The 143,775-nt window shown below is 46.1% G+C and overlaps 5 protein-coding genes and 2 pseudogenes across 14 annotated transcripts in view; 2 read left to right on the top strand and 5 right to left on the bottom strand.

Moving 5' to 3' along the window:
• tmem260 (transmembrane protein 260) overlaps window positions 1-1,921 on the bottom strand; it is a 28,765-nt gene extending 26,844 nt beyond the window's left edge. For both annotated transcript variants that reach the window (XM_041276387.1, XM_041276389.1), the window contains exon 1: window positions 765-1,921. In XM_041276387.1, coding sequence (XP_041132321.1) covers window positions 765-894 — 130 coding nt within the window. In that variant the 5' untranslated portion in view covers window positions 895-1,921. The remainder of the gene's footprint in view (window positions 1-764) is intronic.
• A 9,961-nt stretch (window positions 1,922-11,882) lies between these two features.
• Window positions 11,883-34,749, bottom strand: peli2 (pellino E3 ubiquitin protein ligase family member 2). 2 transcript variants are annotated; one of them, XM_041276282.1, is made up of 6 exons: window positions 34,449-34,749; window positions 24,141-24,270; window positions 16,265-16,366; window positions 15,282-15,479; window positions 14,449-14,637; window positions 11,884-12,570 (listed from the first exon to the last, which is right to left on the bottom strand). In XM_041276282.1, the coding sequence occupies exons 1-6, from the start codon at window positions 34,523-34,525 to the stop codon at window positions 11,992-11,994; spliced, it is 1,275 nt and encodes a 424-aa protein (XP_041132216.1). In that variant the 5' UTR covers window positions 34,526-34,749; the 3' UTR covers window positions 11,884-11,991. The 2 variants fall into 2 exon arrangements, with proteins under 2 accessions (XP_041132217.1, XP_041132216.1); XM_041276283.1 differs by lacking the exon at window positions 15,282-15,479 and having other exon boundaries at window positions 11,883-12,570.
• A 14,748-nt stretch (window positions 34,750-49,497) lies between these two features.
• Window positions 49,498-84,916, bottom strand: LOC121329783 (kinectin-like). 8 transcript variants are annotated; one of them, XM_041275570.1, is made up of 38 exons: window positions 84,756-84,916; window positions 74,349-74,919; window positions 73,917-74,060; window positions 73,503-73,646; window positions 73,232-73,356; window positions 72,799-72,912; window positions 71,549-71,689; window positions 71,360-71,454; window positions 70,975-71,119; window positions 70,338-70,434; window positions 68,890-69,062; window positions 68,619-68,687; window positions 67,453-67,490; window positions 65,450-65,540; window positions 65,094-65,162; window positions 64,940-64,980; window positions 64,106-64,196; window positions 63,607-63,675; window positions 63,478-63,515; window positions 63,160-63,250; window positions 62,154-62,222; window positions 62,006-62,043; window positions 61,467-61,557; window positions 61,293-61,364; window positions 60,574-60,617; window positions 60,118-60,208; window positions 58,300-58,386; window positions 56,698-56,787; window positions 56,218-56,292; window positions 55,162-55,251; window positions 54,662-54,754; window positions 54,327-54,398; window positions 54,135-54,218; window positions 53,789-53,872; window positions 52,023-52,106; window positions 51,243-51,335; window positions 50,565-50,675; window positions 49,498-50,162 (listed from the first exon to the last, which is right to left on the bottom strand). In XM_041275570.1, exons 1-38 carry the CDS (start codon window positions 84,879-84,881, stop codon window positions 50,130-50,132), a joined length of 3,873 nt encoding a protein of 1,290 aa, XP_041131504.1. In that variant the 5' UTR covers window positions 84,882-84,916; the 3' UTR covers window positions 49,498-50,129. The 8 variants fall into 8 exon arrangements, with proteins under 8 accessions (XP_041131504.1, XP_041131506.1, XP_041131505.1 ...); XM_041275572.1 differs by having other exon boundaries at window positions 64,940-64,977; XM_041275571.1 differs by having other exon boundaries at window positions 72,799-72,909.
• A 310-nt stretch (window positions 84,917-85,226) lies between these two features.
• LOC121329703 lies at window positions 85,227-91,983 on the bottom strand (annotated as a pseudogene).
• Window positions 91,984-93,012: 1,029 nt separating this feature from the next.
• LOC121329744 lies at window positions 93,013-97,359 on the top strand (annotated as a pseudogene).
• A 36,089-nt stretch (window positions 97,360-133,448) lies between these two features.
• LOC121329804 (ADP-ribosylation factor 6) lies at window positions 133,449-135,842 on the bottom strand. The gene is made up of 2 exons (XM_041275645.1): window positions 135,732-135,842; window positions 133,449-135,553 (listed from the first exon to the last, which is right to left on the bottom strand). The coding sequence occupies exon 2, from the start codon at window positions 134,568-134,570 to the stop codon at window positions 134,043-134,045; it is 528 nt and encodes a 175-aa protein (XP_041131579.1). The 5' UTR covers window positions 134,571-135,553; window positions 135,732-135,842; the 3' UTR covers window positions 133,449-134,042.
• Window positions 135,843-140,334: 4,492 nt separating this feature from the next.
• LOC121330390 (uncharacterized protein C14orf28 homolog) overlaps window positions 140,335-143,775 on the top strand; it is a 7,359-nt gene continuing 3,918 nt past the window's right edge. The window contains exons 1-2 of the mRNA XM_041276872.1: window positions 140,335-140,490; window positions 141,521-142,045. Coding sequence (XP_041132806.1) covers window positions 140,396-140,490; window positions 141,521-142,045 — 620 coding nt within the window. The 5' untranslated portion in view covers window positions 140,335-140,395. The remainder of the gene's footprint in view (window positions 140,491-141,520; window positions 142,046-143,775) is intronic.

Raw genomic sequence — 143,775 nt, 5'->3', positions numbered from 1 at the left:
TGACTACAAAAAACTGCTTCTGGAAAGACTCCCCAAGGCTGACTGTAGGGAAGCATATCAGTGTTACACAGGCTGGGATGCACGGAGTTTCTCTGAGGAGCTACTAGAACGAAGATTTCCTTTCGTTAAACGGGAAAAAGGTAAATGACATCTTTAACCGTTTCGTTCAGCTGGGAAGTTGACTCTCTCTCTATATATATATATATATATATATATATATATATATTATATTTTTTTTTCAGTTCTGAATGTGTTCCTTATTAGCATAATCTTGACTTTGTGTCAGCTTTATCTGCACTTTGACAAAGTTCCTTCAACATGCCGGGATAATGCTGCTTCGTGTATGCTAATCATACAGCACTTCAAACGCAGAAGAGCGGAGAGGGACCCGAGAGGCAGCTCTGCATCGCCCCCCCCGTTCCGGCTCAAACTGAAGCGACCTCCAGCACAGAGGGGGGGGGGGGGAGGTCTCCATGGTTACACAAAGTGCACTTTTTAAACACACACAATTCAAAGTATCCCGGGTCACTAAGGGTCCGTTCAAACTCTTGCCCTGCGATGTTTACGTTTTTGGAAGAAAATAAAAGTGGGGCAGAAGCATTTAAAGCGTTTAAAGAATCCGCGCCGGGTCTGTGTTTCACAGTCACCTCTCGACGTGTAAAATGACCGCGGGGCCTCTGAAAACGAGGCTGCCTTTGTTTATCGGATGTCAAGAAGTAAGAGTTTGTAAATGAAATAAGAGGTGATTAACTGTGCTCCGGTACCTGAGTCTCCGCCCGCCACGGATCGCTGCACCCCGGGCAGGTAAAGCGCCGTGATGCAGGCGAAAGAAGCGCAGGTGAACAGCCAAGCATCCCTTGAGCCCCCCGCCGCCGCCGCTGTGCCACTGCTCATTGCAACAGCGAAGAGGACGGAGCCAGGCAGCCAGCTGGTAAAGTCCAATTACTATACTCTAAATGTTATATATAGAAGGTGGTGGTTCTGCGCAAACAATGCCGTAACTCACACCCTATAAGTGTAGTTGCATTGTATTTTGTAATGAAACACTCGTAGTGTTACTTGCTGTACAGGCGACTCCTGCAGGTGCAGCTGGGGGCTCTCTGGAGGAATACAGACCCCGAGCAGTAAGGTGTTAGCGCTCGCTATCTGAAACACAGTTCTAGCGATGCACGATGAGACTGATCGCGGTTTGGATTGATCTCGTTATTTCGATTGATCGCGGTTTGGATTGATCTCGTTATTTCGATTGATCGCGGTTTGGATTGATCTCGTTATTTCGATTGATCGCGGTTTGGATTGATCTCGTTATTTCGATTGATCTCGTTATTTCGATTGATCGCGGTTTGGATTGATCTCGTTATTTCGATTGATCGCGGTTTGGATTGATCTCGTTATTTCGATTGATCGCGGTTTGGATTGATCTCGTTATTTCGATTGATCGCGGTTTGGATTGATCTCGTTATTTCGATTGATCTCGTTATTTCGATTGATCGCGGTTTGGATTGATCTCGTTATTTCGATTGATCGCGGTTTGGATTGATCTCGTTATTTCGATTGATCGCGGTTTGGATTGATCTCGTTATTTCGATTGATCGCGGTTTGGATTGATCTCGTTATTTCGATTGATCTCGTTATTTCGATTGATCGCGGTTTGGATTGATCTCGTTATTTCGATTGATCGCGGTTTGGATTGATCTCGTTATTTCGATTGATCGCGGTTTGGATTGATCTCGTTATTTCGATTGATCGCGGTTTGGATTGATCTCGTTATTTCGATTGATCGCGGTTTGGATTGATCTCGTTATTTCGATTGATCTCGTTATTTCTATTGATCATGTTCACTGCAGCGCAGCTGAATAACTGCGCAAACCTGTTAGGAAACACGGCGAGAAAATACATCAATTCCACTTCCGGGACTGGCTCTTCCATTCACATTCCAGGGAGCGGATTTCTAAATGTCTGCTGTTATGTCGTCTCGAGAAAATCCGATATAAAAATAAAGGATACCGCTGTTTTTTAATCTCTCTGTTTGTGATAACGTGTTTAGTGAATGTTCTTAGTTGTAGCGTGCATTTGGATGTAAATTATAGTGTCTGTGTGCGTCCGTCCGCCCCCCGGTTGGATGGCACATGGTATACCCACGGGTTTGCAGCCGCTTTCTGAATGCCGGCGCTCTCGGCTCAGTGCTGCCCCCTGCCTGCCAGCGGTGACGCCTCGCTGAGAGCCGCAGACCAGCACCAGCAGCAGGGCCTTGTTCTGCAACCATTACACCGTGGAACACCTCTGGTTTTTGGTTCCTGGGTAGTAAGGGTTATTTCCTAATTGCTTATGCCTCAAAAGTATAGAAAAAGGCTATTATTCCCCACAAACTTTGCTTTTGTGACCAGGACAGTGATATTTCAAAATATCACTATTTCCAATGGGAAAACGGGCAAATGTGTGTCTTTTCGTTCACATAAAGTCAGAAAAAAAACAACATATGAATCCAAAGTAACATGTATTTATACTAAAGTAATACAAAGATGACTAGTTTTTCGAGATTTACGATTATACTGTAAATACAGAAAAACTCCCACTAAATCTCGAAAAACTACTCGCTTCTAAATCTTTTGTAGTCATCTTTGTATTACTTTAGTATAAATACATGTTACTTTGGATTCATATGTTGTTTTTTTTCTGACTTTATGTGAACGAAAAGACACACATTTGCCCGTTTTCCCATTGGAAATAGTGATATTTTGAAATATCACTGTCCTGGTCACAAAAGCAAAGTTTGTGGGGAATAATAGCCATTTTCTATACTTTTGAGGCATAAGCAATTAGGAAATAACACTTACTACCCAGGAACAAAATTGTGTTACATAGTGTTATTACTCTGTGACATCTTTAAAAGCGACAGTGCAGCTGTTTAAGAGCTCATTCTCATCCCCTCTACCCCCTACATGAAGCTCAGCCCCCCCAGTCAATATAGGGGAACCCAAACGTGCAGGAATTCAAAGCTGGTGTTTAAAGTTGAAGACACACATTTCAAACACACTGTAACCAATACAAATTACTTTGAAACAATCCACTTCCAATTCCTGGTTGCTTCTGTTCGTTTATCTATCTGTTTTTCAACGTTTCGAAGCTGGTCTGTTGTTTTCAGCAGGAGTGATTATGTTTCTCCAGCACTTTCAAGAACTCTGAATGAAAGAGAAGTTTGAGCACAGCAACGACACTGATGTCAACATGCAGACTTTTAAAACTGGTGTATTCTGTTGAGTCATTTGTATAAATTACATTTTCCAGCAGAAAGACATTGTAAGTGAAAGCTCTCTCTTCACTGGCATTTTACAAGTGTTAAGCAGCCTCCTGGCTAGCTCTGTTGGTAGTGCAGATGTCTCTGATTCTCAGGTTCATATCGCACAATGTAATAAAGTGTTTCTCTGGCTAGCTCTGTTGGTAGAGCAGATGTTTCTGATTCCCCAGTTATTGCACAGCGAGGGGGTTTATTTGTGCCGGTCTGCATTAGCAGTCTCTCAATCCCTCCCGCTGATGCGCTCGGCACTCAGTAAATTAAGGGAGAGTTTTTATGTTAGTGCTGGGGCTTGTCCGAGGACAGGACTTACCCAAATGGATCAAAGCCGTGGTTTCCATATGGTGCGGGGCTATTAGCAAGCAGAGAGCAGTAAGTGCTGTGGCATTGCATTCATTATCTAGACTGAATGACCGCCTGTGCAGGACAAGGGAGAGGATGAGTGAGAGACAAGGGTGTGGGAGCCACTAACTCTGAACTGAATGCAGATTCAGAATCAATGGTAGCTCACCAGGATGCAGTGTTTAAGGGATGCAGAGTCTGTGGCACTCAGTCAAATTTCTCGGTGGGACACTTTTAGGATCTAGATAAGACGAGGGCTGGAAGTGTTACTGTATCTTATTGAGTCCGGGATGCAAACAAATAACCGCTTCTAATGAAAACGTGCAACACAGAGAGTGACTGGTGTCTCTTCAAACTCAAGCCACTGTATTGCAGTGTGGAATTACATTTCATTTGAATTATCATGCAGACTCCTAGAGCTGTGGAGTCTGTCTGTGATGCAGTTTCTTCCTAAGAGGCACAGGCAGGCTGTATCAGAGATCATTGCCGTTGTGTAAAGTCGGCATATTGGATTTGCCATTTGCCACACACAAGATCACACGTGCGTACAAGCTCACACAAGATCACACGTGCGTACAAGCACACACAAGATCACATGTGCATGTATGTACAAGCACACACAAGATCACACGTGCATACAAGGACATACAAGATCACACGTGCATGTATGTACAAGCACACACAAGATGACATGTGCACATGCATGCAAGCACACAGAAGAGAAAGAGCCTCACTGCTTCCATTGCAGCAGCCCTCCTTTCAAGTGGGAGCAATCAATCCACTCACTTCAACTGATCAAGATCGAATTCACACCACTCTGCAGTGACTCCAGAATTAAAGAAATGTGGCCCCTCTTCACACTGAGAATGTCACTGCAGAGGGGGGCAGAGAGAGGGAGATAAGAAGGGTGAGGAACAGGAAGGAGGGACAGGAGGATGAGCAAAGAGGTAGGGGAGGAGGAGGGGGATATGGGAAAGCCAGAAAATAGAGGGAAAATAGATGAGAGAGATCAAAAGATACAGGGAGTGAGGGAGAGGAAGAGAGAGGAAGAGAGAGAGAGAGAGAGTGAGGAGGAGGAAGAGAGAAAGAGAGTGAGGGGGAGGAAGAGAGAGGTAGTGGTACAGGCACTGAGCAAGAGGTTTTTATTATTATTCATTCCTGAGCAAAACAAAACAAATAGCAGCCCAGCTCAATGAACACTGTCCAGGTATTTACTATGAACAGGACTCCCCAGCTCAATGAACACTGTCCGGGTGTTTACTATGAACAGGACTCCCCAGCTCAATGAACACTGTCCAGGTGTTTACTATGAACAGGACTCCCCAGCTCAATGAACACTGTCCGGGTATTTACTATGAACAGGACTCCCCAGCTCAATGAACACTGTCCGGGTGTTTACTATGAACAGGACTCCCCAGCTCAATGAACACTGTCCGGGTGTTTACTATGAACAGGACTCCCCAGCTCAATGAACACTGTCCGGGTGTTTACTATGAACAGGACTCCCCAGCTCAATGAACACTGTCCGGGTGTTTACTATGAACAGGACTCCACCCACCTGCTCTGATCAGCGGATAGTTTCCTCTGAAGCGCTCTCAGGAACACGGCACAGGAGGAAGATGACAAGCTGGGAAACAAAAAGCTTTGGAGCCCAGTTTGGAGCATGTGAACGGAGCCAGAGATGGGCGAGACCCCCCCTTGGTGGGAAGCTCTTATGCCCTGTAAATACAGTACGATTAAGAGTTCAACGCACAGCTTATTAGAAGTAACACTGATACAATGTGATGGTTTAGAAATGATCTGAGCACAGCCAACAGCAGAGAATGGTACTGAACACATTTAATAGGAAATGAAAAAGGTAAGATTACATGCTAGCAACATCATGCTGATATAGGAGCAGTATTGAACTGAAGATGATCCCTTGCACACACGGGCACGCTCAGTCTCGCCCCAGGAAGTGTCTCTGGGTGTTTCATACAGGGCATTTAGGGTTCTTCAAGCAAGCTGAGAGAGGGGTACAGGCAGAATTATTCAAAATATATATAAATATTGGAGCAACACAAACTAGAACCATCTGAAGTGCGTCATTTAAATAAAGCAAGCTGGTCCCTGAGCTTTGATGATTCAGGGTAAACAAATAAGCTAAATACAGAATACACGTTTTTAATTTGATTGATGCGGATAGCAGCTGCCTGCACGAGAAGGCTGAGGGGCTGGAAGTGCAAGACGCGCTCAATTTAACGCAGAGCATGAAATCAAACGTATCGTTTAATATTCATAGCGCTCTGTGTCGAGCGTGTTTCTATAACCGCTCGAAACATCATCAATTACACCATGAAAAGGTATTATAAACTGCGAAGGACCCCGCTGCTGCTGAAATCAAGCAGAGGGGAGAGGGGGGAGGAATCAAACAGACTTCGAGACACCTTTCATGTCGCTGGCGAGCCCGGTTTGATATCGGACCAAAAACAAAACGGCGACCTCTGACACAAAACATTTCAAACTAAAAAGGGGCTAAGCGAAACTTCAGTAACCGCTGGGGATAATGAATAAGGCATTTTCAGGCGGCAAACAGTGACTAATTGTACAAGATAGATAAGTCTGTGAATTCATAACAAGCATCCAACGCTCGCCACGATCCCCCACCAGTATAATTTGCCGGAAGATTAAAATTACTGCCGAACTGACTGAATTAAAAAAAAAAAATTAAAAACACGAGGACAAGCATGCGATTGTTGTGTATGTGCGTGTTCTATTTTTTTTTTCATATATTTAAGAAAAAAACAACTATCTCTTATTTGCAGACTGTGATCTGCATATCATTCCCTCAGAAGCTTGCAGTGTGACGGAGGAAATCAGTGCGATTACACAGCGCGCCGCCCGCAGCCCGCAGACACCTGTGGCATCGCTCCAGCGGGGCCCCCAGCCCTGTTCACGGGGGTCAGATTGAGAAGTTAATCGATAGCAAAACAGCCGTCATCGGGCTTTAATTACTGCGCTGGCTCTCCTCTGCGCCCCTGCCAGGAACAGACAAGACGCCATCACCACTAGCAACCCTGCCTCGCCTCCGCAGAGACGCGCCTCGCTGCAGTAACCCCTCTCCACCTCCCTCTCACAGCATAATAGATCCTTGCGTCTACTTCTTTCATTCATGTTTCTACCTCATTTTGGGTTAGTGTGTGTGTGTGTATGTGTATATATATATATATATATAATATATATATATTATATATATATATATATATTACTTACTTTTATATACTTCAAATTCAACCAGTGGTGCATTTTTTCGTTGGCTTTACAAGCAAACGAAATTATCTTTTAATAGTAAATATATCTTCTGTGTATATATATATATATATATATATATATATATATATATATATATATATATCATGTGTGTGTGTGTGTGTGTGTTTATAATATAGGCCGATATAGGCGACATCGGACTGTACGCATTCGGGTCAAATGTATTTCCCAACAAAGCCTCTTCAAACCCTAACGATGCACGTTCACGTTGTGTTTTTTGGGAAACGCACGACTACAGAGACTGGACGCTGCCTCACGTTCATCGTGACAATCTTGAACTCAAAGCAGGCTGCTGTTGTCTGGTTGGAGAGAAGCAGACTCAAAGCAGGCTGCTGTTGTCTGGTTGGAGAGAAGCAGACTCAAAGCAGGCTGCTGTTGTCTGGTTGGAGAGAAGCAGACTCAAAGCAGGCTGCTGTTGTCTGGTTGGAGAGAAGCAGACTCAAAGCAGGCTGCTGTTATCTGGTTGGAGAGAAGCAGACTCAAAGCAGGCTGCTGTTGTCTGGTTGGAGAGAAGCAGACTCAAAGCAGGCTGCTGTTGTCTGGTTGGAGAGAAGCAGACTCAAAGCAGGCTGCTGTTGTCTGGTTGGAGAGAAGCAGACTCAAAGCAGGCTGCTGTTGTCTGGTTGGAGAGAAGCAGACTCAAAGCAGGCTGCTGTTGTCTGGTTGGAGAGAAGCAGACTCAAAGCAGGCTGCTGTTGTCTGGTTGGAGAGAAGCAGACTCAAAGCAGGCTGCTGTTGGGTTGGAGAGAAGCAGACTCAAAGCAGGCTGCTGTTGTCTGGTTGGAGAGAAGCAGACTCAAAGCAGGCTGCTGTTGTCTGGTTGGAGAGAAGCAGACTCAAAGCAGGCTGCTGTTGTCTGGTTGGAGAGAAGCAGACTCAAAGCAGGCTGCTGTTGTCTGGTTGGAGAGAAGCAGACTCAAAGCAGGCTGCTGTTGTCTGGTTGGAGAGAAGCAGACTCAAAGCAGGCTGCTGTTGTCTGGTTGGAGAGAAGCAGATATAAAATAATGTGAAAAAACCGCAGTTAGAGAAAAGAAGTCCTAAATGTTAACGCCTCCTCGCTTGCGCTTGAACCAGTAAGCAAAGTCATTATATCCATTTATATTATAGCCATTTATAAAGTTTATAAAGCTTTTATTATTATTTTTAATTGAACAGATTGCTACTGTGTTCGCTGCTTGCATATTCCACCCCAGAAAACTGTTACCTCCATTTCTAGTCACAATTGAGATGTGATGCGCGGGCTCCCTCTTGTGGTTATCAAGCAGAACAGCAACGAGGCAGACTCGAGAGGTTTCCATACTCGGACAACGTGAAAAAGCAGAACTTTTCAGCCCAACATTAAAACTGCTTTACCTGCAAATGTGCACCTAAAATGTACCCGCAGATTACTGGACCTCCCCGCCCACCATTAAAAACCCATCTCTTCCCGATACAAGCCTAATGAGAAGGGATTTATAAAGGAGTTCTAACAGTAACACGAAATAGAACACGGTTACAGGAGCAGTTCTGCAAAGCTGGGGCTGATTTTGTGACATGACATTAAACAAGTAGTGTCCCGTTTTCAGATGTGTTAGAAAAAATAATAATTTAAGTGTGATTAAATTGTCTTTAGAAAAAAAAATTAATATAAAAACAAGTAAGTTGAGTACGGGCTTTATAATTCAGTCTCCAGACTGTAGTACCGCTCACTGTCTCAAGAGGGAGCCAAAGTCTGTTCCGCACCAGATCCCCAGTACAGAACCATGAGCTGAAGCATTGCAGTACTGCACAATACCACTGGAGGGCACCATAGCTCCGTCAGTCTCACAGAACGAGCAAGGAAATATCATCTGATCTGCAGTACAGCAGATTGCCACAGGAGGATCATTTAGTACCTCTCAGTGTCACACAGGGGCGTTCCAGCCCCCACCTCTCTCTAAGCTCTCTGCGCTGCTCACTGTGGTTTCAGGATTCTCCCAGTGAAATCACAATCCTCAGCTGCTTCCCAGGCTGTCAGCTGTCTTTCCCTTCAGAGGAGCCGTGTGTGTGAGCCAGAGTTGAGAGGCTGTGCGTGAGAGAGCTGGGGGGGGCGGAAAGGCTTCTAGTGACTCTGACTAAGCAGCATGACTAGGTAACCCGTTCCACAACCTCATCACTATTTGTCTGAAGTGGTCTCCTCCCCTCTCTCCTAAGTTTATCTCCACTTGTTTTCCAGCTGTGTCCTCTGGTCCTGATTTCAGTGCTGCAGAAAAAAAATCTACTACAGCATTGATAAAAACTAGAGCCTCACTGTAATCAATAGAGATCCTTCACACAAGAGCTTCGCTCTAATCAATAGAGATCCTTCACACGAGCCTCACTCTGTAATCATTACAGATCCTTCACACAAGAGCTGTTTATCTTGAATTATGTTCATTTGTGAAGCTCATCTAGCCATACCCGCAGTGTGACTCTCGTGTTACAACTACAGCTTCCTGGGTGTAGCATCGTAGATTCATTGTTTTCCCACATTTAACTCTCCAGCACACTGTCAGTCTGTCCCTGTCTCTCCCTCTCTGGAAGCAGCCACACATGAATGCAGGTTTGGTTTGTTTTTTATTTAGTAAAGTAAAGTAAGCTTTTTGATGTGCACCAGCACTCATACAGAGGTTAAAATAAAACCAGCTTCAGAGCTCCTGGACAGAGGCATGATCAGGACAGCAAAAAAACAACCCCCCGCTCGAACGAGAGCAAGCACGCTGGAGCAGAGCCCCTGAATCAGAGCGAGCACGCTGGAGCAGAGCCCTTGAACGAAAGCAAGCACGCTGGAGCAGAGCCCTTGAACGAAAGCAAGCACGCTGGAGCAGAGCCCTTGAATCAGAGCAAGCACGCTGGAGCAGAGCCCCTGAATCAGAGCAAGCACGCTGGAGCAGAGCCCCTGAGAGCAAGCACGCTGGAGCAGAGCCCCTGAATCAGAGCACGCTGGAGCAGAGCCCCAGCTGGAGCAGAGCCCCTTGAACGAGAGCAAGCACGCTGGAGCAGAGCCCCTGAACCAGAGCAAGCACGCTGAACCCCTGAGAGCAAGCACGCTGGAGCAGAGCCCTTGAACGAAAGCAAGCACGCTGGAGCAGAGCCCTTGAACGAAAGCAAGCACGCTGGAGCAGAGCCCTTGAACGAAAGCAAGCACGCTGGAGCAGAGCCCTTGAATGAGTGTTTGAGCCACTGCTGGTCTCACTGTGAGCTGAAACAGTCAGTCCCCCGACCCCCACACCAGGACAGCCACGTTTCGCTCAGTCAAATCTGAAAAGCAACTTGTGTAATTAGATAGAGGAGGAGATTCCCCAGCAGGCATGGAGAGTCCAGTACTGGTGTGCTGACCCCCACCCCTCTGGAGTGAAGGGTTTCCCACAGCAGCAGCACAAAGCAGTCTTAGTGACTTCACAGCCACCCCATACACAAGCTATCTATCCATACACACCCACACAGGCGCACATGAGACAATATATTAAACATCATTTAAAATTATAAAACTGTACAAGGGCATCAGTGTAGTAAAATACTTTAGAAGAATCAGTCCAGAGAAATTTTTAAACAATTAAGAAATTTCTTGTTTGTAAACCCTCCCTGTCCCACTACTGTGCCCTGCCCCCCTCCTCCGTGAAATATTAATGTGCTCCCGTAAAAATGACCCTCGTTCCCAGGGACATGGAAACTGATTTTAATAAATGATAATGCAATAACACACTCTGAAGCACCCTGCATGTCCAGTAGAGGGCACAGTGCTCAAGATTGGGCTATAGGCTGGTGCCCAACACTGGTCCTGAGGGCTGCTTTAACCAGAAGTCCAGCCTTCAGTTGCCTTGTTTTTCATTGGCTTCACTGGGATGCAGGCGAGTTGAGCATTACAAAGAAAGCAGACTGCCTCACACAGAAGCAGCTCAGGGGTGTTGGGTTACAGTTTATACAGGAGACGTTTCTCTCATTCTATCGGTTTCCAGGTCCCGGGTGGGTTTAGTCTGTCCCAGCCTCCCCAAACTCAAACCCAAACTCAAACCCATAGCTGAAAAACCCACTCAATGTGAGGTGACGCCACGTTGCTAATTACAGCTGGACACACTGGCTGCAAGGGCTACAATTTTGTTTTTGCCGTTTAGGCAACATCCAATCTGCCCCTTGAATTTTAAAGAGTGGAGAGGGTGGGGGTCTCTTGCGATTAGTTCAGTGAAAAATTCATGAATCCCACCCCCCCGTTCTGTATAAGATAGCAAATCTCAAACAGATTAAACGACAAAACAATCTGAAGATCCTATTTGCTACCAAGTTGTATCAACAACTCAGATCTGCCGCATGTTCATCCAAGATAATACAAAATAATAAAAAAAAAAAAAAAAAAAAAACTCTGACCGGCTACATCAGGATAATAACAACAAAAGCAACCAAAAAGTGTGCCAGGCCGTGAGAAGGGCTGCTTCGTAACCAGCACCGTAGCAACTGACATCACCCTGATCACCCCCCTCCCCACAGAATAAACATGATCAGGAGGAGCTGCAGCGTCACAGCACTGCACCCCCCCCCCCTCCCCACAGAATAAACATGATCAGGAGGAGCTGCAGCGTCACAGCACTGCACCCCCCCCTCCCCCCCCCACAGTATAAACATGATCAGGAGGAGCTGGAGCGTCACAGCACTGCACCCCCCCCTCCCCCCCCCCACAGAATAAACATGATCAGGAGGAGCTGCAGCGTCACAGCACTGCACCCCCCCCCCCCCCCCACAGAATAAACATGATCAGGAGGAGCTGCAGCGTCACAGCACTGCACCCCCCCCCCCCCCCCCACAGTATAAACATGATCAGGAGGAGCTGGAGCGTCACAGTACTGCACCCCCCTCCCCCTCCCCACAGAATAAACATGATCAGGAGGAGCTGCAGCGTCACAGCACTGCACCCCCCCCTCCCCCCCCCACAGTATAAACATGATCAGGAGGAGCTGGAGTGTCACAATACTGTACCCCCCCCCCTCCTCCCCAACAGTGCAAACACGATCAGGAGGAGCTGGAGCGTCACAGTACTGCTTCCCCCCCCCTCCTCAGTCAATGGGCGCCTGAAAGATGAGCTTCGCGCAGGCCTGCGTGGTCCCCAGCTGTGTGGCACAGAAGGGGCAAGCGGCGTGGAAGGCGTGCGTGCCGTGGGGCAGGGGGATCTCGGACCAGTACTTGGCGGACTTCTCCGAGCACACGTGGCCGCAGGGCACGAAGACATGGGTCGGGGCCCCAGAGTCCACATAGAAGGCAGGCTCGGAGCCAAGCCACAGCGGCACATAGGGGCCCACGGTCCGGCACATGGGGCACTCCCGTAGGGCGTTGGGCTCCCTCTCAGAGCGGTGCCCCCAGTTGTGGTAGCCGTGCACGTGGCCGCAGGAGAGGTAGACCCAGGGCTGCTTGTCCTCGAGCACGGTCAGATCGCGGCTGCGCTGCATGCTGGGGAAGGCCAAGGTGTTGAGCCCCACGGGGCACTGCGGCCGGGCCGCGTTCATCTCCTGCCGCAGAGCCTCGATGTGCTTCAGTGTGGGCGTGTGGAAGAGCCCGTCCGCTGTGCGCCACAGCAGCGTGGCCCCACAGAGATCCACCAGCGAGCCATCCTGCAGCACATTGCTCTCGCTCTCCACCTGCAGGGGGCAGCGGCACAGAGAGGGTTAGGAGGATGAGGAGCATAGAAAGGAATAGGAGGAGGAGGTGCAGCACAGACAGGGTTAGGAGGAGCATAGAGAGGGATAGGAGGAGGAGCATAGAGAGGGATAGGACGTGGTGCAGCATAGAGAGGGATATGAGGAGGAGCATAGAGAGGGATAGGAAGAGGTGCAGCACACAGAGGGATAGGAGGAGGAGCACACAGAGGGATAGGAGGAGATGCAGCAGAGAGAGGGATATGAGATGCAGCACAGAGAGGGATAGGAGGAGATGCAGCACAGAGAGGGATAGGAGGAGATGCAGCACAGAGAGGGACAGGAGGAGATGCAGCACAGAGAGGGACAGGAGGAGGAGCACAGAGAGGGATAGGAGGAGGAGCACAGAGAGGGATAGGAGGAGATGCAGCACAGAGAGGGATAGGAGGAGGTGCAGCACAGAGAGGGATAGGAGGAGATGCAGCACAGAGAGGGATAGGAGGAGGAGCACAGAGAGGGATAGGAGGAGATGCAGCACAGAGAGGGATAGGAGGAGGTGCAGCACAGAGAGGGATAGGAGGAGATGCAGCACAGAGAGGGATAGGAGGAGATGCCTCAGAGAGGGATAGGAGGAGGAGCACACAGAGGGATAAGAGGAGGAGCGGCACAGAGAGGGATAGGAGGAGCAGCATAGAGAAGGATAGGAGGAGGAGCATAGAGAGGGATAGGAGGAGATGCAGCACACAGAGGGATAGGAGGAGGAGCATAGAGAGGGATAGCAGGAGGAGCAGCACAGAGAGGGATATTAGGAGCAGCATAGAGAGGGATAGGAGGAGATGCAGCATAGAGAGGGATAGGAGGAGATGCAGCACACAGAGGGATAGGAGGAGGAGCATAGAGAGGGATAGGAGGTGGTGCAGCACACAGGGGGTTAGGTGGAGATGCAGTGGATATACAGCAAGCTGGGGTGCACAATCTTGTCCTCTGAGTTTTAGAAGGATCATGTAATAATGAACAGATTTAAGATCTGAAAGGAGGTTAAATTGTTCCATGTATGTCCTAAATCACTTAACCAAAGACCAGGAGGTCTCCAGGCCTCAGAATCGCGCACCCCCGAAACACAGGTTTTGGTTTCAAACTTATATTTGTTTGTTTGTTGGCTGGTTGGTTGGTTTGTATTGCAAATTACCCAATAAAGACACCTAATCTTTCCAGGTGTCTGGTTATCCCCGGCTGGTTTCACAGCCCCCAATAAACACCAATCTTTGCAATACCTGACCTTCGTTAACACAAGGGAGTCCAAGATTAGTGCTGCCTGGGGTCTGCTTGCTTTATTCTTATTTGAATTCTTATTCATTATTAAGTCACAAGGTCACTGCCGTATGGACTGCAGGGTTCCAGGAATCACCAATACTGATCCTGTGTTACTGTGATCTGACCTCTGGCTAACTCTGGGTCATAGACACAAGAGAGCCTGTCCATTCAGCTCAAGAGAGAAATCATATTGTATACACCTTGTGGCGAGCTGTGACCGCTACTGCTTCATCATTGGGGTTTACTGTTTTAAAAAGGTAAAAAAAAAAAAAAAAGAGGGACCAAGTAAAAGCAGATTTTTTATAAATAAATAAATAATAAAACACTTTAAACAACGTGAAACATTTGTCTGCCTGCAAGTTATACATTTGAGCAAATGGTAAGTGTTTAACAATTGTAGCCCAGTTCAGAGCTTGTGGTTCTAATGCAGGTTACTGGTTTAACTGGGGAATTCCACACCCCAGTGACAGCCTGACCAGTGCCTGGGCTTGATCCCTACTCCATAAAAAATACTTCCTGCACAGCCCAGTCTCTCGTAGGGTGTACACATCCCCCTCCCAGTCTCACCAGTTTGCCCCTTGTCTGTGCTGACCGCGTCTCTCGCAGGGTGTGCACGTCTCCACACACAGAGATCTCTCGCCACACCCCCGGCTTGGACTCCTCAGTGAACCCACCCCTCGGGTGCATCACCAGCACCCCATTGGTCGTCAGCCCATCCATGTGACCGTCTGGATTCTTCCACTTGGCAGCCTTCTCCTGCGAGGGGTCAAACAGGGGTCAGCATCAAAAGCAAGCAAAGAAACCCACCCTGCACACCCAGGAACACTCAACAGTAATGGGAACCGGGCTCCTATTCCACACCCCTTCCATCCAGTCCAGGATTTACTATGAGCTTGATTAGCCACAGAGGGTATAGGTAACAAGCTCAGGTGTGTCTTATTAAAAGAAAAACACAGTAAAACCTGGAATGGCTCAAACTGCTCTGCAATGAGAGTCTTATTTCCGTCCATGCCAATCACTGTGTAGTACTACCAGAAAAACTTTGATTTATTTCCTTGTGCCCACCCGGACTTCTTGTTGGTGACTTCCATTGCAGCTCAGTTGTACAGATTTCTCTTTGTTGGACAAGCTTAAAAGAGTAACGTTATTTCTCTAGGTCAGAGCAGTGCAGGAAACACAGTCCGATGCTAGGAGTCCTGCAGATTTCATTAGATAACAAACAGATCAAGAGCTGCAAGGAGGCTAAAAGTGAAATAATTCAGGGTACAGGTGGAACCAAAAAAAAATTAGGCGACCTGACAAAACTACAGCAACTGAAAATATAAAACAAACAATAGCATACTTCCTGCCTGCTGATCCCCACACCCTCCACTCTATCCTCTCCACCCAATCACTCTCACCCCGAGGAAGATGTTTCTGGACGTGTCGAACCCTGCTGCGTAGATCCTGGCAGTGTAGGGGGGGCTGCGCTCACACACCACGCGGCATGCAAACCGCGAGATTGTGCTCTGAGTGACAGGGGTCTCCTCGCCCCCCAGCCCCCCCGACACCGTGTCCGTCACCACAAAGTCAATCGGGCTCTCCGTCGACCGGCCAATCTGAGAGAGAGAGAGCATTTATTACGAATAGTTTAGAGTTCAATACTGTGGGTGACAGAGTGAAGGGTGGCTTCTACAGCAAAGACATGCAGACAGAGGCCAACCATAGCCAGGAATGGAAATAAGACTCCCACTGTACGGCAGTTTGATCCATTGCTGTTTTTACGATGAGTTTAGTAAGACACCTTGAGCTTGTTAACTATACAATGTGGCTAATCAGATTTGTTTTAAAACCTGGAATGGGGGAAACTGCAATGCAATAGGGGGTCTTGTCTCCATCCCTGGTAGCAAGCTAACAGTACGTCATATTCAGTACGCTACTGCTTCACACCCCGGTGCGAAGGGTATGCAGTGTCACTGGTATGCTTAGCTTGAGAAGGTACCGCGTTCTACCATCTGGTTTCATTAACATCATTTTTCACTTTGTAGCTCACTTTATATTCCTAGAACATGTTCACGAGCCTACGGTTTCTGCTAACAGACTGCCTGTGGGCACCTGCCTTGCAGATTCCTCTCCCTGTCTCTGACAGAGACGCTGTGCCTGCTGACAGTTTAATAATCGCTACAATAAGACGACTTCGAGAAGGAAAGCAGCCGTGCCCGCCGGCATTCTAGTGGCTGTGAAGGATTCAAACACTTTGCAGGAAGAAAAGAGAAAAAATACAATAAAACTACCATCACTTTGACAAAAAGCAGGTTACACTAAACTTCACAGAAGCAATGGAGCACCAACAGTGCGACAGCCTGGAACCGATCCTGCGGATGCTGCTCCCCGTCCCCCGTACCTGGAACATGTCCGTCTCCTCATCGTGACAGTACTCCACCACCACCGTCTGATTGCGGGACAGCGTGTACGAGACGCTGTGCTGCCCCTTGCAGTGCACCGCCTGAAACACAAGGGAAGGGAGGAGTCAAAACGACGTCTCGTTTCTGAGTGCTTACAGGGAGGAGTCAATGTGGCTGGTATAGACAGGTCTCGCAGACAGGAGTCTCGTTCCTGAGTGCTTACAGGGAGGAGTCAATGTGGCTGGTATAGACAGGTCTCGCAGACAGGAGTCTCGTTCCTGAGTGCTTACAGGGAGGAGTCAATGTGGCTGGTATAGACAGGTCTCGCAGACAGGAGTCTCGTTCCTGAGTGCTTACAGGGAGGAGTCAATGTGGCTGGTATAGACAGGTCTCGCAGACAGGAGTCTCGTTCCTCTCGTTCCTGAGTGCTTACAGGGAGGAGTCAATGTGGCTGGTATAGACAGGTCTCGCAGACAGGAGTCTCGTTCCTGAGTGCTTACAGGGAGGAGTCAATGTGGCTGGTATAGACAGGTCGCGCAGACAGGAGTCTCGTTCCTCAGTGCTTACAGGGAGGAGTCAATGTGGCTGGTATAGACAGGTCTCGCAGACAGGAGTCTCGTTCCTGAGTGCTTACAGGGAGGAGTCAATGTAGCTGGTATAGACAGGTCGCGCAGACAGGAGTCTCGTTCCTGAGTGCTTACAGGGAGGAGTCAATGTGGCTGGTATAGACAGGTCTCGCAGACAGGAGTCTCGTTCCTGAGTGCTTACAGGGAGGAGTCAATGTGGCTGGTATAGACAGGTCTCGCAGACAGGAGTCTCGTTTCTGAGTGCTTAAGGGAGGAGTCAAAGCGTCTGGTACAGACAGCTCTCACATAGACAGAAGGAGTGTAATTTCTACATGCTTGCCCTTTCAATCTGTGTCAAAAGAAATAACCACCCAAGACCCTAAGCAGGTGAGGTAGCTCCTCTGGACTGGCTGTGAATAGTTGCAGAGCCGCGCTGTGTGCAACAATGTAAAACCACAGCAGCAGAGGGGGGGCGGGGAACAGCCACTGGGTGTAAAGGAAAGTATTTTGGAATTGTGTGCGGGAATATAGTGAATACACACACACTCCCCCTTCTCTGGCTTGCGATGGAAGATGGACGGGCAGTGTAATTAGGGTACAGCTCTGTAGTTTGGGGGCAGTGTATTTGGGGGATGGGGGTAGTAGTGGCAGATAGTTGTGTTTGTTTGCAGGGGGTATGTGTGTTTGTTTGCAGAGCATCTGTGTAGATGATGAGGCACCCCCACACTGTCAGACAGCATGCTCCAGTCTCCAATACAGACTCCCCACCAGAGACCACAGAGAAACGGATCAATGAAACACGACCCGCTCCAGCAGCAGCAAGAGCTCATCGCCGCATGCATTTATTTATTTATTAATTTCAGAGGAGGGCGGGGGGGTTTGCACATCTGAACATGCTTCTATTTAAGCAGAACGGACACAGCAAACCCAGCCCCGCCGGGTTACTAACACAGCAAACCCAGCCCCGCCGGGTTACTAACACAGCAAACCCAGCCCCGCCGGGTTACTAACACAGCAAACCCAGTCCCGCCGGGTTACTAACACAGCAAACCCAGCCCCGCCGGGTTACTAACACAGCAAACCCAGCCCCGCCGGGTTACCAACACAGCAAACCCAGCCCCGCCGGGTTACCAACACAGCAAACCCAGCCCCGCCGGGTTACCAACACAGCAAACCCAGTCCCGCCGGGTTACTAACACAGCAAACCCAGGCCGGGTTACTAACACAGCAAACCCAGTCCCGCCGGGTTACTAACACAGCAAACCCAGGCCGGGTTACTAACACAGCAAACCCAGCCCCGCCGGGTTACTAACACAGCAAACCCAGCCCCGCCGGGTTACTAACACAGCAAACCCAGCCCCGCCGGGTTACTAACACAGCAAACCCAGTCCCGCCGGGTTACTAACACAGCAAACCCAGTCCCGCCGGGTTACTAACACAGCAAACCCAGTCCCGCCGGGTTACTAACACAGCAAACCCAGCCCCGCCGGGTTACTAACACAGCAAACCCAGTCCCGCCGGGTTACTAACACAGCAAACCCAGCCCCGCCGGGTTACTAACACAGCAAACCCAGCCCCGCCGGGTTACTAACACAGCAAACCCAGCCCCGCCGGGTTACCAACACAGCAAACCCAGCCCCGCCGGGTTACTAACACAGCAAACCCAGCCCCGCCGGGTTACTAACACAGCAAACCCAGTCCCGCCGGGTTACTAACACAGCAAACCCAGTCCCGCCGGGTTACTAACACAGCAAACCCAGCCCCGCCGGGTTACTAACACAGCAAACCCAGCCCCGCCGGGTTACTAACACAGCAAACCCAGCCCCGCCGGGTTACTAACACAGCAAACCCAGCCCGCCGGGTTACCACAGCAAACCCAGGGGTTACTAACACAGCAAACCCAGTCCCGCCGGGTTACTAACACAGCAAACCCAGTCCCGCCGGGTTACTAACACAGCAAACCCAGTCCCGCCGGGTTACTAACACAGCAAACCCAGGCCGGGTTACTAACACAGCAAACCCAGTCCCGCCGGGTTACTAACACAGCAAACCCAGGCCGGGTTACTAACACAGCAAACCCAGTCCCGCCGGGTTACTAACACAGCAAACCCAGTCCCGCCGGGTTACTAACACAGCAAACCCAGTCCCGCCGGGTTACTAACACAGCAAACCCAGCCCCGCCGGGTTACTAACACAGCAAACCCAGCCCCGCCGGGTTACTAACACAGCAAACCCAGCCCCGCCGGGTTACTAACACAGCAAACCCAGCCCCGCCGGGTTACTAACACAGCAAACCCAGCCCCGCCGGGTTACTAACACAGCAAACCCAGGCCGGGTTACTAACACAGCAAACCCAGTCCCGCCGGGTTACTAACACAGCAAACCCAGTCCCGCCGGGTTACTAACACAGCAAACCCAGGCCGGGTTACTAACACAGCAAACCCAGTCCCGCCGGGTTACTAACACAGCAAACCCAGTCCCGCCGGGTTACTAACACAGCAAACCCAGTCCCGCCGGGTTACTAACACAGCAAACCCAGTCCCGCCGGGTTACTAACACAGCAAACCCAGTCCCGCCGGGTTACTAACACAGCAAACCCAGTCCCGCCGGGTTACTAACACAGCAAACCCAGTCCCGCCGGGTTACTAACACAGCAAACCCAGTCCCGCCGGGTTACTAACACAGCAAACCCAGTCCCGCCGGGTTACTAACACAGCAAACCCAGCCCCGCCGGGTTACTAACACAGCAAACCCAGCCCCGCCGGGTTACTAACACAGCAAACCCAGCCCCGCCGGGTTACTAACACAGCAAACCCAGCCCCGCCGGGTTACTAACACAGCAAACCCAGTCCCGCCGGGTTACTAACACAGCAAACCCAGTCCCGCCGGGTTACTAACACAGCAAACCCAGTCCCGCCGGGTTACTAACACAGCAAACCCAGTCCCGCCGGGTTACTAACACAGCAAACCCAGTCCCGCCGGGTTACTAACACAGCAAACCCAGCCCCGCCGGGTTACTAACACAGCAAACCCAGTCCCGCCGGGTTACTAACACAGCAAACCCAGTCCCGCCGGGTTACTAACACAGCAAACCCAGTCCCGCCGGGTTACTAACACAGCAAACCCAGGCCGGGTTACTAACACAGCAAACCCAGCCCCGCCGGGTTACTAACACAGCAAACCCAGTACTAACACAGCAAACCCAGCCCCGCCGGGTTACTAACACAGCAAACCCAGCCCCGCCGGGTTACTAACACAGCAAACCCAGTCCCGCCGGGTTACTAACACAGCAAACCCAGGCCGGGTTACTAACACAGCAAACCCAGTCCCGCCGGGTTACTAACACAGCAAACCCAGTCCCGCCGGGTTACTAACACAGCAAACCCAGCCCCGCCGGGTTACTAACACAGCAAACCCAGTCCTGCCGGGTTATTTTATTTCAGGATTCAATAAATATACAAATTCAGTTTTAGTATCCTGCTAATATTCCCTGTTGTACACAATTTACACTTGTAAACTGAATGAAACAGCAGCATGTATAAAATATGACAGATATTACATGTTATATATACAGTTTAATAATGTACTATTAAAATAAAACCGCAAGATCAATCAATCAAAAAGTGTTAACTGATTATTCCAATCTGCCAGAGTTCAATTAAATAAATATACAAAACTAAAAAAACAAATAAAAACACAAAATCACCGCCATCCTCCTTGGAGACACGTCCAGGTGAGCACTCATCATTTAAAACCTAATGAACTCACTGCCTGACAGATGATTTTGCAATTGAGACAGGAAGGAGTCTCTCTCTCTATCTCTCTCTCTCAGGGCCTGCAGTTACTGGTTCCTGAGCAGATGGCTGTGCCGTGTCTGAGTGTGTGGGAAGCAGAGACGCAAGCTGTAGTTACATACAAACCGGACTCTCTGCAGTGGTACTGATGTGGGCTGCGAGTTGTAACGTGTTCGTTGCCACTTTGCCAGAAACCCCCTAATGAGATGGATTGGGGGGGGGGGGGGGGCCTAAACGAGTTCTTATGCTAGGGATGAACAGATTTGTAATTAAATATGATACACCACAATACACCTCAGGTTAACACATACATATGCACACTACACTGCTTCCATCCTGGAAGGACAGCTCAGCATCGCTCAGTTTCTCATCTCGTTCTCTCTCTATCAGGATCGCAGTTAGACTCCCTCTAAATGGGATCAAGCCAAAGATTAAAAGAGAGAACAGAATTGCAGGTCGTCTGCCTCCATTAGAGATGAAAGGGAGCTGGGGAAGGAAGCAGCGAGAGCGGTTCAAGGGGGGGAGGCTCGTCAGCATTCAATCAGCCTGCTGATTCCACAACACTGCAAACAAGACACAGCAGTGCAAAACACAGTGGGGCAAAACACCGTCTTCCACACGGTCAGTACTGTCGCGATTCAGTAGGGTTGTGGGATTGAAATCAGAAACCCTTATTTCAAAACTTCAGGGTTCCGAGCAATTCTGTTCAATTCACAGATCTGGTAGACTATGCAGTTGCTGGGAAACCTTGTTTAGTGCAGGTTTAGTACTCAGATACTGGATCAGACCTCGCGGAACCACCTGGAGAAGGACAGTCATGCATCAGCCTGACTTGCACAGCATCGGTACCGTACACATGTACTGACGACGCAGTCAAACACATCCACGACCTCCCTGAGTCAGAGTGGAGGAGGGGTGCTGCTCCAACTGACACACTAAACAAGCAAGCACCCTCAAGCACAGCTGCCCTTCACACTGCCTGACAGACTGGCTGCCTCGCGATCTCACACACTCACTACATCCTCCCTCCTGCTGTGAAGCAGTTTGTACCCCACATATTGGGGGCGGGGGGGTTAACAGGTACACATCAAAGCAGACTGGCGTTTGCAAACAAACTTCATCTTCCAGGCAGCGCAGCCCGCGAGGTGGAACAGTCGGGCCACGATCACAGAGCCACGAATCAGACCACTCATCAGTAACCTGAGCTCAGCGCCCAGGTCTATCCAGGCTGTCAGTTCACACCGCAGCTCTGTCAATCTATTATATTATGGGTGCAGGTGGGAATCACAAAATCTTACTTTTAACAACGGCTGAACAATTACGCAAAAACTAAAAATAGCAAATTATTCACACACCTATTTTTAGGGTGGTGACAAACGAAGTTATAGGATTGGTAAGCAGAAGCAGTATCTAGGGATGGAAATAATACTCCTGTTGAAGTATATCGGTTACATGCTCAGTCTCATTAAGCTACAGTAAAACCAGGAATGGAGCAAAATTTTGGTCTTGTATCACGAGACAAATCGATACACACCTCTACCACGATACGATATTCATGCAAAGAAAGTATCATGATTCAATGATGTGCAGTGAATCGTTACACACCCCCACTCCACACTCAGTCCGAGAGAGAGAGGTTTACCAGCTTGCCAGAGATCCTCTGCTATCAGCCTTTCACTCTAATTACAGCCCTTCAGCAAGAGGGGGCTTCAGTGTGGCACAGAGCGTTGAGGAGACATGAGGGAGCAGCCTCACGCTTCACAGAGAGAGACAGCAAACCAGTTACAACAACTTCAACTGCTGTATCACCTAGTAAAAATAAACAATCATTTCATAGAAAAAGAAAAAAAAAACATGGGGGTGAGGTAGAGGGGTCTAGTGGTTACAGCCGATGGACTGGGAGTGTGGTGGGAGGCAGTGGGGTCTACTGGTTAGAGTCGATGGACAGAGTGTGTGGGGAAGAAAGTGGTGGTCTAGTGGTTAGAGTTTCAACACAAAACCAGATAAGCAGCTCTCTAGAAACATGTGAAAGTGTCAGAGTCAGATTGATGACAGACAGGCTCCATATACCTTCAGCCCCTAATGGTGATCAGCTAGTTTCACTATGGATAACGATTTCCTCTACCCTGCACTCAAATGTGATCTTCTCTGTGTGTCCTCTTGTAAATCACACACTCTATTTGAAGCAGCAGCACAAGCACGGTGTTCGCAAAGTAGTAGGAAAGGCTGTCTTTCAGAGGAGAATGGTAATCAAGGTCCGGTCTATTCTGCACACATCAAGAGATCCCAGAGACACGCATTACTCTTTGTGATCATCACTCCAGACCAAAATACATACATACAAATGGCCTGGCTGACAGTAGAGGAGTGAGTGAGGGGGCTGGCATCTCCTTTCTCACTCAGCAATTACCCACATCCTCCTCCTCCTTTTCCAACCGCGTGGCACCCTTCAAAACACAGCACTAACTCACAGCAGCACAGACACAGCCACCTCCCACACAGAGAGCAGGCACACACTAATCACAGGGTGGTGAACAGAGACGAGGGATGGGGGGCAGTATGGATAGAGAGAGGGAAGAGGATTTTTTTTAATTTTTTTTTTTAAGCCAGTACCTCTTTCTTTGAAGTAAGCAGCATGATGTTTGTTTGCAGGATTGCCAAGCTACTCAGAGTAGCAAACTGCTTGATATAAAACATCTTGCTGTAAAAGGGTCGTCTGCTGGCAGGCAACGTGACCAAACACGATCCAGCACAGAGACAAGCAGTACAAGAAAACTGTCCAACCAGGTCAGCAAAGCAAGGAGGACGAGAACCGCGTGATGCGAAAAAATGCAAGTCTGGCTTACTATGAAATACACAACATCCACAAAACCACCACCAAACGAAAATAGAATAAGAAGGCTATTAGAAATTACATAGCACAGAGTACTGGATTAAAAATATATAAACAAACTAAGAAACAAAACAGTGAAGGCAACATCTGACCAGAATAGACAGTCTTTACTGGGTTAGCACAAGCCTAATGTCTTCCAGTCGTAACAAACGTGAAATAATAATAATAATAATAATAATAATAATAAAGCATTTGCCTGCAGGCTAGATAGCGAGCGAATCTCTCTCCTTTCTTTTAGAAAATCCCAGAGACAGGCAGGGATACCCGTCATCCATACCTGCCTTGATCCACGTGCAGCTGGCAAAACACTCCAACAGGGAGCGCGGCGGACTGGCAATCCACAGCATACACAGGAGAAGAGGAAGATCTGGGAGCAAGGGAAGCCTAGACTGAACCAGCTACTGAACACACACCAGTCTTGTATCTTTATAGAGACCTTGCACTGACTCTAATGAAGTGTACACTTACAATTCTAAACTCCAGGGGCACAGGGGATGAAGAAAACACACCTGCATTAAAAGAAGGTCTTTAAAATAACCCAAAAGTAGTTGAATCGGTTGCAACGTGTTTCTCTGTGTGGATGAAATGGTCCTACATGCCCACACAGTGCTGGGAGGGTTACCTTGCTGGCCTGGGGTGTGTTGATGACGTGCACAGTGCTGGGTTTCACCCCGTTGGCCTTGGCTCTCTTGTAGAGTGAGAACCGGCTCTTCCTCCGGCCGCGGTCTCCATTTGGGAGGGACCCATTGTACCTGAGAGAGAGAGAGAGAGAGAGAGAGAGAGAGAGAGAGAGAGAGACGTTTAATTCATGTTTAGAATAATCATGGCCCTGCTGCAACAAGCAAAAAAACTCAAAAATTGATCAATTTATAAAAAACACTTTGCAATGGGATATTTCCAGCCCAGTCTCTGTTGAGTTACGCGGGCAGTTCACATCACTGATCGCCATGTCTTTCCTTTTGTCTGTGCAGCTCCGTGCGAGTCTGTGTGACCCCACTGTGCTCAGTGTGCAGCTCAGCTGGTGTCCTGTGTCTGTCCTGCTATCTGTCCAATCTACCTCCCCCCCCCTCGCACAGCGACAATGCAGGAGACCAAAAATGAATATCTTCAGTTATACATTTTAGAATCAGCCACTCTAGGCTACATGCTTGAATGAGTGAACATGTGAGAGAGAGAGAGAGAGAGGCACTGACATGTGGGTTCAAAATTCAGAAATCCTCAAAAAGAGAACAAACAAGGCACATTAATTTGCGTATTGCATCACTTGGTACCGGGTTTTACTACAGAACAGCTTTAAAAAAAAAAAAAAAAAAAAAAGAAGTCGTCCTCCAGGGTGATGACTGCTTTGGAAACTACAAACCGAAGGAAGAGTTTCCCACTGCGTGCCATAATGAAGCCACAGATATCAATGATTTGAATAAAGCTGCAAGCAGACTGGCAGACAGAGCGCTCTCCTGGTCCAGGGAGACTGGCAGCGCTGCAGACAGATTGCACTCCAGGTCCAGGGAGACTGGCAGCGGTGCAGACAGAGCACTCTCCTGGTCCAGACAGTAAAGACACTGAAAAAGTCACTGAATTTATTTGAAGTCCAGTTTCTTTCAGCATTTCTAAGTGCTGAGGGTTTCATAGACGTGGATGATGCAGCAAACAAGATCCAACCCTGGGGGGGGGGGGTTGGGGCACTGACACTCAGAGGCTGCGTCTGTCAGAGAAACAGGGGGGCGGGGATCTGCACACTTTAATGGGACAGACAGAGACTCTTCTGTACGCAGAGCCAACTACAGAACAGATGAAAGGCCTGGCTTTAGAGGGTTAATTATTCCAGTGTTTTACAAGAGAGCTCATCCTGTGCAGTGTGGGCGAGGCGCTGGCTGCCCAAGCCACTTTTAATAAGTACCTTGCATACTAACTTCAATGAAAACTGCTCTCAGGAGGAACCCCTAGTATCAGTCAAACAGAAACCTTTATTTATCCAGATGAGTCCACAGAGAGCTAAAAGCTCACATCACCACAGCAAACAATGAGGGAGGAACAACAAAAACACAAAATCAAATCATAACTCAGCAACAACTTTGCATTAAACAAAGCGCAGTGGTGCTCACCCTCCAAACGATTCCTTAAAAAAAAAAAAAAAAAAAAAAAAAAAAAAAAAAAAATCACAAAAAGGCAGAGCGGCACGGTCTTGTTTTTTGAAAGCTGAAATGATCAAATACATTTCTGGAGTGCGGTCACTGTGTTGTGTGAATGTTAAAAGCATTTATAAACACACATTTTAATAGCATTATTTTAATAGCAACCACTGGCTGGGTCTACCTGCTATATACAGGATTACTGTAGCTAGTGTTTGTGGTGTGTTCAAGATATATGTCTGTGTGCAAATGAAAAGCAGAAGACTACTATAGCAAATAGAGTCAGGGCTATTTTGCCTCTTCAAACTTTCACAGATTAAGATTTAAATTAAATATTTGTTGAAGAGCTCCCAATCTCTCGTAGTCTTAATCCTGTTTCCTCCTTCGCGAAACAGACCAGCCTGATTGGGCAATTAAGGTCCCGGGGCTGTGGACCATAAATCCAAACTCACCAGCTGTCCTGCACAGCTGGGTTTCAAAACCAGCCCCCTCCCTCCCTCCCTCTCTCCATCCCATCTGACATCCCGACCTCTGGAGCTAGCACAGGGAAACAAAGGGATTGAGACGATAAGGAAATAGAAACGTACAGGGAACAGAAATAAAGAATGAGAAATGGTAAACCTGGGGGTGGGGAGATAGGAAAGAATGTAGAGACAAAGGAAAGAGGGGAATGAGAGAGGAAAGAACACATCACATACATGTGCAGAGCTTTTTCAGATGTTATAGTAATAAAATAAATGACTTGGATCGCATTATTGAGGAGTTTGGTGATAATACGAGTGACCAGAAGAGGATTTATCTAAACAGCGCATGTAAAATAAAAACAGCGCGTGTGAAAATAAATTGGACCACACACGCCTGACAGGCACTGAATAAATGGACTGCAAAGGGTTAACCCTGACAGCTCCAATCCACACACACATGGGACTCTATAGCATTCCAGACCAGGGGGGTCAGTAGGTACACCCAGGAAAATGAACAAGCATGCTGGTAACATGTAGTACATAACACCACTGGCACCAATACAAACAGATCCATCAGCAAGAGTTAGAAACTCACACAAAGTCGCGCTGCTGCCATTCCTGCTGCTTGGACCTCTCAGTAAATCAGTGCCCTGCTCAATCTGCTGCTCGACTGATCGTACTTGATTTGACTGATCATTCAAATTCCATTTGAAAAGCAAGACTGCAGTGCATAGGTAACAAGCTCAGGTGTGTCTTATTAAAAAACTCACAGTAAAGCAAGGAATGGATCAACCTGCTCTGCAGTCTTATTCCCATCTCTGTAAGGTGGTACAGGTTCTTTCCCTTCATGGTGTTCCTTCTTCCCATCAATTACAGAGAATGCACGAGCAAGGACTCGCACAGGCTGCTCTAATGGTTTGTGTCTGGCAGGAATATGCCCTTTAAGACACGCAGAGCGGCGTGCCATTAAGATTTAAACAGGTAAGACGGGGCTCCTACCTGGCCCTCGGCTCACAAGAGGTTCCTCTTTCACCAGGTGCAGAGCGAGATGACAGCTGCACTGAAACGGGACCCCACAGCACTCACAGAACACCTGCTCAGGAGTCTGGAGCTCCAGCTACACCACCTGCAGAGTGCCTCCCGTTAGGAGGGGTCTGGGATCAGTCCACACACCCTCTCCATCAGCTGGAGCCCAGACCCTGCTGACAGGCTAGAGGAATAGCACAGTCTAGCTGGGATTGTCAAATCAAAAACACCATGCTACCAGCGAGGGCTTTGTAATAATAATGATACAACAAACAATAATGCTACTGCTAATCATAAACATAACAATACACCGTTCAACTCCCGGAGAAAGCTGACTAAATTTAATTACATTCTGTATTGCTCACTAAATGGGGGGTACAGTTACTACATTTTTGTAAGATAGTTTAGCTTTTTCAAGCCCCTGGATTGAGCTTCTTTGAGAAATCAGCACAAATGGGGAAGTTAAATGGGTACGTGAGTAACATAGTGGCCACCACACTGAACTTCACTATAAACAAGCCCACCTGCATACTGGCCTATTACAGGAGAGCAGAAAAGCAGAGACACAGACGCCACCTTTAACTGCTCGGACAGGGTTTAGGTGTAGTATTGAAACGAGTTGTCCACCTGCCACCTATTCAAGCAATAGAGACTATGCAAATTCCTAAAGAGAGCGTACACATTTACAAACGTTTTGTAATGTGGAAGCCCGAATCCTAAAAGCACCATTCACTGCACACAGAATGCTCCCAAGCCCACTGCAGGAGCCCCCCTCGCTCCCCAATCTCTCTCGTTGGCAGCCCCCCTCGCTCCCGATCTCTCTCGTTGGCAGCCCGGGCTGATGAATGTTTAAGTGACTCTGGGGATAAATCTCGATGATGAACACTCTTTGAAACGCGAACAGGCCCCGATCACTGGGATTAAAGTGCCTCTTGATGTTCTGTTAAAAGCACATCTTTTTATTACAAAAACAGCCTCGAGTGGCAATTACAGCGTCTGTTTAAACAGGCAGTGCTTTGGTTTCTTGTTTGTTTTTATAATATATATATGTGTGCCCAGAACTAAACATCGTTGCACAACACCTACTACTGCTTTCTTTCACTGCAAATAGATTAATGGACCAGTGTAATGCATTACTGAAAATATTACAATCGTTTTGGGGGGAGGGTGCAGGAGGTATCGTGCAGAGGAGGTGTTTAAACAAACATGTGAGACACATCAGCCTGGTCAGGCAGACAGACACCCAGCTAGCTATCGCTTCAGCCAGGCTCCCGCAGAAAGACACAGTTCATGAGAGTCTCGCCGTTTCAGACACCGCCAGGCGCCTAATCTACACAACTCGTCTACAGCAGCTTATGTTGTCACTGTCGAGGGAAATGACAAAAAGCCAGCGAGAGAGAGGATAGAGGAGGAGGAGGAGAGAGAGAGAGAGAGGGCACACTGTTCTGAACATTCAAGGACACCGTGCTCATCATGACATCTTGCCCATTTGATAATTGACAAATTTGGTTAAGTCACGTACAGTCCACCTTGACAGCAACATGCACGTGTATTATATTTTACTCTGTCTGATTCAGTGTTGTTTTCAGTATTTCAGCCAAAGAAACTACAGGAGGGGAGCAAAACAGGGACACTGCAGCCACCTTTAAGTGCTCAGACAGGGTTCGAAACTCACACCAGCCTCACGGTGCACCGGCCGGGGGCTCAGCACTGGTTTAGGTAATGTCCATCGGGCCCTTGCTGAACCTGCATCATAGCATGAAACGAGTCTGCAGTCTTTATAGAAGGGAGTTCATGCAGCTACAGGGAAATAGCAACGTGCTGAACAGGAGCCTGCCTGCTTATCATTCCTGATCATTCAGACATACTATACTGGGTTCTGAAGCCCAGGACTCAATTTCTAACCCTGACGACACCACAGAAAAGACATCTGGCTGCGATATCACGTTAAAAACCTTTTAATAATGAATACTGCATCATGGATGCGACAGATCGATCTATTCTGGCAGGTCTTTAATTAATTTTCTTGCTGTGTTCGGAAACACTTGCCTTCATAGTCTGGTTACGAGAAACTGGTTTCCATTACAACTTTCAATATTCAAGGAAAATGAACACTGCTGAGACACAAACCCACCCCCTTCAAAAACAAGCAAGTCCTGGTAAGACAGCTAGTTAAACAAAGCCAATTTACAACAGCTGCTCACACTGCAATTAGCAAGAAGGCAGTCAGCAAGGACATTAGAGCAGTCCACTGTCGGAGGTCGTCTGTGAAGCGGAGAGCCTCTCGGGTGACAGAAGAATGGTTTAATGCCCCCTTCTGTCTGTGCCAATAGATTCTCTTTTAAAGTCTCATTACCGGGCATAAAAAAAATAATCTGAGAAGACTTGAGGGAAATTGCGATCACTGACTCATCTCCATGAGCAGGATCTGATATTGCAGCCCATCCCCCGTGTCGCAGGGTAAGTAATCATATGTTCATGTCACAATATTCATCATGAGCAGGGCTTCATTTCCAGAGCTGGCTGTATGGCACGCTGCCTGTGTACAGATATACAGAATTACACACACAGGGAGATTCACAAGCAGCTCAACACAGGGATACAGAGCTCCAGCTTTATTTCTCTATCTGACTTGCACATCAAAGTGAAATACTGAAGACACTAGCAAAGGGTCCTCATACAGCAAAATAAAAGCATTTTACTGTGTCAGACCACCTTGAATCAACCCAACTCTTAAATTGTACTGACCTGCTCAATATGAAAGGGAGCACTGTACCGAACATGAACTGGCTTGTTTCTTTCATTGAGATGGTCGTTGCACACAGGCACGCACACAGTGCGGCGTTGATGAACATGCGGATTCATGGCCAAAGTGCTGGAGAGACAGACAGCTCCTCTACGAAGATTATCCAGCTAGACCGAAGCACTTTGTGAAGCTGCATTCCTGTTCTGGTTGTAAACCTCAAACATGATTTCTTCAAGAATCACCCTGCATTTGCCAGCATGTTAACATATGCCGTCTTTAAATGGGGAAATATTTAGTGGTCCTGGTCTCATGCATACTCACAGATACATGTGAAACTGGTTCCTTTTTTAATTAGGAAACTGAACTGTGCATTGTTCAGCTCAACAAAAAGAACTGAGCACAAAAAAGGTGAAATTCAAAGTCAGGTCACATAAACCGCACATGGCCTGGGTTTCCCTGTCTAAGGGCCCTTTGTGACTGCAGTTCCCTGTTTAAGTAGCTTCGTGGTTTTGTGTGTGTGCGTGCGCAAGTCGGATTGTGAAATAAAGAGGTTGACAGTATGTGCATGTTCACTGCCAGGAAAGGTGTTCATATAGAGTTTGTGGCGCTCCTGTCTTGTCATTTAAACCACAGGTGCCGGCTGCTCTTCCCTGCGGCTGATGCGGTTTGTCTGTGGTAGAGATGCACACCTCTCATCAGTTACCTGCCTGCTACACCACTCTACCTACCTGAGGGAGCGTTTAACATTTCTGTTTTTAGCTATCTTTACAATGCCTGTGCTGTACCCCAGCCAGCCAGCACACTCCTGCCTGGGTACAGTTAGGAATGCAGGGATGGAAACAAGACACCCATTGTAAAAGCAGTTTGACACATTCCTGGTTTTACTAGAAGTCTATTAAGACACAACTAAGCTTGTTGCTTAGACACTCTTGCTAATCAAGCTCACAGCAAAACCTGGAATGGGTGAAACTGCTGTGCAACAGGAGCCTTACTCCCCTCCCTGGAACAGGAGCCAGAAGCACAAGGTTACAATCCAGCAATCCCGCTCCGGACTCCTTCACCTCAGTCTGCCAGATAGCACAGGGCGGTGATGAAGTCAGCAGTGCGCACAGAGCAACCAACACACGGAGACACCGAACGAAGCAATGCCCTTGGAGCAGGATCCCGATCTGAACCATAATCAACACTACACAGCAGGGTGCAGCGCAAGTAAGAAACACTCATCGAAACTTCAATGACAAATCGAGTAAGACTTTCTGCATTTCTCCATTCAGCACTAGTGTTTGATAGTTATGGGTGACACTGGTGAACTCAACCGCTTCCCCTCCTTGTCACAATAAGTTGTGTAACAGCAGAGTCCAGACTCTCCATCACAGCAGCGAGACACAGCCATTCAAGAGGTGCAACTACCAGACTGTAGTGAATACAGAACACCCCAGCCAAAGAGCCGACTCTACTCGGGTCTGTGTTTGTACCTGGGATTACTGCTGGGTTACTGAGAATAAACACAGTAATAAAAAAAAATAATAATCTTTATATAGCACCTTTCATAGTGGAGCTTTACAAGATACGAGACTAGGGTGTGTGAGCTATGCATCAGCTGCAGAGTCACTTAAAACAACGTCTCACCCCAAAGACGCAGCACAAGGAGGTTAAGTGAATTGCTCAGGGTCACACAACAAGTCAGTGGCCAAGCTGGGATTTGAACCGGGGACCTCCTGGTTACAACCTTGTTTCTTTAACCACTGGACCACACAGCCTCCTACAAAGTAAATTACCCACATTAACATGTTTTTAGTGTAACTGTAAATATAAATATAATTACTGCAGCATAATTGTAACTAACTTGAACAAAAGAGCATTGTAACTAAGTAGCAGGTCAGTAAACAATTCTGCTGGAACGGTCATTAACACTTCTACCTGCGCTGGGTTAAGACCAACGCAGCAGTTAACCCTTTCCCACCTCTAACACACTTCCAGAATACAGACACCCCGACGCACCTCTGAAAAGCCACAGATGCAGAGATTTATATACTGTACAGCAGCCAGGAGAAGAGGCCACATTCAACACCCTGTCCAGGTACTAGAGCTGCACTTGGTTAAAATGCTGCTGTTATAACAGAAACGTGCAGAGAGCAGTGACATTAAAAAACAGCAACGCAATGTGTGACAGACCCACAGGCCGCACAGGGATCCCGCTGTGAAATCACCAACAATGCACAATGAATAGGTTTGACAGGCTGCGGTGAAAAGGACAATGGACAGAGGCTGAGATTTAGACTGTGCTGAAAAGGACAATGGACAGAGGCTGAGATCCAGCACCTCCGCTACAGTCAATGCCTTCATTCATTTCTAAAATAACCCAGACCCAGCTTTCTTATTCTGTTCCACTCCACTCAAAAACATGTGCAGATCAAACTGCCCAATAATAACAGACGTGGATTTTTGATCTTCTTCTTCAAGCTAGTTTAAAATTAGCCTATTAGTTGCTTCTATGACAGAAGAAGGAATGGAAGAAGACTCCTATTGCACTGCAATTTCACCCACTCCAGAGTTTACTATGCCCTTGATTAGCCTCAGCGTACGTATTGTTACAAGCTGGGGTATTACTCACAGTAAAAGCAGGAATGGGTCAAGCTGCAATTCAGTGGGAGTTTACTTCCATCCTGAAACACTGCCTGCTACATTACAATCTAGCCCAACACAGCAGCTCTGGCCTGGCACATCTGCAACTCCCTCCCTTGCAGAACTGCTTCATACTTGGAGTATTTATTTTTTTTAGTAGGTGTTCCACACACACAGTTTAAGAATCATGTGCTCAACACACGCCTAATTCTATTAGAAATGAAGATTTCTGAAGCAGCTTGACAAATACACTTATTCGACACAGCCTCGTTAGAGTCTGTAAAAACTGGAGAGCAGCGACTACAGCCTGCGCACCCTTGGGGTAGGGCTGTCTCTGTACTCCGCACAATGAGATGAATTATTACCCTTCGGAGCGGTATTTGTTACCCGAATACCTAAACATGCAATAATTGAGTATTTAATGAATAGGACACCCCCAGCATCCGAAAATCTATCTATAAAAATGGACAGCGAGCATTTTCTCCGGGTTATGCAATAAGACTACATTGACAACAAAACAGGGTTCTTAAACAAGAGCGCCGAGCACAATACCACGTGGAATGCATGTAATCATTTCAAGAGAAAAAAACAACTACAGCCTGGCCAGAAATGAAACATCCCACAACGCTTTATATAAAATCAAAATCATAAACAGCGAGCTGGGCTCAGTCGCTACGTGGAATAGGTCGCGTTAGCAACACACACAGCACCAAGACCAAACACGAGCTGTGTACAAAATACCCGGGCCAATACCAGCCGGATTTACACCGGTAAATCAACACAACTTCACAAACCCGCAGAGTCTCGCAGAAACTGAAAATATAACTCCTCAAATCACAGGCGTTTCATTAACTACCCGAGGCGGCCAGTGGAGAATAAGAAGTATTTAGTAAACACAATCCCTGCTCAGGCTGAGTGGAATATTACTGTGCAGTTGTGTTTGTATTATAAAATACTCACCTAGCGACTTTTGTTTCTGCATAATTGTGTTAATACTGGGAACTGGTAATGCAAAGTGCGCACTTTTCTCAAACTCAGTAGAAAGTGAACGCAGTCGCTAAATCGGGTCGCGATTCGTGTCGCTGTGTGCGATTCAGCCGGAATGATTTAGTAAATAAAGGATGTGTGTGCTGTGGACGGTGATCATCTGGCAGCGCTGAGCGTGGATCGGGGTGGGGGTGGAAACATTGCTTGTATTTAATGTGTTTGCAATTCTACCACACATCGCTTTATTATTAGTTTAGCTAAACTCCGACCAGAATGGTTTAGACTTAAACCGTCGCCACGTTCCAGCGGAAGTTGCAACACAAGGAGGTACAACAAGGAACATACTTATACTGTAAACACACAAACATCGATCCGATTTACTAAAAATAAGCAAGCAAATGCAGACACACGCCACCCGCGACTAAAACACATTACAACCGCGGAGACCTCGCAGGAGCCTCGGCCTCCCAATCTGTGGAACAGATCCCCCAATCCCCCAATCCCCTCGCTAGGGTGCCGAAGCTCGACTCGACCCACGATGCGTGCTCCGCTGTATCAGCTGGTTAACAGGGCGATCCTCGCCGCTGGCACTTTGCAACGCTAACGGCCGCGTCCTACCGACTGCATGTAGTTTACAACAGCCCCTAGACCCACTCCTCTGTAAGATTCAACCCTCGTTACGATCCCTCGTTTCTATCGCGCTACAGGGACATTTGCATTCCACTTGTAAACAGAAACAACTCTGTTTAAGCAGAACAAACGCAAAAGAAACTCAAACGTTCAGACGCCACGCAGTTTTATATAGTTTTTGGTGGTAAACATGGCAAAAAAGATTTAAATGAATATAATTCCGGTTATTTTGATTGCGAGTTATTTTATTTTTTTTCTCGTCGCCGCAGTTACACAGCGGTTGGCGTGTAGTAAGACTCGTGTATTGCTGTGCAGCGACTCACCCCAGCACGACGAGCTCCCCGTATTTCACCGGGTCCTTGTTCGGGGCGCAGTGCTCCTCCTGACTCGTTGAAAACATTCGCGAGTCCGCTGAACTGCGCAATCACAACCCAGCCTCCAGCCTGGAAACTCGGCGAGGAAACCCTTCAGGCGAGGCAGCTGCCAAACCCCATCCAGCCTGCTCTTTCTCGACGTGGTAACCGCTAGTTCTTTTTTTAATGTTTATTTTCTCACGTCTCTTTTTATCACTTTGTTTTAAGCAGTCACTTCCCCCACAACCCGCTCCGCTCCCGTCCAGTTAGTTCTGGAGCCTCTAGACACACAAACAATACGAAGCCGGGGCGGACTGTACCAACTGCTCACACACATAGTGAAGGGAGGGGGGTGGGGGGGCACATGCAGACTCCAAAAATATACCTTTCTATTTATTTATTTTTTTTAAATACCGCAATCAGTTTATTATACAATTAAAACACTTATAACATAAATTTGATTGTATGTGTAGGCTTACAATATAACGGAAAGTGTGAATTTTGGAATTAACTACTGTGTCCCCTCCGCGGTATTGGGCTGGCCCCCACTGTTATGTAAACAGAGAGTGAGTGGAGATACTTAAAGGGGCAGTGTTATATGGTACATGTGGACAAGGAAGAGAGCCTGGGAGGCAGTGTGGCCAAGTGATAAAATCAGATGGACTGGGATGCAGTGAGGACTTGTGGTTAGTGCTGACTTGTGACTAGGATGCAGTACTAAGGGTGCCTCAACGCATCAAAACCCCAGGAGTGTACTTTTTAAAACGCAAATGACCAGAAGTCCTAGGTACTGTCATACACCACACTAAACTTCTCAAACTGGAGTTCCATAGAGGGGTGTGGCTGCAGCTGTGCATCTCACAAACCACAGCATGAGGGGTGGGGCCTTTAAAGACGAGGCCCCTCCCTCCAGCAGCTCTGAAGAGGGTCTGGCCAGGTGGGTGTGGCTGGAGGGGAGTTTTCATTACCATGGCTGTCATTGGGCCATTCCGCTCCTCTGTTCTGTGGGAAGTGCCTCACAAGACAGCTAGTCATGCTGAAGTCGAGTCTCCATTCTGGGGCTAACCTTGTATAGTTTTTAAATATGTTATTTTTATTTTGTTTGTCGTAAAAGAAAACGACCACAGCATTTCAACCAGCACACACATATTCTTCCCGATTGTTTTAATCCTGTTTCAACTTTTTACTTTGCAAAATAAATAAATAACATGACCAAAGTTAACCTAAAGATTGCTTGACTTGTGTTTTTAATGTATTCTACCACCAGACATGTTTTTCCTGTAAAAAATCTTGAAAGCTGCAAGCAAAAAGGATGAGACGGGCCACCTTTGGCACAAGACTTGTAGCCGCAATGAACTGATCTCAAACCAGCCTGCCTGTCATTACAATGTGAACAACTGATATGTATATTAATCTTCATGTGCATACATACACTTAGCATGGAATAATAAACAGATACAAATAATAAAACATTATGCAAATCCAAAGAATAAAGTTGTTCCTTTAGGTAAATCACCTCCAGTCCTCACAAGAATCGTCATTGCGTCAATAGTATTGAATTGTGTTTCCCGTATCTCTGTTTAATCGGGTGTCCCAGGTAGTCACATGCAGTGCCATGGCAGGGTGGGTCTGCTATTGACATTGTGCACAGCCGCGCTGCTGAATCATTACCACAACTCAGCACAATGCAGAGGCCGCTAAACTACTGTGTTAACACTGCAGGACCTCTACACTACGCTCCCCATGAGATCTCTGCACTCTGTACAAATGTGCACAGAGAAATCCCACAGAGGGGCTGGAGATTCTGTTGAACCCGAGCAATACTATTCCACCAAGCTGTGAGGCGTGAAAAAGATGGATTAATATTGCAACACAGAGGCCAAGCATGACTGCTGTGTCTGAAAGGAACGTCCGGATTATCAAACCTGGATTCATCTTGTTGGCTCACTGCCCTGATTTTTACAGAATGTATTATCACTACTGTATTATTCAGCCTGGCATTTCTGTAATGTAATGTTGATCTCCAGTGGATTGCGGGTTTAGAGATATGATGTCTACATCGAAGTTTAGACGTGTATAACAAAATAGCTGCCAGGAGGATATTCATTATATCTGAAAACTTATTGAAAATATTTTAACAGAAAAAATAAATAAATAAAACAGCTTTTTGATATCACAGATACTCTCTGATTTAACTGGAGACGAGTAAAATCAGATCAGACACGGGAGGAGCAAGTCCTGTACATACCCCTTTAAACAGAACTAAGTTTAAAACACACGCCCACACAAACAATGCTGTGAATTGCTACTGTTCGTGCTGATCACTGTAGCAACAAGCCTGCCTCTCTCTCCCTCTCTCTCTCTCTCTCTCTCTCTCTCTCTCTCTCTCTCTGGGCAGACTTGATGTGGAGGCACAAAGCTGCCGGCTGTCCCGGCTCCACCAAACAACACCCCCGAATAAACCTCGGGGCGGCTGGCATGGGCCACAGCTGTGTGACAGGGCTATATATAATCAGGGAGCCCAGACAGAGCTGCTATACTGTATACAGCTATATTTATATAAATACATTCCAGAGTTAGGAGAGTTTATTCAATTGATGTAAACAGCTGTGCATTTAAATATCACCCGTTTACATCATTACTGTAAGACCTTTCTTGGCATGTCCCCCCCCCCCCCCCCCCCCTCTCTCTCTCTCTCTCTCTCTCTCCTCTCTCTCTCTCTCTCTCTCTCTCTCTCTCTCTCTCTCTCAGCTACAAGGAACCAGACAAGCTCTTTCTCTCTCCCCCATCTCTATCACGCACGCACTCTCCGATCATCCCTGGTTTCATATTCATCCCAGAGCAGCCCCTGGCTGCTAATTTAACAGACAATCAATTTCAATCTCCAGAGCTGATTGCCTGTGAAGCAACGAGGGTGACATGCCCTGAGCGGGGACCCTGGCTGCCTGTGTGAGTGTGATCATCACGGCCTCTCTCAAGGGGACAGTGTGTTCAGTGACAGGGAGCTGATTGCTGTGAAGCAGCAAGGGTGACGTGCCTCAAGCAGGGACCCTGGCTGCCTGTGTGAGTGTGATCATCACACCTCTCTCAAGGAACAGGGACAGGGAGCTGCACAGCAGGGAGCCCAGGGACAGAGGCAAGGAGAACTAGATCAGGGTTAGGGTAGATTCATTGTTAAAGTCTACTGTAGGTCCGGCACTGACCTCACCGAAGCAGTCTGACAGAGTCTGAATGCAATGATTTGTAGAGGTACTCAAAGCAGCAGTTGCATTGCCCTGATATACAGATCCTGTTTAAAGCAAGCTGCGCCAGTGTTTTCACTGTGAAGCTGTGAGCTGTCAACAAGGTCACTGACTCCTGATTCCCCGTGGTTAACCACTGCCTGAGCTTGCGTGGCACAGTCACAGAGCGCAGAGCCCCACAGCCACAGTCTGTGCAGCCCCTCATCACACACTGTCCCGCTCAGCAACGCCACCATGCTTGATTGCATGTCTCCGGGGTGTGGTGGTAGCCAAGAACCTGGGATTTTATCCCGGTTACTGGCATTTTGATTTTGTGTTGTAACTGTGATGCTGGCAGGGTTCTTAAAGGGAAAGTCATCTCTGGGTTTGCAGGCACACAAACATCTTGCTTGCTTTCTGAAGGCAGTGCATTGACCCCCATTGACACACAAACCTGCCGCACACAGCTCTAAGTGGAGGAAAACGTAACTCGTTAGCACTTTGTTTTGTTCTTTATCAAAGCAGATTCTCCAAGAAAGTGAGGAACAGCACACACACACACAACCATACACAGATAGACAGTGATTCAAACACAGAAGCAAACACACACACACACACACTCTGACACAGTGCCACACGCTGTCGTCTCCAGTCTCACAGGAAGAAGCATGTTACACAGACAGTATCTTCCCCTATTCCCACGGATTGTGTTACATCAGATCATTTAACACTTCGCTGCTGCCCCTAATAGCACCTTGTCACCTGAGCATTTTCCTGTGATCCCAAACTGGCTGCTCTCAATACAATGAAATTTACACTGAGAGCGGAGAACAGCTTGAGGCACAGTCACTGCACAGAGCTGTGAGAGCTGCTCCACACTCTCTTACCTCTCATTATCACAAGAGCATTCACGCCAGCCCCCGGCCCCATTGAACTATTGATCCTTTTGCAGACTTTGTTTTACCTTTGACTTGGAGAAGCCCTGAACACTATTGTCCGATTAGCACTAACCTTGGACTCCCTGGCAATAGCTTAGGTAAGATAGATGTAGTGCAGTGTTGTGTGCTGCGCTGCCAGTACGGATTCTGTTCCCTGTCGGTGACGTCAGATGAGGTTCAAAGCTCTAACATCACGATGCAGACAAGCCCGGCTCTTGCACAGTGGTTAAGACACTCGCTCACAGTGTGTGGGGTTGCCAGTTCACACCCAGCCTCCACCCAGTTAAACAGACTTGTTCTGTAAAAATCAGGATCCTGCATGCGGTTTGGGACATACGTTTTTAAGACTCAGGTGATAATGTCAAATAAACAGCATGGAATCTTCACATCTTTTATCATTAGTACCTTGATTAACACAACAAATACAGATTTCTTGCAACCATGCTGTGTGATAATGGCCCTAGTGTTACAAGCTGAAAGTGAATGCTGTAAACACCCAACCTCCTGACACTAGCACCTTCTCTTCACAGCGAGGTGAGCAGGCTTCCTCTAGACTGTGTGGAATGCTTCTCAACACTGTGATACAAAACCTCGGGGGCCTCTGTGTCTCATGTAAAGCAACTGTGTGAACCAGCTGGAGGGGGAGGCGGGGAGATCACAGCTCTGCAAACACAAACTCATGAACAGCACAACGAATGCAAGACAGGTAGCCAGACTCTACACTGCCCCCCAGCTCTGAGCTCTAGACCACACTGCCTCTCTCCCATTCCCTAACACTCACTCTGCTCAGCTGTCTTCAGTGCTGTAGCTGTTAGCTGCTCTGTGTCCCCTGTCCTCTCAGTTTGTTGGGGTGAAGGTTCATGCTGGGGGCCGGCTGCAGTACTCTGCTCTTTTTGTGTGGGGTTTGTTGAGTTCCGTTGCTGGGATGCTGGGAGCACGCCTGTCTGGTTTCCATGGAGATTTCATTTGTAAATACCAAACATTCAGCAAAGGGGGGCCCAGGGGAGCCCCCTCCCAGAGATAACAGCAGGGTGTCCCGGGCAAACGCAGGTCACACATACCAGCCCCACTAAACTGCTGGGGGGGGGTTATTAGAACACAGAGTGCTGGGGCTGTACTGAGTCTTTAAAAATATGAGTGTATTAAAGACTGGAGTAAAGGATTTCATTACTCAAAGGAGAAGCATGCTCCCTTTTCATGAGTGCATAGATTAGTGCTGCATGCTGGAATCACAATCCAGGTAGCAGTCCTGAAACACAAGACAACTCACACAGCTTTGTGCATCTCACTACACAGCTTTGTGCATCTCACTACACAGCTTTGTGCATCTCACTGCACAGCTTTGTGCATCTCACTACACAGCTTTGTGTATCTCACTACACAGCTTTGTGCATCTCACTACACAGCTTTGTACTTCTCTGCTATTCTGTTGGCAACTTGTTGAATGTGAAATGTGATCTCCCCCCCCCCCTCGAGACACGTGTGCCTCAGGCTCATGTGGGATGCATTATTATTGATACCGTTAGGAAGGATGAAAGCAGGAGCACATTAACCACTAATCCAAGAGAGGGGGCAGACACATGTCTGTGGAATGCCAGCTAAGCACACTGCAGACTCAAATACCACCGGGGAGAGGAGTGGGAGAGAGGCATGGGGAAAGAGAGAGAGAGAGAGAGAGAGAGAGAGAGAGAGAGAGAGAGAGAGAGAGAGAGAGAGAGAGAGAGATAAAGGAGGCAGTGTGGTCTAGTGATTAGAGAAGAGGGACTGGGAGGTGGGGGGAGGCAGTGTGGTCTAGTGATTAGAGAAGAGGGACTGGGAGGGGGAGGGAGGCAGTGTGGTCTAGTGGTTAGGGGTTCAACTGCGGTGCTATTAGGTTGAGGGTTAGGGGTTCAGCTGCGGTGCCGTTAGGGTTAGGGGTTCAGCTGCAGTGCTGTTAGGGTGAGGGTGAGGTTTAGGGGTTCAGCTGCAGTGCTGTTAGGGGGAGGGTTAGGGGTTCACCTGTGGTGCTGTTAGGGTGAGGGTGAGGGTTAGGGGTTCAGCTGTGGTGCTGTTAGAGGCAGGTTGAGGGGTTTAGCTGTGGTGCTGTTAGGGTGAGGGTGAGGGTTAGGGGTTCAGCTGTGGTGCTGTTAGGGTGAGGGTGGAGGGTTAGGGGTTCAGCTGTGGTGCTGTTAGGGGGAGGGTTAGGGTTTCTGTTAGGGGGAGGGTGAGGGTTAGGGGTTCAGCTGTGGTGCTGTTAGGGGGAGGGTTAGGGGTTCAGGGCTGTTAGGGTGAGGGTGAGGGTTAGGGGTTCAGCTGTGCTGCTGTTAGGGTTAAGGTGGAGGGTTAGGGGTTCAGGGTGTTGGGGGGGAGGGTTAGGGGTTCAGCTGCGGTGCTGTTAGGGTTGAGGGTTAGGGGGAGGGTTAGGGTTAGCTGTAGATCCAGGCGTAGGGTTAGGGGTTCAGCTGTGGGTGCTGTTAGGGGGAGGGTTAGGGGGTTCAGCTTGCCCCTCTGTTGGGGGAGGGTGAGGTTACCTCCCAATGCCCAAGTGCTGTTACGGGGTCCCCCTGGAGGGTTCCCAATCCCCAAGCTGTGACAATCCCAATTCCATCCCCAAATTTTTGTGTTGAACCCAGGGGAGGGGACAATCCCCCTCCAGTCGACGGGTGCTGGTCGACACCACGACAATCCCACTCCCAAGGGGGTGGGCGGAGGGGGAGGTTAAAAGTTTTCAGACACGACGCATGCTGTTCCCCTCCCAATAGGTTAGTCGACACACGACATCCCCCTCCCAATCCGGGGTAGAATGACGAGGGTTTGGGGGTTTCCACGCAATCCCCCTGGGGGGTGAATCCCCAGGTTCGGTTGGGTTGCTGTTAGGGTGAGGGTGAGGGTTAGGGGTTCAGCTGTGGTGCTGTTAGGGGGAGGGTGAGGGTTAGGGGTTCAGCTGCGGTGCTGTTAGGGGGAGGGTGAGGGTTAGGGGTTCAGCTGCAGTGCTGTTAGGGGTGAGGGGGAGGGTTAGGGGTTCAGCTGCAGTGCTGTTAGGGGGAGGGTGAGGGTTAGGGTTCAGGGGGTTAGGGTTAGGGTTAGGGGGAGGAGGAGGGTTAGGGGGAGAGTGAGGGTTAGGGGTTCAGCTGTGGTGCTGTTAGGGGGAGGGTTAGGGGTTTAGCTGCGGTGCTGTTAGGGGGAGGAGGAGGGTTAGGGGGAGAGTGAGGGTTAGGGGTTCAGCTGTGGTGCTGTTAGGGGGAGGGTTAGGGGTTTAGCTGCGGTGCTGTTAGGGGGAGGAGGAGGGTTAGGGGGAGAGTGAGGGTTAGGGGTTCAGCTGTGGTGCTGTTAGGGGGAGGGTTAGGGGTTTAGCTGCGGTGCTGTTAGGGATGACTTTGCTCATATTTCACTGTTTAACTATGGGGGGGAAGCTGTTGCAATAGGATTTAAACAGGATCATGATATTTGAGACAATCGAAGAGTGTTAAATATTCTCTTTGATCAAGCAGCGCTTTGAAAGTGAGAATGAAAACATTCATTAAAACTGTATTGTGAGCAACCCCCTCCCCCTCCCAAGAAATAATGAATTAAATGAAGAAATGTCATGATAGATGCCTGAACATGATTTGGTTTCTGTGGAGATTTTTGACAAATGAACACAGAGCGCCACGCTCCTTATTAAAGTTCACCATACTAGATCTGCACTGGGTTTTTGCAGTTCTCCATGCTTTTCCCATTTACCACAGTTTGCCATGTTCTATATATGTAAAAGGCTATGCTATGCGTTATCATGCATTTGCTGTGCTGTGCTACACTTTGCTCTGCCTTGACGATGGTGCTTTTCTCAGGTCTATCCCTGCCCTGCCTGCTCTCTCCTCACCCCGCTCTGAACTCGCACCTCTCCTCCAGTGCTGGGTGTGTCTGTTGAAAGGATTCCTCTGTTGAATGTACGCCCAGCACAGGAAGGGGATTAAATCCAGTCCTGTATCCATAACATCCTAATTGAGTGCAGGTGCTGCTTCTCAAGAGCTGCATGGGAAGAATCAAGTCAAGCCTTAAACAAACACTGGAACAGAAGCATGGGAGCCCAGCCTTGTGTGTCTCTGTGTGTTTTACAGCTGCATATCTCCCAGACAAACAAGCCACTCCACTACTGAGAGCAAACAGCTCTGCTTGCATCACCTATAGGAATGTAAATATGAGCTGTGTGCAAGAGAGTGATCTCTTTTAAGTGCCTGTCCCTCCATCCATCCCACTCTAGCAGTTCCTTCCTGTCCCTTCTCTCTTTCCCCCTCTCTCTCTCTCTAACTGTGTGTGGGTGTGTGTATAGTCTGCATCTATCTGTGTGTGTGTGGGCCTGTCTAGGTGTCTGTATCCATCTGTGTGTGTGCGCGTGTGTGTGTGTGTGTGCATCGCGTGCATGTGATTGGTTTGTATTTTCCTCCATGTGACTCGCAGATTCCCAGTTCAGAGTGAAGCACAGAGCAAAGATGGCAGATTTAATTAGCACTGAGGATGTCTAATTGAATTGTAGAGTGCAGTAAATGAGGCTAATTACAGGGCTGAGCCCAGCAGGAGACACAAACACACAGGACTGGAGGGGCTGGGAATGACAGGGGACAGGCTACTGGGAGCTGTGGGGGAGTGTTAAGTGCATACAGTGTAGATCACTCTGACACTGGGGGGGGGCTCTGGTGTGTACAGTGTAGATCACTCTGACACTCTCTGGTGTGGTGTAGATCACTCTGACTCTGGTGTGTACAGTGTAGATCACTCTGACTCGGGGGGGGCTCTGGTGTGTACAGTGTAGATCACTCTGACACTGGGGGGGCTCTGGTGTGTACAGTGTAGATCACTCTGACACTGGGGGGGCTCTGGTGTGTACAGTGTAGATCACTCTGACTCTGAGGAGGCTCTGGTGTGTACAGTGTAGATCACTCTGACACTGGGGGGGGGCTCTGGTGTGTACAGTGTAGATCACTCTGACTCGGAGGAGGCTCTGGTGTGTACAGTGTAGATCACTCTGACTCTCTGGTGTGTACAGTGTAGATCACTCTGACACGGGGGGGGCTCTGGTGTGTACAGTGTAGATCACTCTGACACTGGGGGGGCTCTGGTGTGTACAGTGTAGATCACTCTGACACTGGGGGGGGCTCTGGTGTGTACAGTGTAGATCACTCTGACACTAGGGGGCTCTGGTGTGTACAGTGTAGATCACTCTGACACTGGGGGGGGCTCTGGTGTGTACAGTGTAGATCACTCTGACTCGGAGGGGGCTCTGGTGTGTACAGTGTAGATCACTCTGACACTGGGGGGGCTCTGGTGTGTACAGTGTAGATCACTCTGACACTGGGGGGGCTCTGGTGTGTACAGGTAGATCACTCTGACTCTGGTGTGTACAGTGTAGATCACTCTGACACTGGGGGGGCTCTGGTGTGTACAGTGTAGATCACTCTGACACTGGGGGGGCTCTGGTGTGTACAGTGTAGATCACTCTGACACTGGGGGGGCTCTGGTGTGTACAGTGTAGATCACTCTGACACTGGGGGGGCTCTGGTGTGTACAGTGTAGATCACTCTGACACTGGGGGGGCTCTGGTGTGTACAGTGTAGATCACTCTGACACTGGGGGGGGCTCTGGTGTGTACAGTGTAGATCACTCTGACACTGGGGGGGCTCTGGTGTGTACAGTGTAGATCACTCTGACACTGGGGGGGCTCTGGTGTGTACAGTGTAGATCACTCTGACACTGGGGGGGCTCTGGTGTGTACAGTGTAGATCACTCTGACACTGGGGGGGGCTCTGGTGTGTACAGTGTAGATCACTCTGACACTGGGGGGGCTCTGGTGTGTACAGTGTAGATCACTCTGACACTGGGGGGGCTCTGGTGTGTACAGTGTAGATCACTCTGACACTGGGGGGGCTCTGGTGTGTACAGTGTAGATCACTCTGACTCGGAGGAGGCTCTGGTGTGTACAGTGTAGATCACTCTGACACTGGGGGGGGCTCTGGTGTGTACAGTGTAGATCACTCTGACACTGGGGGGGCTCTGGTGTGTACAGTGTAGATCACTCTGACACTGGGGGGGGCTCTGGTGTGTACAGTGTAGATCACTCTGACTCGGAGGAGGCTCTGGTGTGTACAGTGTAGATCACTCTGACACTGGGGGGGCTCTGGTGTGTACAGTGTAGATCACTCTGACACTGGGGGGGGCTCTGGTGTGTACAGTGTAGATCACTCTGACTCGGAAGAGCATAATACTGTCGCAGGATTTCAATATTTCTCAATCAGTCAGAAAGCAGGATTGCTCTGCAGTGTGCACAGTCCCCTGTGCTCTTGTGCTCCTCCCTCCCCACCCACACACATTTTCCAGTGCTCCCTTTCCTTCCCCCTCTCTGTGTCACAGCCTGTACCCTCTCCATCAGAGCTGCATTGTCTCTGTGGCCACGATTCAAAACAATGAACAATAATGAACAATAATGAACAACAATGAACAGTAATGAACAGTAATGAACAGTAATGAACAACAATGAACAGTAATGAACAGTAATGAACAGTAATGAACAACAATGAACAGTAATGAACAGTAATGAACAGTAATGAACAGTGCCGCTTTTCATTAGCAAGCGCTGCAGTTCAAAAGTCAAGAGAACGACACATCCTGCCCTCCCTGTGCTCACTCACCACCTCCCCAACAATGAGGCTCCCAGCACAGCCCCAGCCTGCAGGACACTACACTGGCACATTATCAAACGCTGGTATTATTAGTAAGAATAGCAGTATTGACAACAGCATTCATATTAAAATTACTGTTCATTAATGAATGAGTTAGTCAGAGAGTCCGTTAGGTTTGTATAGACAAGCACTCTCTAAGTTAATTGCTGGTGCAGCAAGCCTGTGAAGTTAGCAGGATAGATGTGGGGGTGAGAGGGGGGGAGCCTCATCACCTCCCGTGCTCCATATCCTCACCCTCCGATACCACCCAACCCAAACTCATTCCAGGAGATCCACCCAGCTGGTTGCTATGGTGATTTAGCCGGTTGTCTAGGAGACAGTATCATCATTCTAGAACTGGCTCCGAATCAACAGGTATTACTGGGATACCGGTGCAATAATCCTTTTATTAACCGGGTTCTATTAGAAATACAAAGAATGGCAATCCTCCAGAATAATCTTTATATGGAAGCTCTTATACTCTCTGAACAGCCTCCCCCTGCTGTGCACGCTGCAGCCTATGCGTGTGTGTGAGGGGTACAGGAGCTGTGCATGCTGCGGGCCTCTGTGTGTGCATGAGGGGTACAGGAGCTGTGCACGCTGTACCGTAGAGAGAGAGACAGAGACCAGTAAAAGCACTACCCTGGTTTGGGGCTCAGTATTCAGTGCTTTCAAACATTTTAAAAATCCAGACCTCCTGCCCTTCTCTTAGTGTCACTTACATTTTCACTGCTCTCCTCACCCTCGTGTAGTTTCCTTTCGAAAGCACCTCACCTCTGAGCTCTCTGATCCCCAATGCACAGAGGGTTGGAGCGTGGCACTATAGGGCAGTCGCCCCTCCCTTCTTTGCCAGGTAGGTCTACAGTTAAACCAGCCTCTTAGTTCCTTCATTTCCCAACAGATTCCTTTCAAATGAATTCCAGTTTAATATAAGCTTGCCCTGGTCTGCTCAGGGTTATTCTGAGTTTGAGAAGGGGATAGTATTCCCTGAGCAGTCATGATGAATACCAGAACAGACAGGTTCACAGACAAAACAGCAACCTTCCAGTTTAACACTGCAGGACAATGACACAACCCTCTTCTTATAACGGGTGACACTGTGTTGCTGGGCTGAGCCGATTTTAATCCCCCCCCCCCCCAGAGGGGGTCCCAGGCCCCCCAGGCTCCCCCAGGCTCCCCAGGCTCCCCCAGGCTCCCCCAGGCTCCCCCAGGCTCCCCCAGGCTGGTCACATGCTCCGAGATTAAAAAGAGCGTGCCGAACAATCGGCCTCATTGAACTAGTCCCAGGAATGCCAGCGATCCGGTCACGTGACTCCCCGCGCTGCCATGGGAACAGGGAGCAACAGGGTTCTGGGATCTGGGACAAGCCAGCAAGATATATACCCAAAGAGACACAAGACTGCGTGCAGTGCGGAGTGAAGCCGTGCACGGAGGAGGAGTCAGTTCACTTCTTACTGTAGCTTCCATACTGTTCTGCGACAGAAGACTGAAATTACTTCTTTCTTCCTCTCTCTCTCTCTAGGCACCCTCCGATACCACCCAACGCAACTGATTTTGTTATAGCCAGGTGCTCTGCAGTGGATGTCGACAGTCTACCGCCCCCTGGTGGGAGATAGTACCTGTTCAAATGCATTCAAGGGTGGGGGGGAGAGCCGGGTGAAGAGGAGAAGAGAGCACCAATTCAATTCCAGTTACAGGAGTGGAGGACACTGCACAAAACTTAAACAAAAATACAAAAATGTGCTTTAAAAATCTAGCTAACCAACAGCAATGGACAGAAATACGTCATCGTTCTGAGAGATGAACGGGTTTAATGAAAGGGTTGTTTACTGTACTTTCAAGATTCAGATCATTTACTAAGTAAAAATAATACAATTCAATCGAACCTCCCATTTTAAACTTGGAGGGACCCGCCCCCCAAAACACTGACCAACCCCCCCCCCCCCCCCCCCCCCCAAAAAAAAAAAAAGAGAGTGATTAAACGCGCCGGATCGACCACAACACAAATTCCTAGGCAAAGTTACCCCACCCTAAAACATGGAGGGACATCAGTTCCTATTGCAGTAAAACAGCAGATAGAAAATACAAGATACTTAAAGTTATAAACCTGCAATCTGTCTCAAACAGAAAGCGTGTGGTGCAAGGATCGACTGTTAGCAAACAAACAATGCGTGCAGCAGCACGTCTCCAGCGTGCAACAGCAGACACGAACACGGACATCGTGCAGATCAACTATCAGCCTGCTGTCGGGAGAATTAGTGGGAACGAAAAGGCTTTGTGTCGAGGTTTACAGAAATATGCAATCAAAACCTAAACTTAAACATTAGCATTAAACAAACTAACAAACAAACAAATATATAAATGTCTGCAGTCCTCGAAGAAACGATCAGATGCTTCGGTCTGGCAAGGCTGCGTGTCCCGGAGACGCATTCCAGCTCCAACGGGTCAGCTGGTTCCAGCGCGGCGTGCCTGTGAGCGGCAGGAATGTGCTGATCTCGCAACATCACTAGAAGAAAGGAAAGCCGTGTCGTGTAGCACGTTTCTGTGTGCGAGTGTCAGCGGGGGCTGTTATTGTGGGCTCTGTCCGCAGCTGGAATTTTATACCGTTAAAAGAAAGGACCCTTCATGCGGTGCTAGAGCTGCAGAATCAGCACCACATTCGAGTGAAACAAGTGTGGAAACATCTGCCTCGGCCTGTGTGGATTGCTGTTCTCCAGAGTAAGAAAAGTAGCAGGACCTGTTACACACCACACACCAACACACGTGTCTCTGATGAGCAGTGCTTGGTGTGCTCCACACACACACGTCTCTGATGAGCAGTGCTCTGTGTGCTCCACACACACGTGTCTCTGGAGCACTGCTCATCACACACACACACGTGTCTCTTATGAGCAGTGCTCCGTGTGCTCCACACACACGTGTCTCTTATGAGCAGTGCTCCGTGTGCTCCACACACACGTGTCTCTTATGAGCAGTGCTCCGTGTGCTCCACACACACGTGTCTCTTATGAGCAGTGCTCCGTGTGCTCCACACACACATGAGCAGCGCTCCGTGTGCTCCACACACACGTGTCTCTTATGAGCAGTGCTCCGTGTGCTCCACACACACACGTGTCTCTTATGAGCAGTGCTCCGTGTGCTCCACACACACGTGTCTCTTATGAGCAGTGCTCCGTGTGCTCCACACACACGTGTCTCTTATGAGCAGTGCTCCGTGTGCTCCACACACACGTGTCTCTTATGAGCAGTGCTCCGTGTGCTCCACACACACACGTGTCTCTTATGAGCAGTGCTCCGTGTGCTCCACACACACGTGTCTCTTATGAGCAGTGCTCCGTGTGCTCCACACACACACGTGTCTCTTATGAGCAGTGCTCCGTGTGCTCCACACACACGTGTCTCTTATGAGCAGTGCTCCGTGTGCTCCACACACACGTGTCTCTGATGAGCAGTGCTCCGTGTGCTCCACACACACACGTGTCTCTTATGAGCAGTGCTCCGTGTGCTCCACACACACGTGTCTCTTATGAGCAGTGCTCCGTGTGCTCCACACACACGTGTCTCTGATGAGCAGTGCTCCGTGTGCGTTCAGTAACTGGTTCCACTTTTCTCCCATTACGGCACCGCAGTGCGATTCGCTCTACCTCAGCACAGCCACTCCACGTGAGGAGGATTAGGCTGTGCAAGGGTATTTAACACAGTCCGTCTCTCAGGAACTATTACCTTATATGCGCTGAATCACACTCAATGGTTTAAATTCATCGTTACAACCACAATCAGACTGACACATAGCTGCTTTCCAGCAGGCCTTCGTCTCAAACCTCTCTCCTTGCAATATCAGAACAGTTTCCTGTGCGTGGGCCCATTTTTCGTTATTTGGAGGAAATTAATTGCCTTTAAAGCGAGGATTGAATTCCCTCGTACCGGGACAAAATGTACTAACGCTAAAGTCTGAGGCTTATCCACTGATCCACCCCACCCCCTCACTCTCACAGAGATTATAGCAATTAAGCATTGCCTTCATTTTACAGCTGTTAAAAGGGAACACAGGCTCCCCCTTGTGGCTTTAGCGGGGACTTCAGCAATCACAAAACACATGCAAGACCAGCCCTGCTCTTCTGATCCTGTTCCAGTGTCAAATAAAGATTTAACAAAAAAACAAAAACAAACCACAGAACCACAAGGAGACCAGAAAACCAAGCATCCCTTTTATTAAAATTGATCAGTATTAATTAAATTAGCAACAATACAACGGAGTGTTGACTGGAGAGTAAAGACAACGACCCTTCTCCGCCCCCAGCCCCACACCCCAATAATCAAACACTGCTACACCTGTCTACCTTCAGGCAGCTCGTGACTGTATGACTGGATTGCATTCAAATCCAGAGCCGCTGCCTCGGTACCAGAGCTCGTGGTCTAGGTGCGACCAAACTGCCAGCTCATGAAAAATCCAGAAACCGTGTCCTTACAAAACCCAAACACCTTCCCACCAGAGCCGGGCAAACAGAACCCAGGGGACCGGACAGAACCACAGACCCATTCTATTCTAAGTTGAAAGTTCAGAAAAAGGTGCAAAAAATAGTGTATAAACCCAAGAGATTGTTTAAAAAAAAAAAAAAAAAAAAACTGCTGATGCTGCTATAAAACTAAACTCTGAAGCCGCATTGTGTGTCAGTAGCTGAGCCCTGGAGACAGAGAGGAGAGAGGGATGAGGAGACGGGACAATCTGTTCAGTGTTCATGACTAAAATCAGGGAGGAGGAGGAGGTGGGTGACAGAAGTAAGGCTCAGTTGGGCAGCTGGTTATGTCAATGCCTGTTTATATCTCTGCTGTGTTGGGTTTGTCGTCGTTCTGAAAGAGAATTGAAACACAAAATCAGCTTTAAAAAAACAAGGCAAGAGACCATTTTATACTGCTGCCCTGACCTACAAAGACTTTGACAGTGTGAGATGCAAGTCTACGCGATCACCGTTTCCTTTCCATGGCCCTGGATACACATCCACCTTAAACCCTTTTTTGCAGGTGGTTTAAATCTCAATTTCATGTTAAAAAAAAAAAAAAAAAAAAAAAAACCCACACAACACATTTAACAGTTCGTTTGCTGAGCATGTGAGCCAACACTGGATGGCAGTTAGGGTTGCAAGGCACACTTCCTGCTAGATTGGATCCTTCTTGTCCACTGAATACTAGTCCACTCTTCCCCCTTTCACCACTCTTCTGTGCTCCCTTGTTTCCCTCCCTTTCATCTCTTACCCCCTCATGCCCCTTGCTGAGCTGCTGGCTGACACTCTGCAGGAGCTGCTGCAGCTCCCTCACTGTCTGGTTGAGCCCGCCTGCCATCCTGTTCTTGCGGTCCGTCTCCTCCTGTGAGACAGAGAGAGAGATAGCCATCAGACCCCAACATGCTAACTCTGGAGAGAGCTTCAACAGCCCCCCAAGCCCACTCTAGAAAAATACAATCCCATGTACGACTGGTTACACAGCCCCAGATTAGCATCAACCTTGGACTACCTCATTTTACTTTAGGTAAGGTAGTCTGGGATTGACACTAATCATCAGGATGTGTTTTTAAAAAACATTTTTTTAATAAAATGTTTGAGACATCATTCCCAAACACAAAGGTAAGGCAGTAGCTCTCAGAATGAAGCTGGAAAGACCCCCCCAGTCTGACTCTGTACCTGTGATTGCAGCAGCAGAGCGGTGCGAGCGAGAGCGTGCCAGGGTGTGTCTGACACTCTGTATCTGTGATTGCAGCAGCAGAGCGGTGCGAGCGAGAGGGTGCCAGGGTGTGTCCGACACTCTGTATCTGGGATTGCAGCAGCAGAGCGGTGCGAGCGAGAGCGTGCCAGGGTGTGTCCGACACACTGTATCTGGGATTGCAGCAGCACAGCGGTGTGAGCGACAGCGTGCCAGGGTGCACTGGGCACTTACCATCTCCGTGGCGAGGGTGCTGTTCTCAATCAGACTCGCCTGGCCCGTCTCTTTGAGGATCTCTGTCTGGATCAGGTCCAGACCCTGCTGTGCCTGTTAGAAGGGAGCCCAGTGTTCATATATATGTGCATTTATTAATACGGACCTGATCTAACACAGGGATGCAAATTGACCCTTTGCATAGCAGTCTGATCCCCTCCTGGTTTTACTATGCGTTTCAGAAGACTCCCAAGCTTGTTCCAACTGTAGATGTATTAACCCCTGGGATGAATGAAACTACCATGCAATAGGAGTCTTACTTCCATCCCTGTAACAGATTCTATACAAGGGGTGTTAGTTTCCAATTCAATTTAAAAACAAACAGGTTTAGACGTTTACATTAACATATTGACAATGTTTGTTACATCATAAAAAGCCCCCCGTCACTAATTTTGTATTTATTATATATGGGGACTGTTTACAGCCTTTAAATTGTACATGGCACAGGCACACAATGAATGAAAAATAGTTGCCTTACACAGTACACTTATGCAAACACTTAACAGTAACAGTAGGGGTAGGGTCCAGGTTTGAAGGGGTGGGGTAGGGGTGCGGTGGGGGTAGGGTCCAGGTTTGAAGTGGTGGAGTAGTGGTTGGTGGGGATGGGGTAGGGGTAGGGGTAGGGTCCAGGTTTGAAGTGGTGGAGTAGGGGTAGGGTCCAGGTTTGAAGGGGTGGAGTAGTGGTTGGTGGGGTTAGAGTCCAGGTTTGAAGGGGTGGGGCAAGATGAAGAAGGTGCTCACCTTGTGCAGATCACCTGCCACTTTGTGCCGCTCCCTCTCCTCTGCTTCCAGCTTGGATAGCGTTTCTTTCAGCTGGGTTTTCAACTGAAACAAAGAACAGGCGAGGGGTCACATATACAGCAACCACTGGGAGGAACATGAAAGAACACAGGGAATAAAACGCAGGAACCACAGAGCAGGAAGATCACAGCGTAGCCAGGTTAGTAACCAGGGTGAATGAAGGGATGAAAACCAGACTCCTATTGCATAGCATTATCTAGCAGCTTTACTCGCCACAGTGTACAGGTAACGAGCTCAGTTGTGCCCAGAAACGAAGCAGTCTCTGCTGCAGCACCACGAGATCCATTTCTCAAATGCTGTAGTAAATGAAGCACGGAGCAGCAGGCAGGTGCTCTGCGCTGCCTGTGGGCAATCGCGTGATAAACTCAGCCTGGGGCTTCATTCCAATTCAACACTGATTTAGTACTGAAGACTAAAAAGGAAGGCAAGTGACCTTTTTTATTCTTCTAATTAAAAGCGTTTGTGCAACAGCTTCCCACTGCTGCAAACCCTAGGCCCACTGCAGTTTTTTTTTCTTTATGGCGTTTGCAAATCACTCAGAGAGGTTCTTATTCCAATAACTACCGTTTTAAATATATTTTATGAATACAATGCAATTGATTCAACTATAGTAATAATAACAACACCACCACCACCATTAGACATGGGCTTGATTAATAGTGTATGGCTCTGCTGAGGTATACAATAGAAGGAATAATGTACACCTGTACATAAGGCTGCAATTCCTTTGAGTTTTTTATGACCTATTAAAAATCACAAGCTACCTCAAATCTCAAATCTCTATCAACAATTTTAAACCCTACTGTTTCGAATCACTTTGACTGCTGTGCCGTTTTCGCACGTTGGAGATGTTTTGTGTTTAACTACAGCCTTACAGTGGTCACACCTGCAGACAGGGCCGTACCCACCTGCAGACAGGGCCGTACCCACCTGCAGACAGGGCCGTACCCACCTGCAGTGTAAGCAGACGGGAACATTTCCTACCAATTAGAACACAGCGTTACACAAAGCTACAGTAACAGAGCAGGGAAGTGTGAGCTGCGAGCTGCACAGCTGCTCTACTGAGGGCAGGGGGGTGGAATCAGCTCAGAGTGCAGGATTTAAACCTGCTGTCTTACAAATACACCATGTGACTAATGAATCTAATGTCCAATATATCTAGTAGCTAATGCACTAGGCTACAACAGTCTAATGCTAAGGTTTCTCTGTCTGGGATGCCAGCTTTAATGGAGGTGGACCTGGGGGGTTAGGAAGAAAGCGTGATTGAGATACTGACTCCAACGTGGGTGTCGTGACTGGAAAGCAGTGCTGTTGGAACTATGAAATCAGTATCACTTTGCAGGCAGAAAGCCTTATTAAAAGAAAAAGGTAAAGTAAATTCAGCGTGGTGGTTAGTTCTGGTGTGAGTACTTCGCAGGGCTGGCCATGTCAGGTACCCAAAGATGAGTGCTAAATCTATGCCGTATTATCTTTTTTCCTTTACCTGCACACAGTCTACTCAACATACTATAGACTGGACGTGAGCACAACGCGCACGGCAGAGCAATGCAGACCAAAACTCAATACTGAAGACGGGGCTGGAACCCCCTAAATGGTACGGTCTGGCCAGCCCTGCTGTGATTCAGTGCGCTGCGTTAGTGAGAGTGTAGTGTGGCTCCTCTACCTAGCGCTGGGTCCCCAGGGTGTCTACAGCACAGCAGTCTTACCAAGTTCAACTCTTCATTCTGTCTGACTGCTTCAGAATAAGAACCATCAAGTTTGCTCTGCAATTCAGTCAACAGATCTTTCAGCTGAAATAAAAAGTTTAAAACCGGGGTTTAGACGCCAGCACGGGGAGGCACCCGCCTCCATGTTGCAGTAAGAGAATACCTTAGTTTGGTATTGTTCAATTTAAAAAAAAAAAAAAAAAAAAAAAAAAAAAAAAAAAAAAAAAACACAACCGTTTTAAAAGAAACGCTTTTGGTCTTTGCAGTAAGGAAGAAAAAAAAAAAAAAGTCTGAGGGGGCAATTACTAGCACACCTAAAACAGACTGGAGCAGCTTGGAAACTCACCTCTCTGACCTCCGAAACATAGGTTGCATTCTCCTCTTCTGCCTTCACCAACTGAAACTCAAGATTCTGCCTCTCCTGCCTCAGCTGAAAAAATAAATAAATAAAAAAATAACAGGCCCACATTACGAGGGGGGCTCGAGACCTGCCAACACCCCCCAGTAAAACCCTCAGCCACGAGTCTGCTCCACTCACATTCTCCAGCTCCCTGCTGTCTGCACACAGCCTCTCCACCTCCTCCTCCAGCCTGGTCACCTTCAAGTGCATCTGAAACAAGTGTCGTGGGTTTCGCATGTAAATACCCTAACCAGGATACAGAACCCTATCCCTAATCAGGATACAAAACTCCAACCAGGATACAGAACCCTAATCAAGATACAGAACCACACTCTGGTTGTAAAACGGGGTCCTGACAAGATGGAAGCAGAACTAAAAGAATCCAAAGCAAGTACATCCAATGAACTGCTCTCATCTGTCTCAACTCGCTCAGCTGCTCTCTCAGCTGTCTCGACTCGCTCAGCTGCTCTCACCTGTCTCTGCTCGCTCTGCGACACCTCCAGCTTCACTCTCCAGCGGGACTCCTCCTGCTCCACACTGCTCTGCAGTCTCTGCAGGATCCCCTCCTGTGGACACAGGGCAGCATACAGTTACACATCTGGTTATCTCTTTGCACCACATGACCTTTAACAATAAAATATACAAAACAGCATCCGAACTCTGAGGCCCAGCCCAGAATGGATAGTCTCTGCAGCACGATAAGGCAAATCCCACCCTCCCCCCACCAATCCAACCCTTGGGATGAGAGCACAAAGCACTGCCTGCGGAAAAACCTGGTGCAACCACGATTTGAATCGGCAAGCTCCCGATGGTGCGGCTAACCCTGCTCTCCACACCGTGGTCACTTTCATTAGGTGAGCCACTGAAGTCAACAGCAGCAGATCTTAAGACTATTTTAATTAGTGGACCCGCTCATTAACAAACCCACCGTTGTTTATACCATCTGAATCCGTACTTAAAACGCTGCCCTTACCGTCTCTGCCAGCACTTTCTTGTAAGTCTCACAGTCCTTCTGCATAATCCTGTGGAGTTCCTCCGATTCCCTCAGCTTCTCCTCAAACAGCTGGGAAACAACATCATTAATAAGACACATTAAACACAACCCCCAGCGCCAGCACCAGCGCCAGGACAAAATGAGAATACTGCTGGAAAACACAACCCCCAGCACCAGCTCCACGACAAAATGAGAATACTGCTGGAAAACACAACCCCCAGCGCCAGCTCCACGACAAAATGAGAATACTGCTGGAAAACACAACCCCCAGCGCCAGCACCAGCGCCACGACAAAATGAGAATACTGCTGGAAAACACAACCCCCAGCGCCAGCACCAGCGCCACGACAAAATGAGAATACTACTGGAAAACACAACCCCCAGCGCCAGCACCAGCGCCACGACAAAATGAGAATACTGCTGGAAAACACAACCCCCAGCGCCAGCACCAGCGCCACGACAAAATGAGAATACTGCTGGAAAACACAACCCCCAGCGCCACGACAAAATGAGAATACTGCTGGAAAACACAACCCCCAGCGCCAGCACCAGCGCCAGGACAAAATGAGAATACTGCTGGAAAACACAACCCCCAGCGCCAGCACCAGCTCCATGACAAAATGAGAATACTGCTGGAAAACACAACCCCCAGCGCCAGCACCAGCACCACGACAAAATGAGAATACTGCTGGAAAACACAACCCCCAGCGCCAGCACCAGCACCACGACAAAATGAGAATACTGCTGGAAAACACAACCCCCAGCGCCAGCACCAGCCCACGACAAAATGAGAATACTGCTGGAAAACACAACCCCCAGCGCCAGCACCAGCTCCACGACAAAATGAGAATACTGCTGGAAAACACAACCCCCAGCGCCAGCACCAGCGCCACAACAAAATGAGAATACTGCTGGAAAACACAACCCCCAGCGCCAGCACCAGCTCCACGACAAAATGAGAATACTGCTGGAAAACACAACCCCCAGCGCCAGCACCAGCGCCACGACAAAATGAGAATACTGCTGGACTGCACACCTTTGAGTCTTCAGGTTTCGATGCCAGAGCCTCCTTCGCAGCCGTTTCAAACTCTAGCAGCCACTCCTGATGGTTCTGCAGAAAGAAATACCAATAATAACAATAAACAGATGAATACCAATTTATTTTTTAACCATTTCAAACATGAGATATTGAAAATAGGTTTAAAAAATAAACTGGTCTGGGCACAAAATATATATATATTTTTATTGAACATTTATTCAGTGTTCTTCCATGGTTTGACATGGGGAAACATGGCATCCTTAGAAGCTATGATGCATTTGCATCTTCCACTTGTCCCCATTAAAGACTAGAAGAGTGTTTGTTTCTGTCCCCATATGAGGCTATCATGCGTGAAGGACTACGTGGTCACGGTGTTCACAAGCTTAAGAACAAGTTTGGTTCTGATTTTGTATTTGATATCGCTCTCCTCACAGGCACTGCAGCCCATGTGCATGAGGGAATGGGGGTGCCAGTCACCTGTTTGCGTGGCAGAGGCAGGCTAGGGAACAGTCTGTGAAGTGCCTCTCGGGTCTGCATCTCCACCGAGGCCAGCGCCTTCTGACCCTCCTGTGGAAATAGGACAGCCTCTCATCAGGCACACGGCAAATAATGGGATAATCCACACTGGAGATTTTAGAGCACTTCCCAGCACTGGAGATTTGAGAGCATTTTCCAGCACTGGAGACTGCATCGACAGCATATTTCTAGGAGTAATCTTCGGAAAACCACAGACGCATTTGATGCAAACCGGGGTTATTCCCAAGTGCTGTAAAATATTTTTTTATTTTTATATTTGAAATTATGAACGAACTTGGGTACCTGTAATACACACAAATTACACAAATATAACATCCTCTACTGAATAAACCAGTTTTACATGCGCTGCAGCTTCTGTGCAAATCAAGTTACTGGCGGAGCAAGGGGCAGCCACTCTGCTCAGTAACACACACACCCCCCCCACACCCCCACCCCACACACACACATATGCATGTGCAGCATTCCCTCTGCTGGCTGTGTTCCATGCATCACTTTCTATGTAGTGCTGAAGGGTGCAGGAAAGCTTCCAAAAATGCAAAGAGGATTGTTTAGCAAAGAAATAGGAAGGAGGAGATGCGTTTGGAAAGCTGTTGCTTATAATCCAGTGGGAACAGTAAAGTTTGCAGTCCACTTCCTGAATTAGGATTCCAAGCCAAAATATTACCCCCCCCTCCCCATCAGTTGGGAGGACCTATACATTATATTTATATATATATATATAATGCACAGAACAATTATTCGGATAAGTGCTCCACAGGTGAGGGTCACCAGTATTGATCGGGCTGATTTAACATTCCAGAAAAGCAATCTAGGACAAAAAAAATAAACACAATGGAAGACAAAATCAAACACAAAATCACAAAAACAGGATGCAGACACAACAATGGAGCATGCAGATTCAGGAGGGGGTGAGAGGGGGAATTGCATGCCGCTGTCTGTAATGAACCCTAAAGTGAAATCAGCGGCAAGTCACAACCGCACACACATTTCTGGCTGACATCCCCAAACGTTTTTAAAAGAGAGAGGTAAAAAAATCTTGTTTAGTTTACAAGAGATTACGTGTCTGATGCAACTCTGAACAGGCGCTAGAGCAGCCCCACCCTGAGAATGAAGGAATGAGATCGTGAAACACATTAGCCAGCAATAGTCATTTTTAAAATTGAAGAGTCTAATTTGTAATGAAGCTACCAGTGCTCTGGTCACTTTGCCAGCTACTTTCCCATATTACAGGTGTGGGGGGAGTTAATTACTAAAAAAACAAAACAATCTAACAGCAGCAATGTGTATGGAATGTGTTTATAGTCCGAGTGCAGCAGTACTCTTCTTACTGTGCACTCTACTGGTTTTATATAACACATGAGATTGCTCATCGGTTAAAATCAGCAGAGCTGCTGCTGACTAGATCCTCACTCAGGGTTTCATCTCGTGTTCGTTTACAGGATACCAACAGAAATGAGGAGACTGGGTTTAGTAGGAGGTGCTTTTTTCATTTTTTACTTTTCCACTCTAATGTAAAACAGAGACTGAACGTGGGGTTCGAACCTTGGCTGTCTTGTCGAGTTTCCCCTGCAGCACAGACTCGGTGGCTGAAAGAGCTTCCATTGCACTCCAGTTTTTCTCACGAAGCTCCTAGTCGGTTTTAGAGAGATATCAATTCAGTTCAGCCAGAAAAAAAAAAACAAAAAACACACACAACCCCTCTAGAGACACACAAACCGATTGAGACGGAGCTCTCCACAGAAGTCAGGTGCTGACAATCAGGTGAGGGTTGTTGGTGTGGATCGGGCTGATTCATCATTCCAAGTGAAACGAGTGAAGAATCAGCTGCTTGGGATCGAGCTAACTGCTGCTTTTCAAGGACTCTGGAGAGCAGCGATCCACACAAGCCTTTTGTTTCATTTCACGCTGAATGTTAAATTAGCTCAAATCAACACCAATGCCCCTCACCTGATTTCTGTGGAGACCTCACTCAGAATAATCAGTTTGTGCAGCGCTTACCCGCTCCCTCCCAGATCCCCTCTCAGGACAACAGGAACCACACTTTTAAAAAAGCCCCTTCTCAGTTTCTAGAGGGTCCACATTCCCACATGGTTCTGTCCCGATACATGTGTCAGCACGACCTCTTGTAAACTTTTAGAAATGAAAGAAATGTTGAAAAAAGCAGCATGCAGGCCTGAAGATGAACAAACTTCCACAATGTACAAGACAAGGGAGCCACATGGGCGTGCGAGTCCGTGCATAGGGCTGCCGTCACTTTCTATTTGTTTTAATCATCAATAAAACTTGCACTAGGACTCTAATAATGTCACACTACTTTTTATATTGAGATGTGTACACCTACTGTACCAAGAGAAAACAGCAGTTCCATGGAATTAGGACAGTTGGCTAACACACACACACTATATATATTACACACACAGTACATCCAGAAAGGGGAGTGGAGCTTGGGAAAGAGTGTATGCATTTTCATAAAACCGTATGCTATATATTATACTTCTAATTATGACGAACAAAACTTAACATGTAACCTACCTCTTACAGCCACCAATATCAAGCACATGTGAAGAGGGCAGCTCGCTCGCTACACTTACACTTGTAAGTAACAGGCTGTCTCTCTAAACCAGCGAGCACTAAACCTGCCCTGGAACACGCACCTCAGAAACAAGCAGGACGCCACAGATCCGCACACTGCGCATTTCCACCACGTTCGAACTCCGACGCGGTCTTTTAAAATCTTCTCAAAAAGCAGTACACGAGAACACTACGATGAGTCATATTTTCAGCTTTAAAAAAAAATAAAAAATCCACCACACCCTTCCAAATAACACCTCTTAACTGTAAAACGTTCCAGAAGAACTTTGACAAAATGAAATCAAGCAGTAACAAACGTTTGAAGCACAATGTCTCCAATTTCAAAATGAACGCATTTATGTAAAAAACCTGCTTTTGATAATATCATTTAAATGTGTAATATTAATACAGTTTTAAGTCTTTTAAAAATGAAACCTCTTGGGAAGATCACATAAAAACCAAGTTGCAATTTAACTGTGGACTGTCCTGTGAGAGCTGGTAGAAGCACAGCATCGCCGCTCAAGTGGAAACACAGCCCCCTGTATCAGGGATGGAAAGACGACTCCTACTGCAGAGCAGTTTCACCCACTACAGGTTTTACTACAAGCTTGTGCCCCAGTGTAACAAGCACAGGTGTGTTTTATGAAGCCAGGAGTGGATCAAAGCGCTGTGCAATGGGAGTCTTATTGCCACCCTGCTGTAGCCTGGGTCCCGTTCTCCTGGCCTGTGTTTAAACGGCTCGTGAGCAGCACGGTGCTCTCTGGTGCTTCCCCGCTCCAGCTCACTCACATTGTTTTTCTTCCTATGTAGCTCCACTGCCTCCCTGAGCGCCCCCAGCTCACTCTGCAGCTCAGCAACCTGCTTCTCCTTCTCCATCAGCCTGGAGGAGCAAGAAACAACACTGATACAAAGGGCACTTAAAAACAACAGCAGAGGCTGGGTGACACAGACCAAGACCGACCCGGGAGTTGAGAAAAACTCTTTTCAAGCTAACTTACAGAGCAACACAGGGAGAAGCAGCTGAACTGCACAACACGGTTATTAAATATTAGAAGAAAAATAAATAAAAATAAAAGCATACATTAAAAAATTTAAAAAAGGACATTTGTTTGCTTTAAGAAATGTTAAACATTTGATGGTGCATTGAACTGTTTGTCACGAATACACAGATGACAGTAGTTTGATTTGCCTCGGTTTTTAACCAGCCCAGCCCAGCCCCCGTGATACTAAAAACACGATACTCACGAAGATAACAGTTCCTGGCTTGGAGGCGCCATCTGGACCTGATTCTACCAGAGAAATGAAACAAAGATTATAATAGAACAGTAATGATCGCACAGGAGCTTCATCCATTCCAGGTTTTACTACTAACTTGATTAGCCACAGGTGTATATGTGACAAGCTCAGGTTTGCCTCATTAAAAACTCACAATAAAACCAGGACTGGATCAAACTGCTATGCAATGGGAGTCTTATTTCCATCCCTGAATCCCCTCTACCGTGGTCATTACCTGTAGATAACAGACCTCTCAGGTGCCCTCAGCAGTCAGCTGTCTAGCAGGTAACGACCGCTGCACCAGATGTTTAAATATTTTCCTGAAAAATCTTCATCTGGGGCAGAAACGAGACTCCTTTTTGCATAGCACGCTGAAACTTTCATCCACCCTCTTTTTAAAAACGGTTTTCATAACAAGTGTAGATAAGTTTAACGTGTGGTTTCACAGGCTCATTGATCAGCACCCATCTTTGACTGGCTCATTCTTCTTCAGCCAAGGTAATCCAAGATTAGTGCTAAACAGAGTCTGTGAAACCAGCGGGAAGGGTAACAAAGCGAGCTGCATCCAAGCAGAAGAAACGGTCATCTACTGAATCGTTTAACAGGCAACCCTACTCTTAAAAATAAAATATAAAATAAACAAAAAAAACAGGGATTTTCTGTATCGAAAAAACAAAACAAAAACACACCTGCTGCTCCTGCACCCTCTGCTGTTCCTCCAGCAGCTGCACCCGGAGCGATGAGCTTTCCTCCCTCAGCACCTGAGCAACGCGGCAAAGGAGAGCGGGAGAAGAGAAGTCATATGTATGTAGGTATAGATGGATGTAAACATACACATTGATCACAGTGAACAGGGTGCCTACCTGCAGCTGCTGCTCTCTCTCTACAGCCTCTCTGCCTCTCTCCTCTGCAGCGTGCTCCAGCACCTGCACTTGCTCTCCCTTTGCCTGCAGCCTGCAAAACAGACCCATAAAAATGATTGCATATTTCATATGAAATACAGCTAGTTAGTTTTGGATTATGATTTATTACGCAGTAGTTAGTGTAGATCGCAAAGAAAGGCACCTACTCCGTCTTTCTAGATTCAGAAACGTTACATTCAGCAGTGCAATAGCAATTTAAAAAACAGCTACCAACTTTGTGAACAGAAACTAAAAGCATTGTCCTGAACCCTACCAATATCAAGGCAATACAATACGTCATGATTGCAGCCAGTAGCTGTGCCACACTGCACTGCAACTTGACAGCCTGAAGATACTCTGTGTGGGGTCGTGGCACACCTACATGCAATGGGAAAGGGAGACGGCAGCACAAGAAGTACTCTGGTTATTACTGTCTGGTGGGCACGAAGACCAGAGCCCCTACTGTGCACTGGCCCCAGTCAGTAGGAGTGTGTACTCACAGTATCTGGAGTTCCTGAAACTGGCTTCTTATGGAAACCTGCAAACACAAACAGGTGTGTTATATTGGAGAAGAGCGCTCTCAGGGGTAAAACAAAACGCGAGCAATGGTTTCGTAGAGCAGGATTAGCCCAACAGCCTTCTCTTTACCTGCTCAGCTTCGCGATGTCTGGCTGCCTGCACCTCCTCCTTCAGAGACTCGCTCTGCAGCTCCAGAGCCTTCAGACAGAGAGACGTGCGTTGGAGAGGAATTTGTAACAACAGACAGTCGAGGCAATGAAAAGTAATGGCAAGCTGACAGTGTACTAAAACACAGACAGGTATAGTGTATGCTCTCAGAGATGGAAGACACAACGACAAACAAGGCAACATCCTGACAATACAATAATAAAACACAAGTGACGGACCATGGAAACGGGGTAGAGGAGAAGGAGGAGGAGGCTGGGAGACAGTGCTGTGCAAGGAAGGAACAGCAGGGAGGTGCTGAGGCAAAAGCAGCATAGCATTGCAGGGCTCTCCCCTAGACACTATGCAAGGAAAGCCAAGTGCTCCACCTGCTGTTTCATTCCAGTCCTGCTGTGGCCAAGGATCTAAAGAATATAGCGAGCACACACCTTCCATTACTGCCACACACAGAGCTGGTATGAAGCTGCTAGAAATCAGGAAGCTGAAAGTACAGCACTCCGTTTTCCTGGAGTCAGGGGAGTGGGAGGCCTATGACTGCTGCAGGGCTCTGTTGTGATCAGCAAGTCTGATTTGTTTCCATTTTGGCAATGATAAAAGGTACTTAATGGATTTTAATTTTTTTGGAGGGTTAAAACACATTCTTTGAATGTGTCCAGCAAGCTATCCAGGGGGATTCTTCAGCACATAGGAGGGAACCACTGCACACATGTGCAAATAAACTGCATTAGAGCCATTATACAAACAATAGACATGGTAATATAAAACGCCCCATTCTGCTTTTTGGGGGTTAAATAGTCCGGCAAATAAACCAATGAACAAATCTGAACACAATCAACCCTGCCTGCTGGCAGCTTCTGTGGCCGGGCAGAGCAGAGCAGAGAAGCAGGTACAGGCTGATCAGCTGCAGCATCTGGATGCAGGACTGGAGGGGGGAGCCCCTGTCTGGGACCCTGCCAATGGGGCTCAGTACCTGGATCAACTTCTCTTTGCCTGATACTTTCTCCAACTCTGCCTGAAGCATGTCCTCTACGAACTTCAACCTCCCATCCTTTTCTAAAATCCTAATAGGGAAAGAGAAATACAAAAATACCAATCAAGCTCGTACTGAAGAAGTCTGGAACGGATCAAACAATGCAGTAGTTATGCAATAGGAGTCTCATTTCCATCTCTGGAGTCCTGCTTGTGTATAACTTACTACACCCCCCCACGGCCTTGTTCAACTAGGCAGGAAAACAAGCAAAAAAAAAAATTAAACATTTTTTAAAAAAGGTTGAAAACAGACACTTACTCTCTCTGTAGTTCTTCTACAGTTGCCTCTGAAGAAGTCTAGAAAAAACAAAAAAAAGAAGATTAGAAAAGGCATGAAGGCAATTTGCTTTGTAACCCTCTATAGCGAGAACGAGGAGGAGGGAGTTACCTGTTCTGCGTTTTGGAGCTGCAGACGGCACACTTCCAGTCTCAGAGCTTCGTTCTCCACCCTCAGGCCCTAGGTGAGAAGGAGCAGAGGGAGGGGTTCACGTTTATAGAAGCCCGTGTTGCAATACTGAGGCAGACCCAGGGGTGTGATTACAGGTTTGTTAAACATTTTCTACAAATGCAGAGGAGGCTTTGATTTAGCCTGTGGCTGCTTCTCGTACTGTAAACAGTGTTATTAGATATGAAAATCAAACAGAATGACAGCAAAACTCTAAGATAAAAACAAAACAAAAACTAAGGCAGCATTCACTATAAAAAGTGAACAATTTAAGACAGATTTTCTGTACATTTAAAGTTTGAGTCTATGAACAAACTAAGAAACTAACATTTCTGAAAACTGTTCCTGCCTGGGTTGGGTGAAGTTTATACCTTCCAGTTTTCAAGCGTCCCACTGCAGATTCTAGTCTACAGCACTCCCTATCTGAAGACAGTGTCAGTACCTTCAGCTGGTCCTCTTTATTTGCTACCTCGATGAGTCCAGCTTCCAGAAGATTCTCCACGGTTACAATCTTCTCCTCCTTTTCCTGTGCACTGCGAAAAAAAAAATCAATGACCTGCAGTGAAGGATGAAAGAAACCCTGCTTTCACTGCGACCGCAGTACGTGGGGATCCAACGCTAAAGCACAGCGCATGGCTTTCATCTACAGCAGTGGCAATAAGACTCGTCCTGCACAGCAGTTTCACCCAGTCCAGCTTTTTACTACCTGCTTGATCAGCCACAGTGTGCAGGTAAAAGCTCAGGCGTGTCTTAAACTCACAGTAAAACCAAGAAAGGATCAAACTGCTCTGCAAAATGTATGTAAGGCAAGAGGCTCTGTTACTTTCCACTAAAGAGATCCTACACAAGGAGATTAGACTGCGTGAATACACGCAAGCACCCCCCTCCTACCCAAACAGGCCTTCCAGCATTAGAGGCTTCACAGCTATCACACACAATCAAATATTCTGAATAATCAAACCATGCTTTTATTTCAAATAGCACACACTGACAGAATTAATGCATGGGTTTTTAAGGTGTGTTTACATGCATTTCAATTGGTTGGTTTGATGGGGTGTGTGCAGGATTAGAGAAGCCCTCAAATCAGAAGATATGCAGTCCTGCCATGATGAACTCTGGCAACACCACTGGACAAAACCTTTCAACCAGATACCCTTCAATGCCTTCAGGATGAGACCATGCCTAATAGACCGCAGAATAAGGGTGTTGGGGTGCTCTTGCTATTGCACTGCATGGTATCAGCTGCACAGTAAACAGACATAAGGACAACAGTTACCTTTTGTGCATCTGCTCCAAGATGAGCTGTGAGGCTGCCTGCTGCAATGAACACAGGAAACAAGTCGTCGGTCAAGTGAGTGCGGAAATAGCAAACCGGCAATATTAAGAATATGTAAAATGCATTAACCAATGAATGCATAAATTAATCTGACCTGTTCAGAGTTCTGAGCCTGCAGTTTCTGAACCTCAGCCTTTAGCGTCATGCTCTCGTTGTGCACCGCCTGGAAACACACAGCTATAATGAGCACCCGAATGGAAAGGGGAACTAGGGGTGTCACAGCCTGCAAACTGATCCGAGCTTTAACACAATGAACACATTTCAGCAGTGAAGTTGTGAACCACCACATAATGCTATCATTATTCATCCTCACAAAAGATCAGAAAGAGAGAGAGAGCTCTCCTATGAGCTATTCTCTGCCCTGAATGGGTGTGTCAAGCAGACTGATTTCTGCTTCAAGAGGCACTCAGTATGTTTCTGCCCCACCTCTCTCAGACAACGGGGCTGTACCTGCAGTTGTGCCTCGCGGCTGGCCCAGCTACTTCTCTCCACTTTCAGACAGTCCTCCAGTGCATTCCTCTGAGCCTCCTTCTCTGCCAGCCTGGTGGGAACAAGAGCACAGCATTAGCCTTCAGCACCATAATGCACCGTCCTACCAGAAGAGAGCAGTTACCCATAATCTGCTGCACGTCACACTGTGCAATGCACTGTCCTACCAGCAGAGAGCAGTTACCCATAATCTGCTGCACGTCACACTGTGCAATGCACTGTCCTACCAGCAGAGAGCAGTTACACACAATCTGCTGCACGTCACACTGTGCAATGCACTGTCCTACCAGCAGAGAGCAGTTACCCACAATCTGCTGCACGTCACACTGTGCAATGCACCGTCCTACCAGCAGAGAGCAGTTACCCACAATCTGCTGCACGTCACACTGTGCAATGCACTGTCCTACCAGCAGAGAGCAGTTACCCATAATCTGCTGCACGTCACACTGTGCAATGCACTGTCCTACCAGCAGAGAGCAGTTACACACAATCTGCTGCACGTCACACTGTGCAATGCACCGTCCTACCAGCAGAGAGCAGTTACCCACAATCTGCTGCACGTCACACTGTGCAATGCACTGTCCTACCAGCAGAGAGCAGTTACACACAATCTGCTGCACGTCACACTGTGCAATGCACCGTCCTACCAGCAGAGAGCAGTTACCCACAATCTGCTGCACGTCACACTGTGCAATGCACTGTCCTACCAGCAGAGAGCAGTTACCCATAATCTGCTGCACGTCACACTGTGCAATGCACTGTCCTACCAGCAGAGAGCAGTTACACACAATCTGCTGCACGTCACACTGTGCAATGCACCGTCCTACCAGCAGAGAGCAGTTACCCACAATCTGCTGCACGTCACACTGTGCAATGCACTGTCCTACCAGCAGAGAGCAGTTACCCACAATCTGCTGCACGTCACACTGTGCAATGCACTGTCCTACCAGCAGAGAGCAGTTACCCACAATCTGCTGCACGTCACACTGTGCAATGCACCGTCCTACCAGCAGAGAGCAGTTACCCACAATCTGCTGCACGTCACACTGTGCAATGCACTGTCCTACCAGCAGAGAGCAGTTACCCACAATCTGCTGCAGCGTCACACTGTGCAATGCACTGTACTTTACTGCAGTACAGGGCTGCCTGAACCTGAATTGCACCCCCTACATCATATTTGCTGCATACTTTTCTTTCCTTCTCAAAACAGATTTGTGGAGCTCACTAATCCACTTCTATTTGTTCTACTTCTTGAAAGTAGTAACTCTCCCCATCACCCAGACACTGTCTTCCTATAAAGAGCATGTTGAATTCCTTAACTGATTGCATCCTGTTGGCATCTTTGTATCTAGCCTATTATTCATCCATTCAATTTATTTTATCCTTCTATGTACAATTATCCAATCACATCTTTTACTTTCTTAATTACAAAAACATTCATGTAGGACATTTAATTTACAAAGTTTATAAATATACACACACACTACAGGTTTTCACTCATTTTACATTTTAGGCAACAATATCTAGTGTGTTACATACATTGTACTTTGTTGTCAATGGACACCCTCATGACCATTTACATGCACTACATTATTATTTTTTTTAATTAAGCCAGGGGTGTAATAGACTCATGTCACGACATGGTACAAACTGCGATATGCATGTCACGATATGACATGTATCATGATACATGTGACAGTGCAGACTGGCCATTTGTATGGTGCATTAGAAGATAGAATGATCACTTATCGCGTGACTACCGTGGAGGGTATGCACTCATACCAGTTATATAACGCACTTATTCTTCATTCAGGAACCACTTCCTGAGTTGTGCTTCTGTTCTTGTATCCCAATGCATACTGTACCTCTATTACAATGCATCATGTAAAGAGAGTATCACGATTCATCGATACGCAGTGAGTCGTCACACCCCTAACTAAAGGGCTTGAGAACCTGAAACCCACCTTTTCTGGAGCTCCTCCACCAGCGATGCCATCGAAGTCTGAAAGACACAGAGAAGCAGCTCAGCACAGAGCAACGAGACTCCTTGCACACTGGAACCAACCCTTGTATGTATATTCCAGCTCCGCAGCTTTCAGGCTTGGGCTTTGAGACTGACGTCTAACCCCACCTCCCAACACAGGAGATGCATTGTGGGTGTGATTACAGGGAATGGAGTTGGGTGAGCAGCAAGCACAGAACATGACCACACTGGGTCACGATGGGGATGTACCGACATCTGAAAACAGTAAAACACCTTCCACACTACAGAACAGGGTTTTCATTTCTTTATGCAACACATCTGATTACTTCTCTGCCACACAGAGTCACATTCCCCAGGTTCTGATAATCCCATTGTTGGTGTGACGTGGTGACAGACCAGCCTCATACTGGAACAATAAAACGAACGAGAGTTCAATCCCACTCTGGTTACGCAAACCAACAATGAAATCATTTAAACTAATCACAACAACAAAAAATCCTGTCACAAAGAAACATGGCAATATTTCGTTTTAATTTGCCTAACCCTTAAGTATGAGGAAATTGCAGGTAACTATTACATGACGATAATGGCTCTGTAAACACACGGCTCATATAAAGTCTATCCAGTTTATCCAGCTGCAGAAACATTCAAGACTAAACTGCTCCAGTGACTCCGAGATGAGCTGCACGGTCATGTCTTTCTCCACATTCCCACAGGCAGCCCGATTCTGGAAACCTCAAAACCTTGTCTTGAGCCAATAAGGAAAGGTGTTGGTTTCATTTGCAGTCTACAATTCTTAAACTGTCACAAAACTCTAACAACACGTTTAAAACATAGACAGCCGACCCAGATACTGCTGCAATCGACGCATCGGGTATTTCTTTGCATCAGACAATGTCACATTAAGGTTCACTTCAGGGTTAAATCGTTTTTTTAATAAAGCACCCATGGGCTGTCGCTCCGACAGCCTGTGGGCTGGAGATCAGCACGTTCTATGATATTCTATAAACACATTTTAATGTGTTTTTTTAAATGGAAAATATGTAAATGTCACTAGAACTTGCATGGTCTGGAACAGATCACGATCCCACAACGTAAACAAACCCTGTGTGAGACGCATGGTGTAAATGTGTGCCCTGGCTGTACCTGAGACTCCACCTGGGCCTGCAGCGTTTCAATATGACCAGTCAAAGATGTGTTCTTATTCAGCAGGTCCTGAGGAGAAAAAAAAACACAAAGCGTGAAACGCTGGAAGAACTACATGTCAAGTATATGTAAAAAAGCCAGAGCCGAACTGACAAGCTGAACTCTGATCAAAAGGAGGGCAATTTGTCTTCTCGTACTAAATTTTAAAGTCAAACAAAAGGCCCTGCCGTCCTGAAAACAGCTTGTGCTGGTCTGTAGAGAGCTCTCGTACCTGCACCGTGTCCTCGACCCGGCTGTGCTGGGAAGCCTCCAGGAGCTGCATCATCTTCTGCTCCACTTGCTCCTTGGACACCATGGTGTCGGTCAGGCTGCTGTGCAGGGTCTGGACCTCCTTGTTCTTGCTGCCCAGCTCAGACTCCACTGCAAGCAGCTTGTTCTGCAGCTCTGCAAGGGAAAACAAGTGAGTTTACTCCACACTGCAGCCCCACCCTTCCCAGACAGGGTGTCATACACAGTCTGCAATTACTACAGCGTCCTGCCAGGACAGCCTGGGCTACAGTACACCCCTCCCATTTGAGAAAGATCATAATAATAACAACAACAACAACAACAACAACAACAACAACACCATGTAACAATTTTTTTTTTATTTTTTTATTTTTTGTTCCTGGGTAGTAAGTGTTATTTCCTAATTGCTTATGCCTCAAAAGTATAAAAAATGGCTATTATTCCCCACAAACTTTGCTTTTGTGACCAGGACAGTGATATTTCAAAATATCACTATTTCCAATGGGAAAACGGGCAAATGTGTGTCTTTTCGTTCACATAAAGTCAGAAAAAAAACAACATATTAATCCAAATTAACATGTATTTCTACTAAAGTAATACAAAAATGACTACAAAAGATTTAGGAGAGAGTAGTTTTTCGAGATTTACGATTATACTGTAAATACTACTCGCTTCTAAATCTTTTGTAGTCATTTTTATATTACTTTAGTATAAATACATGTTACTTTGGATTCATATGTTGTTTTTTTCTGACTTTATGTGAACGAAAAGACACACATTTGCCCGTTTTCCCATTGGAAATAGTGATATTTTGAAATATCACTGTCCTGGTCACAAAAGCAAAGTTTGTGGGGAATAATAGCCTTTTTCTATACTTTTGAGGCAAAAGCAATTAGGAAATAACACTTACTACCCAGGAACAAAAACTGTGTTACATAGTGTAATAATACCTCATCACTATAGAAGCAGTTGTTCTCATATACAATTAACGAGTTTTCAGAGTTGTGTCAGGAATTGTTATTACAGGGTTTTAGGATGTATAGCAACAGGGATGTAAATATGACTCTTATTTCATAGCAGTTTTACCCAATTCAGGTTTTACTAAGATCTTGATTAGCCCAGTGTCGAGGTAGCAAGCCCAGGTGAGTTATTAAACTCATAGTAAAACCAGGAATGGATCAAACTGCTATACAATGGCAGTCTTATTTCTATCCCGGAATGCACAACACATTCAAATCATTTGACTGTGCGCCAACGGTGACCCAAGGGAGACTGTTAGCCAGAGCTGAATTATTCTCAACTCTAGTCAACCACGTCGCAAGGTAGTCACCCTGTGGTCACAAGACCAGATTTCTCACACACACACACAGCTCTGAGCACCACTTGCTTGTCTGGAGCCGTGTCGCAGGTGTAATACATATTTAAAAGCACCCTGATTGGAGGCCTGCAGTTTCTCGTGTTCAGCTGTCAAACTGCGCAGGAATCCCTGGAGATCCTCCCACCTCCGCTCTGCTTGCTGAAGCTGACCCTGCCAGGGAGAGGGGAACAATTGGTTCAATCAGGGTACCACAACATTCTTCCATCTTAGTGAGAGAACCCATATAAAAGTCCTGCCCCCTGACACCTGTTTCCCTGTCACGCAGTCAGACCCAGCCCTCCATTACTTCCTTTGCGCATCGTCAAGCTGCAGCCAGCAATACAATCTGTAAAATTGCCTTGCTGCAGCCTCTAACACATTTCCATCACAGTGAAGGCCGGTTCATAGTTCAGTTTTGCAACCACTAGGAGACTGTGGTGAGATGTGACCGGCTAGCTGGAGTTCAGAAAAATTCAACCAGTTTCCCTTGGATCGACAGACACTCAGACACTACAAACTAGAAAAACCGCCCTAAGCGATGGTCGTACATTTGACGTATGAACCAGCCTTTACTCCTAATCCTTCCAATTATAATGCACATATACTCCCCCCCTCCCCTTTCCATCTGTAGGTGACATGTACATTCTTCGTCTGAGCTTGAACCCCGCTGCAGCCCCTAACACCGCTCTCTGCTCTCCACCCCTCCTGTACCTCGAGCTGGCTAACAGTCTGTTTGTAGGTGACCTCCACGTTCTTCCTCAGAGCGTCTTCCTGCTGCAGCTTGCTGCTCTTCTCAGCCAGCTCCGCCATGACTCTCCCGTAATCCCCGCGCAACTTGGTGAGCTCCGAGGACTGCCTGAAAACACGAGGACGTCAGGTGTAGTGACAGCCATGCTGGGTATGACCTCACCGATCCCTCTCCCTCCTCTACTGTACCAATCACCACTCCACTCAACACACATAGCCTAGACACATACAAAACTCTGGGAAGTGCATGTCTCTACAGCTGCCTCCACTATGCCCTCCACCAAGGAAGCCAACAACTTTTATCTCTGTAATCTAGCCTCTTATTACTGCAGAGGGAGAACTGACTCACTTGCTCTCCATCTGGGTGGTGGCGGAACTGACTGCGTCCCTCAGGATCCCGTTCTCCTGCTGCAACCTTGCGATCTGACCCTCCAGCTGCTGGAACTGAGCACAGAAAAACGTTAGAGACCCTGGGTAGAGTAGGGGTCACAGCCAATGCATGCATTCACTGATTTGAAGAATCCCTAATCCCTAATACCTTTATCTGCACAGCCTGATTCTCCTGGTAGTTGCCCTGGGCTTTACCCTGCAGGACACTCAGCTCCTTCTCCATGGCTCCTCGCTGCTCCCTCAGCAGGGACTCCGCCAAGCTCCCTTTCTGCTTCTCAACCAGCAGCTCCTGCGAACGATAAAGAAACAGTGAGAGAAGAAAAGTCCCAGATTAAGAACCCTGCCATCTCTATGGGAAGTAGAGAGACACACAGGGGAAGTTGGAAGGTATCCGATGTGTGCAGAGGTTTACAGCTCCTTGCAGGCTCACAAACCATGGGTAACAGTGGGTCAGTGTGAATACCATTCAATGGCATTCCTGGACTCCCCAGCCTGAGCCCCTCCCAGCCACTCAACCCCCTTCTGCTTAAGAGTGGAGACTGATCAAAAACAACAGGCAGGAGGAATTCCAGGCATTACATTACCTAGGCCAAGTCATCACAGAGATTAGAGAGATCCATGAGTCTCCCTGAACCTGCCACATGGCAGCTAAGAACAATCAAGAGACACCTCATTTCACATGAATTCTAATAATAATAATAATAATAATATTATTAAAACCTGTTACTCAGGTTAAACTCATTGCACAGCGCAGGGTGTATTACCAGGCTGGCACAGCAAGCTGCACTGCGATAGCTACAATATAAAATTCTGATATTTTAACATATTGTTGATAATTAGGGGTCAGTGTAGTGTACGGTACCCAGAGAAAAGGTCAATGACCTCTTGGCACTGGAAAGTGAAATGCTGGTACTGTACCGAGGTGGAGTTAAGGTTTACTGGAAAGTGAAATGCTGGTACTGTACCGAGGTGGAGTTAGGGTTTACTGGAAAGTGAAATGCTGGTACTGTACCGAGGTGGAGTTAGGGTTTACTGGAAAGTGAAATGCTGGTACTGTACCGAGGTGGAGTTAGGTTTACTGGAAAGTTTACTGGAAAGGTTTACTGGAAAGTGAAATGCTGGTACTGTACCGAGGTGGAGTTAGGGTTTACTGGAAAGTGAAATGCTGGTACTGTACCGAGGTGGAGTTAGGGTTTACTGGAAAGTGAAATGCTGGTACTGTACCGAGGTGGAGTTAGGGTTTACTGGAAAGTGAAATGCTGGTACTGTACCGAGGTGGAGTTAGGGTTTACTGGAAAGTGACTGAGGCTAGGGGTCAGGGTGCACTAGTGTATTAGAGGCTGGTATTGTGTTACGGTAATAGGGGGGTTAGTGCAGGCGTTTCCAGGGGTAAGGTACCTGGGAGAGCTGCTTGACCTTCTCCTTGGCGATGGAGGCCTCCTCTTGGAAGGTAGAGAGGAGTCGCTCTCGTTCCTGGAGCTGCTGCAGAGTGATGTCTGCCTTCCCGCTCTGCTGCAAGAACACAGGCAAGGGCAGCGTTTCAATAGGAGAGATGCTTAATCATGAAAATATTCCCCTTTGTAGCCATTCATGTCTCAATCTCAACTGCTAGAGGTTATCACAGCATCATGCATCCTTCTGCTTTACACTGATTACAATAACTAGTCTCCTGTGTGACCAATCACAGGACAGCAGCCACCGATGGAAATAAGGCTCCCATTGCTTAGCAGTTTGATCCATTCCTGGTTTTACTATACTATACCCCCCCCCCCCCCAGTTTGTGCAACTCACTCTGCCAGCACCACTATCCTCCCCAGTTTGTGCAACTCACTCTCTGCCAGCTGTCCAGCACGGCCGGGTTCCTCTCTATCAGCACGGCAGCCACGTTGATAGTCTCTTCCTGAGTCAGGCTCTTCAAGATCGACAGATATTCTTTAAACTTCACCTCAGAGTTTTCTGGAAACACAAAACAAGTCAAACACGTTACTGGGGGACTTGGCTCAGCACCCTGGGAGTGTTATTAAAAATAAATAAATTTGAGCTTGAAACTGACAACTGCGACATTCAAAAACAGCTCTGGTAGACCACCAGTCCTCCCTCACCTTTGTCAGTCTCGTTCTTGAGCTTCTTTGCGTTGGTTTTCGTGGCTGTGTCCATGCTCTTCTTCTCCGGGACGGCCGTGGCAGGGTCACTGTACATCGGGGGGATGTAAACCGGGGCCAGGTTCAGAGGTTCGTCCCCCAGACCTGCGAGAAACACGACACACACATTGACGGTCAGCTCAGGGCTCGGCGCGGGTTCCAGTTCACAGGTTTGGTTACCGCAGTGGCTTTCAGGAAAGCGCTGTCCTGTGCAACAAGCTCTTCTGAACACAGTTCTATTCAGAGTACCTGGCTCAGGTTTCTGTTTGAGAGTTCAGCGCAGTGCAGTGCGTGGTTCCGTTCAGAGAGTACCTGGCTCGGGTTTCTGTTTGAGAGTTTAGCTCAGTGCAGTGTGTGGTTCTGTTCAGACAGTACCTGGCTCGGGTTTCTGTTTCTTTGATGCCGATTTCTTCTTGCCGGTCGAGCTCTCCAGCAGTTTGGCATCAAGAGACAGAAGCGGGACCTCCTTCCTGGTGGGCACACAGACCGACTCCGGTTTGGTTTCTGTGTGGAAATCATCTGCAACAGAGACAGACAGAGACGGAGAGATAGAGCGCCCTTTAACCGAGTTATCCAATTCCATTCATAGACTTCAATAACAGGTTGGTGCATCAGGTAATTTTTGCATTTGTTTAAATTTCTGTAGCTATTCCTGTTACTCGTCCAGTGATATACAAAATCAGAGGTTTCCCCTGTTTTTAAAATTAGGCAGGAAAATATACAACTTTCACAGGTTACTGTCAACATAGTGCAACCATGAATGAACAGGGTGAGTGAATTTGTTCTTAGTGCTCTATACTGCCTCACCTGCTTCGATCTTCTGCTTCTTCTGCATGGATTTCTTCTTCCCTGAGGCAGCGTCGGTGGGCGGGGTGGGCTGCTTGGTCAAAGGCATCGTCTCCTTCTTGGGCGCTGGTTTCGACCCGTTCACCTCCCTGGCAGACTCATCCTGGCCCGCCCTGGACTGCTGCTGCTGCTGCTGCTGCTGTTGCTTCCTGTCCCGCCTCTTCCTGTCACGGAGCCCCGCGGGTGCTTCGTTGCTGGCGGGTGTGATGACGATGGAGCTAGTCTGGTCCTCTTCCTCCGGCACAGCTTCGGTCAAATCGAAGTCCCGGTGCTCCGAGTCAGACTCCTGCCCGTTGGCCACATCGCCCAGCACGCCCCCCCCGCTCTCCTTCTTCTTGCTTTTCTTTTTCTCGTTCTTCTTGCGGCTCTCGGGGCGCACCGGCAGAGGCTTGTGGTCGCGTTTCTGCCGCGCCAGCACCTCGTCATAGGAGGTCTCCTTCATGAAGAGCCAGAAGAAGAGGAACATGATCGCAATGACCAGGGAGGGGGCCAGGATGAGCAGGTACTGAGAGTCATACAGCTCCATCATGATCTGGGCAGGGGACAGAAGCCAAGGAGAGGTCAGCTATACAGGTCCATCCGGAACCTCACAAAGACACAGGTCAGTCACAAGAAACACGTCAAATATTCATTTTTTTAGAAATGCAAATGTTAAGCTCAAGAGGTTTATATATTCAAAGCTGATGTGAACTAAATATGCGTGGATCCCTTTGAAAAAGACTCCCTTGCTGAATGCCCCTCTAGGTCTGGGTGTGACTAGATTCCTATAGGATCGAGGCACATTCGTGCAAACACTAAAAATAACAAAACCATTATGCATAATTATTTTGTCTACTGAACATAACTATGGGACAAATTGCACAAAATAATAAACTGAACCCCTACCTGCAAGCTCATAATAACAAACCGTAAACACAAAAGCACCTTTCAGACTTCAAGGAAGTCTGGGTGTCACTAAATGTCTCCTTGTTTTCAAGTCTGCCCTTCCTATCACAGTCTTGGATAATCCTATTGCCCAGGGAATGGAAAAACTCCGCCTTACCTGAGTGTCTTCCTGTTTATACAAGACTTCTGCAATGAACCGTCCTGCGACAAGGAAGCAACAGAAAGCCACTTCTTACTGCAGGCTACGCAAAACATGCAAATCGACCCGAGGTTTGTGATAATGGACCATCACACAACAGAACCAAACTGGAGAGGTGTTTTTTTTTTTTTACCAAATCAATTTACAAATCCAACCTTCTAATAAACACAACCTAAAATAGTTATTTAACATGCAAACCAGCCCACACACAGTCACAAGGACACTCGTGCGATGGTCGCACTGAAGTTCAGGCTGCAGACACCCCCGGTTCTTTGTTCCACCTGCACTCTAAATGACTTCACTGAACCAGTTCAACCTGCTTCCAGTCAATTATTTAATGACACCTATAAAACCTGGAGGACTCTGGACCCTGAGGACCAGATTAGATCAGCCCTGCTGTAGACAATACCCTGGGATTCCTCCATGTGATCACTGCAGAGTCCTTCAGTGCAGGCAGTGTTTAATGCAGGCTTATATTAAAGACTGTCTGCAATGAAGTGCACAGGACTCGCGCATGACTTCACACGCGCAATGACTGCACTTTCATAGGGAAGCTGCATTCTTCTAAGAGATTCTTTCAGCATGTCAGCTCGCTTCACCCAGCTGTGAGACTACAAGAACAGTTTTGCTATGGTCTGACTTGCACTCGGAATCACCCTAGTAGCCACTATACGGTCCTTCAGTGGGCTTTTATACAGGTTTAACTGTACTTGCATACTAGAGCAGTGTTGTTGTTGTTCTAAGCTATTCTTTCAGGACATGAGCTCACTCCACACAGCTGTGTGGGAGAGGAGAAAGCGAGAGAACATGCTGCCTGATCAGCTCTGGCCCTGCAGGCTTCCTCACACCAGCGCCTCGGATAATTGTGCATCAGCCCCAAAAAAACAGTCCGCCGGCTGCCTCCTCGCCTGGGCTGACAGACACACCAATTAGCCCAGACAGCTGCCAGCTGAAAACAAGATGTGGGGCACACCCAACACCTCTGCTCCCTCCCTCCCAGCCAGTCTTAAAAGGTGGTCTGCATCAGCATACTGGGCTGTAAAGGTTTAAACTATAAACTAAAAATCCAAAGTGGCACCGCAGCGACCAATCAGATACAGCCTTCCCAACACTACCCGTAGGAGACTCCGTTAACAGTGAATAAAGTCACAGCGTTCTCTCTAGTGTATATGGGCTCCGTGCTGCAGGGAGTCTGCTAGGTGATAAAGGTCACGGCGTTCTCTCTAGTGTATATGGGCTCCGTGCTGCAGGAAGTCTGCTAGGTGATAAAGGTCACGGCATTCTCTCTAGTGTATATGGGCTCCGTGCTGCAGGGAGTCTCCTAGGTGATAAAGGTCACGGCGTTCTCTCTAGTGTATATGGGCTCAGTGCTGCAGGGAGCTGACTTGGCAAGGCTGCTCCGAATGCTGAAATGGCATAATCCCGGATCATCCCGTCTTACATAGTTGGCTTGAGGCGGTCCCAGTCCAGCAGCTATCAAGAAAACAAAACACCTGGGCTGCTAGGGGTACGTTCTTCATGACAAGAGTCGCCAACCTCTGCACTAGTTAGTGTCTGTTCCCCTGAAAGTGTAAATAGGTGTTTAACCTGTTACAGTGATAATGCCAGTTTCTCTCACCAGTACTTACACATGCCAACAAACCACAGCTTCTTGGCAAAATGCAACACAGCTAAGGGCTGCCACCTTTCTGAAAGACAGGCAGTGTAACGATTCAAGGTTGAAAATTAAACTCCTATTGCATAGCAGGATTACCCAGTCCAGGTTTTAATACTGGCTTGATTAGCCACCGTGTACAGGTACAGTAACAAACTCAGGTGTGTTATAATAAAACCAGGAATGGATCATACAGCTATGCAATGGGAGTCTTATTTCCATCCCTGTAATTAAACAGGTAGTGCAGTAAAATCCAGTTCACGATCTGAAAGAATGACAAGAGGCTGGGAGTCATTGTCCATGAGAACAATTTCAGATCTTGGTAAAAATTCAAGGTTCATGTTCACTCTGAAAAGAGGACCCTAAAAGCAGTGCAGGTCCTGAAAGTGTACATATTTACACTGCTGTAGACACCGAGACGCTGCTGCTCAACAGCTTTTCCACAGCAAGCAGTACAGCACTACTCAAAGAACAAATCCAGTGAACAGCATTACGAATGCATATAGATTGTTAATTTAATGCCAGGTTCCTACCGTATGAAAAACATATGAAAAATAAAGGGGTGGCTATTCCAGTGATTTTTAAAATACAAGAGGAGTGGCGCCTACAGAGAATGCATGCAGTGGCATTAGAGCAGGGTCCTCAGCAGTGCACCCTCATCCTCCCCCCATCCTCCCTCTCTCTCCACACCTCAGCGCACTGAACCAATTAGGCTATCTGCTGAACACAGTAATCTCAGCTTGCCACCAGCCCTGCAGCTAAAATACCTTCCATTCTGAACAGGACACGTTCCTGCAAACTTTGCCGCTTGCTGCCTGCTTGTTCGCAACGTGCAGCGTTTCACACAGGTGTTGGGGACGGGGTCTGGCTGGGCACATTCTTCTGCTGATCCATCTCACTCGCCTGCTTGTTCGCTGGCTTGTCTCTAACCTCCCATTTCCAGAACTGAAGAGCAGTGGCCATTAACGCACTGCACTCCAGCCAGGAAGTCATTCCAGGCATTTTCCGAATGATTTCATTGACCTCAGACCTGCCCCCCAGGGTCTTAAGCAGCTGGGGATGATGTATACCAATTAATCCTGATAGTGGAAAAGAACCAGGGTCTTTCCACCACCTGTTCATACATCTGAACTGAAATCCTTTCCTGGGTCACAGGCTAGCTGCCCCTGAAAGAGCTGGATATTCAAAACATTAAATCTAACAAATACATCTGGAATACAGCATCGGGGTTTCTGAAGTCCTGTTTTACTTCAGTATGTCTGAACTCGCATTACTTCAGGTCTGACTGAGTTCAGCAAAGACATCAGCAGCATGTTGTCATTTATATTACTCATGCCTGTAAAGTGATTTAGGGGTGTGCAGAAACTCGTGCTCTGAATTGTCTAAGAAATATTTAAAAAAATAAATAAATATGGCAGGTATTCAACAAAACCCATTCATTAAATGTATTGATTTCAAAAAAGACAAAAGCGGTCCTTCCCTCATGTTTACATCAGAGTACCAATCAGAGGTAATTAACATCTGTACTGGAGTGTTTGTAAAGCTGAGTGGTTCTAGTGTAAAGATTATGAGTGGTGATAGTGTAAAGATTATGTTCCAGTCTCCCAGGGCATTTTTACTGCGCACTGGCGTACAGAGGCCAAATACTGGCAATGAAAAGCCCTCTCTTTACAGCCTTGCTACACCAATGAAAATGACTGCCCCCAGATGAGAAGAAAATATTCCTCAGCGTAAATCATTGTGACATTGCTTCCCAACCCGATGGGAAAGACTTCAGAGCTGTCTAGACTTGATTGTAATTTTCACTGCGTATCTGAACTGTATCTAATCTGCTGAAACAGGCTCTGATTTCACAAGCAAACCCCACAAGATTCAAACTGAAATAAAGTCACCAAGATTTTTTTTTTTTTTTTTTTTTTTTTTTTTTTTTTTTTAAAAAACGAGCATTATGAAACCCATTACCAATGAGTTTCATTATTAATCATTTACACCATCTGGCCAACCATCTAGCATTATTTTGTGGCGAACGTCTGACTTTTTTAATTCAACTCTGTTTTCCAGACATCAACACTTGGCCTTTGCACTGTTCTGATGTCGCAACGCTGACTTTGACCCGGGTTTGATGCAAATGGTTACAAAAGCATCAACTTTGCAACACAGCAGGTTCTCCTCTTGGACTGTCGTAGCCAGACGGGGAACAACATGCATTCACATTTTCACATTTCTGTGAACAGAAATCACACAGGGTCAGGAGGAAAGGTACTAAGATAAGAAAGTGAAAACATTTATTTTGGCCACTTGTTTCAAAGAAAAGGAAGGTCAAACGCTCAATCCACTACTTGTTACCAAATGAACGCCTGTTCGTAATAATATTCAAATAGTCCTCCACTTCCATGCATGAACGACAGCTGTGCTGCTGGCATTGAAACAGTACAGCGAAGAGTAGCGGGCGTTGCATCATAATGTTAAATATCTGACCCCAAAAAAGGTAATTCCAGGAGTTTGACAGACTGTAGCAAGAGCCGCTTTGCAGAGTAAACAGTGAGGCGGGCGACACAACAGGGATCCGCAGTCCACAAAGTTTGTCGGCCCGGTGGACCAGTGGAATTTGGCACAGACACAGGCCAAAAGCAGCAGTAGAAACGTGATGATGCTGAAATTTAGATTGGACTTGGTCAGGACCTGCTGATTTTCTTCTAGCTATAATTCTTTGGAGCCGACAGGAACGTTCTCAAGCTGCCACCTTCTTAGCAAATACACAGCTAATCAAATCTCTAATCAGATTCGAAGTCAGAGATATTAAGCTTGGCCAATGTTCATTATAAATGTATAAATTATTTGGTTCCAGAAGGTTTGGAGTCCGTCTCTCGGAGATTCTGGACATTCTGCTACCTTGCCCTCACACTGATCAGCACACTAACTACACATCCTTGCCTTTATTTGTGACCATTTCAGCAGGTCGGGTGCTTTTTACCCCTCACGTTGAACCAAACACAAGCTAAGATTCCTTTTTTATTGGGCTCTGGCCAGGAAGACGATGTTCCCTCAGGTGTAGCTCCTCGATCAGCACTGCTCTGTTTGCTAACGGCTTGCTTGCTACTTGCATTCAGTCTTTTGGTTATCACAGATATTTGCTGAGGTCTTTCAGATGTCACAGTCCTCTGTTCTCGTCTAGCCCATCAGTCACCATCTGCTTCACACCAGTCGGTAAGGTCTGGGAAGTCTGTTATATTTGTAAAAGGTGCAGTGACACAGCGATCCTCAATGGCCCAGGTGCAGTCCTGGAGGCAGATGCTCAGACTAATCCTGCTACACACCACCATCAAGCCCTTTCAAAGAACATTTTGCTCTTTACCAAAAGGCACCAAGTCTACCAACTCAAATGATGCTGCTTCTCACATTATATCATAATGAACTCAAATCAAGCAGTGTTTGAGTTTCAAGGGGGAAAAAAAAAAATCATCACGACGGGCCAGTGCGTGAAGTCCTGCTCCCAGCGAGACGTGCTCCTGGTTCCAATGTTGTCAGGCCCGCTGCTTTGCCAAGGAGACTCTGGAGAATGAGACAAGCTACTGTAATCAGCACAACACACAGACCACCACACCTCCTCCACAGGGTGCTCACAGAGACACTTTGTTTGGAACAAGACCGCTGGAAAGAGAGCGTTTAACCAGTACCGTTTACTGTTAATGAAGGAACATGTTTACCGTTGGGCACAAACATCTTTACATGAATGAGAGCTGCCTCTAAATACTGTGCCACCACATCAACAATGCCAGAGATGGAAATAAGACCCCCACATCAGTCTGATCCATTGCTGGTTTTACTAGTAGTATAATAAGACACACCTGTGCTTGTTACTTATACACACTGTGGCTAATCAAACTCATAGTAAAACATGGTATGGGTGAAACTGCTATGCAATGAGTGAGTTACAGCCATGGTGCTGCTCCTATAAATCTGCACCACTGGCAACAGGTACCCTAGGATTGTCCTGGAAATGTCCCCTTAGCGCGCTCGTTCTCTGGTATTTTCAGCATTGTACTGAACCTATGTTATAATACAGAAAGGTATGCAATAGGTTGTATTGATGTGTCATGTCTGATGGAATAATCCGCAATAATGAAATGGCCAGTGATTAAAATAATGCGGTTGATTTATCAATTTTCCCTGGAAAACACTGGTAATGGAACTTCACTGAAAGAAGCGAAAGCAGCTGTGACTGTAGAGACACCATCTCGAAGCATGCGTGTGGTCTGTTTCATTTATATGCCAGAGGTTAAAACAAGGTGTTGGTAAAATAATACATTTTTACTACAACACAGATAATAAAAGGAAGCTAACCGAGCAAATTGTATGCTAAAGCTGTGTACCAAATAGGAAACATTCTGTCTTTAAGACCACAAGTCACATATACCCACAGTACAGTATGTCAGCCTGTTCCATGCAACCCTGCACATGGTAAAGCCCTGAACACAGTGTGGGCAGCACCACTGGCAAGAGGAAGCAATCTGTTTAAGAGCCTGCGATCACATCCACTGGAGCAAAAGGGTGTTATCCACTGTATTTCACCCAATGTTTACTTGGGATACTCCCACGACAAGGAACATATATGATAAGCGGTATTAGCTGAGAGCAGGCCAGTTACAATATTGAAGAAACGGTGGAGTTCAGAGAGCGAATCATTGCCCTACTGCTGCAGCTGCAGGAGTCTCCAATACAGGATCTCAACACAACTGGGTTTTATTACACAATTCACATGCCTGAAAGTGAGGTGGGCTTTATCCATCCCTCACCCCATTCGGTGTGTGTCCGAGTCTGGCAAATGTGCCATGAACCAGGCCATTACAGAGCTGCAGCACTGCAATGCCACCAGGGTAGTTAACCTGAGGGGTGTTTCCATTTAAAACGGACTGTTACAAATTCACAATACAACGTGTTTGCTTCAATTTCCAGACGTCACAGGTATCTATTGCCAATTGTGAGCTCAGTCGTTGATATCCCGCCAGGAGTTAGTATTGGAGTTAATTTTACAAGGATGGTAAATAGTTAAATATAAGTGGCCACACCCTGATCATCAATCCCTTATGGACTGTAAGGCAGACCAAGAATAGTGCTACCAAGCCAGGGAAGCTATATAATGAACTGCTGTGTACTTTCAACAGTAGTTCATGCAGTAGAAGACTGTAATGTTGAACCTGTTTAATGCAGATTTACTGTCTGTCCCGGGGTGCCCCTGCACCACTCGCGGTTCGACACAAGGGACAGTTTCGGATCCCCTTCAGGCTCACACACCTTAACAACGAGACCCGTTACTCTCATGGATTTACACGAAAATAAAACCCACATTTTCTTTTTCACAAGTGCTCATCCAGCATAAGTTCTGGTACAAGCCAAAACTCTGCAGATTCAAAAGGCATTCATTCAAGATTATTTTTTGTAGACGAACTTGATTCCAAATCTGATGCAAAAAGGGAGGGCTTTGACATTCAAAGCTAGACATCCAAATAGCTCAGCAATGCAAAAAAAATGTTAACCAGCATGACAAATAGAAAACGAAACTACTTTGAATTACAAAGTGTCTCCTAAACATATTTAACCAATACTAAAAATGTGTCTTCATGTCAAGGAGTGATATTTGTCAAACAAATGCTGCTTTACAAGACGACAGTTCAATAAGTAGCCTGCACATGAATTTAAGTTTTCAATAAAATTATTTTAGATAATCCTACAAAACATTGGCTTTTTGCAAGACAGGTAAATGAAGCAATCAGAAAAGGGCGACCAACTACAAGGTTAATTATTCTAGCATGTACAGGCCTATAACACGCTGGGTCAGGAAGTTATCAATACTATATTAGCAGCGCTATCACAAAGCAAAACACAGTGTCAGGCAACTCTGTACTCAATTATGAATAGGGGGTGGAGATCTTTCCTTCCCCTTTATTAGTTCCTAATCAGCACACACAGGAATGAAGGCACAGCTTGCCACAGAACTGAACAAGAATGAAAGGAAATCTGAGCAATTACATCAACTAAATAATACTTACAATCTAAATCAACTATGTTTAAACATGTTCTAGATTTCAGGAATGGAAACAGAGACTCCTGTTACCATAGCAGTTTGATCCATTCCTGGTTTTACTATGAGTTTAATAATAAAACAAACTTGAGCTGTTACTTACACATTGTGGCTAATCAATCTCATTGTAAAACCTGGCATGGCTGAAACTGCTATGCAACAGAAGTCTTATTTCAATGGCTGGAATTTGCATGAAACTGCTCAACTCTGGCATGGTTCCACCAGGAGAGTCTGTATGTCACTCATTTAAAAAAAGTCTTTGTGAGTCGCTAACCAGGCAGGTGAGAGGCTGGGTAACACACACTATACATCTTTATATTAAACAAAGATAATCTAAAAATCAAGAACCCAAATTCTTTACAAGGCATGACATGTTTTTCTTTAGATTGAGACAATGATACAAAAAAAATATTTTTAACAGCTTTAAAATTCTAGCTTTCACTGAAGCTAAATAGGTTAGTGGAGAGTAAACTGCCACGCATCTCCTTGTGAACTTGCACAGCACAGCATCTTCACTAAACTACACAGTACAGCAAACACTTATCCATTCGCAAGACAAAAAATACAAGGAATGTGATTCTTCCAACTGTAGAGGCAGCATTAGCGCTTGCCATGTCTCCTCGGGTGTGGGAAGAGAGGCCCTCCCAAAACACGCTCCGCATACAGGATGGAGATTCCTGACCTACTGTAGGCACATGGCAGGCTGTGTGACACTACATTTGTATGCATTGGGAGCTAAAGGGCAATCGGACCTCAATAATAACTAAAGTATGTCACCCGCAGTACGTTGAAGAAACGCCCTCCCTCTCCAAGCTCACTCCTACCAAAGCTCGGTACCAAAGACTCCCTTTCCCGGTACGACAGGGCCACAATGCGGGGCCGGAGCTTTGGGAAATGCTTCTGAAATTAGGTCTTCTCATTCATTTATTTAGATTTATTTTTAATACACAGTAATAGCCCGCGACAGCATAAACGAGATGGGAGAAGGGAAACAAAACATATTTCACTTGACACTGAAGCCATTGCATCATGGTGTTCTATATATAGATCTCGCACGATTACTAACAGTGACATTAAACACTCCTGTACATTATTATAACCACATTGAGAATCAGTGCAGTGCTATTACTGTAGCGATACCAACAGCGCGGCAGCGCCAGTACAAAAGCGAAAGCCCCGCTTGAATCGAACTGTCCTTCAACTTAATCTGTTACACCCAAATGACACAACTACGGGCTTATCTCACCGTGGGCATTACAACGCCCAGGGGAGCAGAAATAGCGATGTAAACACGTGAACCCTGCCATTCCCCAAAATAAAACAAGGGCGCCCCAGACCGGGCCTAGCGTGACAGCACCACCCCGGTGTCGAATACGCCCAGCAAACCCAAGGCGACCCTAGGCCTGTTATTAAGGAAAGGACCAAGCCCGCTGTGACACGGGCAAGATCTCCGGGCAAGGCCGGTGAGACGGGCATTGAGGCTTTAGCGCCGACTTTCCTCCCCTTTCAACAACCAGCTAAAGCTAACAAGACGGCGAGGGCACGTACCTGAGAGAGTGTGACTGTGCTATTGGAGCGGCGCGTCCCTGCTGCTTTTATCGTCAATATGACTGCGATTCCTGCAAGCCGCTCCCGGCCCGTGTCTCTACCGCTGTTTCTGCTCAACTCTCTCATTCGGCTTAACGGGGGCGGGGCGGCGCAAAAAAAAGGAGAGGCTCGATCAATGATGGGCGGGGCTATGCAAATAACGCGCGGGTTAGCGCAGTCTTATTAAGGGGGGGCGGTCACGTTATTTATGTGTCAATACTTTCATTCATTCATTCATTATTAGGTTGCTACTTAGCTGATCTGTCACCCCCAACCCTTTCTTCCTGAAATGTGAGGCTCTGTGAGTCTTTTGAATAGTAAACTCTCAAACTCCTTTTATTATCACACCCCAATACACTGAATCATACAAAAACAGAAAACTCAGAACTCAGACTGGAAAAATAAAAAAAACAAATAAAGTGTACATAAAAACACAGATGAAGAACTTTTTTTTTTGGTGTGTTCCAAACGGGACGAAACTTTGCAAAAACAAGTAAGTTATTTCTGGTGCGGTGGAAGTAGGTCAGCGCCTGTGGTTTCACATTACTGCCCCCTGCGCTGTCGGAGGTTTATAGTTTTAAAGGCGATGCTGAGCAGCAGTTCAGTCCTCCATGTTCATGGGCACAGGGCCTTCGGCCGCCAGCAGCTCGGCCTGGAATCACTTCTTAAACCCCTTCAGGTAGATGCGCAGGCTGCTGGGGTCCAGCCGCGAGTTCTTGGCTGCCTGAAGGAGCCGTGTGGCCAGGTGGTACACAGCCCTGTGCTTCAAAGCCTCTGGGTCACTCTGCTGCTTCTCCTACAGAGACACAGAGAGGGGATGAGAGTGAGGGAGAGAGGAACATAGAGAAATAGGGAGGAAAGAAGGGTTAAGTGGACAGGTGATTCCTCCTCTGGTTTACTTTTCAGATTCTCTTATAGAGACACAGAAAGGGGATGAGAGGGAGATGGGAAGGAGGCAAGTAGTAGAGAAAGAGAAGTGAAAGAGTGAGGGTGCGGTTGAATCAGAGAGAAAGGATGTGGTGAAATGGTAAAGAGGGAGGGAATAAGAGGGAGAGAGGAAGCGTGATGAGAACAGGGCTCCTGCAGTAACTTGCTGGAAACAGTGGAATCTGTAGTTGCCAGTACATTAGCAGGATAGGAATAGTACAGAAAGCAGAATGATTCTCAGGAACTCCCGTCAGTGGGTTAGCAAGGCTGGACCTACCCAGAGCTGCTTGTTGATCTGGGAGGTGATCTCCTTTGCTTCCTGTATTATAGAAGGTGGAAGGGAAGTAATCTCTGCAGCCCTCAGCCCTGCAATTCAAACAGAACAGTAAATCAGTCTCCCACAAAACACAGCACGACCATAAAAAGAGGTTACAGAATTAGATACTGACAGGGGTACATAGATAAATGCTGTACACAGATAGATAGAGTCACTAACAGATGGCTCAATAGAGGAGACGGAAAGATACAGAAAATACAGACTGACAGGCAGACAAAAAAATAAATAGACAGGCAGATAAAATATAAAAGACTGACAGACCAATAGAAAAAGCACACAGACAGACAGACAGATTGACAGGCAGGCAGACAGACAGGTAGATGTTGTCTGATCTTACCGCAGCGTCACCCCGATGTGGTGGTTCTCCACGTTGGGGTACAGTGCCTCCAGCTGGCACAGCTCCAGGAAGTGCATGGCAAACAGAGTGAAGGCCTGAGGGCAGACAGCCAACAGCTCACAGTGTTCACAGATTCCTGGGAGCCAGTGTGCTGGTGATTGCAGGCAAGACGATATCTATCTATCTATCTATCTATCTATCCATCCCCCTGAACCCCATGCCAGCTACATTTGTATTTATAACCAGGTTCCCAAAACCATCATTTAGAATTGCTTAACTGCAGTTTACAAGCTGGGTCAGCTAGTGTGGATATTTGTTAAAGATTTACTGTATTGCACATGCAGTGAAGCTCAGGCAAGCATGGATAAGAAATGAATGCATGGTTAAATAAAGGCATTGTAAACGTACAGTACAAATTAACAATGGTAAAAACAAGGAAAACTGAACAATTACTGTTCACAATTCCATAAGCCCCTAGCTCGGTCTGTAGATGTGGGTGCAGACTATACCCTGAAATTGAGTAGAAATTCACAGACTGCATGACAGATGCCAATCCCCTCCTCCGCGCTGGTGCCTCTCCCCAGCTCGTCTATAATGATGAGAGACCGGTCACTCGCGTTGTGGATGATATAGCTTATCTACGAGAGGAAAAAAAGACAAAGATAAAGAAAAATGTTTTGCTGAAGTAAAAAAAAATCAGAATGAAATAAAGAGCCATTTATTTAACAAAATAATAATTAAGCTACTAAGAATGTGGCTAATGCTTGCACCCAAATTGTTTCTAAATGGAAAATGTGGAGCAAATTTTACAGTCTGCACTAAACACCCACCTATGCAACAACCAGGACTGATGAATATGAACACGTCTTCGTGACAATCTTGTGAGGTTCTGAACTCTGCCAGGCATCTTCAGCAAGTGGGGCTAGTCTGCCTTTCCTAATACAGTCCCCATGCCACGTGATTTTTTTTAAAAGTAATATATTTGACAGAGAAACACAGTATACCTCTTTCATTTCCACCATGAAAGTCAAGGAGTTTGTTTCAAAGTCATCATCCACCCCAATCCTGGTGAAAATCTGGTCTGCGATTCGAAAAGAGGCATACTCTGCAGGTAGAAAAGAGCCTAGGAAAGGAGAGGACAGTCTTTCAGGGGAAAGTGTAAAAGTTACAATGCAATCGCATAAGAGTTTGAAACTCACACTAACCCTGCACCCATTCAATTGACCAGGAGCCAAGAGTTTGAGCAATCAGGCCCCTGTTTAATAAACTGTCTCTCCCCTATAGCATATGCATGAACAACTCCTACTAGCAAACCCACAGGCTCGGGCAAGCCTTAATGATGATATGATGAGAAGTGCAATCAGTTCAGTGCTGATTTCGCAGGGCAGGGTGTCTGATTTCTCAAATTCTGAGAGAAATCTGCCTACCTATCTGAGCCATGACCTGACACAGCGCCACCTGTTTGAGGTAGGTGGACTTGCCGCTCATGTTGGGCCCTGTGATGAGGATGAAGTTGCTCCCCTTGGAGATGTAGCTGCTGTTGGACATGGGCTGCTGCCCTGAGATCCTCTCCAGGATGGGGTGTTTGCCCTGCTTGATGGCCAACGTGTCAATGAATTCGGGGCGAACTGAAAAAAACAACAAAAAAACAGCACAGCTCGCATTAAAACCGAAGTACACACAGGCAGATCATGAACAAAAAAAGAAGACACCCGGGTCTGTTGCAGTAATATGTTGGGTTTTAATAATACCGGTCTCCTTAAACTTAAAAGCTTGCTTGGAAATTTTTCCTCTGTGTGTCGGTGTTCCAAAGAGAAATGGGTTACTGTAGCGACACCCTTTTGAAAAGGTTCAGTAAAATACAGCTCAGCAGTAGAAAACACGTCAGGAACACAATGCATTTTCTGTAGAAGAAAATGAAACGCCCTGTAAGAAAATAACAACCTTGCCACAGAGGATCTCTGCATTATAACTCACAATGTTCTGGCACGCTGGTAGGAATGTTACATAGTAATTGACTCTGTTGAATTTCCCTTTCCTTCTGTAGTGCAGCTCCCAGCAAACACACCTTGTTAGGCATCCCCATTTACCCTCTGTCACAGAAAGACACATCCTGCATTTTTTACTAACGCTGTTTTCTGAACATTTAATTTACCTCTTCCTGACTGCTAAAAAGTTACTACTTAAAGTGACTTGATTTTTATTATATGCAATTATTTCATTATGGACCCTGTAGTAGAATGACCCTCACTGGATTTGCCAGCCCCTGAAAAATGAAACCTGACCTTTTTTTACTTTATGGTTTAAAAGCTGCAGATGTCTTTTGGGTGTTAGACCTGTTCCAGTCTCATTCGAATGCAAAAAAAGACATTAACATGCCTGCACTATTATCAGATTCCTAAAATAAAAGACATTACCCAGGTGGTGAATTAAGCAGCTCCCAAGACAACTCCTAAATACTGTTGACAGCCTTCCAGTCAATTACAGGGAGCAGAGTATTTATAGTTAGCTCTGCACAATACCTCCCCCAACCTGCTGTGAACACCAGCATGATTCGTAACTCTGTCTGCCTAAAAATAAATACTTCTACTGAAATTCATTTTCAAGGAAACCTGTAAAGAGCAGTATTACTTCAGCATTGCTCATTCGTACTTTTATCAACCTTTAATTGAACTCATCATTTCCTTCCTGATAAAAAGTTAACTGAGCTGGGTGTTATTACTGTAATTATTATTATTATTATTATTATTATTATTATTATTATTATTATTATTATTATTATTATTATTATTAATAGACATAAGAAATAATGATGAAATCCATTTGTGCAGTGTTCCAACTTGGTTAACATTTTAGTCAGGCATTCATTTTCAAGGAATTCTGTTAAAAACAGCACACCACCTTTCTTAAGGCACAGTGCAAATGCTTTGCTATGAAGGTAACGGCTACAGATATCAGAATCCAGTAATACAGTTTTCACTTGTGTAGTTCTAAGCACAGTTCTAGGGCAGTTCTGATCTTGCCTGACCCTGTTTTCTAGCGAGTGCTGTACTTGTCATTATCGGAGACGGTGCAGGCGTTTGCCAGGGACAGTAGCATGTCTAGCATGGACACGGCGTCGGACAGCTTGTACAGGCAGTGCACATGCTCGTGGCTGGAGCTGAACAGCTGACACACCACCCTGTGAACAGAGGGGAGGCACGTCAGGAGCAGGAAGCAGCAAGCCCAACACAAGGGCTCATTAAAGGGGGCGGCCAGGACTTTCTACCTGGCCATTTCGCATGGCGCTGAACCTTTATGTCAAGGCTTCCCGTCATCATGACCAGGCTAAGCATACAGACTGGAAAGGACAGTAAGTAAGCCATTAACACACAGGTTTGCATTACTCTAAGACATTCCTCAAGCCCTAATCAATGTTAACAGGGAAGCAGAGGACATTACATTGCTCTGCATGCATTCTTTGTTCATTATTGAAAATAAAAAGCCAAATACAAACAAACAAAAAAAGCATGACAGTATAAATGTGCCACTTAGTGCTCCAGTTGAATTAAGATGAATGAATACGGTGCATTGTGTTTGATTCTAAAAGCACATCATCATCTCAATTATTATTGCTCCTGCATTGCTTACTCATGCTGTGGTTTCTGAAAATGTCATTTTTTTCTTTTTACTGCTAAAACATTACTGCTGTAATAAAGGGACTTGATTTTTATTACCAATTGATTTATATATTTATTATAAGAAAAAAAGCATTTGTGCTGTGTGTGGATCCTGCAGAACTCTACTACTGTAAATGCCTGTGGTCACTGGAAGAGTGCAACTGATTTCACATAATACAGCTGTATTGTATTTACTTGTGTTATCAGAGGACACCCCTTACACGTAGGACATGTGGAAAACCTCACTCAAAGCCTCTTCACATCTGTCGTTCATTTTAATCATGTCTGCAGTAATGAAGTTGTAGTTATTCCTGCATTTCGTGACCTGCAATGGGAATACAAAAAAAGACAGGTTGTGAGTACTGAACGTGTACGCTATAGAAACTGAGCATGAATGAATGCATGCATGCATGATTGGAATGATGTGCTTGTTTCTAGTTTTTATCTTCTAAAGGGAAGCACTGGAAAGAGGGAGCTGAGCCAGCCCCACAGGGATCCACATTCTGCCCCAACACAGTCTGAACAGCAGCCCAATAAACAAAGACAGCAGGGCCAGGCAGAAAGGGAAGTTCCGCACTCGCTGTGTTTCAAGACTTCCACCCAAAAGAACAAAAATACCCTATAATGTTACAAAATAAACAACTTAGCATATCTATATATCTATCTATTTCTATCTCTCTATCTATCTCTATTAACAAGCCCTTGCTTATTTAATGTTTTGTAAATTGGGTGTTTTTCAGCAGTTCAGGACAAACACCCACGACACAGAATTTGTGATGTATGGTATTCATTTGATGAACATGGATGAAACACTTGATTACACAGTATGGAAAAAGATTAAAAACAGTTAGCCTCAGACCCACTTTGTGGTGATTGGGGGAGGTGGCGGGATGTGACTTGCTTAAACAAAAGGAGGGGTACATTTATATTTTTTAGAGACCGAAAGGTGACATAATGTGTGTGTGTGTGTGTGTGTGTGTGTGTGTGTGTGTGTGTGTGTGTGTGTGTGTGTGTGTGTGTGTGTGTGTGTGTGTGTGTGTGTGTGTGTGTGTGTGTGTGTGTGTGTGTGTGTGTGTGTGTGTGTGTGTGTGTGTGTGTGTGTGTGTGTGTGTGTGTGTGTGTGTGTGTGTGTGTGTGTGTGTGTGTGTGTGTGTGTGTGTGTGTGTGTGTGTGTGTGTGTGTGTGTGTGTGTGTGTCAGTGTGTGTGTGTGTGTGTGTGTGTGTGTGTGTGTGTGTGTGTGTGTGTGTGTGTGTGTGTGTGTGTGTGTGTGTGTGTGTGTGTGTGTGTGTGTGTGTGTGTGTGTGTGTGTGTGTGTGTGTGTGTGTGTGTGTGTGTGTGTGTGTGTGTGTGTGTGTGTGTGTGTGTGTGTGTGTGTGTGTGTGTGTGTGTGTGTGTGTGTGTGTGTGTGTGTGTGTGTGTGTGTGTGTGTGTGTGTGTGTGTGTGTGTGTGTGTGTGTGTGTGTGTGTGTGTGTGTGTGTGTGTGTGTGTGTGTGTGTGTGTGTGTGTGTGTGTGTGTGTGTGTGTGTGTCAGTGTGTGTGTGTGTGTGTGTGTGTGTGTGTGTGTGTGTGTGTGTGTGTGTGTGTGTGTGTGTGTGTGTGTGTGTGTGTGTGTGTGTGTGTGTGTGTGTGTGTGTCAGTGTGTGGAGGGGGGGTCCTTCATCCCGAGTTGAAGTTACAAACTGATTACAGTGATGGCTCAGTGAATTCCTCAATGTTCTTAGGGCCTAGAGGGTTAAAGCATTGTGAATAAAGCATTTCCACTGCAGGACACACCTGAGGAGAGTGGGTTTACCTTCATGAAATCCGATGGAAGCTGCCCGTCAGGTAAGACCACCCCATCCGTCTTCACCTGGATAAAGAACCCGCGAGCTGTGCTCAAACTGGTCCGCAGAGGCAGCTCAAACTTCTCTCCCAACTGTGTGACCATCCCTGTCAATAGGGTGCTTTTGTACTATATATGATAAAATCCATTCATCGAGCACAAATTCCATTGCTTTTCTTGTAAACTGTTGTATTATATTTTAGGTTGAAATTGCACAATAATACAAATCTTTTGTTTTAATGGAGGGGATGCCACACTACACTCTACCAGACAGCCTTTTTTTTTTAAACAGTTTTTTGATACTGTACTTTAATACCTGCCTGTCAGTATTGCAGCTGCACCGAATCACCTGTTATCTTCTAGGGAGCTGCAGTACGCTTTCAGCAGAGGAGTCTGGCAGTTCGTCAGCACAGCCTAACAATCAAAATCATGTGACTATTAGTCCTGACAGTGACATACTCTCACACACACAACCCTACCCCCCTATCCAGAGTGGTACTACCTGCTTCACATTTACCCACACACACAGAGCCTTCACATTACTATAGTAGAGCTCAGTAAATGCCTGGTAGGAAACACATAAGTAAGAAAAAATGTCTTTCCACAAAAGCTTAGGAGAGCTGAAGGTCAGTTGGTGTCATCCTATCCTACAAAAGCCTCTTTACAGCCAAGAGATCTTCAGCGGGTGTGGGCTAGCTACTGCACCTGGAGGACAAAGACCAGCTGGTCAATATCCAGAAAGCGTGCAATTGCTAAAAAAGAACAGAGAAAACACTGTTAACACACAGGCAGCCAGCATAAAAAGAGTCTGCTCTGCTCCTACCCACAAGTCAGGACATGTCTGTTTTATACATTTGCATTCAAGCTCTTTGTCCAGGAGATGTAATCGGTATTTTTTTTTTTTTTTTAACCTCAGATAGAGCAGGAGCAAATGTTTTGTCAAAGGACTAACAATAGATCTGAAATATTTCAAAAAAATAAGAAAAAGGAAGTAACCAAAAACACATCTTTCTATGGCAACTCAGTTCGCTCCTAGTAAGGCTCAACACACAGGCTTCCAGCAGATGTCGCTATAAACACATTCAAACAGATAAAGTAAAGTAAACTTAGCAGCTGGACCATTTCCAAGGGCAAGACATCTCTTGGTAGACCAGGCTTATTTGGACACATGATTATAAAGGGAGTCCCAGCAAGGAAGGAAACAATTAAGAGCCACTGGGACAATACAGTATATATTCTACAGAGCTGTGCCCTCCCTCCTCAGTACTTGTGTTTTGTTAAAGACTCAAGATGGAGGCGCCGGTAGTGGGAGAGTCGGGAGGGGAATATTTCACCCGAGAAGTGGAGAGGCGAGCGGGCTTCCCGCTGCGCTTGAAGCAATGCAGCAAAGGCGACGTGGGCTGCGTGGTGTGGGACGCGGCCATCGTGTTGTCAAAGTACCAGGAAACGGAGCAGTTCGTCGAGCGCAGCACCGGGGTTTATAAATGGGCGAACAAGAGAGTTTTGGAATTGGGTTCGGGGACCGGAGTCGTGGGTCTCATGGCAGCGACACTGGGGTGAGACTCAGTCAACGGGCTAAATAAATCCCAAGGCATTTCTGTATATACATCACGTGTGTGTGGACTTTTTTTTCATATAAAACGATCATAAAAAGAAAACGTGTTACAATAAAACACTGGTTGACAGTGCCACTTGCACTGCTGCAGAGTGAGGACACAGAGTTGTTCTATTGCAGCAGAAACACACTGTCACAAATACAGTGTCACTGAAGCTTTGAGAAACATACTGCATGTGCTATATACACCGTAGACACGTGTAACGCGGGCTAGACCTTCGCGTAGACAGGCACTGCGGATTGCAAGCAATGCAAACAGACATTCCACGTGTTAGTGTGGTGAAAGAGAATCTGAGGAAGCGATCCTGAGCTCGTAACTGAAAATATAAAACAATAATTTGAAAATGCCTGTAATAATCACTCGGAATAATTGCAAAATATAACTGAATGTATCATGACAGTAAAAAAGAAAACGTTCTGCTACACACTGTTGGTGGCCACTGGGTGGTGCTATAACCCCCCCACCCCCATTTAAAAACGCGCTTCCAGTAGGGAATGAGATGATAGGATGTTTCAGCTTTCTTAGCTGGCTGAAATGGCAAACTCTGGCAAACTAGCCAGGAGTGGGGATTGCAAACTTTACTGAACAGCAAATCTGCAGTTAACCAGGACAGAGGCATCTGTAATGTAATCAAATGATTTTTGATATAAAAGCTTGTCCCTTTTTTTCTTCCCCCAGGGCCTGTGTCACAGTGACTGATCTGGAGGACCTGCAGAGTTTAATGGAAGTGAATATAAATAGAATCAGCACCTGGTCACTGGGTCGATCCAAGCCAAGGTACTAAAAGGGTTTGTACAGCACTTAGTCATTTTGTTTGCTTGCTTGCTTGCTTGTTTTATTTGATATTTCTCTTGACAGTCCATGTATACTGTAAAAGTAACAGGTTATCTAAATGGTGTTGTCTGAAATACCAGAACACATTATAGCTGTGAGTTCAGAGCTCTGTGCATCACAAGGAGTATTTGTGAATCTTGTTCCACTGTATTTTTATTGTATGCAACTCGCTAATAAGTGAGACAGTAATCACTCCTGCAGGTACTAGAGAATTAAAAAGCGGTGGTAACCAGTGTTTAGATCATTAAAATAGCCCCATATCTCACAGGAACTGAAGACAACTCCTCTTCCAGTATGATGGCTGCAAGTTGCTTGCAGAGACATCTCGGAACATCTCTCTAATTGTAGAAGACAGCGAAATAAAAAGTCCTGAAATGCTTCTATCTCTGTTCCTTTGCATGAAGGGGGGAAGACAGGAGTGAGATTCTTCCTCCACCTGATTACATTCTGATTGCAGACTGCATTTACTAGGAGCAGGTAAAGATGTGTTTTCTCTCTAAAAAACAACAATTTAATAGAACAACTGCCTGCCATGGTAAACCTTTCTAAAGGGCTCCACGTGTGACTTTAGTATACTGTCACCCAGCCCCAGTAAAGTATACTATTAATATACGTATAGATAGGGTGAAAACAGTGTTGGACCCAGTAAGTGTTACAAAAATAAAAATGAATTAGAAAAATGAAATAGAGTTGTCTGCTTGCGTGTGCTTCTCCTGGAACCCCTGGATCTTCCTTCAGAGCAACACAAGCAGTTTGAACGTCCTGGGATGCTAGCATGCACAACACCAGAACCCTCTGGATACACTGTGCTTCAGAAACACAATTAACAGGTTAGAATTGGATAAGATGTCCCAGTATGGAGGCAATGGCAAGCTCAAGATTGTTTGATGTTGGAACTTGTGGAAAGTGGAGCTGTCCATCGCTGTGGAAGCCAAGGGCTATGAAAGTCTTGGCTTAATATCCGACTTATCAGTGTAACAAATGCTGCATTTTCACAGACTGGCCCTGTTTCTTTGTTGTCAATGCGTGCCCCAGTGTTTTGAGCGTGGTACTGTATCTCACTGGAATCACTGCAGCAGTGTTGTAAGCATCCCAGTCTTACAAGCAGCCATTATTCCTCCTCTGTGCAATGGCTAGAGGCCAGCTTCGTAGACAACATGCATTACAAAGAGTCCATTTGTTGTGTGATTTTTTTTTTTTTTTTCACTGCTGCGACTTATCTTTGCTTGTTTTGGTAACACTTTAAAATAAGTGTCTGTAATTCCATTGTAACTAACGCATGATTTCCTTACATCATTGCAGACGCGCCATTGTATAAACTACTGATTTCAAATGAAATTCCTATTGAATTCAAAAGTCGCATCTTCATAACATTTCCCTTAATAATCATGAACATACATTTATTTTAAAGTGTTACCCTTGTTTTTTTATTGTTATCACTGTGCCTGTACGCATGAATGCAACACTTAAAGCTGTACACATATCTAGAGAACCACTTATGGGATTGTGAGGAAGCTTGGGAAGAGCATTCCTCAGCAGCACACGACTGCGCGGACCGGAGTCCTGGGATATACGGAGGAACCCGTACTTTTGTCCGTCCATATTTCACAGCTGCATTTTTACATGTACATACCGTGGGTCATAGCAATGTAGAAATCTACTCTTCCTTCATACTGCTGGCCCTGATTGTGTATTTACAACAGGGGGAATTGGGGGTGGGGGTGTATGTTGCTGACATATTTGTGAAACTAGCCCGAGCAGCGGTGAGCAGGGCTGCCGTGTGGAGCTGTAGCTGAGGTTGCCTGACCCTGTCTCCTCAGTCTCTGGAGCCTCTTGTGAAGACCCTGAGAGAGCAGGGATGCAGATATATTTGCCAGCATGTATATCTCGTAAAGGCTTCAGGTTGGCAATTTAATACACCCACTAATTTACCTTTCACAAAAAGTGGTGCAATTTGGCACTTTGCATAAATCTGTCCACAAAGAGTCTCTTACTGCTTTAAAAAAGAAGTGAAAAAAAGAGTCTTGTTTTGTTTGTATTTTATTTCTGCTGCGGATTGCCTCTCCTGACATTCCCTGCTGTTTTCTCCGGTGCTGCACAGCTGCTGCGGAGGGACTTTGCCGTCGCAGAGATCCCCCTTGAGAAGCAGGACGAGGAGTACCGCAGCGAGGACATTCACATACTGCACGTCATGCACAGGGAGAGACGACAGCCAGCGGCCGCGCGGAGCAGGAAACTGCAGGGCCGCGTTTCTCATACTTCACCTGCTGTAGCTGCAAGAAGAGGTGACAGCAAGCCACATCGTAGGGGAATAATCTTCACGTAATAGCAGGACTGGATATTTGGGGTAACTAGACCACATCCTTTACTTGAGCACCGTGAGGATGTGGTCTAGACTAGCTCGCCGTAACGTTCTCCAGATACGAAATAGACAGTACCAGGGACTTGCTATTCTAGCAGTACTTTGTGTGCAAGGGTGGAAATTTGACTCCCATTGCATAGCATTTTGATTACATTCTGGTCTGGTTAGGTTTAGAAGAGAAAGTCTGCTCCTACTTCTCCATTGCATAGCAGCTTTGACCAGTCCCAACTGTGCTGAGTGCTAAATGTGACATGTATCATGTGCCTGCTGGTAAAAGCAGGAGTGGCTCAAACTGCTCTGCAAGGAGGGTCTCTCTATTTGCATCCCTGCTGTGTCCAAAATACATTTTACTGATTTATTTTGATCCCCATTTATAAAAGCTGTACACTTTTGTACTTTGCTAAAACAGTCTGCAATTGTGCGTATGTAAATAAAGGTGTGTATAGATTTCCATACCAAACCAACAGGTCATTCACAAGTTCTAATAGTCACAGGCTTTATCAGAAACAGACAAACATCCATCCATGCAAGAAACTTTATAAAAACAGTGTGTGTACAGAAACATTATACTTAAGGTAGGTTCAAATCTGGACTGGGATATTTCTGTTGGTTTTATTTCTTATTTTACTGTAAGAGCCCTTTTGAGTAAAACACATGTGCTATCAACCAGGGAGTCTCCTCTAATAATATTATTCATCAGCCACCTCAGCCCTCTCCAATCACGCACACACACAAACACAAAGCGAAACAGCTAATTATTTTATTAACACAATTTCTCGCCCTGCATGGATGAGCAGCAGCAGCAGCGGGAAGAAGGACAAGTACAGGGGAAGTGGGGTTCCTTCTATTACATGCAGCTGTAATCTCATTAGCTCTTTGACTCCTAAACAAATGCGTCTGATCCCTTTGCTTGGGAGCACGGCCTCCTCGGTGAACATCTGTGCCTCCACATTATAACAATACAGCGCACTGACCTGGTAAAATCCATTAGCCTCTGTGGTCGGGCTGTTCGGGAGACATGCTTTCTGAACCTTCAAATGACGTCACCTCTTGCCTTGCATAAGCTCTTCTAATATACAGTGTAGTGGAGCCTGATATTGATGTGATACAGCCGTCTGAAATGTCTTTGCATCTGATAGTTTGTATAAGATGGAAATAACGTCACATTTTAACTGTATATATAAATAATGCTTTACACAAAAATTTAAAAAGTACACGGGACAGTGCTGTTGTGTGACTCGGCCTGTCATATTTTTTCATGGAACGCCTCTAATGCTTTTTATGAGAAATTCCAAACATATCACCATTCCTTGGATTCTGAATCCTGCCCCACCCAATCCTCCAGCATAGATTTGAACCCGGAAACCAGATTCCAAAGATGTTTCTGTCTCCTGAACACAGCATGAAATGAGCACGATGCAGCCAGCCTGTGAAGAGTGCCATCCCCAAAGGGGCTGCTCTATCACTGCACTGGTTCTGTACGGAGGAGCAAAGATAACTCAGCAGCTGCAATAGGGTGGGGCTGCCATTGGTACAGTGAGAACATTTTGGTGTCACAATGGCATGAACTAATACACACAGCTGTGCCAGACAGGCACTGAGCTATCATTTCAAAACCATAGTGTCATCATTGCTGAGGATGCCCTGTTTGCCCAATGGCTGCGGATGTATTTCTCTTATTCTATCATCCCAGTGCTGAACCACCTGGGGGGGGTGTCTGTATTTCAGTTTTTTCGGATGGAGGTGCAGCCCCAGATTAATAGGCCGCGAACATCGCGTTTCATAAAAGCACCGTCACAATCCCCTCTGCAGGAGGGAGGATATATTTAGACTAATTGATTTGACACAGAGCAGCTATTGTAAAGGCTGAGTGACTGTTTCACAGGATTTGCTGGAATTTAACACAGATTGCCATGCTTTTTAATTTGCTTTACCATCCCTCCCTGATCTCTGCTTTAACGATGCTGTTCATTTGTAGTGGTTTAGAAGGGTGTGCACTGAGGGGTTGCAGGTGTAGCTATGCTGTAAGTCATTGGTGTCACATTCAGTCCAAGGAACACTAAGCATTTCTTCAGACAGATGTCTCTTTACCACACAGAGCACTTTGCTGTGTAGATTTGTGTTAAGTGCTACAAAATGAGCAGACAAGCTGCTTCCCACCTAGGACGCCCAGAATGAGGTCTTCTAGATAAATTGAAGGGGCCTCCCTACTAAGAAGGAGGATCCCGAGCACTTTATCCAGTTTTGTGGAAAATGCTGCTTTGGGGGAAACAGAAAAAAAATGTTCTGCTCAGATCACCGTCTGTGATTCGGTTCTGTACCCATCAAGCTTACTGCCCTTGGGCAGACCACCATTGCACACGTGTGAATTGGTGACCTCATTGTCCAGATTCCTGAAATCGTGAGCCACAGATCAAGCAAACCGCCACACACCAGTGTTTCCATTAAGATCAGTGGTACTGAAAGGAAATTATCCACCCCTCAACACAGCTTCCCTAACAACTGTTGTCAGGAGCCCTAAACACTTCCTCTCTCACCCCCAGTAGAACATTTCTTAAAGGGCCAGATTCATATTTTTGTGTCAAGATTGCGTCTCATAGAGGTGCAATTACAGCACAGTGCCGATCTGGTGAGATGCTGTTTGGTCACCTGCAGTAAATCCTTCTCTACAAAGCTGTACAAGGACTTCTCTACAAAGGACTGTGACTACACATGCACACGCACACCAGCACACCCATACCAACACACAACAGCATGCACCCCAGCACACATCTGTTTACAGTGTTTATGAGGACTTCCTAGTGACTGCCATATAATGTACACTAACTATTCTAAAGTCCTGAGGATGGTCTATGTTCTCAGAAAGTAGGTTTTGTCTGGTTTTCCTACCTTGTGGTGACTTTGTTTGACCCTGTAAGCACTATAAATGAGCCCATGCCACACACAATACCCACGCACACATACTAACAAAACATATTCACTTGCACACCAATACACACCAATTCAAACTTATTTGACATGCACAATGATTCACACAGGCACACTAAATGACATACTAAAATGACATGTACACATGCATGCACACTAATTGACACTAAGTTACATGTGTACACACATTCATACTACTAAACACATACACACTAAAACGTGTACACAAACATGCATAGTAATTGACACAAACACACTAATTTGCATGCGTACACACACTTGCACGCTAATCCCAGTGTACACCCTGCAGATAGAGGGCAGTATATTCACCTCTAGGGTGATAGCAGTAGGACTTGGTTCTGGTTTGTCTGGAACTGTTCCCACCTTGACCTGTGCACACTTTCTCCCAGCCTAGCCTAGCTTACATGCAGACCGTATCTACATACACTGCAATCATGAATCTGTCAAACACACGAGGGTGTTGCTTTTTCCCCTGTGCTGTGCAGAAGGTTCACTGTCCTGGATGCACAGCAAAGACCGCATGTGACCAATTACAACAGACTGGCTGGGGAGGGGATTTCTGAAGTGGCTGAATATTTTCCCCCTCATCTGATTTTTTAAGTCAGGTTTCTTACAGCACGGTGTGTCACGTGGTTTGCTAATTTTATTCTAAAAGACGGACTGCAAAATTAGAGGAAGCTCCATTTGAAAAAGAGCTATAGTCAGATCAAACTTATATTAAAAAGAAGTGAAATAAACAGCCTGCTTACCGATTTTAATAGCTTGCAAACACTTTGAAAATAATACAAGTCATATTTTCTATGGGTTATGGTTGCATTTACATGATTGGATTACAGTCATAACAGCAGCAATAACTGGTTGATGTAGATCTACTATACAGCTCGGTAACTTATGCAGAGACAATCTCTGTTGGTAAAAGTCTAAAGTAAAACAGGCCAAAGTGGTTTGCTATGTCTTGTAACATGAACAGTTTATTAATCGTTTACAAGAAATAGTGCTAATTGCATTATGACTTGAGCTGGCATGGCCGGTGACTGGCTTACACCTACGCACATAAACAAAAGGTAGGCATGCCGCTCTGTTTCAGTACAGCGTTAGAGGGTATTGAAATGACTTGGGGGGAGGGATTAGGGAGGCAGAACTGAGTCAAAGAGCGAGGCTGTGGTCAGGCAGGCTTCCCCTTGCCATCGTCACCCTGGAGCAGAGCGAGCTGATAAACGCTGTGCAACCGCCATGCTCGAGTCAGAGCCATGTGCGCCAGGCCTCGGGGGCGGCTTCTCAGAACCGTACGGAAGCATTTGGAAAGTATTCCGTCACTCTGTCAGGGTTAGTCAGGCAGACTGCTCAGGTTGTGGCTAGTGTAACGATGCTGGAAACCTATACAACGTTCATGTAAAGACTCATGTAAAGAATGGTATTTACAGCCAGCTTTATTCACTAGGTTAGGGGTGTGCTGAACTACTCGTATCTCATTCAGGCAATGAGAATGGTACAGGTAAATGTGCTAATGGCCCAGCAGGTGACGTTGATGTACATTATATACATAATGTAAAATATATAGGTGATATTGTAGTAATGTGGCCAGTAGGCGGGGTCTAGATACGAAAAGACACCCCTGCTATCCTCCAAAAACAAATCTCTGCAGCTTACGGGTGAAACTGACTCACTGTTTTCAATACAACAAACGGCTGTGTTTCCCTAACACAATCGAGTATCATTTTAGTAGACAGCTGTTTGTTATTGCTGTGAGTTTCACGCACACACCTCAGCATGGAGTCATGAAGCACTCCCGCTGGCAATCCTCACCTCCCATCAACTAGCTCTCTCTCTCCACTCTGTTGAAGTGAGAGCAAATCACACAGCGCTCCCATTACTGTTCACAGGAACTGGAGGGTCTCCTTTAGTGCTCTCGTCTGCTGGTCTCTCCTGTCTGATGTGGCTGTGGTATACCCTGGTCAGAGTATAGTAAGAGCACTTACAGTAGCTAAGTTTCAAAACCTGGTTGAAGTTGATTTTGATTAGCTTTCATGCTTATTATGTGTATAAATCTGGTTCTCTTGTATTTCAAATGCAGCAATTTCAGTTTTGCTGAAACACTGCTGTACTCAACACACAAACACACACACACTCACTCAGGAGGCCAGCGTTCCAGGAGTATTCCAGCAGCACCTGCACACAAACACGATCCTGACCTTGAATCACAAACCTTTACTTCATCCTAACCTAAAAGTCACTTTATCAAACTGAAAGATCACTCTTCAGAAATGTTATCATTTTTACAATAGCTGTGCAATGTGGATGTTCCCAGAGTATTTCGTATCTCTAGCCTGCGTTCCGTACGCATAGCAAGTGCATTGAGCTTGCTTTACAAAGTTCCGTCCGCTGCTGTGTGATTGTGTTGAGTGTGATTGTAGCTCTGTTCCATGCTGTGTGATTGTAGGTCTGTTCAATGCTGTGTGGTTGTGTTGAGTGTGATTGTAGCTCTGTTCCATGCTGTGTGATTGTGTTGAGTGTGATTGTAGCTCTGTTCCGTGCTGTGTGATTGTGTTGAGTGTGATTGTAGGTCTGTTCCGTGCTGTGTGATTGTGTTGAGTGTGATTGTAGGTCTGTTCCGTGCTGTGTGATTGTGTTGAGTGTGATTGTAGGTCTGTTCCATGCTGTGTGATTGTGTTGAGTGAGATTGTAGGCCTGTTCCGTGCTGTGAGATTGTGTTGAGTGAGATTGTAGGTCTGTTCCGTGCTGTGTGATTGTAGCTCTGTTCCGTGCTGTGAGATTGTGTTGAGTGAGATTGTAGGTCTGTTCCGTGCTGTGTGATTGTTCTGTTCCGTGCTGTGAGATTGTGTTGAGTGAGATTGTAGGTCTGTTCCGTGCTGTGTGATTGTAGCTCTGTTCCGTGCTGTGAGATTGTGTTGAGTGAGATTGTAGCTCTGTTCAATGCTGTGTGATTGTGTTGAGTGAGATTGTAGGTCTGTTCCGTGCTGTGTGATTGTGTTGAGTGTGATTGTAGGTCTGTTCCGTGCTGTGTGATTGTGTTGAGTGTGATTGTAGGTCTGTTCCGTGCTGTGTGATTGTAGGTCTGTTCCGTGCTGTGAGATTGTGTTGAGTGTGATTGTAGGTCTGTTCCGTGCTGTGTGATTGTGTTGAGTGTGATTGTAGGTCTGTTCCGTGCTGTGTGATTGTGTTGAGTGTGATTGTAGGTCTGTTCCGTGCTGTGTGATTGTGTTGAGTGTGATTGTAGGTCTGTTCCGTGCTGTGTGATTGTGTTGAGTGTGATTGTAGGTCTGTTCCGTGCTGTGTGATGTGTAGGTCTGTTCCGTGCTGTGTGATTGTGTTGAGTGTGATTGTAGGTCTGTTCCGTGCTGTGTGATTGTGTTGAGTGTGATTGTAGGTCTGTTCCGTGCTGTGTGATTGTGTTGAGTGTGTTTGTAGGTCTGTTCCGTGCTGTGTGATTGTGTTGAGTGTGATTGTAGGTCTGTTCCGTGCTGTGTGATTGTGTTGAGTGTGATTGTAGGTCTGTTCCGTGCTGTGTGATTGTGTTGAGTGTGATTGTAGGTCTGTTCCGTGCTGTGTGATTGTGTTGAGTGTGATTGTAGGTCTGTTCCGTGCTGTGTGATTGTGTTGAGTGTGATTGTAGGTCTGTTCCGTGCTGTGTGATTGTGTTGAGTGTGATTGTAGGTCTGTTCCGTGCTGTGTGATTGTGTTGAGTGTGATTGTAGGTCTGTTCCGTGCTGTGTGATTGTAGGTCTGTTCCGTGCTGTGTGATTGTGTTGAGTGTGATTGTAGGTCTGTTCCGTGCTGTGTGATTGTGTTGAGTGTGATTGTAGGTCTGTTCCGTGCTGTGTGATTGTGTTGAGTGTGATTGTAGGTCTGTTCCGTGCTGTGTGATTGTGTTGAGTGTGATTGTAGGTCTGTTCCGTGCTGTGTGATTGTGTTGAGTGTGATTGTAGGTCTGTTCCGTGCTGTGTGATTGTGTTGAGTGAGATTGTAGGTCTGTTCCGTGCTGTGTGATTGTGTTGAGTGTGTTTGTAGGTCTGTTCCGTGCTGTGTGATTGTGTTGAGTGTGATTGTAGGTCTGTTCCGTGCTGTGTGATTGTGTTGAGTGTGATTGTAGGTCTGTTCCGTGCTGTGTGATTGTGTTGAGTGTGATTGTAGGTCTGTTCCGTGCTGTGTGATTGTAGGTCTGTTCCGTGCTGTGTGATTGTGTTGAGTGTGATTGTAGGTCTGTTCCGTGCTGTGTGATTGTGTTGAGTGTGATTGTAGGTCTGTTCCGTGCTGTGTGATTGTGTTGAGTGTGATTGTAGGTCTGTTCCGTGCTGTGTGATTGTGTTGAGTGTGATTGTAGGTCTGTTCCGTGCTGTGTGATTGTGTTGAGTGTGATTGTAGGTCTGTTCCGTGCTGTGTGATTGTGTTGAGTGTGATTGTAGGTCTGTTCCGTGCTGTGTGATTGTGTTGAGTGTGATTGTAGGTCTGTTCCGTGCTGTGTGATTGTGTTGAGTGTGATTGTAGGTCTGTTCCGTGCTGTGTGATTGTGTTGAGTGTGATTGTAGGTCTGTTCCGTGCTGTGTGATTGTGTTGAGTGTGATTGTAGGTCTGTTCCGTGCTGTGTGATTGTGTTGAGTGTGATTGTAGGTCTGTTCCGTGCTGTGTGATTGTGTTGAGTGTGATTGTAGGTCTGTTCCGTGCTGTGTGATTGTGTTGAGTGTGATTGTAGGTCTGTTCCGTGCTGTGTGATTGTGTTGAGTGTGATTGTAGGTCTGTTCCGTGCTGTGTGATTGTGTTGAGTGTGATTGTAGGTCTGTTCCGTGCTGTGTGATTGTGTTGAGTGTGATTGTAGGTCTGTTCCGTGCTGTGTGATTGTGTTGAGTGTGATTGTAGGTCTGTTCCGTGCTGTGTGATTGTGTTGAGTGTGATTGTAGGTCTGTTCCGTGCTGTGTGATTGTGTTGAGTGTGATTGTAGGTCTGTTCCGTGCTGTGTGATTGTGTTGAGTGTGATTGTAGGTCTGTTCCGTGCTGTGTGATTGTGTTGAGTGTGATTGTAGGTCTGTTCCGTGCTGTGTGATTGTGTTGAGTGTGATTGTAGGTCTGTTCCGTGCTGTGTGATTGTGTTGAGTGTGATTGTAGGTCTGTTCCGTGCTGTGTGATTGTGTTGAGTGTGATTGTAGGTCTGTTCCGTGCTGTGTGATTGTGTTGAGTGTGATTGTAGGTCTGTTCCGTGCTGTGTGATTGTGTTGAGTGTGATTGTAGGTCTGTTCCGTGCTGTGTGATTGTGTTGAGTGTGATTGTAGGTCTGTTCCGTGCTGTGTGATTGTGTTGAGTGTGATTGTAGGTCTGTTCCGTGCTGTGTGATTGTGTTGAGTGTGATTGTAGGTCTGTTCCGTGCTGTGTGATTGTGTTGAGTGTGATTGTAGGTCTGTTCCGTGTTGTGTGATTGTAGCTCTGTTCCGTGCTGTGAGATTGTGTTGAGTGTGATTGTAGGTCTGTTCCGTGCTGTGTGATTGTGTTGAGTGTGTTTGTAGGTCTGTTCCGTGCTGTGTGATTGTGTTGAGTGTGATTGTAGGTCTGTTCCGTGCTGTGTGATTGTGTTGAGTGTGATTGTAGGTCTGTTCCGTGCTGTGTGATTGTGTTGAGTGTGATTGTAGGTCTGTTCCGTGCTGTGTGATTGTGTTGAGTGTGATTGTAGGTCTGTTCCGTGCTGTGTGATTGTGTTGAGTGTGATTGTAGGTCTGTTCCGTGCTGTGTGATTGTGTTGAGTGTGATTGTAGGTCTGTTCCGTGCTGTGTGATTGTGTTGAGTGTGATTGTAGGTCTGGTCCGTGCTGTGTGATTGTGTTGAGTGTGATTGTAGGTCTGGTCCGTGCTGTGGTTTGGAGTGTAAACACAGTTACTGCCCTCTCCAAACAAGCTGCAGCTGAACCACACCCTCCTCCAAATACTGGGCTTCAACACATTGAAATGAGAGGGAGACAAGTTGTAATGTTGCTAGTGCTAATAATAGTTATACAGTGAATGGATAAGAGTAAAAGCACCTGTAAGCTGACGTGTCAGTCTGCTCCCAGCCATGAGAACAAAGGCCTGCATCAAAAAAAAGCAGGAGAGGGCGTCAAAGGGACAGAAAAGCATTTGCATGGATTTGCAAATTCTAATTCTTTCACCGCTGCGAAACGTTGCAGCAGCCAAAGGCATTTGTTAAAACAGAATATGAAGAACCAGCTCCTGTTGATTGGCAGCTTGCATTGTACAGTGATGGCAGGTGACTGCAGGCTCTGCTCTACTGTGCTTGGTTTCCAAGCAGTTACACCCAGAAGCGACGTGAGGTATTTTTAAAAGAGTAACAGGCATCCTTTAACATGGTGGTACAGCAGTAGCTTTGTGCCCTTTGTCTCATTCCACACAGTGCCAGTGGTATTTTAAAACCAGTAACAGAGATCATGGACTCTCAAGACGTCTCAAGCTGTTAGTTTCTCGTTTTGTGATTGTCTTTCATGATCTTTAAAATATCTGCTTTCCCACATGCTTCACCATGCTGGCCTGCTCTGAAACATGCTTCCCCCGTGCTTTTGCTATTTTTTTCACAAGCGCCTCTAGATTTCTCCTAACGAGCCTTCAGATTTAACGTTGCACTGTAGTTCCAGCTCCTTTTCAACAATGGCAAGAATTCATCTGATTTTCAGCTGTGAAACTCTGTTGTGCCCTGTCACAAAGACGGCAGGAGTGGGGGACGTCCGACCAGAAACAGGAAAATAAACAAAGAGTTTGGTGGAGCTGAGCGAATGGTCTCGCTCAGCATTTAATGAATGAACAGACAGACAGACAGAAAATAAACGGTTGTAACAAACAAAAACAGGACACGGCACATTCGCCAAAATAAATAGACAAACAAAAACAGACTAACACTACACAAAACAGGGTGAGCAGATATTTTAACTATTATTCTTACAATTTTATCACCATTACCTCCGTCTCCAATCCCGTTCTCCACTCACGGAACACACAACCCCGAGTGGGCGAAAACATGCTGCTTTTATGCAGCTGTACCGAGACTGGATTGCTAATCAATCATTCAATTGGAGTCTCAGTACAACTGCAGGTGAATTAATAAAGTGCAATTCCTCGTGCTCACATATTATTACTTTTTACTTGCACGTGAAGTGCTGTGCAATCCTCGTGCCTAAATACAAATATACTTTTTAAACACTCGTGTTACACAGACCCTTTATATCCAGTGTACCAATGACTATACACCAACATTAACACACAACAGATAACACAAAATACACACAGGGGTGGGCACTTTGCCACACGCCCCCATTCTCAGAGGATTAGATTAGTAATGTGCTGGTTGCATGCTTGCTGGCTGTGACCTTGCTTCAGTACTGGCTGCCACTTCACATGCCTCCTCCGCTAATTTCATTTACACTCATGAAAGCACTTTGAGCATTCATCTCACTGCAGTTTATTACCCACACCACGCTATTCAGGACCCTTGAATAAACTTGCAAGGACAGTTTACAGTTTATGAAGTATCAAATGAAAAATATATATTTATCTTTAACTAACTCAACATCTAGCTAAATCTTTGCGAATCGGGATCATGAGCATAAAAGTATTGAAGACTATTTAAAAACCACAGCGACCGCCCTTACAGGGGTTCTCTCTACCATTGACGTGTTCTTACTGTCTAATTCCTTACCTGTTTATATCCTTAATCTGTGTGCCCTCCACCATTCTCCAGTGTTGTTTCTGCTTGGGCAGGAATTCCAGCTGATGACAATGAATTGATATTTATTAAGCCTGGTAAATAAGGGTTTAGGCAGGATCAATGGCAGAGTGGTGGAGAACACACTTAATACGATTGCAAAAACAAAATGGCAAGAGAATGTAGCTGGTATAAAGTAAGCATTTAAACTGTGTTACTGGTTCCACTGCAAATCAGTGCACAGGGCAGAAAAGAACTGGAATGTGTTAACTGTACTTACTGAAGAGGAATGGAATGAGCAAGCAAGATCACCCCTGAAATCAATTCTTACAACAGAAGCTTTGTCTATCTATGTGAGTGAGAGTGTGTGCCAGTCTGTGAGTGTGTGTGTGAGTAGATGTATTTATACACACACAGGTGTGTATGTGTATATACAGTGTGTATATATATATATATATATATATATATATATATATATATATATATATATATATATATATATATATATACACACACACACACACACACACACACACACGCTGTACTGTGGTATTCTGCTTCTTTCACACAGGAGCTGTCACCATGCAGCACTATAGAGGTATGATGACATTAACACTGATGTGGTTTTTCAGTTTCTTCTGTTTCCGGTTCTACTTCAGCTACGCTCTGCGCAGGGTGTCACTCACACACACTCCACTTCCTGCAGCCAGAACAGCCCGTCTGCTTGGCATCACGGCGGGCAGACACAGCCAGATATGCAAGCTTGTGTTTCTGTGTTTCACAGCAACCAGGTAAATGGCTGGAAGATCGAGAAGCCGAGGCGAGGCCAATTACATTGTGACTGTTAAATTGCAGAGTGACACATAGTGCACAGTATTGGCATAAGTGGTGTTTAGTTGCGTAACTGAGGTGTTTTAAGGGACAGGGCGATGCTCGAGTGTGTAACTAAGGTGTTTTAAGGGACAGGGCGATGCTCGAGTGCGTAGCTGAGGTGTTTTAAGGGACAGGGCGATGCTCGAGTGCGTAGCTGAGGTGTTTTAAGGGACAGGGCGATGCTCGAGTGCGTAGCTGAGGTGTTTTAAGGGACAGGGCGATGCTCGAGTGCGTAGCTGAGGTGTTTTAAGGGACAGGGCGATGCTCGAGTGCGTAGCTGAGGTGTTTTAAGGGACAGGGCGATGCTCGAGTGCGTAGCTGAGGTGTTTTAAGGGACAGGGCGATGCTCGAGTGCGTAACTGAGGTGTTTTAAGGGACAGGGCGATGCTTTTAAGGGACAGGGCGATGCTCGAGTGCGTAACTGAGGTGTTTTAAGGGACAGGGCGATGCTCGAGTGGGTAGCTGGAGGTGTTTTAAGGGACAGGGCGATGCTCGAGTGCGTAGCTGAGGTGTTTTAAGGGACAGGGCGATGCTCGAGTGCGTAGCTGAGGTGTTTTAAGGGACAGGGCGATGCTCGAGTGCGTAGCTGAGGTGTTTTAAGGGACAGGGCGATGCTCGAGTGCGTAGCTGAGGTGTTTTAAGGGACAGGGCGATGCTCGAGTGCGTAGCTGAGGTGTTTTAAGGGACAGGGCGATGCTCGAGTGCGTAAGCTGAGGTGTTTTAAGGGACAGGGCGATGCTCGAGTGCGTAGCTGAGGTGTTTTAAGGGACAGGGCGATGCTCGAGTGCGTAGCTGAGGTGTTTTAAGGGACAGGGCGATGCTCGAGTGAGTAACTGAGGTGTTTTAAGGGACAGGGCGATGCTCGAGTGCATAGCTGAGGTGTTTTAAGGGACAAGGCGATGCTCGAGTGGCTAACTCTGAAGTGTTTTAAGGGACAGGGCAATGCTTGAGTGCGTAACGCTGAAGTGTTTTAAGGTGTTCTATTTCCCAGGGCAGGTATGAGGAAAGGTGGAGGCAGGAGCTGACACACATAGACAGGCACACAGACTCTCGCAAGCACACAGGAACACAAACTCACAATAACAGATGCACATTAACACGCACACATACAGGGTCAGTAATTTGCCAGCGCTGCAGTGCAGCACAGGTCCCTTTGTGTGGATCTACTGCCTGATCACGCCTATAGGTGATTCAGATGATTCGGCATTTTCTATCCCATTTTCTAAGTTGTATTGAACAGGGTCCTTTTATTGAAGGTGCAAGGGACATGCAATATAGCAATAACTGTTAGGTAAGAGTAAAAGGAAACTATGTGCAGTTAGAGAAAGAGTGATTCGTTGCATCTGTTTTTAACCTTACTGAATTAAATGAGTCATGCCTTGTCATTACAACACTGTGGCAATAAGGCCCAGTGTCTTTATATTAACTCCAGCACCTTGCCTTCCCAATCAATCCAGTGGGCAGAAATTAACAAGCAGTTTAACGAGATAAACTATAGCCGGGACGGACAAAGTCAAAACGTCAAATTAATAAATACAATTAAAAATCCAGGAGCATTAGCATTCTGTAGTTACAGTCAAATGGTATTTACTGGACGCACTGTGCAGACCTCCGTACATTAACATCGTGCACAGAACAAAGGTATTTTTCAGCTCAAGGACATTTTGCTGCACGTAAGTATGCCATAGCTAGTGTTCTGAAATGTATCCAAGCTTGTCTCCACACAGACATGCAGTAGCAGTCTCGTTTTACAACTAATTTAAAGTTTACTCTGAGTAATTCTCAACCACAGTCTAACAGGGCTGTGCTGCAGTGTGTTTGAGGGGCTCAGCTGGATAACTTCAATAGTTAATTGCTCTCTGATTGTGAGATTGTCCTGAGGGAAGTCTAGGCACTGGTAGTCAAGTTTCTGGCACTGGGAGCCGTTCGTTCAGCCTCAGTGTTGTCACAGAAACGAATGAAGAATACATGAAAAGGAAAGGGCTCCTACAAGCCAAAGAACTGCAGTTCAGAACATTACAGAGACGGGAGCCCCCGGGCAAAACTGCAGTGCAAACTGTGCAGGGGGGGGGCGCCTGTTAAAATAAATACAACCTGCTGTATACAATAGCACCTTTGTTATTCTCACAGCACCATGTCTGTTTATTAACATGCTAACACTGCACTGCACAGGACAGCTGGAAGCAGGATTTAGAGAAATGCTTAGTGCGTTGATGGCACCGGGAATACCCTTCCAGATGATCTTCAATGGCAATGCAGACAGACAGGCAGGGGTACTGCAATGCCAATGTAATACTTGAAATGTAATACTTTAATATCAAATCAGTGTTGGGGCTTGTTTGGTAGTAGAAGCATGCATAAAAAGGATTAGTGGTTCTCTGTGTGTGTGTGTGTGTGAGTGTGTGTGTGTTATAATTCTCAATGGTTTATAGAGACGGTATACAGTCCTGTATTCTAAAATCACCCAGCAGTCTTTGTTAGCTCTAAATTGAGCTCTGAAACCTGGGCGAGTGGAGGGGAGGGTTTAGCGTTCCACTTCAAGACCTTCACAAATTGAGCCCCCAGTCTGCAGGCCTGCCTGCTATTTGCATATCATATCTCTCCACTTCATGACTGCTGCTTATTCAGTGTGAGGCATGATTGAATGGGAATGGGCCTCCAGCACCGTGACTGGACACCGCTGCTGTACAGCGTTCCTCTCTCACACCCTGGCTGGTGTAGCAGACAGCACTGACTGCTTTTCACCTGTCTGGCTCTTGGTGTGTCCTTTATTACCTGGTCTTATTAAACACATTTGCTGGCCTCAGGTCACTGAACACATGCTGTCGTGGCACCTGTTACACTGGCAGTGCAGGAACGATGTATTCATCCCTGCTGATCAATATCCACAACAGAGGGGATGCCTCGTGGTTCTCAGGAGGGGAACCCAACTACAAGCAGTGAGCGACGGGAGACACAGAGGCACCGGTAGTTCATGGCTTTACTCTTTACTCACAAATTGATTTTTTTTTTTGTTACCCAATGAGAACCACTGGGTGATATTTTCAAAGCATTTATTCCAGTGTTTAATTAACTAACTCCTACTTTTTGAATGGAAAAAATAAATAATGTTGCAGTTACAAAATGAATAACAAAATATATTGAGAGTGCTGAAGAGAACTTGAAATATGTAACAGTTGTTTGACCCTTTAAAAAAAAAAATGAGTTAATTTAACTGGTGTAAACGCTTTGAAAACATTGCTCATTGTGTTTTCTGTATATACTACACTAAACTAATCATCTACGCGTGATGACAGACTTCATTACTGTACCATTGCTCTGGGCAGCTCTGAATTCAAGCCGCTATTGTAACGACACACACACTGCTACAACAAGCTGAAGATACAGTTGTTATAAATTCTACAGCAGGTAAACTGCAGGATTACGTTGGATGACCAGATCCAACCTGTCAGTACATTCTAAACCCTGTTTCGTGCACTTCATTGCAAAAATAAGAAAGTCAGCACATTTTATATCCTTAAAAGTACAGCTCGCACCGTTTGATTAATGAATTGCTGTCCACTGAAGTTTAAGTGGCTGACACTCTGCTGCATTATTATTAACACACATTATTATAAACACACAAAATTAAAAACCGCACTGACTGAGCCAAGACTAGACCAGGAGACGGTTGGTCGGTCAGTTATTTAACAATGTCCTCTGAAATACAACTGTGATTGACACTGTGACTGTTCCTCTTTGACACAGCCAGAAAGGCACTCAAGATGTTTTTAATGAGGTCTCCAGGGTTGCAGGATCGTTGCTGCTCTCAAAAACAAATAATGCATGCATCTGCAAAAAACAAAATGAAGAAAAAACAAATGCAAGAAACACAGATAAGATGGGAGGAGCGCGTCACGACAGACGAGGAAACTTCACCTGCCTGTGAGGATTCTTTACTCTGATGAAAGGAAGCAGGTGAACTGCACCCGACAGCAGGGTGCTTGCGTGAGCCGTGGAGCCGCTTTTAATGCGCAATCATTTAAAAACAAAATTATGGCATGAGCTTACCTTTTCAATGCTCTTTAGTAATCCCTGTAAAAAAATAATGCTAATCACACATCACATGACAGCAGTGAAAAGCACTGGCTACCCACCTCCACTTTGAACTGCCATGGACAGGAGTAAAAAGAGGAGCATTCTTTACTTCAGTAGCAAGTCTTTTAACAGGGAGTTCAAATACCTGCTCCACCGCACTGGAGAGCAGGAGAACAGATTCCCCCGTGCTGGAGTAGGAGATCACTTTCACCTAGACTCAACCCTTCATCCTCTCATCTGCAGGCAGACACTTATCCATTAGGCTTAGCAGCTCACTGTTAGAAGTGTTTGCACACCCCGGAGGTACCCTGCCTTCAAGGTAATCCATAATTCAAACAGAGTTCACTCCCTAATTCAACCCAGTTTCATTTGCTAAATGGTTTGCAAGAGCAAGATCAAGAAGAACAAGATATATCCCAGTTAGTATCCAATAGCTCCACAACTTGCCCAGATACCAGTAGTATTAAAATGTCTTTTCTCGAGTGACCTGGTCTTCAAATCAACAGAAGAACAGAATTATAAAAATCAGAATTGCTTTGGAATAGGATTTCTCCATGACACCATCCCGACGTGTTTTTCTGTTAATGGTTAACTATGCCTGAGACTCTAACTTGGTTCAAGTGATATTAGCAAGGAAGATACACTTCAGAGCAGATCCTTATTGCTCCTATCCTATTTGCATTTTATTTTCCCAGCAATACGTCAGAAGGCTGCACTCGGTGTGGTTCATTTGCTACAGCTCATTTGTTTCACACAACAAGCCAGCGCTCCAAGACTCAGCTCAGACTCTCAGAGGAAAACACAGCTCAGCTCAGACTCACTCCAAGACTCAGCTCAGACTCTCAGAGGAAAACAAGCCAGCGCTCCAAGACTCAGCTCAGACTCTCAGAGGAAAACAAGCCAGCGCTCCAAGACTCAGCTCAGACTCTCAGAGGAAAACAAGCCAGCGCTCCGAGACTCAGCTCAGACTCTCAGAGGGATACAAGCCAGCACTCCGAGACTCAGCTCAGACTCTCAGAGGAAAACAAGCCAGCACTCCGAGACTCAGCTCAGACTCTCAGAGGAAAACAAGCCAGCGCTCCGAGACTCAGCTCAGACTCTCAGAGGGAAACAAGCCAGCGCTCCGAGACTCAGCTCAGACTCTCAGAGGGATACAAGCCAGCACTCCGAGGCCAGCTCAGACTCCGAGACTCCGAGCTCAGAGACTCTCAGAGGAAAACAAGCCAGCGCTCCGAGACTCAGCTCAGACTCTCAGAGGAAAACAAGCCAGCGCTCCGAGACTAGCGAAATAACAAGAACCGCACTACATTCATACAGAGGCATCAGATATCAATATTATTACTGTCATTCTGTAAAGCATTTACAAGCATTGCATGCTCATGTAGAGTAGCCTTGCTTTTGCACAGTAGCTTAGAAATAAAACCTAAACTGCACTCACACTTCTTCAAATCTCTTTTCTTATGTCAAGTACCAGACCAGCATATCTCAAGCACTGGAGGGATGCACCTGTTACTTATGCGCATTATTAGTTGTTTGTCCAGTGCTATAATTGCTTGGCTAGAGCAATCCTTGGATGTCACTATCACCAGTTAAACACACAGTCAATATCAGTGAAGGTGCACGAAACAGCTGGAGGATTGATAGTTACCATTAGCCTCCGGCCCCTGTCCTATTAGGATTGCAATCTCATTAGGATGCTCATATGACTGACTGCCCTTTATGTACGTTGTTAATGGATTACAGCAAGGCTGTGATCCACCCAGTCTTTGTGTCCTATCGAGCTGCTAGCTGTAGCCCTATAATTAGGGAGCCATTCATTTGCATGTTCATGACTCTTAGTTAGTCCTGCTGGCCAGCTACATGGCCCTATCTGTGGTCTTGTGCTTCCAGGTTCTACTGTACATCCTGACAAGTGAAACTCTCCTCTTCTGCAGAGGCTGTCGTCAGGGCTCCAGTGTGGTATTGTGATCTCTTTGATCCACCCGCTGTGTAACCTCACCTCATCGGTTCAGGTGACTCCGCAGCACACTGGAAATGAGCAGGTTATGACATCATTGGAAAAGCAATACAAACCAATGCATAGGAAACTCGAGTCAAGCACAATGAGAAAGACAAGAAGACGACCTCTTTGACTCATGTCTTCAAACAGGCGCTACACTAGCGTACATGCAGCCCTGTATCAGCACAACGCTTTTCATTGATCTGCGAGTGCCAGAGCTGCACCTCACAGTTCTGCAGCATCGTAAAGGAGTGCCAACCAGGGTTTAGATAGCAAGGACTCATGTAAGCACCATATGAAGTGACCACTTCCCTTTTTTATCTTTTGCAGATATTTTTAGTTCTTTCCCAGATTGCTCTTGTTTTGCACTTCAGTTTGGAATCCTCACTTATCCACACTATAGAAGTAAAGGTTGCTGCTGCTTCCTGGTACCCAGTCACTTCCTGTGAAGCAGGTCTGGGTGCATTCAAGCCATGTGACCTACTGCACAGGAAGCTATTTGATTCTGTGAGGAAACGGTTCGATTTTATTATTAATCTACAGCGCTGTGCTAAGAAAATCTCCTGAAATAAAGTTAAAATAAACAAATAAACAAAAACAAACAAATAAATAAAGCGGAATACAAGAGAGACACCAGTGAACTGCTGCTAATGCTTACTAGAGGTTAGAAAACAGATTTAAAAACCTTTAACCACTATGGGATCAGACCCATTCACAGGAGTCAACAGCACTCTCTCGTCGACTCCTCTTACCTGCTCCTCAGCTCAGTTTCAACCCTGTGACTGAGTGACGAGACCCTGGGGGCATGGCTGACTGATCTGTCATCACGAGCTCCGCCCTGCCCTGTCCTGCCCTCATTGGTCTACCGGAGTGAAGAGAGAATAAGTGGGCTGATTGTATGACACAGACAGAACCCAGCCCTCACCGGCTGTGGGAAGTCCTGCTGATTGTCACTTGAGTTTATCGTCACAAAGAGTCCGTGCCAAAAAAAGGATTTCTTATTCAAGGTCTGTGCAAGGCAAACAATTAAACGGAAAACTCCACTAGAAAAGCAATTCCCTTCAGGGCCGTGACAGTTAATAAGTTAACAACGTGCTTATTTAAGGTGCCTGCCAAAACCATGAGCGCTGCATTAAACACAGGACTGTGCCTTCAATCCAAAGACAGGGCGACACGTCTAAATAGGAATCCTGGATGTCTTTCACAAAGTCCCGGGTACAGATTATAAAACATGCAGAGAGCCTGATAGAGAGCCTGACAGAGAGCCTCACACAGAGCCTGACAGAGAGCTTTCTTTGTTTGTTAGTTTGTTTGTGAAGCTCTACAGAATACGCTTCAAACACACAGGTGAACATGATCACAGGTGTCCATTGTACCTGAGCAGGGCAGATCTAACATGCTTAAAACTGCACATCCCAAACCCTGGCGTTCTGGGAACTGCATTCTTCTGCACATCCCAAACCCTGGCATTCAGGGAACTGCATTCTTCTGCACATCCCAAACCCTGGCGTTCAGGGAACTGCATTCTTCTGCACATCCCAAACCCTGGAGTTCTGGAAACTGCATTCTTCTGCACATCCCTAAACCCTGGCTTCAGGGAACTGCATTCTTCTGCACATCCCAAACCCTGGCGTTCAGGGAACTGCATTCTTCTGCACATCCCAAACCCTGGCTTCAGGGAACTGCATTCTTCTGCACATCCCAAACCCTGGCATTCAGGGAACTGCGTTCTTCTGCACATCCCAAACCCTGGCGTTCAGGGAACTGCATTCTTCTGCACATCCCAAACCCTGGCATTCAGGGAACTGCATTCTTCTACACATCCCAAACCCTGGCATTCAGGGAACTGCATTCTTCTGCACATCCCAAACCCTGGCGTTCAGGGAACTGCATTCTTCTTCAGCAGAAAAGCAGGTCTGATCCAGGAGCTGTTGTGTTTGCACTACAGGTCCCTATAGTTTACCAGGTTTTCATCATTCACATGTCTTTGTGTTTATTTGCATTTTAAATGAAGCAATAGCACCCTGATTTGAGGGTGTTAATCATTTGTGTGTGCACGCTGCTCAGGGGAACAGCACTGAAATCAACAGAGGGGTATGGTGTTGATATCAGTCAGTGTCACCACAGTACTGGGCTACTTTTGTATTTTGCTATCAGTCTTGCAAAAACAAATAGAGAAATATTGAAAACTGTGAATAAGTGGAGGAGACTTTGATAGTAAATTTACTGGACAACACAGTCTAACCAGCACTTGGCAATTATTAAATCCCTATATAACGAGGGAGCGCTGTACAGCTCATATACCATAGCACAAAGTGTAGTGAAGAACAGTAAAAGAATGGTAGAGAAAACAGGCAAAGGTTTAAGACTACTGTCTTCCTCCGGTACGAGCAAAGGACCAGCATGCACCATTACTGTGGTCAACGTTTCCAAAGGTTAACTCTCTCATAATGATCAAACCAACATGTTTATTTTTTCCAGAACCTGCCTGCACGACCTAACCTTCAGCCCCAGATAAGACAGGAATGTGTCCTTTGAACTGCACTGGCAGCGGGGTAAGTAAGCACACCACTGCAGCCAGAACCAAAGAAAAGCAACCAGCGAGGAGAGCAAACACACCACTGCAGCCAGGACCAGAGAAAAGCAACCAGCAAGGAGAGCAAACACACCACTGCAGCCAGAACCAGGGAAAAGCAACCAGCGAGGAGAGCAAACACACCACTGCAGCCAGAACCAGGGAAAAGCAACCAGCGAGGAGAGCAAACACACCACTGCGGCCAGAACCAGAGAAAAGCAACCAGCGAGGAGAGCAAACACACCACTGCAGCCAGAACCAGGGAAAAGCAACCAGCAAGGAGAGCAAACAGTCATTACCCTCTGCCTCCCACGCATCCTGTATTTAAAATGAAAGCTGCACGCGAATGCATGTGCTCGGGTGTCACATGGTACATCGGACCGATAAAAAAAAACTGCATGAGTTGTGTGCAACTACTCAGCAACAACAAGGGCAATAAAAAGGATCTCAGTGACCTCAGAAGGAGTGTGATATCGGATTGCCCGTGGAGTCACTCACACACGGGGTGGCTCTACTGACTAACTGCAGCATCCATCACAACAGCCTCTGGGCTGTTCCTGGAATGGCAACCTTTGTGGAAAGCCCCCAGTGATAAGAAAGCAGACGGGGTTTACACACGTGTGCAACGCATTGTGACAAGTAACATGTTAATAGGTGTTGCTGTTCTGCTGGCATTTCTTGAAGGCAATACTCTCTCTCTCTCTCTCTCCCCTACACAATGGAAAGACTGCTCCCATGCACCGAAACTATCTATCCAAGAAAATGAAGTCATCAAGCACTGTGCAGTGTTGAAATGGTCACCATGGAAACAGGAGAAACAAACAGAACCATTTGGCAGCTCAGGAACCCGCTCCACACAGTGCAAGCGAGTCCTGGTTCAACACTGCAACAGCTTCTTGCCACAGAAATACTTGCATGAGCAAGTGGTAGGTTTCAGCAGGTCAGGTGGGTGTTTGTTGGGAAGCGAGCTGGGCCTGTTTCTTCTCTGGAGGCTTGGGTTGAAATCTGACTCTAATGCAATGGAGCTCAGACTCCAGTGGACATTAGTGTAAACGCTATTGCAGACAAAAACAGGCCTTTGCTGCTTTCCACTTGGTTTTATTATCAGGACAAAGTTAGACGATCAGTTACCTGATCTCAGCTCCCGAGTCCCCTGCATGCAGAAGCTGCTGTTCAGTTATACACACTTTCTCTAGATCGAGTTGCAGCAGGTGTCTGAGCTCCCTTCACATACATCGGCTTGGGTTGGCTTCTGGCTCCCAAGCAAACACTTCACCTATTGGCCCAGTGCCAAGTACAGTTGTCATAAAAATGTATTTTACACTTAGTAAAATGTGTTACAATATTCAAAAAATAGAAGAGACATAAATCAGGTCACTTTTTGACAAGATAGATCAGAAAATATATTCAGTGTAGAGTTATGGGTTTAAAAAAAAAACAACCCCATTCAATGCACCCAACACAGAGCTCTATTTACACATACACTGTAGGCTCAAGATTTCAGTGCACAGAGCTTGTGTGAGAAGTGGTTCAGTTTAGGAGCTTCAGAATTCCCCACATGCATTCTGATATCACTAACCCGCGCCCTTTGAATGCATTTCCTGTCATACAGCATTTACCAAGAAGGTTCAGCATCTTTCTGGTTGAAATGTTAACCAGCAGCGGGCTCAGTCCGCACAGGGGGGCTGCAATCAGAAAGCTGTGGTGGGTTTTAGCAAAGGGGGTACCCTGGCTGGACAGACGGACAAGCCACAGCTGGATTTGTTTAGAGTATTTTGCAGCTTTGGGGAAATCTCTCTTAACATCATCGACTGCCTATCTGTGGTTCTCTTGGGGTTGGTGCAATCCAGGCGTGTTCCGTTTTCTTTTCTGTTCAGGGCTGATATTGACGTGGAAGTGAAACCGTCTCCATTCTCTTTGATTACAGTGCAGCAGTCCTGCCCCAGGCAGAGTGCACACCCAGTAGAATACACGCCTCTGGAGATTGGTAGAAGTGGAGGGGGTGGATGTAGATATGAGATCTAAGTGTGTGTGTGTGTGTGACAGGGGAGAGGATGGAGACCCCCTACCCCCCCCCCCCCCACCACCACCCCACACTCATGCTAAGTCTTCAGAAGAGAAACCCAGGCTTCTGATTGCCTAAGTGGTTCCAGAGCCACACACACACAGAGTCAGCACTGCAGTCCCGTATCAGTATTCCTCAAACAGTACAGGCTCCCCAGGGTACAGAGCACTTGGCTCGCCTCCCATCTTTCACAGGGAGAGAAGAAACGCTCATTGTGCCAGACTTGCTCATTTTCTTCTCTGCTTCTTTAAATGGCTTGACTCATTGTGATAGTCACGAGTCACGCTGGTGCGCGTTACAGAGCACAAGCTTTCACAAGCAGCGCACGAGAAATCCCCCCGGCTGCACAACCAGCTTGAGCTTGTCTCGTTCATGCTGAATCTCTGGTCCTGAAGAACGGGGTTCGAGCCGCAGTCACTGCCTGTGTCGTCATGGGGGTGGTGACCTACGCATCTTGAAGGCACTAACAATGCCAGCTTGTTAAAAATAAATAACAACAAAAACATGAATTTTTGACGTTAATTCAACAGAAACAGTAATCCATATTCACCCAGTCGATTGCATACCAGCCTGATGATTTTCACTAAATGATTCTCCGTCGTCAAGCAAAATAAGAAATAAAAATGAATAATTGAGATGAGCAATATGAAGTGGATTTCTAAAATGAAATAGAAAACATTTAGAAAAAAAGACAGCCAGCCCACCCAGCCTCATTCAGCATGGCCAGACTCCTGCATTCTCCTCACATATGGAAATCCCTTTCTAGGGCTCTGCACTAATCGACACTGCAGCATGCCAGACCTGAGCAGTGGAGCAGAGCTAATCCAGGTATGCAGTCCCGCTGCCTCCTCATCATCACCACCCAGGCAGGCTCCTCCAGGGCACCTTCACGTATAGCCTATAGTGGCAGCTTTACAAACTGTACTGTGCACCCTTGCTCGGGTACTGGAAGTCCTTTCCAAGCCAGGACCTTGTTCACACTGGACCCTGAATTGCCTGCTCGAAGGTTCAGCCGAATGGTAGGAACACAGTGGGAACATTCCACACTGACAAATGTGAGGCTGAGGTCTTTAGGGTGGCGCTATCAAGATCATTAAAATATAGCCCTCTGGTGTACGGCTTTTAAGAAAACTCGAAGATCTTTCGGTCTGTATGGATACTGGTATTGTGTGTTTGTCTGAATTTAGTTTTCAATGTCTGGGATAGATTGTACTTGGCTCTCATGTCCCCCGATCCAATCGGACAGCATATTCCCTGGAATGCATGTTCCCTGCTGGCTACTCAGTACTACTTCGCTAGTACTGAGTTCTCACGCGTGCAGTTTTGAACGGGTTATGGTTAATAAGTGCTTTCACTTTTTAAAATGATATATAGCTTGTAGAACGGCCTCAGTTTGCACATCTGCTTTCAAGTAGTCTGTTATATTTGCACTTCACCTGGACAGTGAAATAGTCTCCGCCTCTTCAATGTCTCCAGTCCATCATTTACAAAGCAAGATGTTTAGGCCATCACTGGCAGGTACCCGACTGTACAGACCTGTACATTTACATGACCCTGGCTGTTTCCTCCTCCTCCCCAGTGCCAGCAGGATCATCAGGAGTTATCAGCGCAGTGAATCCCCGGCCTGGTCACAGGGAGTGATCCGAGGCTCCTCAGTCAACACGACAGCGGGACTGACTGTAACGATCACGAGGGCGGCAGTGACCCGGAGCAGCGACCCAGAGCAGTGAGGTTCTTCAGATCCTCTCCTGTCCCAGGAGAGTGGACTCTGTGAACCCCACACATTGAATCTGTGAAGCAGGAGGAGATCTGAAACAGCCCCCCCCCCCGTGAGATTGCAGCAAACTGGGCAGTGAGAGGAGGAGGAGGGAGCCTTGTGAAACCACAGTGCAGAAGCCTTTCCCCTCAGCTTGTAAATGTGTGTGCAGGGTACAGCTGCAGGGGAATTCATGTGGGGAACAGAAACGGAAACTTGTCTTGAAGTCCACACCCATATCGTAGCTTTGGCTATTACTGCTGTTACTTGCAGTGGGCACCATGTTGAAGTCCCTGTTCCTTATATTTCCAAGCATCCTGGATAGCCAAGAAGTGAATACATGCAGAAGGACTTTAGCAGTAGCAGAAGAATCCACCAGCATCCTGGACAGCTTAGGCAGGAGAAGAAGAGGAGGATTATTCAGCGAAGTGAACAGTTAAAGTAGAGACGGGAGTACTGTTAGGACACGCATTTTATACCATCAACAATGAACTGAACAGCTATAAAGAACTGCGTTTAACATGTAAAGGGAACTGCTGTAGAACACTCCCTTTAAGCACAATGATTTGCATGCAGGGACTCTGTAATGTCATTGTAATGCACTTGGCAGGGCTGCAGAATGGTTGCGCACACCTGCTCACTGTGCGCTGAAGGACTTGGTTGGAATCCGAAGATTTTCTTCTAACTATTTTTTTGGGATCCGACAGGAGCGTTCTCATGTTAGCATCAGCTGCCTCCGAAAAAACACCTTTCTTAGATATTTTTTGCACAACTGTTGGAAAACATGGATCGAGAATTGGTTAGCAGTTTGCTACGCATGTGGACTGGCAGAGCTATACTGGTGTTCTTTTCTGAAGAGACTAATATTGCAGATAGCAGACTGTTTGGTTCAAATTGCATGTACTGCTAACAATTGATAGAGACGTTGCGTCTACAAGCTTCTTGCCCAGCATTGACTGCAAGCTAACAAGATAACAATGCTGTGGACCAGAAGGGGCCAGGCTCTAAGACTTTTGGAATGCAAAGCATAAAGGGCTAAAAGGCTCCCAGGGACTGGCGTTGAACCCAAAGGTTCTCAGGGAGAATAAGAAATAACGCCACTGGACTCAAAGGGTCTCAAGCAAAATGGAGAAATATGAACAAGGAAGATGACAAAAACTAGATGTATGGACCTTTTGAGGCGCCAGGGGTTTGAAGAATGCACTGAGTTCAGAGGTTGTCACACAAGACTACACACACAGACACACACACACACCCTAAATTAAATATATGGTAACAGAATAATGTGTTGTACCTTTGCTATTGGTTAAGTGTCAGAGAAAGAGGAGATGGACCATCTATACAGAAGGGTATTTAATGTCATGCAAAAATTGTAAGAACGAGTATTCTGTATGTCCTGTACCTGGGACCAGACTCCCTGCATATTTCAATAAACCAACAACTGATTGAAGAAAAGGACTCTGTGCATTTTCATCTCCTTTTTTTTTTTAAGTTACATCAACAACTAATTGAATCTCTTCTCAGTAAAACAGAGGTGTTAAGCCTAGCCTAGAACGTTTGGCTTTTGTTAATTACAATTTGATTCCTGGAATGTTTTGGACATGCTTCCCTGACACTTTGCAACACTGTTGATTTTCTCCATGGTGTTCCAGGACACTGTCTACTGTTCCTACAATCTAAATTGAAACATCTTAAAAAAATCAAATCAAATCAAATCTCAAAAGGAGCTGGTTATAAATAGTCAACCCTTCACCCACATCTAGACAATGAGACTCTATTAATATTACAAAATCACGCAACAACAAATGCAAGTGCTTCATTTAAAGAACTCGCAAGTGTGCCTTACTTGCTTGTTAGCAGTTTTGCAATAATAAATCCAGACCCCGTATCCCTTAGAAACTTTCACATCTTGCCAGGTTCCCTTTGTGAAGGAGCTCACTGACCTCGGTAGATCTTTTCTGTTTAAACAAAACAAAACTGACCTGAAAATAAATACAGACTTTTACCAGTACGTTCTCAATGCTTTGAAATGAATACAAGTTTCAATGCAAGTACAGTAAATCTAAACAGCTTGGATTCTGCACAGCGCTGCAGTAATCTGTGCAGCTCTGTCAGAGTGTCGCCGACCCCATGCCTACTATTACACAAGCTTTGCATTCCTACCCAGCTCCAATAATTGAAGCAGGAAACCCCCGACTGACAAACAGCTCTTAAATGCTAAAACATGCTGCAGTGCTTTCTGTAGGGAGCTGTCTCGATCCGAAGCTGCATACTCGGAGATTCTGAGTCACTGCGTTAGAGAAACTGGCACAATTCCACTGCTTCTGCCAATTACGAAACTGTATGTCTGTGCTACAACACACCAATTCCAGGCACTTGTCTTTCAAAGCAGAAACCTACTTTAAAACACATTACACAAACAGAATAAGAGCAGGCACTGGCACAGCAGTTCCTTTGCTTTCGGTTGTGTGCTGACATGCGTTAGCATTCAGAATGTTCTCCAAGGAAAAACTAAACTGTGGATTGCACAGGTGAAGCTGACCTCAGCACAGCACAATGGAATTGAAACATTTGCTGAACCCTGAACCCCTGGCCACAGTCCCAGCCGAGTGTTTGCAGTGCTTAGCTGTCCGGTTTGAACTTTGAACCAAGCAGCTCATGGGTGCAGAGGCTGCACTTCTCTAGCAGCACTATAAAAAACTTCACATCATGTTGGAACAGTCACACTAAAAAAGTTTTGCAATGAATGTAGATGTGTTGTATTTAGGTACAGTGTTGCCCAGGTGTTTGATGAATACCAATTGAAGTTTCATTGAGGAGAGCTTTTAGCCAGACGATCCTAACTCAAATCGTCACTTGTGTGACTCTTCGCCAAAGTTTAAAACACCAGTTTATGAATACAGTTCATGGTTTCCCTTAGCAGTCAAACCTTTTCCATAACTCATAACGCTCAAGCAGAATGCTAAGATACAGATAGAGACACTAGCTGAAGCCTTTGTCTGCTTGATTGGATTCTAACTTCCCCAGAGGTGCAGGGGTGAACACAGGGCTTGTAGCAATGAAGCTGTGTATTCTAAAATCACAGTGATTCAGACTGCTACACCCAGGGGCTGAGGATTAGCTTCCATTGAGACAATGAGAAACCAGCTCCACCCAAACATACATCTCACTGAGCCAGCCTCCCACACACCAGAGCCTCTACTCCTGAATTGGGAAACCACACACAACAGCCTAGTGTAGGGCTGAGAGGATTCAGGCATTGCATTGTCACTCCCAAAGGTTTTGTAAGGAACCTCTGTCTTTACTGAATTCACTCGGCTATCACTAGGTTATTAAGAAGATTCAGGATTGGGAAATTGGCTGAAGTCTGACGTAATGTTCCCAAGAAAACAACACGGCACAAATGTAAAGCAACTGACCACACTATATCCACCCCCTCCCCCTGCTCCTCAAGATTCAAATGCAAATACTTCAATTAGAGACTGCGTAGCATTCATAACACTGACTGTGAAAATTATAAATGGCTATGTAGCTTTTACAAAGGTATTATAGATGCTGTACAGTGTCCAATTACCAAATAAAATAGTTTTAGCCCTTCTTGCATAGAGAGCTCCAAAAACCGACAACACACTTGGTTTAAAATAAATGAATGAATGGCAGTGTGCCGCCTTGCTAGCGCTCTTCCTCTTTCATCCTCGATCTGAACTATGCAAAATGTGACACACAGCAGACTAGCACTCCTCACAGCAGCCAAGGATACGTGGCACGCTCACTTCACTTTAAAACTGTTGCAAAGTGACCCCCATTAAAAACACAGATGATTATATATATATATATATGAGAGAGAGAGAGAGAGAGGAGGAAATGAACGCATCGGATCATGACAGACTTAACTCTTGTATTAGTCATCATGTTCTCTTGTATATATAAAAGAAATGTGAAAGCTCTAAAAAAAAAAAAAGGCACAAAGATTAACTGGTGGAGAAGCAGTAGCACAAGCTGAGTAGACCTGGACAGAACAGTAAGCTACATTACTGTCTGTGAAGATTATTAAACAAGAACAAATGCAGTATGTGCAACTCTTGTTATGAAGCATTATTTGCTAAACTGATGCCGCACAGTTTTCATAATATTTTAGTCAATTAAAAAAACAACACTAGCATCAATGATGATAAGCACGCCTCTGTCAGTATTTTTAAATTTAAGCTCAAAACATATCTGGCCTTTCAGTAGCGAGCAGTGTGGAGCTCTTTCGACTGGCTGCTGGTTTTCTGTAAAGCACTCGGGGATGCTTGCACATGAAGGACGCTGTGTAAATGAATCTGGTATTGGATGGTCCGAAACAGATGAAACTGTAACTATTGAATCTCAGCGCACAGTCTGGCCTTGCTTCACAGCTGCATTGGGCTCCGTCCTCGATGCTGGCGAACCTCCCTGTTCACTGTGAGATGCACATCTGGCAAATCACACAACTGATATGACACATAAATATTGCTTGATTGTATAGGAGGGCTCCTCCCTTCACTGCTCCTTGTCAAAAAGGGAGTGAAGGAATTAAAAAGGCAGCATTCGTCTGCAGCACAATGAAAGCAAAAGCAGATAGCTGAGAATGCAAATTAAATCTCTCGACATTCATAATAAAAACAACTCGCTTTGAGACAGGAAGAAAAGCAGACGGAAGGAGGTGTTTCAGCTGCACACTAACAGACTGTTTTATTGCCTACAGTTCATCGAGACATATTGAGGGCATACACACTCGGGACACTGCCACAGAACTGGTCTATCCCATTCAGAATTTGACATTGAAATACGGCATATTCAAATCTGTTAAGCACAGGGCATTCAAATAGCGTGATGTAGAGGTCAGACACACTGGCAGGCACCAGCGATTAAAATCATACAGCAATGACCTCTATATTGAGGGTGTGGCTTTATTTGATTTAGCCATTTATAATCCAGGTTGACAGTCCTTAAAGAAATGCCTACTCTATTTTTTCATCTCGACTAAAACTCCACCCAAACTTAGCAACGTTGTTTAGTAACAAACTGTTTAGCAGCTTCCACAAAAGTCTCATTGTCTGGTGAGCTCCTGAACACTGGGAAGATCTCGTTAGATCACTGGGCTTCCCTCTTTCAGGAGTGCCAGCAGCTCTGCCAGCACATCAGAACAGTGCCAAAGCAGAGAGCAAGCGTGCAGTGGAGGGGACTCGCTGGGACTCAGCCTGGAGGACAAGATTCAATTCCAGAGAGGACATTAGCTCCTGTAAACAAGGAAATGTTACCCGATTCATAGACAGCTCTTCGGCACAGAACTGTTATATACATATGCTGTACACTTCAAGATGGTAAAGATAGCTAATGCAATACTTACAACAGACATTGAACTACGCTGTGCAAAACTGATGTATGATGCCAGCAATCCAAATTAAACTTAACTTTATAACAGTCATGTACTGTATGTGGGTAGTTTCACTTGTGGGTGCAGCTCTACTAAAAATGAATAAATAAAAAAAGAGAGATTACAGTTTGCAAATAAAAGAAAAGTTACACAAGTTATTGATCTAGCTTCCAAACATTCCAGCACACAAGAACAAGTGTTCAAAGGCCTTTGAAAATCACTGACAGGACTGAGCAAACACAACCACACACAGGTTTTGAGATACACGCCTCTGCCGCTTACAGCACACTTCATTTCATCCAAGGAAGTGCTCTTCATTCAAGGAGCAGCTGGTGAATTACAATGAGCTCTGTTGTGGTTTTGGTCTTGTATCAACATATATATGATCCACACCTCTATTACGATACGATACAGCATCACAGTTCAGAGACACATCCCTAATCGACAGCTAGGAAGCAATGTTAGTGCAAAAAGCTGCAACATTCCGGATATTTTCGGAAACACATTTGCTAAATGCCCTTCGCAATACAGAGAGGTTGTTCAGAACTGAATCCTGCAAAGGGCACTGGTGGGATTCTGAGCCAACACGAATATATATATATATATATATATATATATATATATATATATATATATATATATATATATATATATATATATAGAGATTTACCCTTTTGATAGAATTTCATTCATTTCCATTCTGATTAATCCAGTTTTTCAACTTTGTCATCACAGAAAACCCCTCGAGGCCGTGTGTGTGTGTGTGTGTGTGTGTGTGCTGGACGGGTTTTCAGAAAAGGGCGTGCCTGTATTTTTATTCTCAAAAGCAATTATCCTGCTCCTATCCATTACCTTGCAGCGGTTATTAAAGGTAGCTTGTTTGTATTTATCAAGTACTCTGGTATTCATAGGCAGTACATGTCAGTCCTTTACTGTATAAATTAACAATCACAACGCGACTAAATTCTGACAACTTAACTGCCAGGCACTACGTTGCTGGGTAGAGCAGAAACGCCATTTGGAATGGTCAGTGCACAGGTTTTACTGCTCCAAGGCATCTAAGAGAATACAAGAACCACCCAGGGGAAGAAAGGTCTGCTTCCCCGTCCAATGCTGACCAAACTCAGGCATGTGCTTACACCTGTTCTCCTTAAACCCCCCCCCCCAAATCAACAAACAACCAGCTTTGAAGTCTAATGCCTTGTTCAGGAAGTCAAATTACCCTACCCGACAGGAACCGGTCCACTGGGTAACTTGCTTCCCTCGGGACCCGGTGTCATCGAGAGCCCTCTGTTACCCATTCTAAACCAGGACATATGTGGAAGAACAGCAGGACTGGCCATGTCTTTCCACCGTGGGATACTCCTGCAGAGTTTAAACCATGAAGGGACTGCGCTGGCAGCATATTCATTCATACACCAAAAGGGCACATCTGGGGAAAAAAGCTTCCATAGATTTACAGGCATGATCATTACTACATTGCTAACTGACTATTAATCCTGTACTCCTTACTAGGAGACTCAAACATCACCGTACTGTACAATTAAAGGATAAATGACAAAACTGCTGTATTTGAAATATGGGCAACTAAATAAAAAAACTCTGCTGGGACTGGATTCTTGGCGTCAAATACTCTTTTGCGTTTGCTACAGAGCGCGTCTTTATCAGCAGTTTAAAGAAATCCGCACCTGGTCACGGACGGGCTGCCAGGGGAGATGTCTGCCAGATGCTTTGTGGCTCAGCAGAAAGGTCAGGGGTCAGACACAACTGCACCCCCTCGCAGTGGAGCAGGCTAGCACACAATGGGAACGCAGGGGAGCTGGTGCAGAACCAGCTATGTGAGATGTATCTGAGCATTTACAATCTGCAAAGCGAAACCAGGGCAATGAACAAAAAACAATCATTATTTAAAATAGATTCAAAAGCCAACATGGAGTGAAGCCAAACAAAGATATATTCTGGAATTGTCCAGCCCATGCAGAACTGCAGTGTAATGTTATACAGTTCCTATGATACTGATAATGAAACAGAATCTGTATTAAAAAAAAAAAGTTATAAATATTCCCTTAAACAAAAGAAAATATGTAATTGGACTGATACTTGTCATTTCTTGAAGAATTGCATTGTAGCATGAAGTGACAAGTAATTAGTACATCATCTTGATCAGGGCTTTTAAATATATTTTAATATAAAAGTAAAACCTGCAATAAATATTGCATTTCCCAGCCTGCACCATCCCTCTCCCCACCTCTGTCCTAGAAAAAGTGGGCAAGCAAATCTATTTCTTTAGCTGAAAATAATTGACTTGCCAGAGTGGCCACACGGGTCTGTTCTTGGAAGAAAATAATTTAGCTGAGAAGAGCATGTACTTCGTTTTAGAGCCCTGTCCTCGTGACAAAGAGGAGGTCAAGGGTCTCCATCACCAAGGTCTCTCAAACTGCACTTCTATTACCAGGTGCTCTCTGCAGCCCTTGCTGTGGACACAGTGCTGGTTATAATTCTGCCAACAGTTTCCTTAGAAATTCAACATCAACAACAGGAGTGTCGCCACCATGTGCTTTGTGTAGCAGTGCCCAGACTCACACCAGTGCTTCCTGACTTTAAACACCCTGCAAGCAACCGGCTTGTGCGTGTGTGGCTATCTGAGAGAGGTTATGTGGAGTCAGGGCAGAGCAGAGCAGGAGAGGGGAGGGTAGGGCAGGGTTCTGCTTTTGAGCAAGTGGGTGTACAAGCGTTATTAAACAATGGGCCAGATTTCTCTCTTTTGCAAAAGCAGAATGTTAGAAAAACTAGTAACATGAAACTCAGAAGGTTTTTTTTTTTTCTGAGCATTTACTTTACAGTAAAGACCCTGATGCATCTGACACACTGCTGTATATTAATACCATCCTGCTCTACACAAAGCTGAAGGGACTTGTATTCATTGGAATAGCTGCTGCTGTTCTGTCCAGGAATGCAGCGCAGCTCTGCAGGGCAGGGTTTGCACAAGAGGGGCACAAAAGGGGCAAGACCTTGGGCTGGGAGGTGTAGGAGGGTGGGGGGTGTTTTTAATAAAGGTCAGTCATTACACTCAAAACACAAACAGGATTTTGTTTTTCTTTTATTCTTATGTTCTACAACAAATGCAGCAATTGTGCAGATGCCCAACGATTTCCTACAGGTCGGGTCTGATCCAATTCAGCTCCACTATGTGGTTCTAGGCTGGTGACAATCCGATTCTAAACGCTCCTCCCCAGGATATCGGTGGGTACCCCTAAAGAGGCAGGCCGTGAAAAAGCAAAAGGGCTCGTGGAGCGCTTATCTATTTTAAACTAGAAACCGTTCTGACCTCAGTACTTCTGTAGAACAGTTTAGAACCCAACTCATGAGCATCTATGTTTGTATTTTTAAACTCCAGCAACCTAAAGGAGTCTGCAGAAATCTGTACCTGTTCAGGCAATAAACCTCCCAAAAAAACAACAACTATGTACAGAACAGTATTAAGCAAAAGAGACAAGGTTCACCCAACACACTCGAGAGTTACCAGACTGTTTGACTGCCATTCAGGGTTCTCTCGACTTGAAGAAGGGGAAGTTCTGCCACGTCAGAAGCACACAGACTGACAAGCTCAGCATCGTTTGCTAATTTGTGCTGCAGCTGATAATGCTGGAGATCATGTTGTACAGGAAGTGGTTTTATCAATTGATCTGTACCTGTGTAGATCAGAAGCATTGAACACTTACACTAAACAGTCTTCATTTAATAAATATAATAAATAGGAAGCACAGTCTATCCTCGACTGCAGTTTGTCTTGTGATCAGGCACTAAAGACGTGTGAAAAGGGAGGAGCTGCATGGGACAGGACAAGGGGCAAAGCAAGTCTGGGACTGCTTTTAACTTCTAAAGAGTAGCAACCAAAGAAAATGAAAGGCTACTAAACACAGAGAAATGGTTTCTTGACATAGAAAAAATACTGTTGAAATGATTTCAAAAGGAGTGGAGCCAACAACAGAAAGAGCAGTAAAGAAAGTCAGCTAAGCAGCACAAATCCACGATGGCTCACAGAGGTATTATTACTTTATCTGCAAAAAGTCACAAACTCAGGAAGTAACAACTGAGAGCAGAAGCAACTGAAAGCAAAGCAAGTCCCCTCCCCAGCACGAGAACTCAAACACAGCAGCTGAAAAAGCAGCTTCAACACTGACAGGGAGGGAGGTGAAGATGGGGTCAATACTGCCAGCAGGCACAGGAACTTTCAATTAGTCTATGAAGTCAGTGGGTTACAAAATATATTCTAGATATAAAAATACAAGGTAATATATATGTATTCAAATTCCCATTAGTGCCACTGTTTTGTTAATCAAATTGAGCAGGATTTGTTAAGGTATTTATGCCAAGATGCGGTAAGCATGATTGTGTGCAGTTAAAATAACTCTCAAGAGAGGAATTTAAAATAGACAAAGGGGTCTCTAGGGTGTTTGTTACTAGTTGTAACATTAACGGATATTATTTTTCTTTTTACCAAAAATAGTGATGCACTCTGGATTTGGTGATAACCTTAAACACCTGAAAACGTGTGCATTAAAAACAGAACAGCAGGCAGCAGTTGTAAACGTCACTTAATTTACTTAAGATTTACATTCGACAGGTAAAGCAATTAATGTTACATTTCAATACATTTACACAGTGACCCAATGTTAGCACCAGACTGACGAGAGAAAGCGTAATCACACAGGTTATTAATAGCAGCTGCACTACGCAGCCCAAGACTAATCTTTTAGAATGTAGAGCGTCTGCAGGAGACTCTCTCGTACATTCCTGGAGCACTAGCTGTGTCTGTTGACTCTTCACAAATCACTGCAAGACCTACAAATGATACAAGCAGTCATTCAAGGAATTTACTAGGTTGAGCCCCCTTCCTTTAAATGAAATGTATTTGTGACAGTACCCGGCAGAATGACATCGTCACCTGTTTGCAAGCTGCTTGCTTTTTATTTTCTCTCTAAAAGAAAACTCCAGCAGCAGTTTTTAAAGTGTCAGTAGATTCTGCATTCGATCATTTTGTTAAAGAAAGAAACATAAGAAACATGACTCTGGAATGAACATGCAGTACACAAGACATATTAGTGTTCTTAAAAAACTTGCCTTTTTAACTCAATCTCATCACCCCTCAGACGGTATGTTCAGGTCAGTAATGTGATTTATGGAGCTTTTTAATGCTTAACAGTGTGCAAACCCAGCCAGCAACAGCTGCTGAACACACTGTACAAAACGAAGACCCTAACCACCACTTATATGCAATGGAACTGCCCTTCAGCAACCCTAGTGGTGACACACATCCACCAGCACAGTACAGGTTAATGTATACTGCAAACACTATGCTTCTACAGGACTGCCCTGCACTGCACAGAGGGGAGACAAACTGCAATGGCTTTAATTAGCAATACCCCAATTTAAACACCACTGGAAAACCTACAGCACCCTGGAGCTAGCACAGCGGTACCTAATTCAATATTCTACACACCGTCACCCCTTGAGGCACACAAGCAACAGAGCGCTTGCTGTTCAAACGATTTCTTCTTAAAATACACCAGAGAGACTCAAGTATCTTCAGGAGGAAACAGACCATGTGGACGGGCAGATCCACCCTGTCAGGACATTTTTAAATCCTGTTTCATTGCAAAAATAAACAGAATTAGCATCATTTATTTGGGGGACACATATCCCTTGTACCTTAAAGGGTTAATAAATTACATGAATCTGTACCCTTGAGCAACTGCAGTTTTTTTTTTTTTTTTTTTTTTTTAAATCATAAAAATAATACGACCACTGGAGTTAAAACACATTTATGTTTTTTAAAGCAGTATAAATGCAGCTCAGTACCCCACCCCTCCCCCGAGAGGCGTCCGATACAAAACCGCACGCAGCTGTCACAGCCAGGCCTGTGCTCGGCTTGCAGGGCTGTTTGAAAGTGGAGGCCTTGCTGTGCTTGCTTCATGTGTTACCAAAACCTGTTCTTTACAGCCAGCTACCTCATGAGAAGGGAAAAAAAAATAACAAAATACTTTTTTTTTTTTTTTTTTTATAAAGACGATATACTTTTTGATTTGTGAGGCACTTGACCCCAGTTAATTCCAATGCGTTTGTTTCCCATGGTGGTGGAGCTCTCGGGTCTAACTACAGGCTGCACCAAGAGCAAGAGCAGGAATTGCACTGCGGAAGCACACTGATAGCATGCAATGAGAACAAGGGGAGCCTGGCAGATAGGAAACCGTGCTTTTGTTGTAGCCTTTCTTCTACAGCTACAATCTATCTAAAGAGAGACAGACAATCCATGCAGAGATTGTGATAGTTTGTTAAGTTGTATCTATCTAAAGAGAGGTGGGCAATCCCTTCAGAGATTGTTTTTTTGTTATGTTATCAGTTGCATGGAAGAGGAGCTGCTGTTTAACTGTATACCAGCACCAGCTCTGCAGTGTGGAATGTTCCCTTTCCCAAAGCCTGCCATGAAAACCAAGCACCAGCTTAGCAGCCCAACATTGAAAACCAGGCACCTGGATTCTGTGCTTTCAAATGAGAAAGAAAACATTTAGAAAGGGCTATTTTAATAAGATGTGTTACAGTTTACAGAATTTTTTTTTTATTAAAAGTTTCAGCATAGCAATAGAACAAAAAAAAAAAACACATGAATTTTTAATTTAATTACACAAGCCCTGAAAAGAGTTTAGAAAGTAAAGACAGCAGCCAATCTGCATTAAAAAAAAAAAAAGAAATCCCAGATCCTCCTGTAAATGACACACCCCCTGTACAATGAATACAATGGATAACACTTGGGTCTTTTTTTTTAGCAAATGAACAGCAGATAATCCCCCCTCTCTGGTCTGCTGCTGCTACGCCTCACCCCACACAGCAATAGATTTCTGAATGCACTGAACCACGCCGTTCCTTCAGTGGATGAGTCACTTCACTCCACTGTTAACAGGCGCAGCTGTGTTAGAATCGAGAAGATAAGGAACTGCAGCTCTACTGCTCACACGAAGCCCACGAGTCCTGTGCTCAGGGCACTGGCTAACCACACACACTCCAGCAGCAGCGTTTCCGGGAGCCTTCTTTATCAAACCGGGTTTAAAATCATTTTGAAATGCTTCGCGTTTAATTCCAATCGTGACTCTTGGCTTGTCATCAGCAGTGTGTACCAAACGCAACAGCTCTTCCACATCATTCAAAATGTATTATCTTTGTACTTTGCACATTAATACTTGCTGTAATAAGACCTAACAGAATTGTCTTGGATCGTTTTTTTTTTTATTAAAACGACAGTGGCTCATTAAACAAAATGAAAAGGCCTCAAAAGGGTCATAGAAAAATGAATCAGAGAGAGAGACCGCACTGTTTCCAACAATATTGTTTAAAGTTTACTAACTGAATTCGGCCTGAACAACATTTTTTTCTCTGGTTGTATGGATATAACACAAGCAAATCTACAACAGGTTTTTTTTTTTTTTTTTTTTTTTTTTTTTTTTTAAAGAAACATGTCTGAAACTAGAAATAATCATAACAATAATAATAAAGCATGATCAGAATGCCCCTCCCCGAATCCCCAAGAAATAAAACCAAAAATAAATCACTTCATTATGCAATAAAAGGGAAAAAGAGGGGAAAATAGCAGTCATCTCTTTAGTCAAAATAGTCTTTTATGGAGTATTACTGGAATAACAGGAACGAATAGAAAGAAGGCCCTGGCATTCAGAGCAAAGCAAAACTAAAGCCAGCCGCATCACCAATCCGCTGGCTTTACATTTATCATTAGTCAAACAAGAGGGGGGTAATCATTATAATAATCCAAAAGAAAAAATATATATAAATCAGACTTCTCTATCACATATTCTTCTGAGAAGTCGTATTATTTTGTTAATTGCTTCTTTTGTTTTTTTTTTTTTTTTTTTTTTTTTTTTTTTGCTTGTTCTAAAAGTCCTCACCCGGCCATTAAGATTTGTAATTGGAAGTCAGCCAGGTGAGTCCTTCGTACAGCCCGTCCCCTGTGGTCGCGCAGGACGGCTGCACGTACCAGTTTCTGTCACGGATGCGGGTCAAGCCCAGTTTCTCCTGGATTTCGTGCGGTTTCATCGCGTCGGGCAGGTCCTGCTTATTGGCAAAAATCAAAATGATGGCGTCCCTCATCTCTCGGTCGTTGATAATGCGGTGCAGCTCTTGCCTGGCCTCGTCTATCCGGTCTCTGTCGGCACAGTCCACCACGAAGATTAACCCCTGGGTGCCCGTGTAATAGTGCCTCCACAGCGGCCGGATCTTATCCTGCCCCCCGACATCCCACACGTTGAATTTGACGTTCTTGTAAGTGACGGTCTCCACGTTAAAGCCCACGGTGGGGATGGTTGTGACGGACTGGCCCAGTTTCAGCTTGTATAAGATGGTGGTCTTGCCCGCTGCGTCAAGTCCAAGCATCAATATCCGCATTTCCTTGTTTCCGAAAATCTTTGACAGCATTTTCCCCATCTTGTAAACAGTGCATAAATATCCAAATACTTCAGGAAACGGGGCGGGTGCTTGCGGCTCTTTTTATAAGCAGTTTGAATAATGAAGACGTGTAAAGTCTTGCGTTCAATTGAATGTAATTGTAACAGTCCACTCGCCTTGCTCCAAACTCAGCAAGTAAAACATTGACCGATATCCGGTAAATAAATGATGAAACAAAATCTCTAACTGAGTAACGAAGTTGTGAGCCGAAGCGTTCTCGGCCACAGTAACACACACACACGGACAAACCCGACACACAACCCCGCCAGGAGGTTCCTCTTCTACCGGTCACTTCTTAGTTGAAATCATAAAAAAAAAAAAAAATAAAATAGTTTTAATAAAACAATCCGGGCCGCCAACACACAAACAAAAGTTGTTCTCGGATTAAAGCAAGCCGCCTCCAGGCTGATTTCAAACAGACTTCAACCCCGCGACCCGAGCCGCTGAACGGGACGCGATCCTGCTGTCTGACCCGCTTCCTAACAGAAACAAGCCCGTCCGGGCGAGATCTTCAAACCGGGCACAGGGTGCTCCAGCAGCAACCACGCGAAACCGTGCGATTCAAATTCGCTCGCTCTTCTCTCTTTCAAACGGGATGGTTGCTCTTTTTCGCTCAACTAGGCCCCTGTTGCCAGGAGGAAGGGTCCCTTCCGAATCTCGTTAAGTGAAGAAGCGCCTCTGATTGAGTTTGCAGGAAACACCCCGGCTTCCGAGCAGGCCCCGCTGAAAGCCTGCGCTGGCTCGCCGCTTCCCTGCGGTGCTTCTCCGCGCACAGAGCTCTCCTCGCCGTCTCTTTTTTCCCCTGATCTGGCTGGGCAGCGCCGTTGCGTGCGTGCCTGGTTTTTTAGTTTTGTTTTTTGCAGCTGTCACCCACACTTGTTTCTCGGAGGCGGAATGGCTCCTCTCTCGGCCACGCCAAAGGTCATTGATTCACCGAGACTCGGCTTCCTCGCTTCTTCTCTCTGGAAACGGTTCGAAAGGGAGGGGGAGGAGGTCAGTGAGGGGAAAGGAGACACGGGAACTTCTTCACACACAACCGCCTGGATTCGGTACAGTTTAAACACACAGAAGCGGGCTTGCTACGTCCCCCCCCCGGCCGCGTTTCCCTTGCGGTCCGGCGTTTTGTTTTTGTTACTGTACCTGCACAGCGGCGCCCGTTCCCCGGATTGATCCGCCCGTTCGCGCCTCTCTTTCTCTCTCTCTCTCCCTCTCTCTCTGCAACGATCAGCCGGAAAAGGTGCGGACGGGGATTAGCAGACACTTCCTTCTTTCTCACACACTTCGCTTCCCACCACGGGACTCACAGCGTAGAGGAAGTTTGAGAAACTGGCGCCATTTGGGCTCCACCCAGGCGCCGGCTCTGCTTTCTAAAGCGCGGAGAGGCTTGAGCCACGATGGCGGACACGACGCACAGTTTCATCGCAGCCCTGTCGGCCGGAGCGGGTGGGGTGGAAAGGGAGGAGCCGGGGACCCGGGCAGGACACGTCACCGGCCGCGGAGAGGTGGTTCGTTATGACGTGGCCGCCGTGAAGCGTTTCAAAAAATGCAGGTGACTGACAGCGCGACCCGCCACTCAGAAAGAGGGACCGTGTCACAAGAGCACGACTCGGACCCGCCTGTCCGCTTTATTAGCAGCTGCCTACATAAATAGTTATTGCATGTGACAGCGCTGTAGGAAGTGCAGCGTGATTCTCTCCCTCTCTCTTTCTCTCTCTCTCTCTCTCGTAATTAAATATTCTACAGGCATGGAAATGAGACTCCCATTACATAGCAGTTTGATCCACTCCAGGTTTTACTACGAGCTTGATTAGCCGCAGTGTAGAGTTAACAAGCTCAGGAGTATTCTGTTATTGTTTATAATATATGGATTCCACGATTTTCAAGGTTAATATCAAAGGCAGTTTTCTGCGATTTTAATAATAATAATAATAATAATAATAATAATAACAACATGTTGTCTTTGTAGTTTGTCTAAGTGTTGTGAGATATGTAAATAATATATATATATTACGGTGCGTAAGAAACAGCGCCATCTACTGTCTGAATATCTGCAATTGCATGCTTCTATTAGACTGGGACTGATTTAGTTCAAGCTATACGTAAAGCAGAGGTTTCACTTAAAACAACAATCAATGATATACAGAGCAGCAGATCTAAAAACCAGTGTTTAAATTCCTCAGCAGAGCTTCACTAGCCCATCCCAGACCACGGGTCATCCAGGTTCATCCAGGAGTGTAAGGTGACTGATCCTAGCCTGACAGTAAACGGCTTTTTAATGGACTGATTGTATTAAATCGGCTTCATCAGATCTCAATGATAATGTATACAGAAGAGAAGTAGCGATTTCACATTGGAGAGTGGAGGGGGTGTGTAACTCTGACCTGGCACTATTCACAATGGTAAGGCATGTGTACTGTTTTGATAAAAACATCCACACATTAAACCGGCAGAATAAGAAGACAGAAAAAGTCAGAAGAGCAGCTGTGTTAAACTGGTGCATTTCTTGGAGTCTGATCTCCATGTCTTTTCCAGTAGCCAGGAACTCAGTGCCTAGTTTCACACCAAGAGAGACTTGGGGTTTGATTCAGCAAAGCTGCCTCAAACTAGGTCTCCCCCCCGTCTCCTGGAACCTGGCTTTGTGTTCCCTCTGCTTAGCATTGAGGTTCTATACTGTACTGGAAACAAGTTTAGTAAAATGTTAGCCAGTCGTTTCCTGGAGGAGAAGTCCTTCTCAAAGTCTTTGTGTTCTGTTGTGTTGTTTCAGTGCTTCCACCTCAAGCGCTGCACGTCGTGCAGTATCCCTCCCTGTCCAGGCGGGGGTGGTAATGTTCGGCCAAGCGACCAGCGGCATGTTTCTCGGAGCGTTGCTTTTGGCTTGTATCCGTTCTCTTCTCTTTGGGTCACTGCCCAGAGCTACGAAGGTTTGAGGTCTGCTGTGCTGGGTAACAGAAATCAGGTTCCTCCCGTCCCACGATATCCTGGAATCAGTCCCTGGCAGCTTCTCCAGGGGGCGGCTCCTTCTTCCCTGGTGTGACCCCTGGGGGGTGGCTGGCTGAGCGTGAGGGCTGTGTGCCTGGGTGCTAGCCTGGGGCAGGAGGAGGAGAAGGGGGTTCCATTTCCTGAGGGGCTCCTGGCTCTGGAGCATCCTCACATGATGTCCTCAAAGGACAGTAGGGCCCAGTTTGTCTGGTAAGGACCAGGATGACATTGGAATTCCTCCGTCCCCTCAATAATCCCCTTGCCAGGTATGGCCCCCGTGCTGCCTGGCATTTCTCCAGAGCCCTGCCTACTGGCCGAGTCCTCAACAGCTGCCGAGGGATCACCTGTGACACCTCCTCCATCCGGCCTCGCCTGCTTCGCTGGCCCTGCTCTGTCTTGCCTGGCTTGGTCTCCAAGGCCTGCTCCTGCTGCTCGGCCTTGCTTGTTCATGGTGCAGGGTGCTGTGTTGGAACCGTGCCCCAGGCTGGGATAGCTGGTGTGGGCTGGGATATCGAGGCCGCTCAGCCTCCCCAGGGCTTGCCTGTACTGCCACTGCTGCAGGAGGATCTGCTTCAGGTTGTATCGGCACTCTAGCTCCAGGATCCTCAGCAGGCTGCTGTGCTCCTTGGCCTGATATTTCTGCAGGATGTCTGACGTGCTCAGCGTGGGTTTCGGCATCATGAAGAAAACCTGGAGAGGGGCGAGGGGGGCTAGCTAACCAGAAAAAATCAAGAGAGTTTTCAGTTTTAGCACAGGGGTGGCCAAATGTAGCCCTTCCAGTCCTGGTATTTGTTCCAGCCCTGTTCTAAATTGTTTCATTAAACCAATTCAACCTGCATCCAGACCCTGAGGTAGTTCATGATCTCATTATCTGAAGTGGAATGGCCCCCTGCGGGACCCTGATTGAACACCCCTGTTTTAGCACAACCTGCCTGTCAGGTGGCGTGGATCACAGCATGAATTCTCCGAACACTCAGTTTAGTGACCCCACAGTTGCAGACACATCAGGTGTGCAGGGCGTTCGCAGAATAAAATGTCTGAAACTCGACTTTGAAGTAGAGGCGTGCAAAGTGTTTCTTTTCAAGGCATTTTTACTCTCATTCGCAGGACACATTCACAGCAGTGTCTTTTTGCTTTGTTTATTGTTTCCAGGACTTCTTATTTTCACTCTGGTGAAGAACATCTATCCTGTTATAGGTTCTAGAATTAGAATTCAATCTACAGTTTCCAATCAAGCACAATTAAAGCGAAGGTAGCTGGAGATATGTAGTAAGCATTTCATAAATGCATTGACCAGACTGCACCCAGCTACCTCCAGACTCTCATCTCTCCCTACACCCCCACCCGGCCTCTCCGCTCCATCTGCATTAGAAGACTAGCTGTACCTCCTCTACGCTCCCCTGCCTCCAGAGCTCGCTCCCTCTCCACCCTCGCCCCGCAGTGGAGGAACGACCTTCCTACGGACGTCAGGACTGCCCAGTCCCTGATCACCTTCCAGCGCCTCCTCAAGACACACCTCTTCAGACAACACCTGGAAAACTCAACTCCTCCCCTCTGGACAATACAGCACTCTGCCTTTAATGCACTTTAACCTGCACTTATAGGCTCCCTGTTTTACTGTATTGAATCCTGCACTGAACCCAGTCTGTAGTGTCTTCTCTTTCACATGCACATTCATATCTAACCCTGATGTAACTATCAACACTATTATCTGTTCTTGAACTGCCCCGATATCAAGTCATACTGTGTTTTGTGTTTGCTTTTATTAGCACTGAAGTCATTGTATTTTGTATCTTGCTCTTAATTGTTCTGTAATTACGTAAATAACAACCCTTAAATCAACCAGACACTGTATGCATGCGAGCTGAGATCTTTTACAGTCCTATCAATAATTAAACACACTTGAAACATAAAACTCCTATTTGAAGTTGAGACTTGCACTGATGCACAGTTTAAGCATCAGGTCCTGAACTGCAAAAGTCCCGTTCCTGAACTTTACGAATGAAACGCCTTTGAAAAGCAAAGTGTGACCCTCGGAGCATCCTTCTATTCATAGAGCAGGGCTGCAGTGCTGTCTCCCAGTCAGGGTGCTGTCACACACACACACACACACTGTGATTTGCTGGTTTAGTGTTCACAACACGGAGGGCTTCACTTGTCACTGTATGAATGGATATCTGTCCTTTTCACAGTAATGGACAGGCGATACCATTTCAGGCTACATGAAGAGTTCACAGCCAGGTCACATTACCTGCATAAAGGGTTGACCTAAATCTTAGGTATGCAAACAAACTGGACAACAAACAAGGCCTGTGTCCAGTTTGATTGAAAGCACGTTTCACAATTGATTCATTTCTGTACGAATGAACTTGGATTGGATTTTATGTGTGATTCAATTATAAGGTTATTTTTTTACCCTCCCTTGTTTGCATCAGATTTTTAAATGTGAGCATCATATCCTCAAACAACAACATTATGCGAGGCTATAAACATGATGGCATATATTGTATTGTTGGGAGATGACGCTCACGTTGAAAATGAGGGTTACCACATGACTCCATGAACACTTGGACAGGTTAGAGCAGTTCAGGCGTTCCAACTCACACCCCAGGGCGTTCTGGGAAGTGTAGTCCTGCCGTGAAAGGTACCTGAGACAGGTCAAACGCGTCATCAAGGGGTGTCATCAAATGAGCCTGCCAATTGCGTGCCTGTCCACGTGACTTACGTGCACTTGTGCGTGCCAGACGCCGGGGCTGTGGCCGCGACAATAACAAACAACGTCACGGCGACGGAGAAGGCAGCGAGATGAAGACACGTAAAATAAAATGGAGAGGAATTTTTTCTTTGTAAAATACACCCAGAATCTGAAGAACCTCGTGATTAACGCGGAGGGGGAAGACGGCTCGGCGCAGACCGAGAGGTGAGCAGGACACGAACCCGGGTTTGCAGGGTTTTTGCAGGGTCTTTGCTGGGGCAGCCTCGGGTTTGCAGGGTTTGTTTTGCTCGGAAAGGAGGTGTGTCTCCTCGCCTTGTCATTCCGAAAGTGATGGGACCAGCGCTCAGTAAACAAACGCGCCCTTTTTATTTTATAAAATATCAAAGAACAGTCGTGACAAGAATATTATTACAAGCAAGCTACAGGAACGCCCTTAGCTTAGGTTGCATTAATATCACTGTATACGGCGTTTCTTTACAGTGCCATGCCTGCGTTGTTGACAGCGTATCACATCAGCGCCTCTTTCTGCTGTTTGAATTGCATTACAGGTATATTTGCAGTGTTTGTGTGGTCCAAGGTGATCGTTGTAAGAGTGTAGCATTTGTTCAATGCCTTCAATAACAGTCGATGTTAGCTGCGTGCGTGAAATATGCAACTCGTGTCTGTACGTGACACGCTGAACTTAAAGCTTATTGAGTTTTCCAAATATATATAAAAAAATCCTTTTACATGAAGGAGTAAGACTTGCTAGAATTGTTATTTAAAAACATAGTGTAACGCGTATGTATCTATGTATACACGTGCATCACATTTTGATAATTATTTTGTGTTTTTCAACGGTAAAGACAATAAAATGGAAATTACACGAGGTGGACTGGCTGCTTAAATGCAGAGGCTGACAGTTCATAGGCCAGTGTAGGCTATTGAAAGGAATTTGACTTGACAAAGGTCCTAGAGATGGGGAAAGAAGTGGGCGTGTCAGTTGAATGAAATGACATCACAATACAGTGCTTTTTCAGAGCACTGACACACCGGACTGTAGGCGATGGTTCTGCGGTCCAGTGTGACACCTGTAATGCCAGATTTATAATAGCAATCGTGACAGTGGTAGGTTGCTAACAGCCTATCCAGCCACACAGACACACACACACAGGAGCACTGCTGTTTCTATTGTGCAGTGCAAGGCTTTCATCTTTCTGTCATGTGTTATTATTTGTGCTTTTTTGCTTGCCAGACCGAAGACCTTGTTTGAAGAGATCCGTGCCTTGGTCAGGAACTGTGATGAGCAAGACCGGTCCTTCTGGAGGCCTGTCCTTCCCTGGGGCGGCGTTTACACCATCAAGGCAGGGCGCAAAGCCATCTCCTGCACCCCGCTGTACGTGAAGATCAACCTGAACAACACCTGCACCATTGACGGCTTCCTGATGCTGCTCTACGTGATCCTGAGGGAGAACGAGACCTTCCCGCGGGAGGTGTCTGTTTACCTGGGCAAGGAATTCATCGAGCACTTCCTGTTCCTAATGGACTCCTACAACTACACCACGGTCAAGCTGCTGTGGATCTGGGACAAGATGGACAAGCGTCAGTACAGGTCGCGGATTCACAGGGCAGCATTGGAGATCGACCTGTTCGGGAATGAGCACGAGAACTTCACCAAGAACCTGGAGAACCTGATGGCCACCCTGCAGGAGAGCTTCTGCAGCAGCTGGGACTGCCCCGCGCGCCTCCAGGAGAGCCTGCAGTGGACCATCAGCATCAAGTATAGCACATCGTTATTGATCGCGCGCGCGAGAGGGAAAAGGCTACTGTGGTTTTGAAAGGAAGCTTTTAAAAAGGCTCACAGTTGCAAGGAGCAAAATCGATTCTTGAATCCTTTTAGTTTTATTTGTGTTGGCATAAATAATAATATTAATAATAATAATGATGCAAAAAAAATTGGTAATCCTAGAAAAATAACATATTACTGGCTTATAAGCATTTTTCACAGTTTATGATGCCTTTTAATTGCTACCATGTTTGCAATTAGGCCCCTGCTGAACCTGCTGTGAACTGATTGCTCTTCTTGTCACAGCGTGAATAATTCACAGCGGAGTCTGTGGGTTACTTTTAGGAGTTAACAGAGCTATAGGAGAGCATTGTGTTTACAATACACTGGTTTACAAGCTGCCTGAGCACCCTAAAAGAGAATTCAGACTATTAAACCTAACCCTTTAACGGCATGGTCCAGATTGAGGCATTCCACATTTCCAAATATTCTGTCTACTCAGACGGAAGTAGACTAAACATACCTTTTGCATTGTGCCAGATTCAGAAGGAAGCAAGCCCGGGGAACACCTCCCACGATGGAAAAATAAAGCTAACATTGTGTAATTAAGAACTACATTTCTAAAACTGTGCTCCCTGTTCAGTAAAGCAGTGTGTAATCTAATAAAGTAAACTGTCGGAGAAACAGCCAAGCAGATTCACTGACTGGATTCAGTGGCTGCTGCAGTAGCACAGAGTTACTTTTAACCGTCTAGTGACCGGCTAACGGTACGTGGTGGTAAACGGAACAGAAGCGTCCGCCTGTGTAAATGTGACACACCTGGTTTGATCCGCGCACCACAAGCTGTTTCACACCCCTGTCGTCTGCATGTGCTGTTAATGGTGCTTTCTGTGCACACAAACTGCTCGTCCTTGAAGCAAACACCCCGCGACCCTCACAGATTGCTCATTGCACTCAAATAAAGCACAGCTGTTGAGTGTTGAGTTCTGTGACTCTTGAAGGAAAGACAGACTGCTCCTTCTCATTTCCCTGGAATTTCACACGTTCGATTGCACGGGGTTAACACCGCTCCAGATAAATATAAAATTCAACTTTCATTCGTTCTTCGCTTTTGATACCTGGAAGGGGTGATAACCAAGCCCTTGGCGTTTTCTTTTCTTATCATTCTCACAGGACCCTGGCTGTTTTCCATAGTTTAAAAAAACCTTAGCCACAACCGTTGGCTCATTTCACTGCTTAGCGCTAATTATCTGCGTCAGTGAAACTAAGCTCATTACCAGTGTTATCAGAAACAGGACCCCAGCTACCGTAATTCTTGCACTGGCATTCTGTGCTGAAACGTGTTGGTGTGGTCAGATGACGTTACCTGAGAACCTGAAACACCATGGCAGAACTTTTCAGAAACATGCAGCAACATGGAAACCCTTTCCAGCAGGTGTGCAGAAGACATTAAACCGTCCGGAAACAGCTGAAACCTTCAAGCAGTTGAATTCCCCTGTGACAGGGGGACAGGGGAAGCATATGTACTTCTGTATGTCACACTGCTAGCTGTGTCTTGAGAACTAGACCTACTGTTCCAGTAAGGGTACACCAGAATATTACACAGTGCTCTACAATATATTTGCTCCCTGATTTCATTTAGAAACAGCACCCAAAACATTATTTTTGAACTAACGTAAAATGTTCTGTTTTAGTAGTAAAGACAGGACTAGCTCAGACTGCTA

Source organism: Polyodon spathula, chromosome 17, assembly GCF_017654505.1.
Source record: "Polyodon spathula isolate WHYD16114869_AA chromosome 17, ASM1765450v1, whole genome shotgun sequence".
Classification (NCBI taxonomy): domain Eukaryota; kingdom Metazoa; phylum Chordata; class Actinopteri; order Acipenseriformes; family Polyodontidae; genus Polyodon; species Polyodon spathula.
Note: the sequence above shows the minus strand (reverse complement) of the source record. Positions and strands in the feature narration are given on the sequence as shown.

Excerpts from the sequence above, each read along its gene's own strand:
- peli2 (XM_041276282.1), bottom strand. The coding sequence starts at position 34,525 with ATGTTTTCAACGAGTCAGGAGGAGCACTGCGCCCCGAACAAGGACCCG. Across the intron at positions 16,367-24,140 it reads ACACACCCCAGGCCAGCAAG|GCGGTGCACTGCAAGGGGCA; the intron begins GTAACCCTCCCA and ends CTTGTGTTTCAG. Across the intron at positions 15,480-16,264 it reads AGGAGACGGACATGTTCCAG|ATTGGCCGGTCGACGGAGAG; the intron begins GTACGGGGGACG and ends TCTCTCTCTCAG.
- LOC121329783 (XM_041275570.1), bottom strand. The coding sequence starts at position 84,881 with ATGAGAGAGTTGAGCAGAAACAGCGGTAGAGACACGGGCCGGGAGCGG. Across the intron at positions 65,541-67,452 it reads GTGGAGGAGCTCCAGAAAAG|GCTGGCAGAGAAGGAGGCTC; the intron begins GTGGGTTTCAGG and ends TGTTCCCACCAG. Across the intron at positions 63,676-64,105 it reads ATAAAGAGGACCAGCTGAAG|GGCCTGAGGGTGGAGAACGA; the intron begins GTACTGACACTG and ends CTTCTCACCTAG.
- LOC121329804 (XM_041275645.1), bottom strand. The coding sequence starts at position 134,570 with ATGGGGAAAATGCTGTCAAAGATTTTCGGAAACAAGGAAATGCGGATA.